The following is a 129,918-nucleotide window of genomic DNA, read 5'->3' on the forward strand; positions in this document are numbered from 1 at the left end:
CGACATGTCATGCTTTAAATAGGTGACACACTTCACACGTAACTGATGCACACTCAGCATAGCCACACACATAAAAATTATAATAGAAAAATTGACAAACATTTCTGGTTAAATATGATGAAATGAGAATTTTTCAAACTTTAGTAAGACTTAAACTTAAGTGAAATTACAGGTGTAGGGCCTACTCAACTTTTTAAGGATGATGAAGAAAAAAAATCAAAGATTTGACTGGAATGTCATGATTTTGGTAACACAAGTCGTAAACAGATTAAACAGAAAATCGCAAGCTTTCCCTACTAGCTCCTCGCACTAAATATCTTATATCGTTGAGTGAATGGCAGCCAGCAATAGCCTATATCAAAAGGACCCATGTTGTAACATAATGCGCATGATAAGCTTATACGTCAGTGATATGTCTACCAAGGACAAAGTCACACTCACACGTGCACAGTCACAGACACATTCACTCCCACTCCAGATCCCACACTCACACTTTCACAGTCACAGTTGGAAAAGTTTGACGGAAAAACGCTAGCCTAGTCTACTGTGTGTTTCTCACTGTTCAGTGTTAGTTAGGAGCGAATTTTGGTCTCTTGTTATAATGCCGAGAATACCTCACAAGAATTTAAAGCTCTATTGTCCCCAAAAGATACAAGAAAACAATTTTCAGAATACCGCCAGAGTGCACGGGAGTTTCCCCGCCCGGAGAACGGCGGAGCTACCTTGGGCTTGGCCGCCAAAGCGACCTAAAGTTAGATCTAGCCCGAAATTGTTTTGAGATTCGAAGCGCAACTCAAGCCAAGCAAGGCAACCATTTCTATATGCATTCACATCTCCGTTATATAGATTATGATGCAGATAATATTATCGGAAAGATGACAAATAAAACTAAATGGATTATGAATTTAATCGATGAACTTACTTTCCAAGTTGTTGTTTTGAAAAGCGCGGGTTCGTAGAGTCGTCCTAGTAGTGTTTCGTCCTAATGTGTCTGAAAATTCGAATTATAAGAAAATCGACCCTCCTTTGCTGGTAACTCGGCAGGAGAATTAAAAGTTTCAGTTTGCATATTTTCATTTTCTACTGAGCAATTATAGCAGGCCTTTCAAAATATGATCCTAAGGCAGGATGTCAAGGGAAAAAAGTATTATGACTGAGGGTACACCTCATCAACGGGAGAGAGAGAGAGAGAGAAGTGAGAGAGAGAGAGAGAGAGAGAGAGAGAGAAAGAGAGGGAGAGGGAGAGAGAGCAGGGCCATGCATGCTCTGATCAGAATCAGTTTGTAGGTGAAGACAGAGGGCTGACCGTGGACTAATTACCCGCTAGACATCATTTAAAAAAAAAACCTGAATAATACAAAAAAGCAATGGATAAAATAGAAATCGAGCTGCACTCAGTAGTGACATTTTTAATCCATGTCAAAAATCGGAAAGTGAGAATCCATATTTCTTCTTGTTCTTCTCTCTCTCTCTCTCTCTCTCTCTCTCTCTGAATCTTCATGTCTTTTATGGAAATGGCTGTAGGCCTATATATCTTAGGAAATAAAAGGATGTCTTGTTCATCATTTTTGCAACCAAAAAATGAAACTTTTCACTTGTGTTCATTTGCTCACAATGAATGATAGACTAAAAAATTCTATTCAGACATTCTCTAAAACAGAAAATAGCTACTTAGTTATATCAAATTATGCAGTTAAAGAGAAGGTTGAGTTCTGGGAAGAGGTGAAAAAATAATTTGTGACGTTATCATTGTATTACGCAAGTGTGGAAGAACATCAGATAAAACATGTTCCCTGAATGGCTCTTCAAATGCCTTCATATTCGAAATGTGTCATGAAACATAAAAATCGGGATGGATTTTCACGCCACGTGTTCGTGTAGTCCCATATACATCTTTCTGGGCACAGTGTTTGTAACTTTACCAAGACTTGGCCAAATTTCTTATCATTTTGATGATTCCAGAACCTTGCAATACACACAAATACTTATATGCTAGATGATCAACCTTTTCTGGTCGATTCCACGCCTTTCTTTCACAATGCAATCGCATGACCAGAACTCAACTTCTACTTTAAACTGTAATGTACATTTTCTATATTTTTTTTTTTATCCGAGTACGGTAGACAGAGGATCAAGGCTTGCCAAGACCACAGCCAAGATTATGTGTGCAACTTGGCAAATCATTAACGATTGTATCCAAATTTAGGGTTTACTGTTTTTAGTCAAGTATATCTCTTGGATATCAGCCAGGAAAATAATGAAGATGGGCAACACATTGAAATAAAAGAGGTCATGAACTTTTGGCGAAGGGAAAAGATTTTATCATTGAACTTTAAATGTTTTATAGTGAATTAATTATCAAAATATCTATGTTTGTGGTGATGCCATGATGGTGATATTTTCAAGGAATACTTTTAATTCTTCAGTTTACTTTTATATTTTATTCAGTTTTTACTTCACTTACAGGGATTATTTGAGTTTGGCAAAGGGAGAAGATCGTACCAAAGATATCCTGGGTTCGATCTATGGTCGGTGCTTAAATCTGTGGTAAATGGGTACCTGGCAATTGCTGACATGATAATAATTGCAGAGCCTACAGTCTACAGGAAAAGCAGTAATGTGGCAGTAATGCTAAATTAATATAACCATATTATCATTATTAATATCTAATAATTAGTTTATATTTAATGATTTGACTCAACTATTGTTGAGTAAATTCCATTATCATACACACCACATAACAAAAACAAAGAACACAAGAAACAACTCATTTTAATTTTTTGCTGTCAATTTTTTACTCCATATATCACTACAATAAGACTTGCTAGTGACATAAAAATGGTACAAGTTTCAAACATTTCCTTTCTTCATCAGCATTGTAAACAAATAGTCATTAGTTTTTACAATCCTCTTCTCCTCGTTCTCTTATCTCCTATTTTTTTTTATATCCACATGTACACAGCACACAGATTATAGTACAAATTGTCCTCTTAATAATCTCCTCTTCTGTATAGATAATCTTAGATTAAAACATAAATAATGCAACCACAATCATTAATATTATGCAGAGGAGTATAAAAATGACTAACAATAAGTTACTTGGATTTCTTATATAACATACTGGATTTACAGATATAAAATTGCAATTTTTTTTTCTTCACCATATTTTGGAGGGATTTTTCAATATCTAGTCTTTTCTAAAAATACGAAATCCAAACATATCAAACGATGCTTGCATCTTACTCACACAGTAACAAAGTCCCCTGTGAAGTCCTCACACATCCTACAATAGATCTTATGTTTTTTGTTTGACACAATAATGGCTTTAAAATACCATCAATATGAAAGCAATGACCCGTATATCACACCACAAGAGAGAGAGGGAGAGAGAGAGAGAGAGAGAGAGAGAGAGAGAGAGAGCTAGAAGAGAAAGAGAGAGAGAGAGAGAGAGAGAGAGAGAATAAAGGTCCAATATGGTGTTCCTATTTCATCACAGTTCGAGTAGTAAGTAATGAAAAAGTGATATGAAATTATCATTAAACTTTGTTACAAGATCTAGAATGAATATTAAAATCTTAAATTACAAAGTTTTCATTCATTTAATAGCGGACTCATGACTCTTTCTGACCATCAAAATATTTGCCAAAAATTAAGTTGGCAATGCAGCATTCCAAAAGGAATATATCAACTTACACAAAGTACAAGCATATGTCTTTGTTGTTTCTTGATCCGTAAAACAATAAATAATTCCGTAAATAATAAAATATTTTGTCTGCTCGGAGTTAAAAGGGCGTTACCTCATGTACTTTAAACACAGAGTTAAAGATAAACTTGAGTTCTGGTAAAAAAAGAAAATGAATTCTCACAGAATCTAACAAAACTTACACTGAATGTTCAAGATTACAAATAAATGTTATGTGCCAAACAATTTTGGAAGAAAATGTATACTGGCTGAGTAATGGGCATAGAAAGATAAGGAAATCAGGGTAGTACCAGCCCCGACACCATGTGTGTTGTCCCATATACATCTTTCTGTGTAAGTGATTATTACTTTACCAAAACTCTGCCAAATTTATGATGATTATGATGACTCCAGAACCTTGCATTACACACCATTACTTACATGCTATATGATCAACTTTTCTGATCCATTCCACACCTTTTCTTTCATAATGCAATCGCATGACCAGTACTCAAGTTTATCTTTAACGTCCTTTTGGCTCTGAACAGACAAGATTTACCTATAATTCTTTTATTACTTTCCTTTATTGAAAAGGGGTCAAGAATACAACTCGTGGCAACTGTCCGAATATCGCTGGTGTAGAAGTACGAGATATCCTAAATCCATAATCATTGTTACAAAAATGGCAAGATTTATCTCTGCTCATTATTAAAATAATTTTTGATAATTAGGATTTTCTCTTTACCTCCCAAACTTAGTACAGAAATGCTTTTACACTCCCCAAAGTGATACTACTTTTAGCTATTGCAACATTTTTTAAAAACAGATCTCAAATATTTTTAAACATTTATTCTTACAGTTCATTGATAAAAACAGATTCATTGCCAACAACTTTGAAGTCAGATTTTTTCTTCTTCAAAATGAGGAACATTCCTAAAGTACATTGTGTGAGTACCCCTTACTACTTCAATAATACATCGTTTCTAATCTAACATTACTGCTCTTTTCTCTTTACCAATTTGGGCATGGCGGACTGACACCATGTTCCAAAACCCCTTATATTCCAACAATAATATAGTTACAGCACTGATATGTTGGTCTGTGTAAGATAGAGCATTGCCATTTATTCATACTCAAAGGCCATACATGTTGGAATATAGGGGTATGGGAACATGCAGTCAACATTGAATTGTTGATTTCATGACTAAATTAAGACATCAACGTAACAACAAACCTATCAGAAACTATGCGTGTGGTACTGAATTTTAAAAAATAATTCAAATACTGCCAGTGAAAACAAAAACAAAAATACAGCACAGCTATGCCATAACTGCAATGCATCACATATATAACTGAAACCATAAAAAACAGAAAACGATAACACAAAAACAACCCTGGAATGTGCTTCATATGTTGAATTAAGGAAGCTTTACAAAAGTAATGTAGTCTTAAATACAACATTTTTTTTTTACATGATACTGATGGGATTTTAATTAGAAAGAGACAGAGATAGACAAGTTAAAAGAGAAAGAGAGAGAGAGACACACACACACACACACGCGCAAACACAGTGAAATTGTGAGAGAAAAAGACTGGAGGACAGAAAGAGAGAAGATAAAATTAAGAGTGTAGAGAAAAAGGAGGAAAGAAGGAATGGAGAGAAAGAAAGGATGGCAGAGAAAAAGATATATGATTATAAGAGTGATGCATAGAAAGAGAGAGAGAGAGAGAGTGATGCATAGAAAGAGAGAGAGAGAGAGGGATAGAGAGAAAGAGAGAGAGGGGGATAGAGAGAAAGAGAGAGAGAGAGAGAGAGGGGAACATGGAAGAGGAGCAGGGAGAGAAAGAGAGACAGTGATAGAGTTTGATAACACAGAGAGGGAGAGCATGTGACAGAAAAGGAGTAACCCAATGAGATAGAAGAAATGAAAGAATTAAAAAGAAGAAAGAAAAATAAAGGAATGGGAACAGATAATCACTGCAAACTTAATACAGCAGCTAAAAGCTTATTTGTAAGGAGTTATGAATCATATTCTTCCATCCTGGTTACACATGCTTGTATTGGTTATCTGACGGTGAGGTATGTAATCCTACAGTAGCTATACCTAGGATACAAGCTCATATCATTCTTCATGAAAAATCTTTCACTTTACGTTTGGCTCTATCTTTTATCTCTTTCTTTCAGACAACGCCCCAATTGATCTACATGAAAAATAATGCACCTCCATAGATATGCAAGCGTTAAAACGGCTTATAACACACAGTCACACACTGCAAAATGCAAGAAAGTTGGATGGAATCTCCAATAAAATCTCAAGTCATATTTTGATGTATTTCTCTATCCCTGAGAAATAGATTTTAGAAGATCAAAATTTATTCCTATACCTTGGTATTCTACCTGAAACTTCAACCCAACTTGATTAAAAAAGATCTTGAGTCCTGGTGATGAAATTGTTTTCTTGAGAAACTGGCTAAACATTATTTTAAAATTTACATTTTGGATTATATGGACCAGTTTGGACCACTAGAGATAGTAAATAAACTTCTTTTTTAAATATGATTTTGCTGAAAATAACCTACCCTAAAGAGCACTAATGCATCAATAAACATATGGGACAACATGTAGGTATTCTGTTAGGTCAACCTGGTGAAAGAATTTCACTCTTTCAATAGACAACCTTAAGTTGTTCATTTTTGAGATTCAATGTAAATTCTGATGAATTCTGTAGAAATTGTCCTTTCCATCATCATCAGAACTCAAGATTATCTTTTAAACTCAAAGGTGGCTTTGGTACAAAATAAGAACAGAATTTTCAGAGATGTACCTGTTACTGATTTTGATTCAGCAGACATAAACTTGGCGCTTCACATTCCATAATAGTTTCTTTCATTCACTCTGTCATTGTGTAAGCAAAAGGATTTTGTCAGTTATACTTGTGACAGAAACTTCACAAAAAAGAAATATGCCATCTTTCTTCAATAAGCAATATGTGTGGAAGGAACTTTAAACGTGCCTGAGCTATAAACTTGAGCTTTTTTCCGACAAGTCTTTGAACGTGTGGGTCTATAAAGGAACACATGCTCTTGTATAACTATGTATTGCTATCTCCTGGATAATATCAACTTATTACAGGTGCATTCTTTATTCTTCTTCTTCTTCTTACAACAATTGTTTAATATCTTACAACCAACATCCTTATTTTGGCAACATCAAAATATATGACACACACTGAAGCTTATGTTCAAACTTTTGTAAGGACAAAATCCACGACAACAACCCCCAAAATGACCCAAACCCAATATTTACGCAAAATAACACACCATGACTGTGACATTTGAATATATACTGATTTCACTGATACACATATATGTAATTGACAAGTTTTCTTTCAAAATATAATTTTTTTAGAATCTCTTTCTGATATTGGACATGTGTACATTATTAATGAGTGTGTCAGCCTAATCTCAGTTGCACCGCCGCATACACTCACGCAGACATTCTCATACACACGGTCTACTAAACAGGAAGACAGTATCACTTCTAATATATATACGCTTCACACGCAATAAAACCCTAAATAAATAGAATGAACACAGCGAGTTGTGAGACTCGCTTCTGATACAACTCCCCCCCCCCCCCCCCTCCCCTGTGCCCCATCATGATGAAATAGCACTTTTTTTTGTACAAAGCTCACACTTGGCTTCAAACAAAATCTATGAAGATTTCACAACACTGCTCAATACTTCCCTGCATTAGAAAGGTACTTAGACTACCATGACCATACACAGAAACATTAATCTTATAATTGATTAGTAAAAAAAAAAGTTTGACAAAAATCACTAAGAGTATCGGCAAGTACATTTAATTAATTTCATTATGATTATTAGCATTGGCTGGGGATTTTTTGTCTACTTAAGCGACATCAACAACTTGATTAATTATCTATACATTAAATTGACATCTAGTTTTTTTGTATACAAGTAAAATCTTTGATCTATCACCTGTTTAAAAATTGGTCACACAAGCTTGTTCTAATCAATTCTTGTTTATATAATTAAAATCTAAATACAACTGTATTGATGTGGAACGAAAATTCCACAGTTCTATTCAATAAATATTACGAAAATACTTGCATTGAAGAAAAGCCAAGTCAACAATATTTACCTTGCATTCGCTGTATTGTCCATATATATATATATTAGGATTCTGATATACACACACACACAGAACATATATGAGAGCCAGTTTCTGTACAAAACAGAGGGATAAATGTACAAGTCCTGATGTACATACAATCTAAAACAGTGAAACAAACATTTGTGAAACATGGAAAAATGTTCAGGTGTTTCTTTCTTTTTAAAACAAAAATATGTTACATGATCTCAATTTATCCCAAGTTCTGAACCAGCAGAACTGTACTCGAATGAAGCATAAAACACATACCATAAAGAATGTTAAAACATTAGTAGACTTGATGTCCAAAATTGCATGCATCCACAAATATGGTGATATATACTGAGCAGCAAATACATCATACAAAGTGACTTTAGATTGAAATATACATTAAAACAAAACAAAAATACAACATTTTTCTAAAGCCACAATCAACTTGAATCAAGTTGCCACAAGGGTTAATTTCTGAATAAATAGTTTAACTTAAAAACTTATTTAAAATAAAATTATAGAAATGTAACCCGAATAATTTATTCATAAAAGATAATTTAAATAATGTCATAATTCTCTCTCTTATCACGTTTTACTTTGGCTTTTACTGCCAATGCACCAATGAACATATAACTCAATTTAGATTAAAATAATTTGACATTCTTGTGTGTGAATATCATAGGAGATATTAAATTTGCCGCCAAAATTTTAAAATATTTACTGCTTCCTCAAATCAGTTAAAAAGACAAAGATAAGTTTTGTTTAAGAAAGCATTATAAGGTATGAAATATAAATCTTGCCAAATAAAAAATAAGGAAAGGGGATGGGGATATTGAAATACCTGGAATGTAAATTGGGTATTTGTAGTCTCGCAGGAAAATGATTGTCTTGTTACTATGGTGAGGGATTTCAACAGGAAACCAGTTCCGGATTCAGGATTGTTTCTATACGAGGGATCTGGGTAAGGGAAACATATCTCACTTAAAATCGTCAATACAGAATAGTTTCACAAAATCATCAATGTGACAATAACAATTGATCTATCAGTATAAAAAGGAATAGGATTAAAATATGTTTCTTTTATAACAAAAACTGTGAACAGATAATAATAAATCTGTAACAATAACAGGAAATGATCCTTTAAAACCAATATCAAAACATTCACTCCTTTAAATAATTTAACCAGTAACTAATGAATCTATTAGAATGTCTTTTGCTGTTTTTTTTTGGTGGGGAATTCTTATGTTTCAAATATTCAAGATTCAATTAAATGTAGACTACTGGGGATAATACAAACGGGAAAATGGGATCTCAGCTAATATGTTTTCTCTTCTGGCTAGCAGCAATGATTTCCTTCAAAGTCTATCATAAAATCATCTTGCAACATGCAGCAGAGAATGGCTGATAAAAATGTGAAATAAAAGATCCTAAAAACAAAATCCAGTCAAAATATACAGCTGAAAAGAAACCTGGTAGATAAAAAAATCAATCCCCTGATATAATGCAGCATCGGGCTTGCCTTCTTACATACATATGATCACATCCTAAAAAACAAAAACTCATTACTGCAATTGGCAGTGTGGGTAAAAGAGATTTTCTATATAGGAGTTTTACTAGATTCTAATTACCTCTGACGCAGTTGCAAGTAGGTACTATTACAATTATTGTAAGTAGGTATTATATGAGGAAATGTGGTTTCAATGCTGTTATATAATGATATCTGGTGCAATGTCAGGAAAAGGGATACAAACAAATATTTGAGAGGCATAAAGGAAAGCTTCAGAGCTCTTTCGATTGACTTTTTTTCCCATTACGTCAGAAGCGAAAGGGATATTAAAGCTATGTTAGCATCACCAAGCAACAAGTTGCACATACTTTTTTTTAATACATAGCACAGTATCAAATGTGTGCTATGTTTTCACTATGTTCACACAACTAAATGTTCCGATTAATGAGATGTTGTGACTGAAGAGTCCAAATCATAGCGCATGACTATCAGTTTAAGAACAAACTTTCACAAAGTAGATGCATTTACTCACTAAACAAGAAGACTATTAGATGCATGTAACATAAGGATTTGTGAAGGATAAAAACTTGTGAACACCAAACTGGGAGGCTACCTGAACTATAATGACAACACTAACAGTCCTGAGGATACTAAACTAAAACAGCATTTCATAACAGGTTCATGAATACTGTGAAACAGACTAGAATTACTTGTTGATATCCGCGAGTCATTTTACAGTAATATGGACTTAATATTGGAAATAACTTATGATATTTCCAGATAGACATAGAGCAGACACATTCTGCCCAATGACACACATTATATGAGACGGCAACAGTTGCTCTCCACTTTCTTGTTCGGATCCTTCTTGCCTCTACCCCCTTGGCCGTTGGCGCTGGCGATTCGATTGCGCTTCTTGCGAATGTCTCTGGCTTCTTTGGAGGTTCTCCTTGGCATGTTACTATTGAGATCCAAGTTGAGTTTCTCACTCAGATTGGAACTGTCTCTCTTTAGACTGGATTTGGACGGTGATGTGTGAATGTGTTTGGGCTTCTCCCCGTTCTTTGGAATGATGTAGAGGTTACTGTCCGACCGTGTCACGTGGTCCTTCCGCAGGTTGTTTTTCCGTGACCACGTCTTGGCTTCGGCGTTGGGGTCGTCGGAATCGCTGGGCGTGTTGTTAGCAGGGTCGATGGCGTATTTGCTGATGCTGTATGAGCTCGACGAGTTTGAAGAGTTCACACTGAGATTGCTCATTTTGAGACTCTCGCGGAGTTCATTGCTCTTTTTGCGCTCCTTCCCGGAACCTTTGGTACCTCCACCGTTTGTGCCGTTACCGTTTGTACCGCCAGAGTCATTACCCTTGCCTGCGTTACCATTCTGCTTGCTACCACCTGCGCTAGCACCACTGCCACCATGAGTATTATGAGACCCTCCTCCACCCTCACTCCCTGAGCTAGGAGGACCATCCTTGCTCCCCCTCCGATGCGTCGTCGGGTGTGGCAGATCAAACCTGTCCGATCTTCTCCGCGATTCTGAATCGTCGTCGCTGGCGTCCGAGGAGCTGTAGCCCCCTCTTGGTGGAGGCGTGAACTTTTTACTGCTAGATTTGATTTGGCGTACATTGTCCTTGCTACTTGAGAGAGTCTTTGGTTGTCTATTGTCACGTGAAGGTAACCTCCGTAGCATTCCTCGGTCCTCATCAGATTCATACTCATCTGGGAAGAAAGATGGTAGAAAAATAAACTATAAGAATCATCAAACCTATTTCTGAAATAAGTCTTACAATTATCCATAAGATATAAAATCAAATAAAGCTATGCAATACAGAATATACAAGTGGTGCTATAACGAACATAATAAACAGCTTCCTTAATTTGTCATGATCAGTGTTGTTTCTTCTTGATGTATCAATTTCACATAATCAATGGTGGGCAGCTAATTACATCTGTTGGATGCTAGAGTCTGTTTCACATAAATACCACTGTTTGGTAGCCAGGACAGATACCATAATGATCTCACAAAACATAATCATTAATCAATCCCGTATTTGGTCATGTTGAAAACCATTCAATTCACTCAAGTTTAAAAAGCACTCCAATTTCCTGAACTCGTTCCTGAATTGAAAAAATGCTCTTACAGGGACAAATCAAGGAATAAGACTATGAATTAAAGCCCCTCTGTACTAGTTTGACCAGGGGGATTATACCTCCCTGCAAAGTCACTGACAGGTGGTTATCTCATCAAATCAGCTCTCAATTAACACAAGAAAAAGAGGATCATGGGGAACCACAGGCACCGATTAGGCATTGTTTGCTATATAGAGGGCGCAAGTAGCTAAAAGTAGTGCAGTGGGGCTTTAAGGTCAAAGATTCAAGGTCCAATATTCACCTTCTTCCTCTGTGATCTGGTTCAGTACTGATGTGCATATCTTAGACTGGATGGCTTGACGGTTGCTGTTGAGGGACTGCCGATTGCCTCCATTGCCCCCTGTATCCTTACCGCTACCCCCGTTGCCCCCCATGTCGTCCGTGGGGGAGGAGGGGGCTACGGTGTCTTGGGGGTCTCCTGGAAAGTTCTCCTGGCTCTCCTGACTGTCTAGATCCTCATCTTCAGCCTGATGTTGATATTCCTCGTCCTCAAGAACAAAAGAAAAGAGAAGAGAAATATTTTGGTTAATTATTCTGCTTATTCTCACACTTACATGACATAATTATACTACGATAAGATATTATTCAAGTGGCTCCTAACAGCATTGTGTTTTAGTTAAAATGTAAAGTGGTAACAACAACACCCCCCTACCCTCACAACTTACCAATCTTAAAGACAGTTACTTGCAAACTATCATAAAATGTGAAGAAAGATGGTGAACAAATATTCAGCACATTGGCTTTGTGGAAGACTTTAGGATATTTTACAGCTTACAAAAGTCTTGAATATTTCCATTGGGTGTTATCTCACTAATTCCAGTCTCAAGTGAAGGCAAGAGATATTTAATCGGCTGTATTAGAGTCGGAAGTCTAATTTGGACAAGATTTGTACAAAGCTTTGAAGGTACTATGTCCCATTTGCAGGCCAAAAAAACAACAAGGTTTAATTCCAACCGGGCATTTGAAAGATAATACTAATTTAGAACATCACTCAAAACAAAAGGACTTGAAAATCTCTTTTTTGTTGGAAAATAACGACTGTTAGTTGTCAAATCGAATTTAGCTAGCTATAATGAAATGAATTGTGATGAATTGAGGATGTGATGCAAAGCAATCTAGAAAGATATCTCAGACCATCAACATCTTACTAATGCCATGGATATTAAACCATGAACTGCAATTGGTAGCCGGGCTATCGAAAGATGCATATAAAAAATTGATGTATTTATGTCGTTGATTTCAAAGGTTAATGACTCATCACTAGAAATCATGAACCGTTCGAAAGGTCCCTTCAACCCTACAAGATTCTTGGCATCTTCTACAGAAAGTGACGGAATTACCAGAAGATACAATTTCTTTGCTGGTATATGGATAAACATGATTGGCTTTAAAAGTTATCTTATTACCAGACAGCCAATGTAAACATGTGGGTGGATGTAATTTCATGTCATTACTCATTGACACAGGACCCTTGAAGTCCTCATTTGGGGTTGTTGTTGTTCCATGAAAGTCTCTAATCCTTCATCAAATATCATACTATCTTTAAAGTCCCTCTAAAGTGTTGGGAGCCCCAAAAATTTGATGGCAAAATTTAACTTAAATTGTATCGAAATGTGAAAGAGGATGTCATTTAAGACACATTCCTGTAAGGATTTTCAAAACAAATGTGTTTGAATTCAAAAATTGATGAAAGAATACAAAATTTAGGTTTTCTGCGGACAAAAAAACAAACCCAAATTATGAATTCTTTCATCAATATTTGACTTGTTGGGGCTCCCAATACTTTAGACGAGCTTTAAGTATTTGTGTCTGTTTCTTCTATAAATAGCAAAGCTGTTTTAGATCAGATTATGAGCGTTATTGTGAGGTGCTTCCTGTTTCAAGCAAAGGCATTTACAAATCAAGTTACTAATGATGTCACTGATTTATTTTCAAGAAGTCCTTCCAATATATTTTCTCTCGAAAATGCTCGGAGCAAATATTTCTCTACACAATTTTGATTATTTGTAGGAAAGGAGTTGAAGATTTCTTTCAAGTATATTGAACAGAGAGAAAGATGCATAACAGGGCTTCATATACATGAAGTCTCCTTCAAGTGAAAATTGGATCTTTAAATTCATTCGGTAGAACTTCTCACAAAATATAATTGGTTTTATAAAAGCAATACCACTTCAAAATATTTCAAAAGATATAAACGGCTCTGGATGCGTGACTATGTCGGACAACTTCTGGCATTATGTAAGAAGATGGCTTGTGAAGTGGAAGTGCTAGAAAACCCGCAATTGTTTTGTGAGCAAGTCATCTAGTTATCTCTATGTGCTTGACCTCAAATTAGCTGAACTGGACTGAAGTGAAAAGGAAAAATGTAAAGACTGCCAGAACACCTGAACATCACATATTTAATGGTTTTAAAGCAATACCACTTCAAATTATATAAATGGCTGTCGATACGTGACTATGTGAGACATGTTCCGGCATTATAAAAGAAGATGCCTTGTGAAGTGGAAGTGCTAGAAACCCGCAATTCTTTTGTGAGCAAGTGCATCTAGTTATCTCTATGCTTGACCTCAAATTAGCTGAACTGGACTGAAGTAAAAAGGAAAAATGTAAAGACTGCCAGAACACCTGAACATCACATATTTAATGGTTTTAAAGCAATACCACTTCAAATTATATAAATGGCTGTCGATACGTGACTATGTCACACATGCTCCGGCATTATAAAAGAAGATGCCTTGTGAAGTGGTAGTTCTTGAAAACCTGCAATTGTTTTGTGAGCAAGTGCATCTAGTTATCTCTATGTGCTTGACCTCAAATTAGCTGAACTGGACTGAAGTGAAGAGGAAAAAAGTGAAGACTGCCAGAACACCTCAATATCATGTATTGAATGGTTTAAAGCAATACCACTTCAAACGATATAAACGGATGTGGATATGTGACTATGTCACACATGCTCCGGCATTATAAAAGAAGATGCCTTGTGAAGTGGTAGTTCTTGAAAACCTGCAATTGTTTTGTGAGCGAGTGCATCTTGTTAACTCCATGTGCTTGACCTTAAATTAGCTGAACTGGACTGAAGTGAAAAGTAAAGCCTGCCAGAACACCTGAATATCACACATTTAAAGCCCATCTGCACTTGTTTGGCCAGGAGGGATTAGACCTCCCTGCATGGTCACTGGCAGGTGGTTATCTCATCAAATCAGCTATCACTTAACATAAGAAAAAGGGGATCATGGGGGACCGATGGGTACCGCTTAGGCAATGTTTGCTATATAGAGGGTGCAAGTAGATACAAGTAGTGCAGTACCGCTTTAAAGGGATCGTTTAACAATGTTAAATTTGAGATACATGGTCCTACGTGTTATCAGTGTCTGTGATATGTTGTAATATTGAAGCCCTAAAAAAATTGCGCTTCAAAATGCTCAAGAAGTGCCTCAAAAAAGTAAAAATCTTTGAGTGACAGGTTTTACCATACTCGTTTTCCCCAATAGACTGTAGTGTTATGAAAACCGTCAGGCAAACGGTTTTCAAAATTTGTAATTCCAATCATAAATATCTTGATAATCAGACAGGCGATCGGCTTGTAAAAGTCACGGGGTTCCTGACTGACCTAAAGGTTTATAATTATCATTACAGCATGAGCTAAATCCAGAATTTTGTTTCAGAATCTGAGACAAAGTTACCGGATCCCTTTAAGCAGTGAGCTACCGGAATCTTACAAAGTCCCTAGGATAGGACTTGAATCCTCAAGGTCCCCTGGAGCTTTAATACACTTGGATACACTAAACCATCAACTTACATCTAGCGAGCCAATCCCCTCCTTGACAATACTCCTGCCATGCCTGGGATGGATGGTAAGATGCTCCCTCTCGATCTGATGTCTTCTTGGGCTATTGGAGAGGGGCGAGTCGTCCAGGGAACGGGCGTCGTGCTTGCCCCCTACGGCACAGGCCCCAGGTATGGCTACCGGCTTGGAAGCTGGGGGTGTGGTGGAGGGCTGGGAAGGGGTGGCCTGTTTGCTGTTGTTGTTGATGCCAGGCTTGGAGCTACCAAGCGGCAAGTCGTCTTGAGGTTTCCTGTAAACATAAACATAATAATAAAAATAACAAAAATAATAACAATAATAATAACAATGATAATGATAATAATAATTATGATAATCATAATAATCATAACAATAATAGAAATACTACTACTACTAATAATAATAATAAATAATCCTTTTGTTTGAATGTTTGGAACCGTCAAAATTAATCTTGCTGAAAATTCTTGCTGAACAAACATGTCTCATCAGATGTGGTCCAAACTAAACAATAAATCAAGTAGTACAATGAAACCTGTCTATAGAGACCACCCAACGGAGACAAGAAAAGTGGTCTTTATGTACAGGTTCCTTTAGTACATGTTTCAATGAGACATCATTTTCAAAGGAAACAAAAAATGTGGTCTTTGTAGACAGGTGGTCTTTGTAGATGGGTGATCACTAAAGCAGGTTTGAATGTAGTATTTGAAATATCAATTCACCCATAGGCAGTACAGTGTCACCTTTCAGTGAAGTTTTTTGCATTATCTTTTGATCCAGAATGCTAGGAAAGACACTTTTACAATTTGAGGAGGGAAAAGCTGATCAATTTGGAAAATAAGGAAACTATGAACTGTTATGGGCTAATAGACTTCAAGAGCAATCCTTTTTATAACCAATAGTACGATGACATTCTCCCAAATGGATATAAAAAAGAATCAGGTTCCTTGTCCTTTACCTTCACAATAACTTGACCTTTATTTTAATTACCATTGTCTATTGATAGAGGGCGCAATGAAACAGGGTCGGTAAAAGAACAGAGGAGTTGTGCTCATGAGCCATCATTACAGGAAGATTAAAAACTCCCACTTTGAATTTTGATTAGCTACAGCTGAGCAAGAAAGATTATACTTTACAATTAATTATTCATTCATTCATTGAAAACAGCTCCCATTGACCTCAAATTGGAGTCACGTTCTTAAGAATGAACATATTATATCCAAAGTCTTGTCTTAAAGACAATGAAGTCGTGTAAATGCCTGTGCAATGATCTAAGAGGGTTATACGGGGGTGTGACAAGAGCACGTAGTGATGCCAGATTCTGATCATCTCAATTGTTTTTTCTTCTCTTTTTTAATAAACCTCCCTCATTCCCTAATTTAGGACATTTTCAGAAACAATAATTTCTTTTAATGAAACGCACTATAGTTTGGACTTCTCTGTACACAATCAGCTTGTTTTTTCATACAGAAAAATTACAAATTTGGTGTGAATCTCTTTTTAAATGCACTTCAAATTAACATTAGTATAATTTTTTTACCATTTGAAATAAAAACTGCCAAGAGCCTTCCTAATGAACATATAGACAGGTTATATCAATAGATCTTATCGTTATCTTCATGAATGGCCAAGGGAGACTACAAAGCACGAGTTGTTTACTCCAAACTAAAGCACAGAAGCACCAACATTGCATCTACAAATTGACCTAGATTCTGTGACGCTGGGTCAAACTAGAGAGCGAGTTCCGTTGGCTATTACGTCAGACAGATGTTGTCTTTTCTTGGTAAAGCAAAGAAGAGATGAAGGGAGGATCTCAATGCTGAGGAGATCTTCATCGTCATCTGAATAATGGGTCAGTGAAGGGGCCAGGCGATAGCCACTTCACGATGAACATCATCATGTTTTCTGACGAAGTCACCAACAAGGGGATTTCCCTAATCGAGCCCAGTTGATTACACCGTTATATCATGCATGTTCTGACAAGGCTTATAAATGTATCACAACACAAATGGACACATTTGAAATCAAAATAAATGATGCTACAGGGTATTAATATATTTCTTTTGTTCCTTTTTAAACTTCAAATGTTTTAGTATTCATTGATTTTATAGATGCATTCACGTACTGGCTTGTGTTCTTACTTCCATGTAGTGTAAATGTGAACTGAAAATATGTAGACATACTGTCTGTTGATTAGCAGAATGATGCAACACAAATTTCAATAAATTGTTCATTTTTGGTTTCTAAGTTTTGTAATGAAATGCTAAATGAATACTTGGTACAGAGATGTTATAACCTGTTAACAATTTAGATGATTACAGAGTAATATGTGTTTCATATCTATGTTGTCACAGAAAAGTTAAACTTTGAAATGTACATTTTTAGAAATAAAAATCTTTTAGCTTACACCCATTTGCACTTTCTGCTGAGTACATGTATCTAATGATTTATACATGCCTTCATCTTCTTCAAGCACCCCTCTTAACAATTTTGAGTACTCTGTTGCTATTTTTAAAGATATGGCGCAGTAAACTGCCACAATAAAGCCACCATGTTTTTGAAAAATTGGTAAATGAATAGCAACAGAGAAATTGCGCGTATTCTCTGAGCTCTGTGTTATAAGATACAGAAATGTGATGCGTTTTACAATTTATGTCATTTTTTTTTTTAAACGCTGTGGTTTTGCCCGCATCATATTTGAACGAGCCTTCACAAGCCCCAAGAGGACCCTTGTTACAACCGTGCCTTGACTTTAAATCTGTTACGAAACAGAGGGTCACACTCTGAGATGTCACTCACCCAGCCAATAGACCAAGGCGAGGTTTGAACCCTGTTGACCCCACACACCCTTCACTTGCAGCACCCCCTCCCTCATAAGTACGCAGGGTAAGGGCTGAGTTTGACATTAAATTTCTTGTTTTCTGTCGATTTTGTTTAAGTCAAGATTACCAGCGCCCCTCTCTCTTTCTGTCTTTCTATCAACCTCTGTTTGTCCCTCTCTATCTTTCATTCCTTCTCTCTGACTGTTTCTCCTTATACTATTTTCCCCCTCTCTGTCTTGCCATCCCTATTGGACCCATTCCCCTCTCTCTTTGCTCTTTATCAATCCTATTCCCCTTTCTTATTCCCCCTCTCTATCTCTCACTTTCACTCTCTCGCCCTCTCTCTCTCTCTCTCTTCTCACTACCCTCACCCCTCCTCTCTCTCTTTTCTTATCTCTCCCTTTCTGATGAGGTGAGAATCAACAAGAAATACCCTCACATCAAAAGTCGATCGTCTGCAGCATATCCATCACATACTTATACTTATGCAAGAGCTCAAGCACAGAGGACCCAAGCACTCTTTCAGGAACCTAAGGATTGTGGATGACCCCTTACCTTGGACCTCCTGCACCTTGGTTGGGTTTGCCAGAGACCATGGCCTTCCTGAGGTCGCTGGCCGAGAACTTGAGTCTCTCTTCTTTCTGCTTCTTCAGCTTGCGCTCTGCCAGCAGGAAGTAGGTCGCAGACAGATGGTCATAGCAGTCCTTCTCTACAGACCTAAAGATGGAAGTGGCCAGATGAAAAGCATGCATTAATGGTTGATTCATTTATCATATCCCATGACCACTCTAACCCTATAACACTATATGACACACGTATACCACAGATGGAATGAACTGAATTGTGAGGATGTGGTGGTCAGAGATTTGGACATATTTTTGAAAAGTTTCAGGGCTACTAATATAGATGAGTGCCTATTACATGATACTGCCTAAAAGAAATGTTAGGAGACTGGAGAGAGAAAAGTGCTGATAAAATGTAACTTACATCTGTAAGGTTCCACATTTCATTTTTCAAATTTACCAATAATAATACCTAGCTAAAGCTAGGGTAATTATTTCCAAAGCTGTTTGGAAGCGCACAGAGATGTTATTTCATAATGCATTATGCGCTATACAAGAACTGAATATTCTTATTATTATACTTATTTTTAAAGAGGTCCTCGGGACAGGTATTAATGTAAGATACATGTAGCTTGGAGGAGTAAATCTCACAAAAATATTAGTCAAACACCAAACAATGTTGATTATTCAGTACTTCTTCGGAAGCGGATGCAGAGATACAAAAAGTTATAAATATCGTTATCCACATCCTCCTGAATTGTCTTGCCATCGCTAATAATAGGTTATGAAGATGGGCAATCACGAGTGGAGATTGAAGGGAATCCATCAAGGCTTACTAACGACGACGATGGGAGTTTAAGATTGCTTGCTCTAACACCTAGATCCCCACTAAGACTCCCATCCAATCTTGATGCAATGCTTCCAATCTGTGACATATTTATCAGGGAATCTAAGCAATTGCTCATCGAACTGGGGGATAAATGTGATTGCCAAGTTGTTGTTGAAGGATCCTTCATTGTACACATTGTGTATTCCTGAATATCTTCTCTTATGTTTCAAAGATTTTTACGAGGCCTGATTGAGGACAGGAACTCAAGATCAATCTTTCTTACACCAAGCTTTCCTCCAAGAATCATATCTAATCTTTATCCAATCCGAACCATTGGGTCGATACTTAAGGGAATCTGAGGTTTTGCTCAAGGGCAGACTCATCGTGCAGGGGGAGGGGGGGGGGTACAGGATTATAATGTCCAGCAAAGATTCCTCCAGAATAGAATTACATCACATTATTTGTTTATTTCCAAGAATTTTACAAAAGCTGAGTGAGGATAGAAACTCAGACTGTTTACTTGAACATCTAGATCCCCTCTAAGACACCATCCAATCTTGATCCAACTTCTAAAAATATCCGCTGTATACTTCAGGGAGTCGAAGCAATTGCTCAAAGCTCATCGGACTGGGGGATAAATATGATTGAATGTTCTTGAAGATTTCTTCATTGATGGTATATGTTGTGTTTTCCTGCATGATAAGGGAGGGGGTGGGTAATATTGTCATGTTAAAAAATACATGTATTCTGTTTGGGTATAATCATTTCATGTTGCATATTGCCAAACCTCATCTATTTTCTTTCAAAGCCTCTGAAAAGTTAAGACTGGGGATAAAAGCCTACCATTGCTCTCTCTCAAAAACCTCAATCCCCTGTAAGACTCCTATCCGGCCTTGGTTTAAGAATCCTAACTAATATATTCTGCTGGGAATCTAAGCAATTACTCAAGGTGATTCTGCTTGGAGGGGAATGTGATTGTCATGTTGGAAAGAGGTGTTGCATGTTCTACATCGCATTTCACCTACTTTCAGAGATTTTGTCAACAAAACATAGCAGAATGGACTTAAAACTGGGCACTATGACTTCTAAATCATCTTTAATACCCCCATTCAATGTTGATTCAGTTTTATCCTTCCTTTTCATAATGATTTCTCAAGGCTCTGTTTGTATCAACATGTAATTGTCATGCTCAAAAAGGTTTGTTTATTTTATATGCTTTTCATGCTGCTTAGTCCCAGACTATGTCTATTTTTTTACAAGACATACTTAATAATCCAAGTAGGAGCTCAAGATTACTCAGTCTGCAGTGTGGCAAATGTAGAGTAATGTCTATGCAAAGGACATTTGTGAAATAGCAGTGACTAGAAATGAAAACAATCTGATCCACAGTTTCATGGCTTATACACTAGATCCTGACACCTCTATGGCCCAAATTCACAAAGGAGGTTTAAACTTCACCCATGGTTTAAATCTTCATTTACATAACCCATGGTCTCAAATTAGCGCAAAATAGGCGTGACACGGTCAGAGGTCCAATTGATTTGCGCTTATTTTTACACCATGGCTGATGTAAATGAGGGTTTAAACCATGGGTTAAACCTCCTTTGTGAATTCGGGCTTCTGGGTATACATCAGTGCCCTGCTGAATATAACTTTCTTTCAATTACAGCTGCCACAAATTTACAACAAATTCGCTCCCAGCCAATCAAATGCTACAATTACAGAAGCTAGCCAAATCTTATTGTTGACAAGTTTTATGAAAGAGGATCGTGAAGTACTCACTCTAATATGGCTGTCCTCTCGGCCATCTTGCCGTTGAGCATGATGTCCATGATGCTATCATGGAGCTGTTCTGAGATCTGCTCCCTGGTGATGACTGGATCCGAGGGTCTCCTTGTTCTCCTTCCTTGCTGGAGCCAGGCGTCGTTCTCGATCTCCTTCAGCGTCACGCGGCTCGCCGGATCGCGTACCAGCATTCGTGTTATCAAACTGCACAGAAAGAGACATAGAGAAGAGGTAATATTGACACGTAATTTTTAAATATATGTGATTTAACATTGCATGTAACATCACTCTATGCATATTTCATAAACACTAGCTGCCCAAGAATCTAGTAAATCTAAAAGTAAAAGAAACATAAAAGAGTAAATAAAAAATTTGAAATCTTAATTGAGGATAAGATAATACATAGGATGATAACATTGATGATAATGAAGACAATTCATCTGCCCAGAACCGGAGGGACATTGATTGTGTGTCAAAACATATGAAGGGACACCCTTCTGGCTCCACCCATCCAGAATGGTGTACAAGAAGATAATCAAGAATCAAGATTGGTAACAATCGAGCTAGTCGTTTAATTTGAACATTTAATCAATGTACACACATGCTATCTAAGTTAGATGTCGAAGAATCAGGGGAGCATTCAGCGTGGAAATAAAGTACACATCTGTTCTGCCCCTCCAATATTATGCTCGTGGCTGAAAGGTATGGTAAACAACAGATGCGTGCATGCATCAGTGCAGAGATGGTAGGCATGGCCACACTGGCAGGAATGTTCTGATTTTCTAGTAGCATTTAGTCTGGATACAAATGAAAGTAGAGGATATTTGCTGAGTAGTTGTGACCACTTATACAAGCCGCCACGCCAGGGAAAAAAAATACTTAAAAAAATTTCGGGGCTACTTTTCAAGCTTGCTTGCATGAAAATAACACTCATTAATTTTGTTTGCATCGAACTCTATGCAAATTTTGGGGGCTCTTTTGGGCATTTTGGGGGCTACTTCGCCCTGAGCCCAGTGTATTTTTTTCACTGCGCCACGCCATTGACATGAATTTGGCGGATGCACAGAAATGAGTGAAATTTTCATTATTTTCATGTCTGAATGCACTGTAGAAAAAAATAAAATTGATATCGGGAAGTAAATAGAAGCTCCCTCTACTTGTTTACACTGTGATGGGCCCAGAAAGGGCATCTTTTTCACATCTGAGCTAATGTACTACTACTACTATGAATGCCACTTTACAAAAACATGTTATGACCTATCACCTCGGGTACTCTACTCAGAACTAAAAGCATCTTTGTTTTTACAAAGTCAAGGAATAACACAACACACATTATCATGATGATCTACCTTAGATGTTAATGTACTACATGTATTTATCAGCTGAGATTTTGTCTGATTGTCACCATTTTCTTTCTTTTGTATTGAGATATGTCTACGCAGCTTATGTTTTGATAGCCTTACGTTCTGAAAAATGAACGTTTCAAGTATTTTCTCTGTTAGATGTAAATATTTTACTGCCTCAGGTAAACTTTTCAACCGTATCATTCTTTCTTTCTATTTCATATATGCCATACCGGTGCACAATCCCGATATTATACCATTATATTTACTAGATAAAAAACGAAAATATATCTTTAAAAAAGGATAATCATAAGCAAAAGCATAAATGGTGTTTCATTGATAACAGAAAGGAGTATATAGCAATTGCATCATTTGGTATAGATATTCTGAATAACTATTAGTGATATATTAAAAACGTATATTCTCCTAAAATTTACAAAGCTCTTAAGAAGCAATTACGATGTTGAGATCCATGAAATATCCCAATAACTTGGGAACCTAAATCCATGACCTAACCTTTTCTGCCCTGTCTTAAATTCCTCCCCCATAAACCTCGGTACATCTCCAATTAAACGGGGGCGTGATTCTCCCATGTAGGAGTAACCGCATGGCCTTTACTATAAATACAACCCAACAAGAACCGTTCTTGAGCTTCATTGAGAATTCAAATTATCCAATGCAAAATATGGCATTTGATGACATTCAAATCACAACCAATAGCTTATTAATGCCTCCTACATACAACCTCTGGGCTATTGATGAATCTGAAGAGTGACTGAAGCAGTGTGGGTTTGTTGGTTGGTTATTTTATTTCTTTCAATATGGTGATTTGAAGAAAAAAAACTGCTTTCGGCCGCAAGGCTGTTTTTCTGCTCTACCAATCCAATTTCCATTCATCAGTTTTGTGTTGCAATGATTGATTCCAATTATATTTTATTTGAAGTGCCTTCTAGGAGATTGTAGAAACTGTCATGGGCAGTAGAAGGTGGTGATACATTTAGTGAAACGTCATATTAAAGGTAATGCAAAGGTTGGGGAAATTTTAAAAATTGGATGGATATTAATTCTTTAAAATGTTGATATATTTGGATGCCCCTGTGGATGTATTATAAGCACTAGAAAATTTAGCCCCTATAACATTCTGCTTTCGAGAAATTTAAATAATCAAATTTATCGGTGCTCCTGATAAATTTCAAATACTCCTACGGTCATACAATGGTAGCTGCGACAATGAAAATCTTGGAATATGCAGTTCTGATATATAATTTCCAAACTGGAATAGAAAGTCGGTCAATTTTAGTCAAAAAACATTGTTTTGAAGCTAAAGTAATATCAATCTTGAGAGGGAGCTTTACAATCAACGGTGTCGATTTGTATCTGTGGTTGGGGGGGATGATAGGTGCCAAAATATTTTCGGCAATGGATCAAAGCAACCATGAGGTAGAAGCGTGTGAAGCGGGTTGCACCCCTCCCTTCCAAGTTATTAACTTTTTCAAGTCACCCTCAATAAAGATAACATTTCAGAGAATATGGGCTTGCTACCTGGGTTATTATCCTCTCAAGCGCGTAGCGAGGATTTTATTTTAGGGGGCGGTAGTGAGCACGCAAAGCGCGCTCCCTAGGGGGATGGGTGCAGGGAGGGAGTTTTCCCCCGTCACGCGAAGCGCGGAAGCTTTAATGTTTCACTAAATTATTAGAGAAAGTAGCCAATTCGTTGTACCGTTCTCGACTCTTAATCCTTGTTTGAATCAAGTTCCCCTTCCTCCGCGCGTAGCGCGGAAGCCCTGACGTTTCATTAAATTATTAAAGAAAGAAGACGATTCGTTGTACCATTTTGGACTCTTAATCCTTGTCTGAATTCAGTACTCCCCCCCCCCCCCATTCACGCGCGAAGCGCGGAAGCTTTGACATTTCATTAAATTATTGGAGAAAGAAGACGATTCGTTGTACCGTTCTCGACTCTTAATCCTTGTCTAAATTCAGTTTCTTTTGACGTTTCTTTAAATTATTAGAGAAAGAAGACGATTCGTTGTACCGTTCTCGACTCTTAATCCTTGTCTTAATTCATTCCCTCCCCCCTTCCCGCGCGTAGCGCTGAAGCTTTGAGGTTTCATTACATTATTAGAGAAAGAAGACGATTCGTTGTACCGTTTCCAACTCTTAATCCCTTTTCTTCCTACGTCCTCTTCCTTTCTTCTTTCTCTCTATCTCTTTTTTGGCCGGCGGTTTTTTTTTTGGGGGGGACGACCGCCCCACCGCCCCCCTGGCTACGCACGTGTATCCTCTCTGTCTCTCATTATCTCTTTCTCCCACTCTGTACTTCTTTTTTGCACTTTTGCGCTTCGCGCTTTATACATTTAGCTAATTAGCTTGTTGCTTTTAAACGCTGCGGCTTTGCATTTGGCGCATTGCATTTTTATGTTGCTGTTGATTGAATAAATTGAATACATTCATCAATTCCTGATGAAGCCGTATGAGCGAGAATTCAATTTATCCTTGTCTCATATCCATGTACGGTTGTCTCATTTACGTATGTATTATGAAAATGATATAGCAAAATGTGTATATTGATGGTCATCTTGCGAGTAATAACCATTAACTACTCTCATTGTGCTCTCTTCATTAATTTTTTTCTTCATTTTTTAAAATTTTGTATGGTGAATTATTGGGGGGGATGATTGTACAGGCCATCCCCCCCACCTGAAATATTGGGGGGGATATATCCCCCCCATCCCCCCCGGGATCGACACCCATGTTTACAATATAAGAGTTTTTTATTCACAATTTCATCACTTTAGGCTCTATTTCAACCGCGAAAACGATCATTGAATATTGTAGGATCGCATATGCTTTCAATATGTTCATTTGAATCAAATTCATGACCCCGGCCCATACCAAAACTTTGTATTACCTTTTTTAAAGACAATTCAAGGGAGACAACAATTGGTTCCTTTAGTAAACATTTCAATTAAAAAATACTATTCACAGGAAACAGAAAGTGTAGTCTCTATAGACAGGTGGTCTTTCTATGCAGGTGGTTGCTATAAAAGCAAGATTCACTGAATGACCATGACCAAGATACAGTAATATCTTTGGTTTGGTAATGATGACATTTCTAAGACCAGTTCTCTTTGAGGTTGCAACCACTTTATGTGGGTGATGAAAATGGTGATGAGCTAGGATGGAGACATACCAAGGGGACTGCGGGAGAAGTATCGATGGACTATTAATACTCATCCAGATTAACCATGCATGAGAAATAAATGGAATTGATGCCACAACTTCACACATTATCATCCCACACTTGTTGCACTTTCAAAGAGTAATGGCTCATTGGAAATTCATGTGACCTTCTACAAACATAATAGTGATGTGAGCTATAAATGCTGTAGTAATGTAACTTTCTATCAAAGACAAATCGTCTGTGAAGGCCAGAAGGATGCTTTAAACGTTTTAAATGTTGATCTACATGAACAAGAGTTGGTTAACAATGTTCTGGTTCTCAGCTTTCTATCAAAGACAAATCGTCTGTGAAGGCCAGAAGGACGCTTTAAACGTTTTAAATGTTGATCTACATGAACAAGAGTTGGTTAACAATGTTCTGGTTCTCAGCACACAAAGATATTTCATATCAAATTTTTTTTCTTCTCTTGAATTATCTCTCCCTCCCCCCTCTCTCTTTCTCTCCTTCTCTCTCTCTCTCTCTCTTCTTTGTCCGTTTCCATCCCCTCTTCAATTTCTTTCCATTCCTCCCTCCCTACCTCTCTCTCTCTCTCTCTCTTCATCTAACTCTGTCTGTTTCCCTCTCCTCTCCAATTTCTTTCCATTCCTCCCTCCCTACCTCTCTCTCTCTCTTCATCTAACTCTGTCTTTTCCCATCTCCTCTCCCATTTCTTTCCCTTCCTCCCTTCCTACCTCCCCCTTCCTACCTCTCTCTCTCCCTTTCTCTCTCTCTCTCTCGCTCTCCCTCTCCATCTGTCCTCCATCTATCCCACTCCCATCACTTCTCCATGTCCGACACTAATAACATATTTTTCTCCCCCTCTCTCTCTCTCTCTCTTTCTCCCTCTCCCACCCTCCCACAGCATCATCCCATACAAGCAAACAAGAATACTAATATGAATCTACATGCACATGCTCCATGCATGTATTACAATGAGAGATATGACAGTTCAGCCGTGCAGCTGCATAGCAGTATACACAAAAATAGATCCCAAACTGACACGTATATAACACTATACCTTCACAAACAGGCACTTTTGTTATACTAAAATAGATCATGCCATGTCCGAATTGATATGACGATATATCTACGTCATTCAGATTCAATTCAAAAACACTTTTCATCCTCTGAATACACACATATCATAGCGAGCACTGCAAGGAGTTATTGCTGGTATCTCCTTTCTCTAACCAGATGCTTGTGTGCGTAAAATGCACATCACGTCACAATAAATAATTGATGAAGTGGTAAATGACCGTTCCTTTCATGCCTAATGTGAGTGTGATCAATATTATTTTATCTTCTCTTGAGAGCCTGAAGAGCAATAAGTCTACCAATATTAATTTACAAAAAATTGTTTATTTGTCTCTTTGGAGACAATATATGTGTCATGTTTATTATAAAAATCAATGAATTTTTAGAAAACAATGCAATTTCTGCCATGAATCTCACACCTAAGTTCTAAAGCAATGCTGCAATCATGGTTAACTGAATATCAACCTTTTGCAATACACTCCCTATCAAATATGCCTACAGGCCTCTATGGAAATATAACAAATCTTAAGAAAACACTGAGGCATAGACTAATCGTTCAGGTGCTGTCCTTACAATAAACAGGAAGACATACAGAGCTTGCCGGCCGGCCGGCTTCACAATTAACCTTTGGTATTAGAGTGTGAGGAGGCTGGGGATGCGTGTTAAGGATGGAAATCTATTGTGCTGATAGGAAGACTCTGGAGGATTCGTGCGAGTCTGTAATGATGGACACCCGAGCCTGATTTAATTTGTATTGCAGAGACGTGATACTCTCCACGCTAGTGAGGCCTGCCTGCCTGCCTCTCATAAATATCTCTTAATTGTCTGGCACGGAGGGCATGGGGAGGGAGAGAAAACATGCGTGTATTATTCCTAACCCTACCGCGAGTTATCATAAGCACATAAACATGACCCCTGTCATGTCAAATCAATTATGTACAATATCATCTACAGCTTTCCAATATGTTATTGCAAATGTTGTGACTGAAAACGAACATTAACAGTTATAACTGGATACAACATAGCGAAAATTGAATTTGGAAAAGTTGAACATGATAACCATTGAGTCTTAAGTACATGTAGATGAAACTTTTTCTTTAGAATATATAGATATAGGGTAATATAAATTAGGTCAAACAGGAAATGCATTATAATGGCACGTGAATATCAACATCAAGTTTGTGTATTTATTATAGTCAGCTCACTCAGCTGTTCATCCGTCAGATAAAACTTCCAATTGAAATGATGATAGTTAAAGTTAAAGTTACTCTGTAACATTGTCTCTGATGCTGAAATAAAATCCAGGATTTAGCTCATGCTGCAATGATAATTATAAACCTTTAGGTCAGTCAGGAGCCCCCATGACATTTACAAGCTGATTGCCTGTCTGATTATCAAGATATTTATGATTGGAAATAGTTCTGTTTTCCTATTGGTTTTTATAACACTACAGTCTATTGGGGAAAATGAGTATGGTAAAAATGGTCATTCAAAGATTTTTTTACTTTTTGAGGCACTTCATGATCATTTTGAAGCGCAATGTTTTATAGGGCTCCAATATTACACCATATCACAGACACTGATAATACGTAGGGCCATGCGTCTCAGATTTAACATTGATAAACGATGCCTTTAAGAGTGGCAATTAACCCCATTTCATTTCTACAGCCAGAGTATGCACATAATTAAGGTATAAAGTTACACCAGAAAATGAACTGGAGAGTGGAGACTAGCATGTTTGTCATGACAACCTGATATATAACAAGGAATTTTCTTTTTTAATGAAGCATTATTCTCATTTTTATATTAAAAGTCATCACTTTAATATATAAACGTTAACGACCATTAGGATCTTCTCTTTAAAATATTTACAGCTGGTATCGTAATTGGCAGTCCTGCGATGCATTATTACACAGCTAAAGAACATAGCAAAATGCTTCCAGAAAATTAATAAATTGTTGTGCATGTAAAAAATACTGTTTGTCAAATGTTTATCTTTCAGCTTTCGAATAACAATCAAGAGTGGACAAAATTTTATTTGTTGTATTTATTTTATGAATTTCTTTGAAAAAAGTCTATTCAGATGAAACTGAGGCTTGTAAATAGTTGGAGTAAACTACAAGGAAAAGAAAGCACTATCATAAATGAAAAACATGCATGCAAAAACATCAAACCAAAATTAGAATTCTCAGTGGACGGACAAAGTTTTTGTTAGGAAAACTGCCCCAAGCATCACCTGCCTCTAGACGTATCAAGATAAATGCCAAACGATCAACGTACAGGATGCAAAGCCTGGTATTCTAGCTCCTGTGTTTCACAGTGAATTATGAAAGAGAAGCTGATGAATTGTTAAATACCAGCACTAGCTCCAAGCAACGATACGACTGAGCGGTAATTGCAAATGGAAAGCTGCACTCTTTGCGGCGGATAATCTTACACGGCTGAAAGAACCGTCTTTAAATAGAGACCAATGTTGACATGATATTCCTAATGTTCTCAAGCATCCAGCAGGGAGAAGAAGAAGAAACAAACAAGAATGCTTTTTAAGCATCTCTGAAGCCTTATGACTCTGTTGGCATTGCATTATTTTTTCTCTTTCGCGTAAAAAGATCTTTTGCTTGCATTAATAACCAAATTTTTCTCACTATTTTTCTTTTCATATCATTCATTCCCTCTAAATATTGTAGTTATTGGTACCATCACCCTATACATAGATTTGCTTGTAATATATATATATATATATGTATTTTTGTATGTGTTTAATTTAATTTTGGTATAATTGTAATTTTAATATTCTAATTTTAAGCAAGGGATGATCCCTGATAAACCTCTGTGGTTTTTTATCACCCCCTCTGCAGGTTCATCTTTTGTTTTAATGCTTTTATAATTGATTGTAATTTATATTGTCTTTTATGAATCTGTGGAAATAAATGAATTGAAATTGAAATCATAACTGCATACATTTCTGAGCAGATCTGTTTTCAATATTTAAATATAATGCTCATTCCTTCACTATATACATTTTACACCATACAGCTGTACATTACACTTTACGATTGACTGACTCAATAGGAATTTGAGAGTATTCAAAAATAATTAGACCAAAATTAATACGACCACAAAACGAGTGTGAATCCCCTCAATTATATTCACATTAATTCCATGCCTATTTTGGCAAGGTACATGGTTACCATGGTTACCAAGGTCACCTAGCAATAATCTTTTCCAAACCTTATGAACTCACTGATCAAGGAATTTGGAAAAATCATGAACTTGTGCCAACTTGGTTTCAATGCGATGTAACATTTCCATACCAATTTATCAGCACTCGGACAGTCCTTTTATCCCTAATCATTGTCAAGTACATGTACACTGTTTTATTTGCAATAAACAGTGAAACTTTCATATAAAGTCCACTAAAGGGGGACAAGAAATAGTCTCTATGAATCTTTATCAACTGGTTAATTTGATAATAGTTTCAATAAGAAAGCACTGTTCAAAGGAAAAAGAAAAAAAGGAAAAAAACAACAGAAAAGCCACTATTTTCATTGACAGTTTGTGCTTCTATAGAAGTGAAAGAGGTTTGAGTGTATGATATTACAAATATGATAATTTGAGAGATCAGAGTCTGTGGATTCAGACTATCTTTGGCTTGTTCCATTTGTAGGTGTGTGTGTCATGGTGGTGCAGAGGCAAGCATTGCTGCAGTTACAGGTAAAGCTTGTAATATGCATTCATATCAGAGATAGATGACTCATGCGTCAGGTACATTCCATGTGGAACCCCTCATGTATGTATGTAAGTAGGTATGTAGGTATGTATGTATGAATGAATGAATGAGTCCATCTGCACCTTGGTTTAATTACATAGGGATTGTAATCTCAGAACACCTCCAGCAGATAGAGTTGCAGCACAGAGGTTCAGAGGTCTCGGTGAATGATCATAGCATGATTTATGTGAAATGAGGTATATTCATTACAAAGGAGTTGCTCACTCTCACCCCCTCCCCCTCCCCAATCTCCAATTTTCTTCATGAATATTTGGATTAATTTAAGGTAAATTATGATGAAAAATATATCACAATGATATAGTGGCATTTGTATGTATTCCATACATCAAGTTAATTTGACCTGCACATACAAAACGATGTATTATAACATTACATACATTTCATGAACAATGTGAATCTATGTTTTGATGAATTTATAGATATTGAAAATATAAATTTGCCCCTTGCATCTGCATGTATGTGTTGTGCTGATTTCATACAGGAAGATTGAAATGAGACCAATATCATTTATACAGCAATAATATGGAATAGAATAATGTAAAATAGAACATGATTGCAGATTTCTAATCGTTTCATGTTCTCTAGTCTCCCATACTGTATTGAAATGTCATATTTCAAGTACTATGTTTACCTTTAATATTTGATTCTTTCTCCCCCTTTCACATTAACATATTCAAGTCTAATCATGTCCATCTTTGTATGCATTAGAGAAGTACCCTGAAACCATTTGACCCCTTCGTCCAAGCACTGCAACGACCTCAAGCCTATATTCCTCAATACAAAAGCCGAACACACGGGCACACCCAGGCTGAAAGCATTCCCACTTTCCCCGTCGATTATGCCAACACAAATTGCCGGCAAATGTCGACCAAATGTGATGGTGTCTCCGTGAGGACGGCAAGAGGAGAGCAGATTTGTTCCCACATCCATGTCACCTTCTCCCTCCGCACTATTAATAGCCCCTCTCGTGATGGATGCATCGTTCCATGTACAGTGCCAAAGTGAGAGGAGGGGGGGGGGGGGGGGGGGGATGGGGTGAGAGACAGGAAAAGAGGGAGAGAGAGAGAGAGAAAGGAAGTGGTTATGGGAAGGGGAGAGAGAAAGGGGATGAAGGGAGAGGGGAAGGGGAGAGGGGAGAGATGGGGAGAGGGGAGAGATGGAGAGAGAGAGAGAAAGAGGAGAAGGGGGAGAAGGGAGAGAGGGAGGGAGAGAGAAAGGGAAGGGAGAGAGAAATGGGAGGGAGAGAGAAAGGGAAGGGAGAGAGAAAGGGGGTGAAGAGAGAGGGGGAAGGGGAGAGGGGGAGAGATGGAGAGAGAAAGGGGAGAAGGGAGAGAGGGAGAGAAAAAGGGGGGTGAAGAGAGAGAGAGGAAGGGGAGAGAGGGAGGGATGGAGAGAGAAAGGGGAGAAGAGGAAGAAGAGGGAGAGAAGAAGAGGGAGAGAGGAAGATGAGGGAGGGGGAGACAGAGAGGGAGGGGGAGAAAGAGAGGAAGAGACAGAGGGAGAGAGAGACAGAGAGAGAGAGAGACATGGGGATAGAGAAAGAAAGAGAAAGAAAGAAAGAAAATGAAAGAGAGAGAAAGAGAGAAAGAGAGAAACCCTAGGTGGTTAAGTGATGGGGGAAGTTGGTGGAAGTGGGTAACATGCCAGGTTGCCGGGGGCGATGATCCCACTGTCAGGTGGAGGCATTCATCACCAATTTGCATGTTCTGGTGTTCTCCGTTGAGACGAGTCCGGGACTTTCAGGAAAGGAGTGATGGATCGGGGAATAGCAGCAGGTACATCCTCCAAAGTGGCATGTTCGTCTTGCAACACACAGAACACATTTTCTACTCAAGAAAATCACTTCAAATAAAAGATAATCCATGATAGATAGGAATTTAGGAAACATGCTTTATAATAATGATGATGATGATGATAATAATAATAATAATAATAAGTTCTTGTTTAGTACATATAAACGGTTTGAATATTATTATCCCAGCTTCATAGAATAAGCATTCGTTATCAGCACACAGTCCATTTCGTACCAGGTACCCATTTAACATCTAGCTTAAGACAGACAACTATAGATAAAATGTCTTGTCTAGCATAAAGGCACAAGATAAGGCATAATGAATTACAGGGTAAGCGAAACATAAAAATTACTGATTCAAAAGGAGCTATTTTGCATATGATTTAAAATCATTCTCTATATAAGAAGATGGATGATGAATTTCTAGCTTCATACCAAGGGACATATTCCAGGCACGATTAAAGATTAAATGAGCAAACATCGCTTGATCAATATTTAATAACGTATCTTCAAGCAATTCAAACAGAGCTCCTATGTACACAGTCATGTAGGCGGTGTATAATGCAAACTTCAGAAAAAGGTTTAATAGCTTTATGGACAGATGTTTATTAATGGTTTTATGTGGAAGGGATATTGCTTGAGGCACTAATATCTTGAAAGGAATATAATTAACATTGTCATCTATTTCCATTACAATCTCAGTGTTCAACTTAACACTTACAAGCCATGGAATCTGGCCATAGAAATATATTTGCTTATTTCTCAACTCAAAACACAATATTGGTATGAAAAATGTACATAACAAATTCTCATAATCTGATGGATCACATTCCTACTCCTAAAGACAAACTGAAATACCAGAAAAGGACAAACATTAATGTAGAAAGACGGCTTGACAAGTAAAGTTGGAGAGGAAAAATTCATAGTTAAATGAAGTATGAAGTTTGAAGAATGATCATCAAACACTGCCTCATGTTTCTGAAAAACTTTGATATCATTCAATATTCACTGTCTACAACATTAGAAAATCCAGAAAAAAAGAAGAAGATATTCTAGACACCGTACTAATAAAACCCCACTATAGCTTTGTGTTGTTGTCTTTAAATAGGAGCTGTTGTACACTTTTGTTTTGTCTCATTAAAAAAGCAACTAGCCTGATTTCTTTGATTTAATTTTATCAAAATAGCAAGATGTTCCAAATTATAAGTTTATATTTTGAGGTGAATATGCCAGAGGCTAATAACAATTTGAATGTTGTAATGTATCTTGACTCAACAATAAAACTTTATATGAATTTCAAGGAAACAACTTTTTTAAGTGTGAATCTACTCTAGCTGAGCCAGAAGGGCATTAACTCTATATAGAATGTTATCAGCTAACACTACTCTGGCTCCCAGGTCCTGAATATCAATAAGATTAATAGGAATACAGTGCATTTCCTTCTTGTGTGACTCTTGCCATTACTGTGGCCTTTAAGAACACCAATCAGTTGATAGCTGATAAATGGACTTGGCTGAAGCGTGTCTGTAGGGATGACTTCTTCAAACACCTACACCATCATCGCCTCAGGGTCTGTTCTCCCTGCTAGAAGATGCTGAAACAATAAGGTATAAGGCACCAGTTACACTGTGAAGATATCTTCTAGCAAACCACAATGCTCTGGTTATATTGGGGTACCAGATGACTCCCCTTACATGTTTGCCATCGCCGCCTCAGGGTCTGTTCACCCTGCTAGAAGATGATGGAACCGTGACGAGTAAGGCACAGTCACACTGAAGATATCTTCTTGCAAACCACAATGCTCTGGTACATTGTGGTACCAGATGACTCCTCCTACATGTTTTCCATCGCCGCCTCAGGGTCTGTTCACCCTGCTAGAAGATGCTGAAACAATAAGGTATAAGGCCCCAGTTACACTGTGAAGATATCTTCTAGCAAACCACAATGCTCTGGTACATTGGGGTACCAGATGACTCCTCCTACATGTTTGCCATCGCCACCTCAGGGTCTGTTCTCCCTACTAGAAGATGCTTTCATCATAAGTAGAAGTGTACAGTCCAAGTCATACAGAAGTCAAGCATTATCTTTCAGCGAACCACAACAATCTAGTTCATAGTGGTACCAGATGGCGTTCTTTAAACACTTACACCATCATGTTGGCAATCGCTTTAATACATGACCATATTTCATGTAAGAAGGAAACATCACAACATTCAATTACTTAATAGAAAACAGACTTGAAAAACAAAAATCCACCAAAAGATAGCTTTATATGAAAGAACAAAAATATCTTGTATTTGATTGACTGAAGACAGTTGGGCCTCGCTTAATAAAGACAAAAATTGTTATGATTCAGACCTAACATCGATATGAAAGCCATTTAGATGCAGTTCTGGTTGAATTTCTGATGCAGAGAGAAAAGGAGATATGACGTTGGGTATTGACGTAATTTGTTGTGGTTTGCTCAGAAAAAATTGCCAGTGTGTAGGAGAGCCTCACTGCTCTACAAAGACATTCCCTATTTAATATAGAGGACTCATGCACAATACATGTAGCAATGTTTTGGTGTGCAATGCCTTTCAAGAAGGTGTTCCCTACAGAAGATATGCTGATATTTCATGGGATAAAGTAACTTGGACATTCAGCAGTGGGAAACATCCCTTGATATATGATATTCACATGGCCTTATAGTCCACCCTATCTTACATCTTCACCATGTTCTATTCACTAATGGCCAATACACACTCCCACGTACGTCTTCTTAATTTGTAGGCATTAAGACGTGAATAATACATCAATGTCAATGGATCTAATCTTTGGAAGAGACACGGGTGGAAATGTCACACCAAGATGGATGTCCAAGCCACGAGCTACCGTGCACCACCGCAGACCTCGTGGATATCTTCAGCTGCAAGGTTTTATGGCATCTTTAACATACATTTGAAGCCACATTCACCATCACCGCTGTGTTCTAAATACACACATTTAAATTCATGGATTTTAAGACATCAACTATTTTCACTTGATCTCTTTTTCCCCTAAGTATCGATAAGGCCCCATGTATCATAGAGGTGGGTTTCAAAAAACATCTGTCTCCACTTGACACTTTGGTTTGTATTCCACAAATTCACTTAAATTCAAACCTGGGTCTAAAATCATGTTTAAGAAAAGGAAAACTTAGACTTAGATTAACTTCCTTTGTTAAACCTGTTTTTTAACAAAAGCCTTCAGCCATATTTTGTCAAGTTTAATTTTTGATAGAATTTGGGCTTTTGGCTCTATTCCATTATTTTTGTTATAAATTTAGCTCGCTTTCAAGCCCGCCCCCTTTCATTATTTTCTTTGTATGGTAACATATTTCATTAATGAACATTTGGCGAAACAAGCAGGGTCAAAAAATTTATCTCTATTCTATAAAAAAAAAAAAAAGGGCAAAAACTGAAGACAAAACTTTTTTTTAAAAAGTTCCATGACCAGCTTTTATCATAAATTATCATTTTTTTAGAACTTGGTGTGCAACAAGGAACTAAAACAGATGTCCCTTTCACATCATAACATTTATGGATGAAAACATAAAGACAAGAGTTCATGATTATCATCATATGTGTACTAAATAGATTTGAAAACCCCCACAAAAAGGAATATATTACAGAGAATATATCATCAGAGAAAACAAATATAATACGACAACATGTGTAGCATGTCTTAAGGGAAAATATCCAAGCCTATTAAATGGCTCTGGATGAAGAAATTCAAAGCGAACACCCACAAGATTAATACATGCTACGGGCAGACATTAAAAAAACACTTTCTAAGAATGACAAAAAGAAAACCCCAAGGACACAAACACCCACTAACAGCCACCATTGTATTGTCATTCTCTGTGCTTATACGCAGATCTGATGAAATTCTATTTATGGAAGAGTTGCTGATTATACAATAGCTCAGAATTGAACAGAAATTTTGATCATTACCCGGTAAAACATTTCTTCAGACATAAAAAGTTTCACTTGTAGAGATTCAACATATCACCAAAAAAAATAACAATAATGCGGCATATGAATTATCAGAACATCAACAGCTATTTAAAAATACATGTCTAGCCAAGCCTTCTGAAAATCTCCATTTTGCAGGTTGATATTTCAATAATATTTAAGTGAATCAGAAGCACATTTCCGTAGACCTTAATTAGGCCTTCTTCAGTTATTATGCATTGAACAATAATCATGTTTGAAACATTGCAAAATTTATTTTTCTCCGGTCTCTATTTGACTTTCTAACATAAGGATTCTCCTCTACAACAAGATGGTTAGAAAGATGTAATTTCATTTTCCATTCCATGCTGCATCTCACTTTACATGTACATGTATGGAGCATGATTAAAAAACGTGATAGGGTTAAGCCTCTTCACACCTGGGGAGTGTTTCACAAAGACTAAGATCAACTTTAAGTTGGACTTATATTAACTATGGCAGGCAGTTCATATCACTATTTTTTCTCATCATTTACTGCCAATACAAGGGACATATTAACCGTTGTTACAAATCTACATAATTTACATTTGTTGATAGTTCTTTATTGTAAGAAAAAATATTATATAAAGATCATAATTGAGAGATCAATAGTGAGCGCAACTAGTGGCATGAACGGCCTGCCATAGTTAAGTCCAACTTAAAGTCGATTTTAGTCTTTGTGAAACATCCCCCAGATATGGGAAACTACCTCTGAAAAATGCAGCTGGAAAAGAAAATACACATGTACATGCACCTCGCACCTTCCCATTAATGTATTCATAACAGACTGATATGCTTATAATAGAAAAACTTTTCTTTCATTTCTGTATTTTGTAGGCATTTTGCCAAGTGGTATGAACAATGCTTTTGAGAGGTAAGGAGATCTGTTCAGACAAGTTAAAAGATCTGTTTCTAGTCATAGCCTATGTCAGCTCGCACCCAAACGCCCCAAGTCCGACTGACGTATGGAGGAGGTACCCACAATGTATGAATCATAAGACTATTAACCCCATTCGTAGGTAGTGTATTTCTGTCTTGATATGAGTAATCATTCCAGTTATAGAAATACACCAACTAGACATGTGTTACCCACTAGTTTGTAAGTAAAGACCCAATGTGATATATACAACATATGTCTTTCTTAACTAGATTCAAACCTATTAAAGGCATAATTTACTACTACTACTACTACTACTACTACTACTACTACTACTACTACTACTACTACTACTACTACTACTACTACCTACTGCTACCTCTACCACAACTACTACAGGTTAATATATCACTTATCACATCAATGATGTCTCTTAAGTGCTTCATATATATATATATTATTATTATCCTGGTCAGTGAATTCAGGCTTGCCTGACACAATGTACATGTATGCACATTCTCCACTCCCTGTGGAACATTCCAGTCAGGTACAATTTTACTGACAGTCATAATGACTTTTGCATCCTATAGAGTACCCCCATTTAATACCTTGGTGGGGAGTGGGGTGGGATTCGAACCCTCATTCCCTAGATTGAAAGTCAGGTGAATGAACTACACATGTACACTGTACATGTACCATGACACATCCACTTTCCGAAGGATACTGCAAAATGGATACAGAAAAATCCTGATTTATTTTAGTCCCTGCCTGGCAGCAGGCAGCATACAAGGCTGGCATGACTTCAAGGTAATTTGCAATACCGGATATAGTTACGTATCTAAATTAAAATCATAAATCTCTAATGACATTACTGCTTATTCACAACTTGGCATAATGAGTACACCCTGAAAATGAAAATGAAATACATAGAGTTTCTCCTGGAAAAGCTTCTGTGGGCCAACATGTTAATCAAATACAAGACCAATCAATTTGTGTACTATGTGCATGCTTTATGTAATCTAGTATGGAATGAATATTTAATGGTATTTCCATACAATAATACTGCAACCCTGTAACTTTGTTCAGGAAGAGGAACACTTGGTAGTTATCTAGTGGTTGTTTTTGGCATGTATATGTATCTTTTTATGTCCTCTCCTGCTTCTGATTATAATGGTTATCCTGAATATAATGTTTAGTTCTTATCTGGCAGTAAAAAGGAAATTTTAATTAAACTTGTTGGATACAGTTCAGTATATATTCTCATCCTGTTTTGTTTGTAACAGACAGGCTGATGTCCCATCCATGATTTCAGATTTTAGTTTCAATACTACATTGTATGAAGAACTTCAAATCAAGAATGCAGAGATTCAAATGTCAAATTAAATGTGGGGGAGTATAAGTATATACCATTGAGAAATTAAATGTCATTCATTCATTCGCATTGCTTCGAGCTGTAGATATTTTAAAACGCAACTGAAAGTTCAAAATAAAGTATGTCACATCCTACCCAGTTACACACTACCTGTTTTTTTTTAAATAACACCCCCGCCTGTCACTCTCTCCTCTACTTGCACTTGCCTTGAACTTATGCTTGCATCTTTAAATAAACATTATTATATTATGCAGGTCTATTAAAGAGGTGGGGAAATAAAAATTACTAATATTAGAACACAATCGCAACTACTTTTAAGAAAATCAACCCAAGGCAATTTCCATAGCCTTGTGTGTCCCCTGCAGGCTTGACACTCACAGTTAAGCGCCAAATATCTACGTCTGGACCCCTAAATTTCAGAATTTCTACATAGGCCTCAATGCATATACATGTAGACAAAAATTTTAGTCCAGTAACCCACTACAAAGGTTTGTATGTAGCCCTGCCTATTGAAATGTGCGAACATGACAATGATGTGCTACGTAATCCTAACATGATTTCAACAGGATATACAACAGGGGATTGAAATTTCCCTTGAGATTTTTATTTTTGTTAACAGTTGTAATCGTGTTCTAGACACTAATACAGGGCTGTCGTTTAAAGCCGGTAACCGGTAAAACTTGCCGCCTATTCACTCGTTTCTTACCGGCTATAATTCCTATAATAAACCTTGCAAAAATCACAGAAAGTAGATCTAAATCAATGCTAATCCAAAATTTCCTTAATTTCGTCCAAGATATAATTAGTGCCACACATACACGGCCGCAGTCGACGAAATCCCTTACGATCACGAACGCGACGTCGTCCGTACTTACCTAGACCTATCAATCTAACGTTACATCGCAGTTCTCCCGCCACAGCGCGGCGGCCAAGCCCGCCCGTCCCTACCCCATTGCGATCCCGATGTGCACGCGAGAGGATGATGCACTGCACAAAATATATACACACTGATCATAACAAAACTGAAGCTAGCTCGAAGTAACCAAACTATCCGTTGCCGATTTGATATTTAAAGATCACGGAAACCGGGGCCTATACACGTGCGTGCAATGTATAGAGACAACGTACTTTAGATTCTGAGATGCGCAAATCGGCAACAGAGTTTTGAACTCGGCTGAGTTTAGGCCGGCCACGGCCGTCCCCGGCGGACCCCCGCAGCTAGCTCGCATGATATAGGCCTATGCAGGCTCGCGCTCCGCGAATACTCAAAAGTAAATTCTTAAATGTATTCAATAATTTCATGTCAAAAAAAAATAATTAAATGAGAATTCATATGGGGAGCCAAATAAAAGTCACAAGTAAAAAAAAAAATCAAAATCTAGCCTCTGCTGCCCATTATTTAAATACTGTACATGTATTCAACAAATCATGATGTAGAAAGATTGAGTATGGTGCATCATCTCAGTTTAATTAAAAATTACAAAGTAATGGTACAAAGTGATAAATAATTATCAACTTAATAACTTTTCTATGAGTTATGATTGTTCATGTAATATTAAACATGAACAATATGTGTGTTTATTTATATGTGTAATACAAGGTAGGAAAGATAACTACAAATTTTCTTCTTAGGTATGCACCAGATTGCACGATTTCAAGTGGAAAATCCCAAAAGGTCCCTAGTCCTGAGTTTTTACTCAGACATTCCCTGACAAGCAAGCAACGAAAAAAGAAGACAAAACAAAACTGGGGGGATATCAAATTATGTGCTTACATTATCTTACATGCGCACATGCTAACCAACTTCAAAATGCATTTAAGGACTCTATGGATGAATATTTGCAGTTTGAAATCGATATAGACTGGTATTGAATTGTTCATGCAATTTGAAATTCTAAATACAGCCTTCAAGCATGCGTGAAATCAATCAGTCTATAAGAGCTTTGAGAAAGACACATTTAAGTATGGAAGATAATTAGTTATAGTTATCTATATCATATTGGAACAGGAAATATGTTGAAAGATCTAGATCACTAGCTCTCCTAAACTTCATTTCCTCTATAACGCCTTTGGCCATTCGCTTCTCTGGCTCACACATCGTTTAATTGCAATTGGCTTCAAATGAGGTTTGGGTTCATCACCAACCAAGGTTGAAATATTCTCTGATCATGATATAGAGCATGGGATGACATTCAGGAAATAATGGCATGACTATAATATCCAAAGAGTTTGGTTCAAATTGCTCCGAAATTATCATAACCCGAAGCTTAAAGACATTGTGTGCACCATCTCCACTTCATCATCTGGTTGATGAAATAACTCCTCGCTAGGTCCCAATGAAAGAAACATGCATAATTTTGAATATGTTAGTAAACCGGGCTATTTACAAACTCCCTTTTTTTAAAGGTACGATCAAGAGATGTTTCCACTTCTTACCTTTTACACTCTTTGGATAGGAACTCTGGCAGATGGTATTTACAATCCATGATCATCGTCAATGTCTCACTGTCGTTGGTTTCGTTAAAAGGGGGTTCCCCACATACCAGCATATAGAGAAGGACACCCAGGCTCCATATATCTGAATAGTTAATGAAAGATATGAAAAAACATTAAATCACAATCCACGATCATTGTCAATGTCTCACTGTTGTTGTTTTCATGGAAAGGGGGTTCCCCGCATACCAACATAATTAGAGAGAAGGACACCCAGGCTCCATCTCTCTGAATAGTTAATGAATGAAAAAAATATTCAAATACAGTATTAGCATATGAGATATAAAGTAAGAGTGTACATTTGAATCTCATGAGGGCCAGAAGGATGTTACACCTGTATTTAATGCACTTCTGGCTCTCAGCAGACAATATGGAATTAATCGAATTTCAAAATACAGCTAAATATTTTAGTTAAGAAGTTTCAATAAAAACTAACACACAAATAATAAGTGATTATCCGATTGATTGTTGACATTGATTTATTGGGGCTCATAACGGTTTATTTTCTGTCTTTGTTTCTTTGTTGGTTAGTTTGTTTGTTTATTCATTTGTTTGTTTTAGTACCACAGCATCTAAATGTATGTACATACATGTAGGTGAAGGAAAATGGGCTCAGATTAAATGAGGAAAAAATGAAGCATAAAGTACACAATAAAATGGTGTTTATACATAATCATTATTCGTTACCATTAAACCTGTATGCTGAATATGAGACGGGTTATTAAAACTGCATCATTTTCAATTTTCACACGGTTCTCTGCTTCTCAAAATGAGCCACCCTTGCAGACAATTAATTAGTTGTCATATTAAAACACTAGAGTGTGTGGTATCCAGGCTCATATAGAGCCTGTAGCAACCCACAGGCCTTTTCTCGACCTGTTCATTTCTTATTTAGGACACATATGAAACCGGAAATTGGCTAAATTTCACTATCTATACCTCTCTCTTTCCTTCTCCATCTCTCTCTCTCTTTCTCTCTCTCTTTCTTTCTCTCTCTCTCTCTCTCTCTCTCTCTCCATGTATCTTACATATTCTCCCTCTATGTTTTCATTATCTTCTTTTCTGTTGGTTGATACAAGTCTACACCCTTCCAACTCTAAGCAGACAATTTATAATGTAACCCTGTATAAAAGACAACTTCATATACATGTAAATGTACAGTACATCCAAGACATGCTCCCAATGGTATACATCTCCATTCAGTCTTGGCTTAAAGATGTAGTATAGTATGCCGACGGCCATCTTGAAAAATAGCTCGACTGTCAGGGAAAATGTACCGAGCGGCCATTTTGAAGAAAAAAAAAAGGGCCTCCTCCTTCCTATTTTTCAAAAAGGCTGGACGCTAAACATGTTTTAAATTTTATTTGGCCTAGTATACTATTATCTTCAAGTTAATATGCTTTTTGTAGGAAAACCTTAAAGGAAAGGATGAGAGAAATATAAGAGACAGCAAGTGGGAGATACTAGTCAAATAAAATGATAAAAGCATTATATAAAATGGGAAAGCATCTTTTAGATTAGAAGGGATTAAAGACGAGAGAAAGTAATCCATTGACATGTAGGCTAAGCACATACTTCAGATAGAAGAAATACGAAGCCGAGAGGGGTACGTGGCGGGGGATAAACTCCACAAACATGCATGCTGTTTTGAATTGGCATGTAAAGAAGTAGAGAGCCAGATACATATACGTAGAAAGCAGACATTTGTGAACAATAAAACGTCCAATAATAAAGATAGCGAATGGAGAAGGTCTCAATAGATATGATTCTAGAACCCTTGGTGATTCTGGACTGACGTCAGAACTTCATCCAGGTTTCAGCTCTTTTCTTTGTCAAGACGTCCTTCACAATTCTTCCCTCATGAACCTGCTACATTTATGAAATTTGGAATATATAGGCCAGTTCATAATGGACATCCATAGATGTAGATGATTACCACTTGCACAGACCTTTATTCATGTATGTGCTGTGTGTGTAGCTTAGTCCCCATTGGCAGGATCCATAATGCAATAAAATGCCAACTACCCTTGTGAATTACAAGTTTGTATAATATTCATATTCATCATCAAATGAAATAATATGACCTTGAACTATCCTATATTTCATATTTTTTCATACACTTGGTGATCATTAATTGTGTAAAAGGGGGAAACAGATATCATACTGTCAAACAGGCAAGCACAACAGAATCATTTAAAACTCTGTTGAAGACCTATCTTTTTGTAAATTGTTAATTTTGTTCCAGCTGTTTAGTGACTTCTTTGGTTATAGTATCATGTACATATTTAATATTTAATTTATTTTTCATTTAATTGTCATGTTTTTTCATGTTTAAATTTGTATTACCTGAATTTACAATGTATTACATGTAAGCTATGTAGGAATTGTGTATCATTATTGTTGTTTGTAATTAATTATTTTCATGTATCAGGCATAAATGTTCATTTTTATTCCGCCCTTTTCCTTCTTTTCTAAGCGCATAGGGACTTTCTTTATGTGAGTGATATGCGCCATACAAATAACGTTCATTATTATTATTATTATTATTATAAGGACTGTTACATACACGAATGTACTGTAGCTACTAAGACCTAATGTCGTCCTAGTGTATTGATGCATTGATGTATTTTGTCAGCAAATAATGCATTCAAATTTCAAACTCTATAATAATTATATTGTACAACAAAATATATTTAGTTTTGTAATTATCATAGGAGAATATATAAAATTGAGAAAACTTGTAACATAGCCTCAGAAGCATGATAAGACTGTAATTCCCTAAACTGAGTCTACTGATGAAACCAAGAAAATATAAATTTGAAAGATTTTTAGGAGATTAAAAAATTAAATGTGCATATCATCTGCCTTCAAAGGTTCTACAGGTAATGACTCTCGTCAAAAAAAGGGGGCAAAAAGGGGGCATAAACACTAGACAAACAACATGGTATAAAGAAACTGGTTTTGAAGAGGTCAGTTTACATGACAGCTAGGTGATCATCACTGCACACTTACAATGAGCCTTGCCCAGTAATACCTTTTTCATACGATTCAATGTTCACACTAGACTGGCACCCTGATTATTTATCAAGATTTGATTCGAAAAGATGCTCAAACATGCTGTTTGCTAAACTATCTGTCATTATATGACGTTTACAATATTCAGACTAAAATATATATTAATTGCTTATTATACAGTTACATGTATATGATTTTTGTATCTAGCCGTACAATGGATTTTAGGTAGTCTGAATGAAGGAGATGAAGCACAGTACAGTCAACTTTCTCCAGATGATTCAAGTTATTGCCTTCCTAAGTCCGATGACATTTCATTGTGAGATAAAAAGAAGTGCTCTAGCTGTAACAGCTTATTTATGCATCAAAACACATGATTAGTTTACCAGACAATCACTGGGACAGAGCATCTGCCATCGTATGAATATTTATGACAAAATTATGTGAAATCTCTCATTTACTGCAGAAGTTAAGCCTTAAAATGTCATTAAATGATGTCACCTCTTCACACCATTTTAGAGAATGGTAACATACAGTATATTCAGGGCATGAAAATCTGTCTTTGTTTTGATCCATGCGTTTTGAAGATTGATTGATGCAGATGAAAGTGATAATGGGTGATGATAATTTTGTTCCCTAGAAGTGTAAAACAACCTTAGTTATTAATATATGGCAGAGTTTGACAATTGTGTTTTTAAAAAGTAAAGGAAATGCTCTCAGACCCATCTTACATGTATATCCTCTGAATCATGTGATCTCCCTTTCACGTTTGTCAAACAATAACAATCAATTTGAACTTTCAATCCTGCTACTTACATGTACATTTTATCAAGGCTTAAAGGTAAAGACCAGTTATGGTCATGCGATTGCATTGTGAAAGAAACGTTGTGGAATCGATCAGAAAAGGTTGATCATCTAGCATCTAGCATCTGCAAGGTTCTGGAATCGTCAAAATGATAAGAAATTTGGCCCATTCTTCGTAAAGTTACAAGCACTATACACAGAAAGATGTATATGGGACTACCCTATATCTCTCACAGACCATGAGAGAAACAAATTTACCAAATATATGAATTAGTAGGTGGTTTCCCGGCAAATTTTTTATCATCATGTATTAGTCAAAACATATTCTTTCACATGATTGGTAATGAGAGCTTCCATTTCATTTTTTGAAATTGGGGCGTTTCCAATACTGGTCTTTACCTTTAAAAGAATCATTTTGATGTTGTGTGTGGAGGTGTTGTGGTATAGTGGTTCATTCACTTGACTGTTAATCCAAGGGTTAAGGGTTCTAATCCTAGCTGGTACTGACATCATTTATCATTCTCCATTCGGGTGTTAAATGGGGATCCTGTAGCATGCAAAAGTCGATATAGTTTGCTCAGCACTGTGAGTGTATGTAATATGGCGTCTGGCTGGAAAACACTCCCCAGGGAGAGGAGAATGCACATATTGTGTGTGGGCAAGCCTGTTGGTTATAAAATATCTGTCAAGCGCTCAGAGACACTGTTGATATATTAAGCGCTATATAAACCCAGATCATTATTATTATCATCATTATCATTACGGAGTCTATTTCGAAGTATGATTTTATTCACATTTCATATACCAATATTACCTATATTATATTATAGTACCGCATTGATTGTGCTTAGGAGGTTGTTTTAAGTTTTTATTAAACAAAATTATTTAGCAATGATCTATAACAGTAAGAATGAGACTACATGCATGATATTAAATACGGTATTGTTGATCCATGCCAAATTACTAATGTTTTTTTCAGAAGAGCTACTGTACATGACCTGTTGAATGTATGAGTTCACATCAGATAGCAGACCTTTTGTATTATAATATAAAAGTGTACCAATATATTTCATCAAAGAGCTTCGCAAGCCATTTCTCATCTCAGCTACCCAAGTGTTTTTAACTCTAACTAAAATCTAGTAGTTACATCCAACTCGATCTCCTACATGTCAAGACTTCTGAATGTTTGTTCCTAACACATGTACATGTTGTGCATGTAACTCGGCACAAATAGCGTGAATACTACTGTGTACTTTGTGGTACATGCTGAGCTAAAACAAAGTTGTCGTCCTGTTTGAAGAGTATTCTCGGCAAGCTCGCTAATAACAAGATGTCAGCTCCGAGCACGTACTCTCACCTACCGTCCTCACGCAACATGTCATGTGACACACTTCTCCCATAATGCATTATCAGGGTGAATTCTTTAAATTCAAACTCCAGAAATCTAAAGTTCAAAAGCTTTTCAAGTAAAAGGAGCCTACAAGCATTTCACAAGAGCATACATGCACACTTTAATTTACTAGGAAATGCAAGAGTAATATATTAATGAAATTAAGAATCATATATGCATATAATGTGCAAAAGGGTGTAATCAACCCATATACTTAAACAAAGACTTACATGTACATGAAACACCCTTATGGTTTTCAAAAGACAATATATGTCAATTTCATCTTTTATCATTTCCATGGAGCAAATGCAAGCATGCATATGAATTACTGACATCCTTGATATTATCATGCTGTATACACCCATAAACATAACAAGAGTGGTCTAGATTAATTGATTGTAGGTTATTTGGCCCTCAATACTAATAAACTGGGACAATTATGATAATATAGTCACCCTAAGCATTATCTCTATATCAGACATGCAGCTCACAACCAAGACACCAGCATGCTTAAAGGGCATTGCAGGGACTTGCATGGTGAAAATCTCAAAACTTATAAAAGGGCATAATGTTTCATAATCTTTTCTAAAAGTGTGGTGGCAAAATATTCACTATTAGTATTAGCAAACTTACAGTAATATATCTTTTCAAATAAGAATTTTGCAACCGGCAGTGTTTTATTCACCCCATTTGTTGTGTACAAAATGAGGGCTTCAATTTTCACTCGTAGGAAGAAAACCACAGAGTCTTTTCATCTCACATTTTGCACATTTAGTTTCATAAACTTATCTTGCTGCTACAGATAAATTGGGAGATAAATTTTTGAGGGCTTGAAATTCCCTGATAGCGGTTTCAAAGCAGTATGCACATTAATATGTACAATGGATGTGCAGTATCTCTAGGCGATTCTCTGGCTACAAATACATGTTCATGTACATGTTCACGTATGCATCGCAAATGTTTGGCACGTACATGTATATGACTATCTATTCCTGTCATGTCTGATTGCTATCAACTGGCGGTCGCAAGTGCTTGGCAGCTTCTGGATATCGCGGTAAACAATGTCAACAGTCCCATGTGTATTGTTTGCGTGTCGCATTGTTTGGGCACAAATAGATGCACCCCATGGGTTCTCTACATGTGTCATGGCCATTGAATACAATCAAACACAAACAAAAAGATTTAAAATAAATTTGTACCGCAAATCTGTTTCAAATAAACATACTGTAAGAGGATACAGTATACCGTCACTAAGAGTTAGTATCATATACTGTACAAGCTATTGTATACAAACAATGCCCCCAAATCATGGTACATATTAAGTTATTTTCATCAACAGTGAACATGGCTGAAGTTTTTAGGACTTAATGACCTTTCAAATGTAATGATAGCTTAGCATAATATAGAAAACTCTACATGTGCTTTTCTAAACTTGTATGTACTACATGCCGACTCAAACTTGGAAGTGAGATATCAAATGCAGGTATAATATTATTTTTATATTGTATCGATTTCCACTTTTCGAATGGAACTACGTCATCAGCATACCGGTAGTATGTTTTTTTTCTCCAATATATGGGTCCACAATATCAATATATGATTTATCAATATTTCAGGAAGTCCTCAATTCCTCATATCCTTTCTGAAGACTTCTTTTCATTTGCTTAATTGTATAGGCCGTCATGCATGCAGAATTTTTTGAAAATAATTTATTTCCTCTTGGACTGTAAAAGGTTTTCCCCATACTTTGATCATTATAGGATACTGTTACTTTTCTGGTATGCTTTAGTTTCAACTTCAAGGCATTTTACAGATCTAATTAATCCAGTATTGAAACTAAATATGAAGTACTTTCATTCTATGAACATAGGGACATCCTAAGTTTCTATTCAAGTGCTGGATGACTAGCCAAAGTTTATCCTATAAAATACCCTTAAACACTACTGTTCCAACAAATATCACTATCAGCATTGTATGCTTTTTTTTCTTCATATGGGTCCAAAATATCAATAAATGATTTATCAATATTTCAGGAAGTTGTCAATTCCTCATACCCTTTCTGGAGACTTCTTTTCATTTGCTTAATTGTATAGGCCGTCATGCATACAGAATTTTTTGAAAATAATTTATTTCCTCTTGGACTGCAAAAGGTTTTCCCCATATTTTTATCATTAGAATATTGTTGCTTTTCTGGTATTCACTAGTTTCAACCTCAATCCATTTCACAGAACTAATTGATCCATTATTGAAACTAATATGAAGTACTCTCATTCTATGAACATAAGGCCATTATAAGTTTCTATTCAAGAGCTGGATGACTTGCCAAAGTTTATCCTGTAAAATTCCCTTTAACACTACTGTTCCAACAAATATCACTATCAGAATTGTGTGCTTTTTTCCTTCATATGAGTCCAAAATATCAATAAATGATTTATCAATATTTCAGGAAGTTGTCAATTCCTCATACCCTTTCTGGAAACTTCTTTTCATTTGCTTAATTGTATTTGTAGGCTGTCATGCATACAGAATTCTTTGAAATTAATTTATTTCCTCTTGGACTGCAAAAGGACTTCCCCATACTTTTATCATTATAAGATACTGTTTACTTTTCTGGTATATGCACAAGTTTCAACTTCAATTCAAGCCATTTCACAGAACTAATTGATCCATGGTTGAAACTGAATATGAAGTACTTTCATTCTACGAACGTAGGCCATTGTAAGTTTCTATTCAAGTGCTGTATGACTTGCCAAACCTTATACAATAAAATATCCTTTACCATAAATTTTCCAACAAATATAGAAAAAAAATGTAATTGCGACATACTCCCCCCACCCTTTAAATGCTAAGTCATTGTTCTAAATTCAGAAGGAAGAAAAAAACTGAGGCTTTCAACTCAAAGTGAGGCATAATGCAGTCACCCTAAATCATCTGTTTAGAGCACAAATGTTCAAACAACTATAGAAGAAAAAAAAGTAATTGCGACATACTCCCTTCACCCTTTAAATGCTAAGTCATTGTTCTAAATTCAGAAGGAGGAAAAAAAGGCTGACAACTTGAAGTAAGGCATAATACAGTCACCCTTAATCATCTGTTTAGAGCACAAATTTTCCAACAAATTTAAAAAAAAAAGTAATTGCAACATACTCCCTTCACCCTTTAAATGCTAAGTCATTGTTCTAAATTCAGAAAGAAAAAAGTGAGGCTTCAACTTAAAGTGAGGCATAATACAGTCACCCTAAATCATATGTTTAGAGCCAGAGAGGCGTTTTGAAATCATAATAATATCTCTTTATTTAGAGTTAATGTCCTTATGGCTCTACACAGACAATGTATTAGTCAACTCTCTTTTTGGCTTTAATACAGATGACTATTTTACCGGAGAACTGCAACAGTGCCCAAGAACAATGCCAATGGAACAAGTTTGTCGCCTGTTATACCACCACGCATGCAGTCACAGGGACATGCACAGGAAACGAAAGGTGAATCACCACCGTTTATTTTAACCACACAGTGTCAAAAGACTCACAAACTTTCCAAAAAATGGTATCTCTATATGTACCTCTACGAAATAATCTGAGTTATAAAATAGTGTGCTTTCAAGCATGAAATAGTAGGGAGTTATAACTACTTTAATTCAATGAATTGGAATAAATCAATTTATTCACATCCTCTTTTGGAGAGAGAGAGATATATAATGGAATACCAATATCTCAAGAAATCCCTTTCACGTACAGTACATGGTACAGAGCATGGATACAATAGGCCTACACAACATCACACTTTTTGTATTTATACAAACAGGAAAATCCTGTTTTGTCTTGATGCATAACAAGTACCAAAAAGTACCCCTGTTTAATTTACTAGAAAAAAAAAGGATACTTTTACAGGAGAAAATGCATTATGATTGTGTTTGATTGTGTGTTTTCATTAATGTGCTTAACTAGCAGTGGAATGGGAATAAAGGATAATTATATACAACCAACTTGAGAAACATCAAAGGCAACATCACTATGAGAGAGCAAAGTCAAACAATTTTCATGAGAGTGGTTAGCTCTGGAGAGAAAAAATAAGCTGAACTTGATCTGAACCTCCCAAGGCGATAACTAAGCTGACAGACAACGGGGAGTGGTAATAATCATTTCTCAACCTTATCCAAGGTCAGGTTCCACAGAGTGTTACCCAGAATAATTGGTCTTTTTCCATTTCCGGAAAAGAGGCCCACTTTAGACACGCCATAAATCGATTGAGTTGAATTATTTTCATGTGTGGGTGATAAATGGGTATCAAATTAGGAATTAAATAACATTTATTTATACTTCATTTATGTACATAACACAAGGCTTACTTATGGTAGCCACTTGCCAATGTGACAAATAGTTGCCATTCTTATTACAAAAAACATGACAATCTTGAAAATATTACAATTAGCATAATCAAAAACAAAAATGACACCTACATGTACATGTAATTCTATTTACCTTTAAAATATTGAATCCAATACATGTACATCAATATTGATAGATTGTATTCATTAAGTTGCTTTAGTTGATGGATACAATAATATGGATCAATCAATTTTTAAAGTGTATGTCAAAACAACTGTTAGCAATTAAAACATGCAATTGGAAATTGCAAATTACTTTTGAAAGTAATTTGTAACCATCATACTTTCATACAATAAATCATACTTCTCATGATATATTTACTCTCATCGAAACTACCCCTGATTAAATTCAAACAAGGCCTGGAGATCTATGCTTTCCAATCTCGGATTCTGTTTCTGATGAACTTGGGTATTACTCAAAAGGTATCTCAGATGGACTAAACAAACACTTCCTACAGCTTATTTAGTGCCTATTCACACGACAGAAACGTCTTTCAATAAATCGTCCTTTAAAAAAATTGTGTACACATACAGTGGCCATGTTGCACAGGGGGAATGTGCATGGGTCGAAATATTAGAAGGAACATTGTTTGGAAGCCAATTTGGAGTTGAGTGCTGTACATTGTGCTTAGGTGATGATCGTCATGTCATTCAGCACATGCTCATATTTTAGACCCCTCAGTGTTCAGTTTTTGTATGGTACCATGTTCACACATCATACCAATCATGATCCTTACAATGCAAAAATCCCCTCATTAAAAATGCCCATACATCTCTATCACCTCATTAAAACTAGAAAAATGGTATGATACAGGTCTGCTATAAAACGAGAACTTTTGTGAACTGGCCATTTTTAGCAGAAACAAATGGCAAATTCAAAAAAAGAATTCAATGTTGTGTAAGTTGTGATCATGTGGCATGAAACTTTTGGAGAATCTGAATCATTTACAAAATTTGCAAACATTACAAGCACTCCAAAACAAAAGATTTTTCCAATTTTACAATGGGTATTATAGAGGTGGAATAACTCTATGAAACATTGTCATCTGCCGATGCCAGATTTTAGGCCTTAGCTCTATGAGCCAACGCTCTTCTGTTTTTCTGCAGACGTGTTATATCCCTCATCTGAACAGGAGTGGAAGTATCACTTTCCATTCTTTCTACTCAAGTACAAACATGAGAAAGACAAGACAACAATGACAGAATTAGCAAGAAGAAAAAGATCTTACATGAACCTTGGATGTTTTTTAGTTCACTCATCCTGCGAAGCTGTACAAACTTCTATTGTACTTGCAGTTTATTTTTATTTTGAAATGACCCATGGCTTTTCATTTCTGGCTTTTCATTTCTGTAAATTCTTCATTCTAGCTCGTAGACAGTAAGCCAATATGTTTACAATAATATGAATAGTCTTACATCTAGGAAGTTCTAGATTCGATCATTGTGCAAAGATCAGCTTAAATGAAACAATATTAACTTAAACTTCTTCTTCTCCCGGTTAAGTACAGTATTTAACTCATAACATATCTTTTGTTGTGTATTTATGCGATACATAAACCTTAATAGGCTGTAACATTTAAAACACAATTTCCTGCATACCAATTTCCTGCAGATGGTTGGTCATCTATTGGAAACATCTATACATGTATGGACAGTCATTATGAATATACACCGGTGACATGTAGCGATCCTTGACTTGTACAGAGACTAGCATGTTTTCAAGGCAGTATTACACTGTACAAGTGCATCCAGCAATTCACTTAATTTAATGAAATTACAGGGCTAGCAGCCTAGAGGGGCACCCAGTTCATTCTATTTTAGCTTGTACGTTTTTCCTCGGCCTACTTTTCTTTGGATATTAAAGATTATCTCCACTTCTCATAACATAATTTTCTCCTGACCGGTTGATTTAGAAGTCTCATTACATCATATCTTGTCCGGACCAAAAAGTATAAAGAAATTAACAGGACCTTTACTTCAAACCACTTGAAAAGCATGGGGCAATATTTCTCTATTTCAGTCTATCACTCCTGGGGGCCCAATTTCTTATGTCAGGAGTTGAGATTAATGATGAACTCAAGTACAGTCTCCAGCTTCCAATCAATAAGGTTGGGTATGTATTCCAATCTTTCTTTGATCATTACTCAGTTCGACGTTTAATACATGTACCTCTTCTACCAAAGTCATAACAAATTTACATTTCATTTATATTGATCAATATTTGTTTTTTGTTGTTGCATATTCTGACTGAATATCATTTTATTCAACTTTGTATCATCAAAGTCTTCGGTACAGATACAGTGTTCCTCAATACTAAACAAAACTAAAGTGTTTATTAGTTCTATCTTTAATACTGGTATATACTAGCTTCTTTTTTTCAGGTAAAACAAATGTCCCTTGCCAAGAATACCACCAAATCTGCATCTCTACCTATACCCAGATATCGAAGTACAACACCTATAGAACCTAATGCTACACAAACAGTGAGGTTGGAAAACCAATACAACATCCCCATCATGAGCATACCGAACTACACTCTTAAGGAAACAAGTAAAAACGACACAGAAATACAACTGGTAGGCTGATTTTCTTGGCACACGGCCATAGACCCACTGTGACATGAACTTGACATTTACCTGTCGCCCTCGCTAGAAGATATCCAGTGACTCCTTGACTGTCAATAGAGATGCTACAAGAGACAAGCAGACCCCTGATTTGACAATGACTTCTTTTCTGCATGGCTGAACTTCTGTCAACAGAATAGGTGTCTGCAAAAGGTTACAGTTTGTTCTCTGCTTTGAGCTTTAGAAAATATTTCACTCCTGCTCTGATTGATGGGAATGTGATATTCTTGTTGATATATTTAGCAAATATGTGAAGATTCATTCACAGTATTAATACATCAATGATGCGAAATATAAGGAAAAAGTGGTTAATGCATCTACAGATTTGATTTACATTTGTATTCTTGTTAAGTTGAAATAAAATCTGAACATTTGATAAAATTACCGGTATGTAAAATGATTGACACTTGACATATAAAAGGAGAACCTGGGAATGATAAGTACTTATAATACTTTGTCCAATTGCACGAAACAACAAAATCTATATACCTATGCTTATATGTAACAATGGATAACAAAGTAGCAGTTAGGCAAGATTATGCAAGGGTAACAGTATTTTGTGTACATACCCATTGGATACTATTAACGCCCATGATAATTTTGGCTTGAGTCTGGAAAAGTATGCTAAACCAAAATTAAATCGAACTCAATAGACTAATAAAAGGTTTCCTACATATGATATTGAATCAACATTGATAAAGCAGCGCTATGTACATGTAGGCTGTAGATGCATGTCATATATAACTCATGTCCTATTAGACGAGAATAGCATCTCATTGCTATCTTTTCTATAGGCGTGTATGCTGTGGGGATGTATGTTGACTGTAATCATTCCTGACATAGATGATCTCCCAAGACTCTAAGATGCACATCCGAGATGAGAGATAACCTTCCCTTGATGATTGAATGGAGGAATGATTCTAATAAACAAAATATATCGGGCTTGAAAGATGCCAGGATGTACATCTACATGGAGTTGCACTGTGGAAATTGGGCTTGAAAGAAACTGATCGTTGCTTGACTTTTGCAATTCTAAACACACTATATTGGGCTTGAAAGAAGCCAGGATGTGCGTGAACCTGGAGTTGTACTGTGAAAGTTGTCCTTGAAAGAAGCCCATCAATGCTTGTACATTGGCAAAAACATAATTCATTGTGCTTGAAAGAAGCTAGGATGTTTGTTTTTTACATGTAACCTTGGCTATCTAGAGAAGCCCTCTTTGCTTGTACAATAAGGGGGGGGGGGGGGGGGGTGCAATAACACCGGCCTGATAAGAAGCATTGTACTGCTCAAAATAATTACATTTAGGCCTGAAAGAAGCCAAGGAAAGCCTGCTCATGTCAATATCAATATCAGCCCATTTCTCTAATAAACATGAATATCATTACTAAAAATAAAATAAGAATTTGGTTCTCTTTGAAAAGGCTTGCGTAAGAGACCTTAGTGCTTGTTAGCGAATAATTGGAAGCCCCTTTTTCCTCACAAACCTTGCATACAGATCAACACTTGGGGCAGGTGTAGAGCATAATTAATGAGGAAAAGGATAACGCGTTTGTATGCATGCTACCATTTCAGACTGGAGAACAGCACACAGAAATTAGAAAAAAATGATAATGATGGCAAATGCACGATGAGGTGTTGAAAGATATATTTACATGACCAAGCAAGAATACAAGTATGAGAAATAGAAATAGGTATGCTTAATAGTTAATGTTCATATGTTTAAATGTACATTATTAAAGTTATCCTCTTTGCTGGTCGGACTGTTGCAAAGGTTAATGGGTCAATGTATTTTCATATTTATACATTAAATTAAACATGTTCAAGTATTTTATAATAAATTAATTAATTGAAGGAAATTTATAGCTTGAATTGTTACATAAACATTTAATTTGAATGAGCATGAATTAGGAAATGTTTTAGTGCTCTCTTTCCAACTCTTCTACATCTATCTCCCTCTCTCTCTCTCTCTCTCTCACACATGTATCTCCCTCTCCCTCCCCTCTGTCTCTCTCTTTCTCTCTCACTCTCTTACATGTATATATATATCTCTCTCTGGAGGCCTACATGTACATGTACATGATTCTGTGTACTCTACATTATGTATAGTTCATGAGCTACATGTAGGACCGAGAGTGATCAGCACTATGCGTGTAAAGACAGATAACTGCATGTCACGCAGGAAACGTTCCCACATCTGGAAACAGAACAAACTAATGGAAGCGAGAGAGAGAGAGAGAGAGAGAGAGAGAGAGCAAGCGAGAAGATCTGGAGATGAGCGCTTTTAGAGGAAGATTGGATTGCTTCTCTCAAGCTCTCATTTCCTCCGCGCTTGATCTTCAACTGATCTTCAGCAGGAATGATTCAATATTCAGTATCTCTCAAACCCGGCAGCTAGCCTAAATATAGGCATGCATTTAAAGAGCCGATCCCCACGGCTCAAGTGTCATATATAACATTGCCTTTGTCCTGCCTCCAGCCATCATCAAATGATGATTCCGAATTCCAAGTTTTAATAGATATTTAAGTCCACTATATAAGTGTCATTTGTGAGAAATTACTGTGTGGGCAGGTAGAAATATTTGCTGCACTACAAATACTTGAACTTTCTAGAATTTGTGTCATTAATGAGCTAAAAATAGGTACATTTATGTAAGTACTATGTACATGTACATGCACATTTATGTAAGTTTTAAAAAACTCCATACAGAATATTTTATATACAGATTCTACAACATATAGTTCAAATTTACAGAGCAAAACATTGTTGTGTCATCAAAGCGGGAGTAGCAGAGCAAGAGAGTTGTGCAAACCTGAATGAAATCCACACAAAGAAGTATGGGAGTGTGAACCACTTACCATGTAAGTGATGCAAAAATTTAGGTCTGAGATTTGTTAACTGAAAAATTATAGAATGTATTTAATCTAGTGGGAGGGAATGAACCAAAGTAATAAAAATCAACTGCAGAACTTGTGGCTAATAGCTAAGAACATGTGTCATGTAAAGTATGACATGATGTTGTCACATTCTCAAGAACATAAATCAGGAAGAGTCAATGTTTTCACGTACTTCAAAAATTACAAAACTTGGTAAGGGTATGAATAATTGAGTTTTATGTGTACATGCACATGCCAGCATACTTAAATGAATGAGCCAAAGTACACTGGTATTGTATGTACCATAATTGTGCCATATTTCCATAGACCCATTAACGACATGTAGTACGGGCGTGCGACCAGGTATTAGAAAGCCTCATATCGATTCGTCGTCTCACAGACAGAGCTGGTGCCATTACCCAAGCAGGGAATTGAATTGTGGATGCACGGCAATGCAAAAATATCAATAACACTCTCAACTTGGAGAGTTTGATTTTACATGCTGCTTTAAAGATGAAGTTGAGTTCTGGTCATGCGATTGCATTGTGAAAGAAACGGTGTGGAACCGACCAGAAAAGGTTGATCATCTAGCATATAAAAATTTATGTGTATTGCAAGGTTCTGGAATCATCAAAATGATAAGAAATTTGGTCAAGTCTTGGTAAAGTTACAAACACTTGCACAGAAAGACATATGTGGGACTACACGATCACGTGGCGTAAAAAGCCGCCCCCCCCCCCCCCGATTTTTACGATGTTACATGCATATTTAGAATATGAAGGCATTTGAAGAGCCATGCTTTTCAGGGAACATGTCTTAACTGATGTTCTTCCACACTTGCATAATAAGAATGAGTAATGCTCACAAATTATTTTTCACCTCTTCCAAGAACTCAACCTTCTCTTTAATTGCATGTCTTTCTGTTTGATTACAACAACAAAAAATTAAAAAAACACTTTTATGTTCCATACACATTGTTTCTGGTTCATGTATCATGGACATGGTGACTCTACCAGGGAATTACTACTGTAGCTGTTGCATGCTTGTGCAAAATCTTGCACACAGCAGTAATGAAACTTGGTGTCCAACTGAGAACTTGCTGCAAGAGACTCAGAAAGCATTCTGTATGGTGGCCCTGAAGGGACATCGCGAATAGACTAAATCGTGAAAAATATGCGATAAAATTCACGATATCGTCAATTTTATCGCATATTTTTCACGAAGAAATTCACGAAATTGACGATATCGTGAACTTTATCGTGAACTTTTCACGATGAAATTGACGATATCGTGAATTTTATCGTGAAAAGTTCACGATATAAAGTTCACGATATTGTCAATTTTATCGTGTACTCTATCGTGTACTCTATCGTGTACTCTCCTGACGGGCGCTTCGTAAACAAAACCAGCCCTAGCTAGGGGAGACAGAGAGAAGGAAAAAAAGGGAAAGGGAAAGAGAAGATAAAAGGAAAGAAAGAATAAGAAGAAGAAAAGAGGGAAACGGGGGGGGGGGGGGGGGGGGGGGGGGGGGGGGAAGGGCTCTTGCCTCCTCCTCACTCCCCCCCCCCCCCCCCCCCCCGCCAAAAATAAATAAGGAGAGAGAGAAGGGAAAGGGAAAGGAAAGAAAATATAAAAGGAAAGAAAGAAGAGGAAGAAGGAAAGAGGGAAACGGGGGAAGGGCGAAAGGCTCTTACCTCCCCCCCCCCCCCCGCCAAAAAAATAAATAAGAGAGAGAGAGAGAGAGAGAAGGGAAAGGGAAAGAAAGAAGAGGAGTAAGAGGGAAACAGGGGAAGGGCGAAGGGCTCTTGCCTCCTCCCCCCCCCCCCCCCCCGCCAAAAATAAATAAGAGAGAGAAGGGAAAGGGAAAGAAAATATAAAAGGAAAGAAAGAAGAGGAATAAGAAGGAAAGAGGGAAACGGGGGAAGGGCGAAGGGCTCTTGCCTCCTCCCTCCCCACCCCCCGCCAAAAAAATAAATAAGAGAGAGAGAGAGAGAGAGAAGGGAAAGGGAAAGAGAATAAAAAAGGAAAGGAAGAAGAAAAGAGGGGCTCTTGCCTCCCCCCCCCTACCGCGCCAACAAATAAATAGGAGAGAGAAAGAGAGATAGAGAGAAGGGAAAGGGAAAGGGAAAGAAAATATAAAAGGAAAGAAAGAAGAAGAAGACGGAAAGAGGGAAACGGGGGAAGGGCGAAAGGCTCTTACCTCCCCCTCCCCCCTCCCGCCATAAAGGGAAAGAGAAGGGAGAGGGAAAGAAAATATAAAAGGAAAGAAAGAAGAGGAAAAAGAATAAGAAAAGAGGGAAACAGGGGCGAAGGGCTCTTGCCTCCTTTCTTTTCTTTCTTTTCCTTTCTTTCCTATTCTCCCTCTTTTTCGTTTTTCTCTTTCTTTCTTCTCTTTCCCTTTCCTTCTCTCTCTCTCTCTTATTTATTTTTTGGCGGGGGGGGGGGGGGGGGGGGGACCAGGCAAAAGCCCTTTGCCCCCGTTTCCCTCTTTTCTTCTTCTTCCTCTTCTTTCTTTCCTTTTATCTTCTCTTTCCCTTTCCCTTTCCCTTCTCTCTCTCTCTCTCTGATTTATTTTTTGGCGGGGGGGGGGGAGGGGGGGGGCAAGAGTCCTTCGCCCTTCCCCCGTTTTCCTCTTTTCTTCTTCTTCCTCTTCTTTCTTTCCTTTTATCTTCTCTTTCCCTTTCCCTTTCCCTTCTCTCTCTCTCTCTGATTTATTTTTTGGCGGGGAGGGGGGGGGGGGGGGAGGAGGAGGCAAGAGCCCTTCGCCCCCCCCCCCGTTTCCCTCTTTTCTTCTTATTATTCTTTCTTTCCTTTTATCTTCTCTTTCCCTTTCCCTTTTTTCCTTCTCTCTGTCTCCCCCAGCTAGGGCTGGTTTTGTTTACGAAGCGCCCGTCAGGAGAGTACACGATAGAGTACACGATAGAGTACACGATAAAATTGACGATATCGTGAACTTTATATCGTGAACTTTTCACGATAAAATTCACGATATCGTCAATTTCATCGTGAAAAGTTCACGATAAAGTTCACGATATCGTCAATTTCGTGAATTTCTTCGTGAAAAATATGCGATAAAATTGACGATATCGTGAATTTTATCGCATATTTTTCACGATTTAGTCTATTCGCGATGTCCCTTCAGGGCCACCATAATTCTGTGATCAGAATTTATGATGATGACCTGTCCTAATGGACAGTTGTCATGAAGTGGGTGGAGGGTAGTTTGCAGGCACAAACGCTGGTCAGTTGTAAAAGAGAGTCTGCACTATAAGACTACCGTAGGCCATGTACTATAGCTGCTCCCTATATTGACACAACCAGTAGGTAGATGGGCTAGGCTTCTCTCAAGGCACAATGATTTTTTGATAAAGTGTCAAATTAGGGTCTGTGCTTGCAGACTAGGTGGAGGGTGTGTGGAGGGTGTGTGCAGTACATACATGTATTGACCTGTCAGTCTTAAAACCTACATTCAGGTAAATAACAGAATGGTGTCAAATTCCCAATAAGAAATTACAGTATGACTATAAGCCTTTAAAAAGACACACAAAGTGCATTCAAATTCATATTACTAGCACTATGAACACATACATTTACATTGTACATCAGCTTAATTACGGCCATGCAGGCCGGGCAAATATAGTGAGAAGAGCAGTATTGCATTTAAATGATTTTGATTATACACAATATTGTTAGATAGTTTGTTTCAACATTTGTGCAGGTACATCTACATAATAAATAGGACACTCACACGCAATCCACATTAAGTTGAAGGTCCAATTTATGTGCACATGTGCTTACACGTTTTCCTGTATTTGTACAGACATTAAGTAGATGATCTAGTGCATGCTTTGATTACAATCTACATGTACGTATTTGGTTTACAATATTACATACACATGCACGTGCAACGGCAGAAGAGATCTACAGCATATTTTTTCGCTATCCTCTGTCTTCGATCTCATTGTGATTTGATTTGAGACATATTTTGTGATAAGCGCTATACAAATGTTGTTAATTATTATTATTAATTATGTGAAATATTAAACAGTTTCCAGGTGATGTCATCAAGTCAATCTGTATTCCACCCATTAAAGCCCCACTGTCCTACTTGTGGCTACTTGCTCCCTCTATATATAGAAAACTTCCCCAATCGGTGCCTGTTGGTCCCCCATGATCCTCTTTTTGTGTTATGTTAGTTGAGAGTTGAGTTAATGAGATAGCCACCTGTCAGTGACCTTGCTGCGTGGTCTAATCCCTTCTGGCCAGTAGTATTGACAGTCTTTAAAACATGAAATATCATCTGTTGAGAGCCAATAGGTCTTTCACTCCTAGATCTACATGTTTGCAGAGTTAACGCCCTTCTGGCTGTAGACAATATAAATGCAATGTCACACGATTCCTTGATGTAAAGGTTTGAAACAAAGTCCAAACAGTCCGATGACATTGGTTTCTGTTTGTTTTTAATGAGCCTTTGATAATAACCATTTGGAAATGATCACACTATCAGCTTATAATGAAGAAATACTGAAAACTCATTACACCATGTGTTGTTAGCAATGACCATGAAGCCAATCAATAGTCTCAAAGGACGTACACAACTGCCAATTTCACTTGCTGCTTTGGGTCCCTGTTAATTGGCTATTTATTGGCCTAGTCATACACGTCCACAGACATACATGTATATGTACAGTTTTACATGTGTACATTACAATGTACATGTTTAGCCTTGTGAGTAAATGCCAGCAAATTGATACGCAAGGTAAAATGCCAAAGTCACACAGTCTAGATTGGAAAGGTTAATGAAATCTGTCTCTATTGAAGAGCTCTACAATGAGTCTCAACGGTTTCCTGCAAGAATGATGTTACTGCCACTGACAATATACATGTACATGTAGCTCTTACGACATTCTGGCATGCAACAGACGAGCTAACCTTGGACTAATTTGAAATGTCATTATCTAGGTCTACAAATGTATGTGTTCATGTGAAGGCCTACATGCTGTGGATGCCAGTAAAGGAAACAAAAATGAATAGAAGCACAGAGTGGCTCTGGAAACCTCATAAGAACAGAAGAATTAATTAGCTCAAATTAGAGACAAACTCTGGATTTTTTTTCATCCATAATTTAAGAAAATACATAAGTAGTACATGTACAAGAAGAGTTTCTGTGGACCAAATGTAGTGTTTTACACTGAATTTCACATCAAATGATCAAATTGTATTTATTTACTCTATCTCTCCCAAGATGAACCATGTCACTTGTGCTAGTCTAGAGTCCAAATGAATTTATATCAGTCCTTCCAAATTATCTTTGAAAACAACGATCCTTTATTTGACAAAAAACATATACATGTACAAAATTGTACGTACAACTGTTCGTGATGCGGACAATGTTTGTAGTGTGTGGGCTTTAATCTGGTACATGTGAAAGATGGAAGTGGTTGGTTGGTCTTCACAGTAGTAACTCTAAGCCCATGACATTTTCATAAAGGAAAAAAACAATCCCTCAGCCCTGTAGCCAGGCAACAGTTTTGGCTAATGTCAATAACTCCTTGGTCTGAAATATACTTAAACCTACATTTGTAAGGCTGGCTAAACCCTATATATAGGCCTACATACCTACGTAACAAGACAGAGCTGGTGCCCAATTGGTTGGCTATAATAAATCTTATATCTGGCTTCAGAGAGGATCTTCAAGGATGTTCTATCTATTTAGAGATGAGAGATATTTAATAACATGTTTTATACAAAAGTGCACTTCCTCATCTTTCATGCAGAAGATATTGAGTTTCATATTCAAAACATATTTTTGAAGATATATTGATCCATCCATCATAGTACAATGCATGGACATCATAAACAGAAGTGGTGCACATGCAAATCAATGCTTGGCATTATGCGCCAGAGACACGTGGGCCCCAAATCAAGTCCATGCCCCTGTATTTTTTATATTTTACAAGGTGATTCAAGCATATACAGAGTTACGCACCCTAACTATTCCAATCTGAGCCTCCTATGAACAAACTAGATGGAACTTCGACTGCGCGCAGTCGAAAATGATGCCTCCGTCATAGAGCAATTTTACAAACCAAAACAGAAGAAATTTTTCAAATTCAAGTTCAATTGTAATCCATTAAGAGGTTCTCAGAATATCGTGATTACAAGCAATTTCTCATATATACATACATGTATATGACCCTTTGATCTTTGACCTGATGACCCTAAAATCTACTCAGTTCATTGGCTCTGCAAGATGTCCTGAGTTAAATAGTAATCCATCTGTCAGTTCTAATAAGAATGCGTTCACAAGTTATTTTTGGATACATAATGAGCCCATGAACTTTGACCTCATGACCCATGAATCTACTCAGTTCATTGGCTCTGCAAGATACATACATGATCGAAATTTGGCAGGAATCCATCAATCTGTTCTAATGAGAATGCGATCACAAGCTATTTTTGCATACATAATGAGCCCTGTGACCTTTGACCTTTGACCTCGTGACCCCAAAATCTATTCAGTTCATCGGCTCTGCAAGATACATACATGACCAAAGTTTGGCAGGAATCCATCGATCGGTTCTTGAGATAATGCGATCACGAGCTCTTTTTGCATACCTAATGAGCCCTGTGACCTGTGAACTTTGACCTTGTGACCCCAAATCTAATCAGTTCATCGGCTCTGCAAGATACATACAAGACCAAAGTTTGGCAGGAATCCATTAATCGGTTCTTCAGATAACGCGATCACGAGCTGTTTTTGCATACATAATGAGCCCTGTGACCTTTGACCTTTGACCTCGTGACCCCAAAATCTAATCAGTTCATCGGCTCTGCAAGTAACATACATGACCAAAGTTTGGCAGGAATCCATCAATCGGTTCTTCAGATAACGCGATCACGAGAACGGGACGTACGTACGGACGGACGGACGGACAACCCGAAAACATAATGCCTCCGGCTACTTCGTAACGGAGGCATAAAAATATTGTGGCCCCCTGTGTAAAAATCACATAGTGGAGAAGTGCTCAATTTTCATTGCCACAGATGATCTGTACATACACATGTACATGACTAAAAGGAATAAAATGACAAAAACATATCAAACTAATATCACCATGACTATTGCCAGATTTCTGTTTCAGTCCTGTAGTGAAGTACATTGTACTGTCATACCTGTCTTAAAACCCACCTCTCTATAAAGGCCACCTGTATACATTGGTCTGTATTGTGTTCCCTTAGTTGACCTTCATAGGGTATGTTTATGCTCAATTTTGAAGGCAGAATGAGCGATTTGAAACGCTCATCGCAAACGCTCATCGTAATCGCAGTTTATGCTCACTTCTCTGGCTCCTCCAGGCATGATTCTGGCTCAGAGCCAAAATCATGCCTGGAGTAGCCAGAGAAGTGCAGAGTCTTCACTGCGCATGCTACGTTGACCCCATTTAAACGCGTTTAAAAATGATTGTGCGTTAATACTTTCCCAGAATCGCCGATCCAAAACACACCTTTTTGTGAGTTTACGATCAGCGATTATGATCGCCGTTTTTCTGTGATTCTACAAAAAGGAGAAAGGACGCAACCGTGTTTTGAACTAAACGCGTAACAAATGCCTCATTCTGGCCAGAAAAAGTTGAGCTTAAACGTACCCATAGACAGGTTTGACTGTACAGTGTTGGGTATGTATAGTGAGTGCTTTTATTGAAACAAAGAACTGTCAACCATAGAGATGGACTTCAGCCATTCATTATGGGACCAAGGGCATCCTCTAGTGGAAGTCCAGTCAGTCACGCTAACTAGCACTTGATGTTATGGTTTTGCCATTGAGAACATCTGTTGGCCTTTCATTGGTAGACAAATTAGCATCAAGGAATGGATAATGAGTCGCCTGGCCATACCACAACAAATACTAACCAGATCGATGTCCACACAACGATCAACATACAAGGTCATGTGTCAATTCCTTATGTGAATTGTGAGGGTATTACACAAAAGTCAATACATCAATACTTTCTCTTTCTGTGAGCTGTCAGTACAGTTATTTTTGGATGCATCCAGATAACCACAGAGATTTTTGAAGACACTTGAATCAAAACAAATCAAATGGCCAATTTAACAAACCATGTTGCAATGAAATGGGTCAACCGATTTTGCTTTTCCTGAATTGTATACCAGTTATATCAGAATTTATTCATAAACACACTCAAGGACGCACTCCTCAAACATCATCACATCTTCTGGCTGTATACAACCAGTAAACATGATAAACGCATATATGGAAACCTATTTTTCATAGCATCAATCAGCTCCTGCTCTGTGGTATTCTCTAACCCTTAACAACTGATTGCCAATTGTAAACAATTTCCTTGTTTATATCCTGATTTACTGTACATGCGGTACTGAAAGCATGCCACATAATCATGTGTACATGTACATGTGCAATAATACTGTATGTACATCTAAATTGCCTATTGCATGATGAGTCTATGACGTAATTTACTGGACAGTCGGCTGTCAAATTAGGATACCCTTTTTGCATCTTTGTTATAAACACAGGCAATTGCTTCACACATGCATGTGGTTTAAAAACCCCTTAATGATGTGATAATTTGGATTAAGGATGTGGTCCAGGTTATCCCATTAGCTTATAACAAGTCTAAATTACCACTTTGTGATAATCCCATTTTGAATACTCTGCTTCAAAGATAAAATCTGCTGTAAAGCCCCCTAATCTAGAAGTATTAGGTTTAGCAATGGTCATATCAAAAGTTACCAAATCCTAGGTCACCTTTTTGGATCATGTTAACAGGAAATGCTTCAAACTTGCATACTTGTTCCCCCCCCCCAAAAAAAAAGAACCCCACACACAATTCATAGTTTTAAAATATTTTTTAATAATAAAAATTCATTATTCAATGCAAACATCTGCTTTCATGACCCCCCCCCCCCCCACACAAAAAAAGAAGAAGCTAATTGTAAAAAAGACAAAGTGGTAAATACAGAAACTAAATAGAATTGTATAAATGTACATTTGTATACTGCACTGAGAAGTTCCCCACTATCTTTTTAGAGCATTCCATTTCATGTTTGAAAGCTACACTATGACATTAATATTGAACCAGAGATCACAGAGTACATGTACATGTAATCACATGTACACTTTTGCTTAGCACTTTCTTTCAATCCCTCCTCACGATTCCTTACGTACAGCCTGGTAATGTAGGACAAAAAAGGATTTTAGCCCCCTCAGTTCACGGGAAACTGTTTTTAAAAAGGGAAACCTAGTATGCATGATACATGCTGGTGAAAATAGAATATTTCCCGACTTCAGCAGCATCCCACTGCTTTTTGCATGGACTGCTCGGCTACTCATTAAAACAGCTGACGATCACCTTCCCCCACCCCCTCCGATCCGGAGGCTCTTTAGGCACAGCCGACCGACCGACCTACGCAGGGTCAGGGTATAAATAGCACGCCATCCGAGCTGTAGTGGCGAAGAGAGCGCAAGCGAAGGAGGCTAGCAGCGCACTTGACGTCACGTAATCAGCGCATGATGCATTAGCAGATGGCCTGCACAGCAACTACATGTACATGTACAGTAGGCCAATGGATTGGTGAGAGGGAACAACACTACATGCATGAGAAAAGTGTAAAAGAGGAAGAGAGAAGAGGAGGGAAATACAAGAGCATTTAAATAGAATGGAAGAGGAACACAAGGGGCATGAGTAGGAAGACGGGGGAGGTCAAGAGAAGGGGAGAGAAGACAAAGACAATGAAGAGGAAAAGGAAACTGAGATGAATAATCAAAGAGGAAGACAGGGCCAGGGGGAATGGGAGAGAGAGGGAGAGAGAGAGACAGGCAGACAGAAAGACACATACATGTACATGTATCTATAGAGCGGCATACACAGTAATATACAATACAGACAGAGAGTGAGAGAGGGAGTAACAGGGCAAAATATAATTAAAGGAAGATGGAGAGATTGACATACCGGTAATGAAATACAAGAGAAGTGAAGAGAAGACATATAATTGAGAGGGGGAAATAAAGAGAGGAGATAAAGGAGAAGGGCAGGGCATTATAGAGATTAGAGGAAGGGTATGGGAGAAGACAAGAGTAAAAAGACAGGAAGAGAAATAGGATGAGAGAGAGATGGGATGAGAGAGAGAGAGAGAGAGAAAGAGAGAGAAAGAGAGAGAGAGAGAGAGAGAGCGCAACCGTTGAGTACAACAGGCAGCACAGAATGCCATACACGTACTCACACAGTGCTCACGTATGTATCGTTATAAAGCACTTGCAATTTTCATCAAAACGACATGTACAAATGCACGACATGTGCTTGAGATGCAGCCTCATTCAAAGTGCAGTGGACACACATCTCATTTACCTCATATCCCCCCCCCCCCCCCTGGCAAGCGGGAGCAAAGTGTGGCCCAACAACACTCTATACATGTATCACGTCAACATCACTCCCTCAATGAGACGAGGTACATTCATTTGTGCATTTGGACTGCAAATTACATTGCTCATGCCTTTGACATTTCGGTTAAATGGGTATGGCACCGGAGGAGTACATGGTAACAAAGCAAAAATATAACATTATCTCTGTATTACAAAAATCTACATGTAAATTGATTTTGAAAAGCTGATTTGCTGATTTCTATCCTTTTTCAATTAATTAAAAAAGACGCTACAAGAGAATATTTGGACATTGAAATCTCAAAACAAAATATATATGGTTCATCATCATGAAGTACCAATAGATATTTTTTTTAATCTCTTATTTATAAAAAAAAAGAATACAATTAATTAAATATCCAAATAAATATAAGTCACCTAATTCATCAATTAATTTATCAAATAAATGAATGAATAAATGAATAAAATATGCATGAATTACTTGAAACAACAAAATATCCTTTGAAACAAAACATTTTGTTTGCTGCTTTTAAGTTTATGTTGTTGTGTTTTTCCTCCTTCATACCCCCCCCCCCTCCTCTTCCCTCTGTCACATGTTTCTCCAAAGGACTTTGTACATGGACATGGGAGGATGCAGGAATACAGCTGCAGTTCAATTCTCAGGACTGCCCAGCTAGCTCAGATCTATGGCAGGCAGAGCTAGCGTTGTATTTCTCAGACTTTCTCCCTTTGAATGTCAAACTCATTTTCATTTCTTTGTGCCTCAAACTCTTACAACGGTGTCTGTCTGGTAATGCATACATGTGTACAGAGCGTGCAAATACACTCTGGCTATACAGTGCTCACATTTTCCCCTTTGTAACAATAAAAGATATGGGTTAGAATATGATTTTTTTTTTTTTAATAAGAATTATATTTCAGGAAAGAAGCATATCTATCGACCTCTTCTGGGATCAAGCACCTTGCACACAATAGCCTGAGGCAATAAATCACATTTGTTGAATTTCCTCTTTTCGCACGACTGGGTAAAAATGTCATCATGAAGTCCTTCTATTATGTTTTTTCTCAGTATCGTTCTTTCCTCTCTTCAATCAGCTCAAAATGGCTTTGACGGCAATATTTATGCACTACTTGTGCTGCTAATCAAAAGCAGACATTAATTCCGAAAGTTCTAAATAAAGCATACCCTGTCATCTTTTGTCACGTTACAATCTAAATCATGTCTTGAAGTTCGTCCATGGAACTGCAAGACTTATGGGATTCCTAACAAGCTGTCACAACCATAAATCAACCATTATATTTTGATCTACAATGTACAGGTACCTGTTGGCTCACAATAGATTTTTTTGTTAAACATCTTTTTGAGTCAGTAGAGGATTTCGATATTTGGAAAAAAAGTCCAGTAAACTAAACAAATCCAGGTAAATGTACTGTACAGTACATGTAAAAAATAACAGTAAACAACTAAATTATTCATACTTTTAGATATACAGTGTAAGCTTTAATATGTCACATTATCAAGAAACATATATCAGGAAAAATCAATTCTGCAAATACAATTAACGGTAAAAAAAACCTCATAAAACTTGGTAAGGGTATCGAATACTATAGTACCGTAGTTAACTCTTCATCCTGTACATGAACAAATTAGGCCCTTTTTTAGGCTTTTAATTAGAAGCAAAATGTAATTGTGAATAATATTACATGTCGTCAAGATTATATTTTGCCTACATCTACATTATTTAGTATGTACAGTATGAATAATGTCGTAATATTATTGAATCACATATTTCATAGATTACAATTTTCATTTGTACATGTAGGGTTGATCAGGAAGTTCTTAGTCCAGGATCTAAATAGGGACTTTAATCTTCTAAATATCTTCTAAATATGGACTTTAATCAAACATGGTTGGAGCATGTTGCAAGCTCCAGATTTGACACAAATTATATTTCCTTGCTCACTTTTGATCAAGTATACTTTAGCTCATCGCATCTGATTAAAATTATGAATAAAAAAATCTGCTGATCAAGTGCCATGCACTGGATGTATATTAGCCTACAATCAAAATGAGATACAGCTGTAAGATTTGAAATTTGGTTCCAATTTAAAAGTGCTTGGTGGTTTGCGATGAATTCAATTTAGTTATATTCTTGTCATTATTCCCCTGGCCGGTCTGATGACGAACACAATATGAATATGATATTGTTGCGCTGATGCAAGTTGCACTTCTGCAACAATAATGAAATTATTTTTCCCACACACCCTAGGAAAATTGAATTAGGACTTCTTAAATTGCACGTCCACACGAACACATTGGATGAGCATCGTACACCATAGTGACCCAATAAAAATCTGTTCAAAAGTGCCAGTGAAAAAAAAAAAAAAAAAAAAAAGAAAATTTTAAAGCACAAAAACAACAAAAAAACCCTGGGATGGAAATTACAATCACATTGGACACGCTTCAAATGGCATTAGCAGCATATCTTGATAGTACTTTGATGATATGATGTCCAATTAGCTCTTATTAGACTCTCCATAATGAGCTTGAAAGCAGGTTCATTGCAAGGCTAATGAATCTACATTGTATCATAATGCTACAGGAAGAGTCTTTTAAAAGCTCTTTCGGAATAGTCAGAGTTCTAGGCCTCTTATTTTTTTTTTTCAGCACGGGTTAAACATGAAAGCTTCAAATTTATTTATACATTTGGTAGTTTTTAGTATCTAAAGATAAGAAATCACAGTTCACAGAATTGACAATGGATGCCAAACTGGCATTGCCAGGCTACAATTAACTACACTGTATCTGCATCACAAAACTTGTACATTTATGTACAGTGTAGCTGAACCTTCAGTACAAGAAACATGGATACAGCCAATTTTTGCTCTCAAAGACCAACTATTGAGAATACAAATGTTATCCCGTTTTTATCTGTATCATATAATATAGAAATAGCATGCATCTAACTGTCCATGGCCTATTAAATAAAAAAAAAAAAAAAATCTAAAAACAGACCATTTAAAGGTACTACATGTATGTCCCTTTTGCAGGCCCAAAAAATGAAAAGGTTAAATTCCAATGGCATTTGAAAGATAATACTAATTTAGAACTCTTTAGAAGTGGGTTATTGTAGTAGACAAATCGTTTACAGCTCATTTTATGTATGTTATTACCAAAGAAGAAGAAGAAAGAGCCAGTCAGTCACTCAATACTGACAATAGTGTCTGACAGTGAAGTCTAGCAAGTCAACTGGTTTCCTTGCATAATTTGAATATAAGGACACTGCTAACGTTTAAATTTCACAGATAGGATATTCATGACATATTCATAATTCCTGCAAAGTTCTACAGAACTTGAGGTTAGCTACAAAAGGGACATAGTTTCTTTAATACCCTACTTTCTAATCTGTTAGGCGTCCTCATTTATTTGTTTGTTTGTTGTTGTTTGTTGATTGATTTTGACTGTTAGAATTTTGCTTAAAAATGAACCTGCTAAAAAGTACATTTTATAGTTACATGCAGTATACATGGACATGTCCATGTGCATGTACAAATTTATTTATTAATATTTGGTATGTCAGCCTCACTTCTAATTTTTATAAGTGGAGGGGAGGAGGGACCACAATTATATTACTAGTGGAGTCAAGTATTTGTTGACAAAATAAATATTTCATCACAGTTTCGACACGGCCCAACTAAAAGTCAAACCATCACATGAATCAGTATTCTACTTGTGCCATGTGGGGTGTGAAATGTACATACATTTAGGCGTACATGTACAAATGTATTGAACACGGAATAACTGCTAAAATCTTTGCCAAAACAAAGAAATTACACATACATTTTGACAGTGTACTTTACTGGTTCTTCACTGTGACCTCTATTTACCTTGACCTCTTACTTGATGACAATGCCATACATGGGGAGACGAGATCTCCATCACATGCCTTCCTTACTGACACGTTAGAAATACCACTGTATAGCATCTGAATTTGGTAGAAACCGGGACAGGGTCTAATCAGATGGAAGTTGCTAATTAAATTTAAATCACTGGACATCCCAAATTCCAGAAATACCCCATAAAATATCCCCCTTAATTTTTCCTGCCTAATTTGGAGTTTGCTGGTCTGAAAGGTTAGAAGTTCAGGTTCAGACACACAAAGCAATTGCTACATTTTTCATTCATAACTACATTACGTACAATCAGCTCCTCCTAACTCCCTGGTACATGTACAATCTAACATCTTTGTAAGCCCGTCTGCAATAGCTACATACACACTAGGGAGGGGTTTACTCAGGGATCCACAATAGCAGATGCTCGGGACATATGGGCACCCCAAATCTAGCTTAGGTCCCCCAATTTTCAAAATTTCTATTAGGGCTCAATGCATTTAGACCAACATTTTCAATCCAGACCCCCCCCCCCCCCCCGAAAAAAATAAAATAAATAAATAAATAAATAAATAATAATAATAATTTAGTGTTGAGCTCTGGTTACTAGAGATTTGGATTACATGAAATGTACATTAAATCAATCCTTATCTTCAAATTCTGTATTGCCAAGATACACTTAATTCCCTTTAGAGTTAAAGCTACATGTACGGTCACAAAAGTTCGTACAAACGATTATTTCGTACAAATCTCCCGTTTTCCATTGTCTTCCTGAATTTCCATTGTTTGAAAATCGTTCGTAGCAGTTCGTAATGGCATTTGTGACCGAGGCTTTACCTAAAATGTATACATGTAACATGTATAATGTTGTTGAAGAAATGTTACTGTAGTGACTGTACATATAGCTGCTGAAAAATAAAAGTATGAGGACACACCGACCCCAAGGTGGCCTTCTACAGTAAATGTACTTCTACAGTGGAGGAAGAAGAAGAAGAAGAAGAAGAAGAAGAAGAAATGAAACCTTTAAAGAGTAAAATGGTTTTGCCTGCAGATCCTACATCAGGGATGCCAGTCAGTTTTACTCACTGGGCCTGAAAAGAAGCCAAAACATGTTTAATCCCCATATGTGGTGTACAATAAAAAGCCTGAAATAGGAAGTTGTCAGGGCCTGAAATCAGGCAAAAGCCTGAAGACTGGCATCTCTGCTACATGAAGTGTAGGCCTATTTACTCTTGGCAAAATATGAACACAGCTACATGTACAAGTAAAAGACAAGCGTGAAAGATTTTGCATGAATGTTAATCACAGGAACGTGTGAGAGCATGTTGCAGTTGCACCTCATAAATCATTCTCATGACGTTATTTCTGTGAACCCGTTTGACAGTGGTGACGCAAATCATAGTACATTCACACCCTCCTTCATTCCACTGTCTCAATCTGTCATCATCTCTCTTTCTCTCTCATTATTTCATTTCTCAATTCTATTGCAAATATCAAATGCCTGTTTGCTTTGGCATGTAGATTGCTGCAAGCATAACTCTGCCCTCCAACATGAGGTACTGGTAGTACAGTATATATTTCCAGGAAATTACTCTCAGTTCAGCCTTCAGGTTATGAAACCACTATCTACATGTACATGTACATGTATCAATAAACAAATCAAAGACTTCATATTACCAAGCCCAGAAGGAAAAACAATAACAAAAAACTGAAACTGTCAAACAAGTAATAAATCTTCAACTTCAAGATGTTATTCCAAACTTGTGTCCCTAAATATTGTTGAGAAATATTTTCATGTACTTGCAAAGTGAAAACATGCTTCAAAATTTGCAACAAGTATTTAATTATCTCCATGTATGTTTGCTACATGGTGTAGGCTAGCATGTAAAACGCACTTGGTCATCTGGATCAGAGATGGATAACATGTCTTTGGTCTGATACCAGTAGAAAGGTAAACCCTATTCTGTTTACCTTTCTTCTGAATGTCATTCTATGCACGTGTACATACATGTATGCTCATGCCAAGCTGCAACACACACCGTCTCCATCAAAATCAAATCATCAGTAACATACCCCAATACCAGATGAAAGGTCATTTCATGCCCTAGTTCTTTCAGCACTTATTACCACAGCCTGGGACAAACAGGAACTGGGGGCATACTTTTGTTTGTAATCTTTATTTAGGCACATACTCCACTGATGTGCATAACCAAGCATATTATGGTGTCTTCCAAAATCAATTCAATTTGTTCCTGTAACTTCCTGTTGGAGTCATGCTCTCATTTTTCCTTTCATGTCTTTTCAGTCACAGAATTCAACAAAATTGTAGCTTCATTGAACCACATCAGGGTCCTGTTTCATTAAACTACCGGTAACGTAGTTATCAATAACATAGATAAATTGTTATAAGCTACTGAAATTCTTACATTTGATCGGCTATGAAGTATGAGCGGATTTGTCATAGATCTTTAGCAGTTGTAATTGATAATTAGTTTTATTAAACAGGGCGCTGATGTACATGTATACCTGTAGAGGTGTCAGAAGGGATAAGCCATGGATTCATGGAACTGCTATTCAAGAGCAATAGACTATAGACACTCTTTATCCAAGACAGTGGGAAAATCAATATCTAAGATCAATTGATCAGTCACACAATGGCACACAGAGCTTTAAATAACTACGATTAGTAATCCTTTTTTCTTTAATTGAGAAATTTGTTTTGAAAGCAGTTTTTGACATGTGGAATAAGAAATGGTCACACAAATTCAAGCAAGACACCAATACAAGGTACATGTATGTTGGCATAATTTTTCAGTTACCCCTCATATGCTTTCACATGTACAGGTAGATTGATTTCCTTTATATCACTCAATACTTAGATACCAGTAACTTGCTTTTATGACATTTACCTCACTTTGATAAAAAATTCCACACTTGGGCAATAGGTCATTTCATGTAAGAGGCCACATAAAACATGATCAACCTCCCCAACAATTGCCATCTCAATCTTTATTATACCAGCTTTTCTCTCATTCCCAGGTATACTGTACACCACATTGTTGGCAAGGGTTTTAATAGGCCATGGACAGTTAGATGCATGCTATTATGTAATCATTTATTTGCGCCCTGTCAGAGAAGGAACAAACGACAGATCAAAGGATGTCCCATTTATAGATCGTCCTGTCTAATAGCAACACAAACAGAGCACGTTGTAGAGTGTGGGCAGTAACTTAGTGGGCAGAGCCATGCTTGTGTACTGTGAAGACGGGGATAGGCCGTTCTGTACCCTGTAGAATGTGGGTTTTATGGGGAGTGCAAGTACAACCTTCACGTATGCAGGCTACACAGCCAGTACATATGTACATGTGCATTTGTGAGGTTTTATGACTTTTTATTTGATAACTTGTATTATATGTACATGTACACGTATAAAAAGAAAACACTTATTTATAAAGGAGAAACAACCGTAAAATTGTTGTAAAATTTGGTGGACATGTATCACGCTTATTGAAAAGGAATTTTCATCCCTCCTTTTGGCCACTCAATTGTGACTTCACTTTAAAGAACAATAGAAAGGAAAAACATAGAACAAAAACAAACAAATGAAAAAGAAGAAGAAAAAAAAACCTTATTTGGAACTCAGGTACAATGTACAAGTGTAGTAAAAAAAAAAAAAAATTATGGTATACCGGTAATACATGTACAATGTACATGTACAGTGTATCTTGCTCTGGAGCTTAGTTTCTACGAGTTTTTTAAAACCTGGCAAGTTCAATTCAAATAGTGTGCAAGTTTTGGGTTACACACGTGTAGGTTGACATTGTACACAGTAGTGTACTACATGGACCAGAAAGTGCGGTCTGTCATATTAACTTGGTTTTGTATGTTACATGTACAATGCATGTGTACCAAGCACCAACTTTTTGTCTCAACAGAAAGAACAATTTGTGGATTGAAAATTTGATACATGTATGTATCTATCCAATATATCAGAGATAGTTTACGATGAAGCCTTCAACAACAATAGTTAAATTGAATCCTTTACTCCGAATCAAAACCCTTCATAATTAAAAATTAAACTTTTCAAAGTTCAATGTCCTATAGGAACGCAGTGTTATATTGCTCTGGCCCGTAATGTTATGAACCAGAGCAATATCTAACACTAAGTTCCCATAGGAAATCTATTTATTCAGATGATCATATCTCAGCCAATACTTAACATATTCAATTGGTTTTCGCTATTTGGACATTCATTTTGGATGCTTTTTCATAAAATGAAGAAAAAATGTAGAAATTCCAACAAAAGATTTTTGATCTTGTCACACTTTACCACTATTTCCAACATTTTTCTTAATGGAAAAGCTTGACTACATACATCACGGACAAGTACATGTACAGTACATGAACTTGACAACATAAAGATCTGTGTTCATGCAGAAAGAAGAAAAATAATAATAAAATCTGTTGTTAAATTGGACACAAATTTTGTACCGGTACTCAACAAATCATTTAATATTACAGGCTAAAATTTAAAATATGTACCGTAAACAATATTCACAATTATTGTAAACTAATTTAAGTTTTAATGCAAATCTCTTAAAGCTCTTCCTTCTCTTTTTCTTTCTTTCTTTCTTTCTTTTTCTTTTTGTCTTTCTTTCCGTTTCATTTTCTTTTCTTCTTTTTTCTTCACTACCAACACTGTATATTGAATGATTATCTTACCAACTGCAGGAGCATCGTAGGAATCTCCGAGTAGGATCTCTGGAGCCGAGTATGCTAGACTTCCACAAGAGGTTTCCAACTTCTCTCCAGGCATGAAACGATTACTGAATCCAAAATCTGTCAACTTTACGACTCCTTGCTTCTTGAAAAAGATGACATTTTCTGGCTTAAGATCCCGATGAACAACACGCCGTTTGTGGCAATATGAGATGGCCTCCACAATCTGTCGAAAGTAAGTCCTAGCAATATCATCGTCCAGACCATTTTCATGTTTCATGATGTAATCGTACATGTCCCCGCCATCTCCTAATTCCAGAATTAGGTACAATTTTGTCTGTGTGTCAATCACCTCATACAGCCGTACAACATTGGGATGTTGCACTAGCTTCATGCATTTTACTTCTTGAAATAGATGCGCCTTTGATACAGCATCGAGTTTCAATTTATCAATCACCTTGACTGCTACCTTTTCACCCGTGAAGATATGGCGAGCGAGCTTGACGATCGCGAAGTGGCCCCGTCCGAGTGTCTCCTCCAAGTCGTACGAACCGACGATTTTCGGGTCATGATTGTGCTTGAAAAATGACCCACTCATGGTGCGGGAGGAAGATGGAAAAATGTGGAGATAGGGTCTTACCTATCTGGTGTTCAAGTCATGCTTTGTGGTCACTCTCCTACTTCGAAACAAACAGTTTTTGTCCGAAACAAGTAGATTGCTACCGCTGTCTTTTAGGTCTTACGTTCCAGCAGGTCCACAAAACACATACAGAAAACCCAATCACGAATTAGCGGTTTGTTTTGTACACAGATACCGTACCGGTACTACACACACAGCGCTACAGAAAAGTACGATCCTGTATTGATAAAGTACCGGTATGGTGCACTAGATCGGGTTTGCCATTGGTGGACTCTCGTGGAAAGGTCGTAAATTGTCCAATCGCATCGCTGTTGACAAAATCAACTCGGACACTACATATACATCGACGGAAGAGGGCATGTAAAAAAGTGTTCTTGTACTTTTTTTGTGAGATCTTTGATATTTATCCGGTATATGTTATTAACACTTATTTTACCTACCATTGTAAAATTAGGTAAATGTAAATATTGATAAATGTCATTGCATTTTTTTTCTATTTACATTGAGAAACTATGATGGCAATAAAAAGATAAAGTTAAAGATATGATTATACATTCTCCTCCTTTTCTCACATTCTTTCTCTTTCTTTGTTCTTTGCTCATCCTACCCCATTTTACTCTTCCCCTATGCCTATTAATTCAAATGACACTTATATACATTTAATATGTTAACTTTTTACTTAAATTTTTTCCTTCCTAATCTATTCATATGAAACTTTTTTATATCATATATCTTTATGCTTGTTATTTTTTTATTTGTTGTGCTAGCTTTTTAATTTAATTTTGTGTTATATATGTAGCTTTTCCCATGTATTTATATTCATTTTTAGTGTCTATATGATCTGTTTTATGCTTTTTACACAGACTTGCTGAAAGTGAGTTTTTACCAAATTGAAAAAATTCAATTTAATTCAATTCTATTTGATGTGTAAAATGTTTACACTACTATAGGCATGTACAACATCACTACTAATAGAAAATTAAAGTAATGCAGTCGCAAACTACTAGAAACAGAGCATAGAATTTGGACTAATTCTTTAAAAAAAAGTATTATTAATTTCTAACTTGCAATATTTCAGGCAGAACATTTAAATAGTCTTGATTTGGGGTTTCTCACAATAAACTGCTCTACTGCAATTTGATTTCATCTTAGATCTTTAATGTAAAGTTACATTCAATTCTCCTTTCTAACATTTTGCAATACATGTATTTATGGGGGGGGGGGGGAGAAAGGGCTGTAAGTTTTAAGAAATGGTCTGTGTAATATCACTAAAATTAATGTGATTTGTTGAAGTATTATGACATGATTGTTATACATGTGCCATAAATATTGTATTGGCCATTTCCATCCAGTATTCCAACCTTTTCTTCTCTTAAAGGGATCCAGTAATTTTGTCTCAGATTTTGAAACAAAATCCTGGATTTAGCTCATGCTGCAATGATAATTATAAACCTTTATGTCAGTCAGGAACCCCAAGAATTTTACAAGCCGATTGTCTGTCTGAATATCAAGACATTTATGATTGTAAATCGAAACCAAATTTTGCGTTTCCTCAACGGTTTTCATAACACTACAGTTTATCAGGGAAAATGACTATGGTAAAATCGGTCACTCAAAGATTTTTACTTTTTTGAGGCACTTCTTATTCATTTCGAACCGCAATTTTTTTTTAGGGCTTCAATATTATACATCACAAACATTGATAACACGTAGGGCCGTGCATCTCAGATTTAACATTGGTAAACGATGCCTTTAAAGGCCCACTGCACTACTTGTAGCTACTTGCGCCCTCTATATAACAAACAATGCTTAATCGGTGACCATTGGTCCCCCATGATCCTCTTTTTCTTATGTTAACTGAGAGCTGAGTCGATGAGATAACCACATGTCCATTGACCTTGTAGGGCGGTCTAATCCCTCCTGTAAACTATGGCAGATAAGCTTTAATATAAGCTAAAAACAAAACCTCTCTCTTCTCTCTCTATCCATTTCTCTTTCTCTATTTCCTTCCTTCCTTCAACTATCACTTCCTTGACCTTAGAACAATGTAAATTCAAACTATCTACTACTGGCCTCTTTATAAACTTTCCTCTCTCAAAATATTTATATTTATATTCCACATACAAAGAATCTTGCACTACGATTGGTCAAAAGTAAATCATGTGATGAAAGATAGTTCGCCTATCATTGATGGGAGAAGAAAAGTTTGTTGCACTTTCCTGTATACGTTACGTATGTAAGTACTGCATGCACTGTACTTAGCGTACACCGTTTGCTAGCTGTTAATTGGTGATTTGTTGCTCTAAAATGACGGAAGAAGTGAAATGTTTCCGATGTGGAATATAAAGCAAATAATCACCTTTTGGTTTCAGGTGATGGCACACTATCACTTCGTCGGCGATCTGAATGTATACGTCTTCTTTCCTCAGCTTCGCTTCAGAGAGATAGCTACATCCAGATCGCCTCTGGAGTGATAGTTTGTCCCAACACCTTCACCAACGATAATTATTTGCTTAATATATATATATATATCATAGAAAAAGAAAGTGAAATCATTGCAAGATTCCCACATATTCATTTCATACTCTCTACTTTCTACAGCTCTTGGTTCAATACTATTTTCCATATGCTTATGTCTGTGCTGCAAATTTTCCATCTCTGAAATGCTTGTAATTCGATCTTTTATCTTAGTTTCATGCACACTCATGTTCCTTGTTACACACATACCGAAACACCTGCGAACAAAATTATGCACATTTGTTGCTGTAGCTATTTTGTAACAAAATTTTATTTCACATTTCTATGACAATCAAATATTTACATCATCATACACATTTTTATTTCCAGCAATTTGAAATAAATGCAGGAATAATGGATCTTTTAGTACAAAATGAACATATCTCAAACATGATGGCTACAAAAATCATTAATTTCTTTACATAAATGTACAATATTCACAATATCCATCACATTGTCTAAAATGTTGACAAAGGTCAAAGGTCATATCAATGACCTTTCAGCTTCCATATCATGATGTCTAGTGCCAGATTGGATATTTTTTTTGTTTGAAGAAAAAAAACACCATAACACGAGTGTCCCAAAATGTCTAGATAAAATGCAATAGAAAATTGACAAAGGATATTCCTGGTGGCAATGTGTAAGCAAAGTTCTACCATGGACCACATAGTTTAGACACAAGAGGTATTTCTGACAACAGTCCTGAAGCCTGAAGGGGTTCAACTTAAAATGTTGAATTAGAAAAATAAGTTTTTCAACTTCAACTGATTGTGACCATGGACCTACCTCGTAGTAGATCCATGTTCTGAAAATAAATAAACTCTGAGATATAAGTTAACAACATTTATTATGGTCAGTAATTGGAGGTTATTATATAAAATTGAAAACAGTACTATTACTATTTTACATCAATTTGATTCTGTTCAGAAAAATAAAAAAAAGCAATAAACACCCCTAAACCATTCAGCAACATCAAGAATTTTGCTCTCCGTCGAAATAATTGTATGTGATTCAACATCAGCGGCTATGAAATTAGCAGATCGTAAGAAACAGCCAAGTGAAACATACCAGTATATTTATCTGACAATAAATGTAGGGCATGTTTGCATCACCCTCATGAAGCTGTTTATTCCAAGGTGAGTCATAGTCAGTGGGACAATCACACTACCAGCATTTATTACTGTGTGAACACACGCAAGCCACACCTGACACGACAGATACAATTTCAACAGTGACCTTGCTAACATTGATGCTAACATTGATGTTTACATTCACTAATACAAACAAGAAATTCTTGATGCGTCAATGATGTTTAGTCTAAGTTGAGACATAGCCACTTGGATTTACACTACCAGCATATATTTCAGTGTTAACACACAATTCCAACAGTGACCTTCTTAACATCGATGTTAACATTTACTAATGCAAAACAGAAATTTGCATTATAGCCATTTTTGCAGCAATAAACTTTAACAGATTGTTTAATTCATGTGCCTTACCGGTATTCAAATTGATTAATGAGATGAAACTTGTGTGGTTCTCGACTGTTTACAAAAGTTTATGGTTTCATAAGTTTATTGCATGGCTTCATATAAAGAGGTGCTCAAAATAGACCGTTAGAAAACTGGGGGGTGTGTCACAAAGATCCTAAGTAGAACTTAACTCTAAGTTGGACTTAAAAAATATGGACAGCCATTGGAGTCTTAAAATGAAATATATTCAAAAGCAGAAATTCAAGTATTTTAGACTTTTTATAAATTCCACATCCAGAACATGAAATCTCCTTGATGATAGAAAATATGAATGATTTGAATAAACATTTTATGCCTTTCAAAAATATTTTTACCAAATATTTTCAAAGATGCTAATGGCTTTCCATAATTTTTAAGTCCAACTTAGAGTTAAGTTCTACTTAGGATCTTTGTGAAACACCCCCCTGGATTAATTTATATGTTGATTGTCTATGAATATTGCCAATCATCCTGGTAGTAGATCAATAAGATTGAATGTTATAACAAGTCACCTGGGACCCACTTCTTAAAGCCTTTGTTCAATGACAAATGACAAAAATCAGTGACAAATCTGCTGATAACCAATCAGAAGCAAGGATTTCACTAGCTTATAACTGATGACAATTTTTGTGAAATGGGTCCCTGGACTTACTTTGGTTTAGCTTGCAACATTTCATGTCTTCTTCAGGACCCTTCATCAACAAAGATTTGCCGCCAAATACCAGTGTCCCGTGGTGGACATGAAATGCTGCAACTTTGCAAGCTCAGCAAAGTAAAAGTTTGACTTGTTTTTAACATTTGATGTTATCAGAGTACTTAACATCAGAATATTTGTCCGACTAAATCTGTCACATGTAAACAAATACCAAAAGTGCAGTTCCTACGTCAAAATCAATTCATTCAGTTACTTGTCAGTCGTGTTGCACCCTGCACTATGGAATACTCTAAATCAATTGTACATTGACCAGATATAGAAGCTGGGCAAACAATAGCAGTGGATACCGACCTTAACAAGTTTGAAATGTATTGTCACAAAGCAAAGTCCACTGTCAGTTGCAAACATAAATACTTGAAACACTGAGCACTTGACAAATAAAGATCCTATCGCAAGTCTTTGCAAGAGGTGCTCCGTTGCTTTGAATGAACTTCAGGTGCAATAATCTGACACACTGACATACTTTTGGTGAAGACTGTCAAATTCTTATCACAGCGGCTTCCGTTAAACTAGATATACAAACAGTAACCTGACTCTACTGAAGATGTATGTTGTGGGACTTTAGACCTTACACATGCTTTAAGTAAACATATTGTTCATAAAAATTGGAATGTTGATGCGTTTTTCTGGTCAGAAATAGATATGAATAAATAGTCACTCTTATCTAATCGTTGCATTTCCAACAAACAACTGAATCATGCAAAATATGACGTCATAACTTTATTTTGAAACACAGAATCAAAACTGTTTATATTCAAGAACCAGATCAATCCCATGGCCACATAATCAAAAACATTGGTAAAGAACAAAAACGGGGGGTGGGGAGAATTACATCTTTCCCCTAAAATAACTGGACAAAATTGGGAAACAGAGACATTTCCTCATTTAACAGACATCTTATTTCAGCGAAATGTTTTTAAAGTCATTGATTATAAAACTCTAGTGGTAGGCACTTCATGTTAGGATCAGTTACTCTATTTGAATAAACAGAGTCAATGTCAACTGTAGATGTACACATGATAGTGACTTGCAATGATGTGGGACTGCAGAAGTCTACAAATTGTTCTCTAAATTTTGCTCCCTGTAGTAATAATAATAACCGTTTCATATGGAAGCACTTTACCAGTTACAAACAACTGACCGTTCTTATAAAAGCACTTTACCAGTTACATACAACAGAACGAAGCACTTACAGTGTTACTATTATCCTGGTCAAGGGATTCAATTACTATTCCGCACATTACAATGCACATTCTTCACTCTGGCCAGTTGCCTTTGTACACATCCTTATCCAATCACATTGCCCTTCACATCCTACCAGGTATCCATTTAGCACCTGGGTGAAGAGGAGCAATATGGATGAAATGCCTTGCTCAAGGATGTAGGTGGGCGTGCCGGGGCTCGAACCCATGACCTTTGCATTGCCAGTCATGGGATTATACCACTCGCCTAAAACACCTTTACATCTGTAGTCCAGCCACAACAATCCTCGATATGAATACACAGGGTCCATTTCATAACAACTGAAAATGTAAACTTCATATTGCTTGCTTCATATTCTAGTATAAGTCAGTTAGTTTCCTCACACGATTTGCAATAATGTGGGACTGTGGAAGTCCGCTAACTGTTCACTGCATTTTGCTCTCGGTAAGTCCAGCCATAACAGAGGTAGCAAACAAAGACTTTTCTGTTGATCATCATTTTCATTGCTATAGATCTGTAACAGCTGAATGGATTTCCCGACTGCAGATCAAGTTGTATAGCTATCACAACTTAGACATGTAGGATCATTTATCATGGAAGGCCGGGCCAGCCAGCAAACAATCTCAATGTTCACTTTCTCTCAAGCTCAGTATGTTTTTTTTTGCCGTTCAGAGAGTCTATAAAGTTTTTGTAGGGTCCTGTGCTTAGAAGGCAAATCTTGTCCTGATGTCTTCCAGCTTTTTTGAAACCTTGACAGGACAGAAAATAAGAGAAAGCAACTATTAATACACTGGATAAGGAAATGAACACACAAGAAATAACTTTCATTTCAATTCAATTCAGAAGACACTTGTAAAACAAAGATTAAGAAATTTCTATGCACAAAGCTAATTTATCTATTATGCAGTCTTAATCAAATCCTGTAAAAATCTTTTGAATATGATGGATTCACAATCAACAGCATCATCTAGCAACACCAGAGTTTAATCAAATTCAGGTGATGCATTATCAGAAAATTTTGAAACAAATATACTCTGTGGCATTGTTATATACCCTACAAAATAAAGGCATGTCATCAGAAGTTTTGAATGATTTTAATATCCAAGGTAAAGTTTTGGGCTGATTCCCAAAACTTTCTGTCTTATTGGCATTTTACATTTTCAAGGATTTTCCCAAGTAGAGTATGAACATTAACAGGAGTACAGAACATGATATGATCACTGCATAGCTCAGAATTTGTGAGTGTAGTTGTCAACACTTGAATTTCAGGGGATTGACAGATATTAAGACATCATTGCCATGCAGTGAAAAATAACCTCCCAACTGTAGCTGACAAATGTAGGTAAATTCATGACAATAAGTGCCATGAGTTGAAATGATGGAATAGTTGGATAGTACTTACCTCACTAGGATTCCTATCAAGTTCTTCAGCCACAGTCCTCTGTTTAGAAAGTTCCATAGAGTTGTACTGTTCACACAGATCACCATCAATCACATTCTGAAAATACAAGAACAATGAAATAATTAGTATGTAATCTTTGAAGGCTTCCATGGTGATGATAGATATGAACATGGTTAGCAGTCACACCAGGTATTCCTGTGACATGGTTAATTGGCCCTGGAAGCGATAGGTGCGACCTTTCGAAATGTAGCCCTCTCACAGAATCTATCTAGAACTCCTAGAAGCTATTAAAAGCTCTTGTCTCACATAATTATGTCTGGCACAACTCAGAAAGTAGTGAGTGATATTGTCATCAACCAGTGATCAGTGGATTGACAGATATATATTGCATCATTGCTGTGCACAGACTACGGTGAGTAAATTAATGAAATCTAGTCTAAACCCACTCATTCATCTAGGAATCTTTGACGGACTCTCGACATCTTTATTATTCTATGGTTACCACTTTCTCATTTCATTTTATTGATTTCTTTCTCCTTGTGTTTAAATTTCTTCAAAGAAAATAACCTCCCAATGTATAACTTGTTAACATAATCTTTTGACATGGTTAGTTGGCCCTGAAAAATGATAGGTACAACCCCAACATTTTTTAATCATTTACATATATCAACACGTAAGTATTATATGAAGAAAAAAAGTTTAACAAAAATGTGTCATTGATTTGGGGAACACCATTTGAAAATTATGCATCAGATAATTCTCTACACACTATCTCAAATATGCCACCTTAAGATATTTTACTTTACAATAATATCAACAAGTTTACCTTGACTGGATAGTAGTAGGATCTGTACGAGAGATGGTCCCTTCCACAGAGTGGTGCATATTCTGATCTCATGTGCATCTCAAGATGCTGGAAGAAGTCATGATCCTGAAGGGAAAAAAAAGGAAAATATGTACTTATTCTACAATTTAGTCTGAAACCTCTTTTAAACCCTACTGTACTGTAGGGGGATATATTTCATCCTATGATTGTGTTTCTTTGTCAATGGCACTTCATGTTGGTTTCGCATTTTGACCCAAGATACTTTTTACATTATATAAGGATATTCCAAACAATGTGAATATTTACACAGCTCATAACTCTCAGGTAAAATGGCAGAGAAAGGGTTACAATTTTATCTGATATTAATGGTTTTACATTTTCAAGGATTTCTCCAAGGAGAGTATGAACATTAACAGGAGTACAGGACATGATTTGATAACTGCATAGCTCAGAACTTGTGAGTATAGTTGTCAACAATTGAATTTCAGGGGATTGACAGATATTAAGACATCATTGCCATGCAGGATTTAATCAAAACATTCTGATTACTTCTTGATATTCCTCTTCAAAGATCTTTGCAGACAGTAATAACTTCAACCAGAATAGCTGAAGTGCAGAGAACAATTTTAACAGATTCAAGAAATGCTGACATTGTGGCATTTAAAAATTCACATCTGGTAACAAATTTGTGCACTATCCAAACTTATCATAAGATACTCCAATTTAAACCAATTTGGTATTTTTACCCAAGTCTGCAAGGTTTATCAATGCCCAACCATTTAAATGTTTACACTTAAAATTGACAGGAAGCTGCAACACAGCAACAGTGGTTAATGTCTATTATGTAGCCCTAAATGAGATTCTAACTAAATCTGTCCAGTATTGGATCAGACTGTATTCCATGGCCTAACATCCAAACCTACCTCATGCGCAGTGAATGGCACCAGGACCCCGATGGCCCCAGACAGAGTGGTGTACACCACAGACTCTGAACCTCCAGGAATCAGTGTGGCCTTCTGCAGAGACAGCACTGTCTCACCGATGAAGAAGCTGGACACCACATCGGTCTTCTGGGATGCTCCGTTGAGAAGGCCGCGGTCCCAGAGTGCCTTGACTCCCGTCGGATCCTCGTCAAGGTTGTCGTTGACGCTCGTGGGTAACCTCAGCTGTAGGACAGTGGAGAATTCAGAAACAACATAGTGAGCTATTAACCCTTCTGTTCCCACTATGGTTTTGAACCGACATAAGATGAACTTTCAAGAGTTTATTTTTACATGATAATACTCAGCTTCATTGTAACAAAATCTCTTAAATAGAAATAAACTTTATAATGAGAGTACCAGTTTCTGTTTCAAGTATAACATTGTAGCCATTTTTCCATCACTCCAATTCTTGGTCATAATTTGCCACCAATGGCAGAGGAAGAGGTACAATTTCATCTCATATTGATGGTTTTTAAGTAGAGTATGAATATCAACAGGAGTACAGTACAAGATATGATCACTGCATAGCTCAGAATTTGTGAGTGTAGTTGTCAACAATTGAATTTCAGGGGATTGACAGATATAAAGACATCATTGCCATGCAGTGAAAAATAACCTTGTAGCAAATAAATTTAAGTAAATTCATGTCACAGAGTCAGATATCTTCAATTACAAGCAAAGAACACTAAAGATGCACACTTTACATAAGGGAGATATTCCTGCCTTGTCTCGTTACTGGAATAATTTGGAATGGAATTTGCCCTCATATCCCTGCTAGAATAATAACCCAGTAACACCACAAAAAAAACAACAACAAACAAACAATTCTTGGCCATCAAAGTAATGTCATTTATTGTTTGGTCTATTGTTAGCCAGGTGCCAATTTCATAGACTTAGGTATGGAACTCTAGCTAAGAAATGAATGAATTCTCTCACCACTCTAAAATTTCAGAACTTATCTGCAAACATGAAAAGTATCATGGTCCAGCTGATACTATTCATCTCTCACTTGAACAATCATTGAAAGTTGGGGGTCATTCTAAATTTTACAGAATCTTTTGCTCTTGGATCAATGTATGTATCAAACCAAACGCAAGACAAACTATCGACTGTAAAATTGGCGATAGCCATGAAGCAAAGTGGAGTTCTCTCGCATATACATAGAACGCCAATTTTAATTCACTCACCACGGTGATGTTGCCAAACTTGTCCGCACACATGACGGTGTCATGGTCCAGAAGGCACGTGGCTGTGATCCAACGAGGGTTACTATCGTCCGCAAAGATGACCATCTGATTCTCCTGTCTCTTGTACTTGAGGAAGTGAAGACTCTCCTGGACATCGCTGATGATGACACGGTTACCTGTCGTCAGGATGTTGGTGATGAAGTTTGGAATGTGCTGTAAAAAAAAAAAAAAAAGTGAATCACTCTAATTCTTGGTCATAATTTGCCATCAATGGCAGAGAAAGGGTCACAATTTTATCTGATATTGATGGTTTTACATTTTCAAGCCAGGGTAATATTTGGAAACGCCAGGAGTGTCACGTATGACAGACATGAGCGATATATAAGAACCTCCTATTATTATTATTATTATTATTATTATTAACAGGAGTACAGAACATCATATGATCACTGCATAGCTCAGAATTTGTGAGTGTAGTTGTCAACAATTGAATTTCAGGGGATTGACAGATATTAAGACATCATTGCCATGCAGTGCCAAAAATTAAGTTAAATTCATGTCTCTTAGTCAGAGTAGGAGCTACGTGAGACATCAAATATGACAAATATTACAATTTTTGTGTAGTAACCTGCTTAAAGAAATTCTCCATTGCCACTTGGCAAACTCACGTACACACAAAATAATGGCTGAATCACCAACAAAATTGATTTAAAAGAAAAAGATTTTAAAAAATAAAAAAAATATTTCATTAACAAAGTTCCCTCCCTTTTATGTTGGTTCTCTTTTTTATCTCTTACACATCAACGTAATTTGAAATTCAACAATGATTAAATCGGCAATGAGGGATGGTCGTCAGAGTTACCACATGTTGCAATAAAAGTTAAAATAGCTACGATAAATAGTACCAAAGGGGATGGACCCATTTTCATTACACATATATTTCAAATATGTCATTAGTGAATGTTAGGCAGATTCTCATATCTAACAGTTGACCCATAAATTTAAAAAATATAAAAATTAAATCAGTATTAGCAATAAGCAATTTATTTGATAGGAACAAACCTTGTTTTCACATTTTCTGAGTAGTTTCTTCTTGCCGAGATCATAAATCCTCAGCAGTCTTCCAATTCCAATGAGAACCCTTCCTTGGAATGCAGCGATTGATGATGGTACATCGTCCACAAGAGTCTGCAATACATCAAAGCAAACAGGATGGACTACATGAAATATATTGAATGACCAACCTATTGAGGTTTTATGGTGAGGGGGGGGGGGGGGGGGTATTATATGGTCTCAGTATCCAATGTGTCATTCAACTTAAGTTCAGACATATGCTTGTTTAGCATCATTGACCACATCGTTTGTCTCATTTTAGATACCTTGCAAGTATCACGCTCTAACACTATCGTCATAACCCGCCAAGACATTTTATTGAATTTAATGTATCAGTAAACTTAATGCATCCATGTGTAACCCTTTATACAAAGATATGACTAGGAAATTCTCAATACAGATAACATAGTGTGTAATTATAAATGAAAAGGCACATTTCTTTCTTTAGCTTCACAGGCCAATACGGATAACGTACAGTGTGCCATCATAAATGAAAAAGTCACATTTCTTGTAAGTCATAATAATATTTCACGTCCATTTCCACCTACTTCCTAAAGAGATCTACCCTCTACACCTACATAAATTACCAGCACCTATCACTTCCTTTCAAGATTGCATAGATTGCTCTTAAACATTCAGCAAGAACTGCCACCAAGGAGAAGCGCTTCTTGCCCTCCGGAAGACCAACCAGAAGTCAAATCCTTTTGCATGTCACTTACCTTGTGTAAGAACTCAAGCTTCTTGCCCTCCTCTGTAAGTAGGTACGTGTGTATAGCACCACCAGAGCAGGTCCTAGGACTCAACGTCACATCTTTGGCTGTCCCCACCAAGACGTGGGTCTCGTCTTCACGATTGGCAAACTTCACCAATGCAAGACTAAATAAGAAGATGAAACAGATAAAAAGAGAATTGTGGTTAGACCGATGCCAATTTCTCATTCCTTCTCATTCATTCTCCTATACCCTCTGAACTGTCTATCACAAATTTGAAAATTCTCCCATTTTTCACTATAATTGAAGCAAAGTGAACGGAATACTTTTGCCCTCTCACGGAATCTACCAATAAGAGCTCCTAGAAGCTAATTGTAAGGGCTCTCATCTCACATAACAATGTCTGGCACAACTCAGAAAGTAGTGAGTGATATTGTCATCAACCAGTGATCAGTGGATTGACAGATATATATTGCATCATTGCTGTGCACAGACTACAGTGGATAACTTCATGAAATCTAGTCCAATATGGTTAGACCAATGCCAATTTTATGTTCATTTTACAACATCCTCCCTCTCTTTACATACATCGAAGTATTTTACTTTATTTAATGAATAGGGAATAACTTCACCAAGTGCACATAATTTTTTTCTGTTATATTAGTCCCTAATTGAATGCAGTTTTATTCTGTTCAAGCTCCACCATATCTCAGGTCTGTCCCTGAACCAGGTTCATACATGCCAACATTTGAAAATCAGAAATCTGTACACTATGTGCGCGAAGCGCACATCATGGTCGCGAAACGCACATCACGAGCACGAAGTCCTTTTAGCCGGGGTACAGGGCCCGCTTTAGGGCCCTGGAAGCTCTGGGTTTCCAGATGCTCTCTGGTGCAATCTGAGCCTATTTTAGGGACCATTTCCCCTAAAATTCAACCCAAGTTTATGGGTAATTTTTGTGTCATACCAAACAAAAAAGTGATTGAAGTGAATTCCACATTTTAATTTATCCTTGGCAGAGGCAGAGCAGATAATAGACATAGATTTAATTAGCCACTCATGCAGAGTGATGCATTTAAGTCTAGTTACTTTTTAAATAATTATACATGACATAGATCTATGCATAAAATGAGACTGGCAATAATGGTATTCAACTTTCCAGACAATTAACAGTCAACAATCCAAAATTATTGTAACTCATTGAGCTACATGTAAATGAGGTTGTCAAAATCAATGTCAGCAGAACAAGACATCTTGCCGACAATAAATGCAGTATGCATATTCCTCCCCTTTTGTGCTTGCTCTAATAAAGGGAAATCGTTCCTTGTATTCCTGTTTGTACTTCTGAATTCGTCTTGCTGCTGTTCCGCTCATTTTGACAGATTTTCTTCCAAGACAAATCACAAATCACAAAGTATACGGTACCTTGAAACACGTACTTTGCATGGGGACCCTATGCATATACGGTGCGCTAGCCGCGATAGCGAATGCATGCATGCTGATATGCGCATGCAAACGTATAGAAATTATACTTACGAGATTTGCCAGCGCAAGTATTTACGTACGGAAATGTTACGTACGGAAACACATATCAGAGTGCACGTGGCGCGCAGCAACACGCTGCCACTGTACGTACATATCAGTGCACGCTGCACGCACCTTGCGCAATGCAAACCGTTCGACACTCGATCGGATCAATGCTATGTATGGAAAGCCATATTCCCCAAAATCGGAACGTTCCGTTTTTTAGGGCTATAAAAACTTCAAAAACGGAACAGTTCCGTTAAAATCGGAACGGTTGGCATGTATGCAGGTTAAGCCCTAATAGTGGAGGGCTACATCCCTGATCCAGCTTACAAGACCTGGAAGTAGATTCTACCCCAACATAAATCTTACTACCAATAACACAGCGTGACTTTTACGAGTCCTTACCTGAATGCAGCTTCATTCTGTTCTAGCTCCACCATGTCTAAGGTCTGTCCTTGGACCGGATTCAGGAGCCTGATCGTAGAGGCCCACATCCCTGATCCAGCCTTGGGGGAGCTGAAGGTAGACTCGGGTAGCTCCTCCTGGAGGAAAGCTTCTGCCATCTCAGCTGCTAGCTCCTTCTCCTCCTCGCCAGCTGCTTCAACCATTTCCTACACAAAGAAGAGCACTGGCATTATAAAACTGACCGTCTTAAAGCCTATCTGCACTAGTTTGGCCAGGAGGGATTAGACCTCCCTGCGTGGTCACGGACAGGTGGTTATCTCATCAAATCAGCTCTCAATTGACATAAGAAAAAGAGGACCAAGGGGATCAACAGGTACCGCTTAGGCATTTTTGGCTATATAGAGAGCGCAAGTAGCTACAAGTAGTGCAGTCCCGCTTTAATAAAAGTTAAGAATTCACAAAAGAACCAATTATATTATGATTATCTATTTCCCATAGTGATAACTTTCATTTCTTATCTGAATGACGCCTGCATTTTCTGTGTATAATCCTAATGCTGTTTTCAATACAGTATACTTTGCAGACATAATTATTTTGATACTTTCTCATAAATAAGAGCACAAATGGCTCAGCCTGCAAAATGAATGGCTATCTATATCATTCTAAAGCATGTTTGGATTGGTCTCAGGATCCAGTATGTCATTCAAATGAAATTCAGACATATGCTTGTAGTTATTCATCATTGACCAATTTAACCCTATTTTAACTGGGCTATTTCAGACCAGGTTTTTACTGGGGGGGGGGGGGGGGGTCAATTTGACCCCCCCTAAGATCTCGGCCGTTTCACCGCCGATCGCAGCGAAAATTTGCATGCATGTCAAGTGAAGTGTATAGAATACAATGGTAATTTCAAATTTTTGAAAAATTCACTCATTTGCATATTTATGGTAATTTATGCAAATACGGTCATAAAATTCACATTTCGGCCCATAAATCATAGATTATTCATATTTAAGTATTCTTTTTCACTACATATATTTATTAGACCATTTGGAATAATAATACAACACAAAAAGTTGGAAGAGCCAGGTTATTCCTTATGTTATCTCTTGTTTTTATAATTTCTTATGTATTTCATTGTTTTTTTTAACTTATGTATTTTATTGTTTTTGTTGTTTTATTTCATTTATAACTACAATTCAACTATTTTGACCCCAAGACAAACATCTAAACTTTAAACAAGACTGAATAACCAATGTTTTATCTATTTTTAGGAAAAATGACTTTTACATATATGTTTTGTACACAAATCACGAAAATGAGCGATTTTCGGGCTGACATGCAAAGACAAAAGGTCACGCGACCTTGTAACCGTAGGTCCGATTTTCAAAAAAATTGTTTTAAAAGATGCGTAAGACTCAAAAGTAAAAAGTCATGAGAGGAAAATTTTATATCTGCCGCGGTTTCGGAGTAGTCGCGAAATTTCTACAGGGGGGGGGGGGGGGTCAAATTGACCCCCCCCCCCAGTTAACGTAGGGTTAATCTGATATTTATTAACTACTGCTTGATATAACCACCCTTCCCAATCAAACCCAAATAAAGTACTAAATACATTTTAACCAAAATTGAATAGACAATAAAAATAGACTAACCTCGGCCATTTGTTGTTTCCTCTGTGCTTTGGTAGAGTCTGTGTATGTGTTATGGTCCGTCTCGATGACAACAATGTTATTATTCTCAAGGTGAACAGCAAACTTCCTGGGTGTGTATTTCAGTTGCGTGGAAACCTGATTGAAGACTGCTCCTAGCTTCTCCAAAGCCAAAATCCTACAGGACGAAACAACACATATGAATTGTGAATAAGCTATCATTCCGAAACTACAGTCAAACCTGTCTATAGCGACCGCCAAGAGAAACACAGAAAGTGGTCTTTGTAGACAGGTTCATATAGTACATGTTTCAATGAGAAACCATTTTCAAGGGAAACAAAAAATGTGGTCTTTGTAGACAAGTGATCACTAAAGCAGGTTTGACTGTATAATAATAGTGCTACTATTTCGTAATATGTTGAAAAAGTACAGGACATCACATTCCCATGGCATGGCGGCAATTGTGTAAACTTAATACTTATATTACAAATCTGATATCACTTTAACTTTATCACTCATGAATTCCAAATCCCTTCATGAATGGTAATAACTACATAATCAGACTGTCGACCAAGTTCTATATTGTCAAAGAGTAATATCGTCCCTATTTTCACGAAGTGACGGTAGTGAGGAAAATCGTAACGCAAAGTGAATGCAATTTTTTTTCACTACCGTCACTTCGTGAAAACAGCGACGATATTTTCAATGTAGGTTAAAAATCTCCCCATTTCTCACTATGATTTAAGGAAAGTGACCTCATCACTATGGCCCCCTCATAGAATCTATCAATAAGAGCTCCTCGAGGCTATTAGAAAAGGCTCTCATCTCACATAACAATGTCCGGCACAACTCAGAAAGTAGTGAGTGATATTGTCATCAAACTGTGATCAGTGGATTGACAGATATATATTGCATCATTGCTGTGCACAGACTTCAGTGAGAAACTTAATGAAATCTAGTCTTAACCCACTCATCCATCCATGTTTGACAGACTCCCAAAACGTGCATTACTCAATGGTTACCATGTTCTCCATTCTTCCTATTAATAAAAGCCTTTTGATAATTTTCTTTCTCCTTGTGGTTAAATTTCTTGAAAATTAAATTATCTCCATCTATAACTCTCTGCTAAAGGAGCACCATTCATGTTATCGAAATGTCTAATAACTAATCTTGGGTAGCCACTATATACGTCTGACAAACCTGAGGGTGTTTGTGGAGATGGCGACAATGCCTTCAGGACACTGCTCTGAAGCGAATCCAGAGGCAAACTCTAGGGTCTCGTATGACAGGGGTGTGAGATGGAACCGAGACTGGTACCAGTAACTCAGCCACGATCGACTGGACATAGCAAGCACCTGGAACGAGGAACAAACAATATATTGACAACATTCATACAGTATGGTTACACATGGTCAGTTAAGACTAATGTTTCCAGCGATAACATTTATCAATGATAAATCAAATATCACAAGGAATACATAGGGATACATATTTTTGGATACCAACTGCCTTGTTGGATAAAGTAGTGCAGCTCCGCAGTGATAGTAGTCATCACAGTGATATATGGAATTAAAACAGATATATAAGACATCATTGCTGCACACACTTCTCTCAACATAAGCTACTGGTAGGTTTAGTTCTTGCAAGCATTATTACTTGGAGTTTGTGGAAATTAAAATCCTTTGAGAAGAGCTTTGGTAACCCTAACCCTAACACCCACATTGTATCAATTTGTTTCACTTCGACATACAACTTTAGAAGGAGACAGTATCTGTGGTGATCTCATCAAATCAGCTCTCGATTACCATAAGCAAAAGGGGATCATGGGGACCAACAGGCACCGATAAGGCATTGTTTGCTGTATAGATGGTGCAAGCAGCTATAAGTAGTGCAGTGGGGCTTTAAGCATAATATCTACGCAACCTAGAGGGTGAATTCAAATCTAGAACCCTGAAAACAAAGTACTTACAGCTTCCGATCCCTGCATGTTAATCCTGAAGAGTTTCACAGGTCTTGATCCAAGGTATCTCGTTCTCGTATCTGAAAGATCACCGGTCACCGAGTCCAACACCATCCTCAGCAGTACACCATTCTGTGCAGGAAAACAAAACACGTGGAAGAATTAACTTACAGCTCGCAATGAACAGGGAGGTGTTTCACAAAACTTGTCATCAGTGCCGAATGACAGTTTCTGTTATAAGCTAGTGAAATCCTTGCTTCTGATTGGTTATCAGCAGATTTGTCACTGATTTTTGTTAATCGTCATTGAAAAAAAGCTTTGTAAAACGGGTCCCTGAACATGATTTATATCGTCCCTATTTTCACGAAGTGACAATTTGTGTGCGGATTTTCCTCACTATCGTCACTTCGTGAAAATAGGAACGATATGTGCCATTGTAAATACCAAGCACTATGAACATGTGGATGAGGTTATAGTCATGTGAGTATGAAGATGTTTTCAGATCAGAATAAGGCATGCTTGTTTGCAACACTTGGCTGTCAAACCATCAGTCGAAGCGCGAGTACATGCATTCATCACTTCTAAACAGTTCATCATTTATATCTCAGTCGTGCATGATGCATATACGCAGTCAAGGTGTTAACTATGGTTAAGTTGTGCATAATGGGCTTCAATCATTGTGAAGCCCGTTTCTTAACTTACAAACTTTTGCAATATTTAACTGAGCCTAGCGCAGAGCATTCTATCCAATTACCAATAAATTTTTAGAAGACCCTCAATTAGATTTAAAGAGTATTAGTAGTAGCAGAATTACAACTAGGAGTATTGGAGAATGACTTTAATGGAGAACAACTTGTTTAGCATGCACACCTGCCAACATTTCACAGCAAGAGTAAGGAATCTCTCGAGACAAAATTAGGAGAACAGTCTGTCTTGTATATTTTTGACGCAGTATATTTAACAAATAATTAGAGTTATCTATGGTTCAAACAATAGCTTGAAGGCAAAAAGTAGGAATGGTTGGCAGCTATGAGCAGGAGGCTAACCAGGTCAATTTTAAGGATGAAAGATTGAAAAAGTGAAATATTTCTAAGGCTGAATTTAATCTTTGACTTGGATGGTATAGAGTGCATCAGGCTTCACGCTTGACCATTTACATGTGCAAATTGATGCATCACACCACAAGTACAAACATCTAGCTAGATTCAATGCCTTCTACAAACAGGTTGCCATTGACGTGCTTACCTGAAGACCAATGTTGAGAAAGAGGCCCCCTGAGCTGCCCCTCTCACCAGTTTCTTCCCTGGCCTCCGTTCCTCCCATCTCAATGATACACAGGGCTTCAGCAGGGGCTGGCAATGCCTGCATACTTAGTGGTTGAAGACAGTCCTATTATACAAAGCAAAATATAATTTAAGGGTTATAACATATCATAATAATAACAGGCATTTCTATAGCACCGTCTATCTAGAAATTCTATTCCGAGGCGCATTTATTATTACCCCGGCTTGTCATGTTATATCAAGTTATTATTACTAAGATTATGGCTTATTTTGACAAAGAGCTTGGGGGAAGGTCGATCAATAGTAGAACTACTACAGGTTCCCCAACCCATTTAGACAATTGCTATTTCAGTACAGTGAAACCTGTCTATAAAGACCACCCAAGGGAGACAAGAAAAGTGGTCTTTATGTAGTTTCCTTTAGTACATGTTTCAATAGGAAACCATTTTCAAAGGAAACAAAAATTGTGGCCTTTATAGACAGGTGGTCACTAAAGCAGGTTTGACTGTATTAATACAGAGCATAAAATGTGAAATAGCCATAAGTATCACAGTATTTATTGTTATGTTTTATATTTCCAGATACCTGTATTTTGTTTATGCCTTTTCAACAATATGCAAGCCTTTTTTGCTTAACGATTATAATCATTTAACAAGTATTGGATATGACATGATCACTGCACAGCTCAGAATTCGTGAGTATAGTTGTCAACAATTTAATTTCAGGGGATTGACAGATATATAGACATCATTGCCATGCAGTATGTCATACACTACAATGTGGTACCTCTTGGGTGGTTTAAGTAATAGATAAAGGTCACTATCTTCACATACCATACATAAGAGCCAAGTAGCTCTTGCTGGAATGCTCCCCAGGGAGTGGAGAAAGTGCAAACATTGTGTGCGGGCAAGCCAGAATCCGATAGGGGTAACAACATATCTGTAAAGCACTTAGAAACTTGGACATTGCCAATGTATTAAGCGCTATATCAGGGTGCTACAAGAATTTTTTTCACCACTTGCCCTGTCGGGCAAGTGGGTTTTCAATTTACTTGCCCAAACAATATTTCCACTTGCCCAAAACTTTAAAGCGAAAAAGGACTCGAGGTTAAAGCATTTATTATCTCGTAATGATAAGTTAGTGTTTTAGATAGCAAATTAATGCACATACATGTACAGTGTAACTGTACTGAATAATAACCTAATATGTCAAAGAAAATGGTCAACAAAGGATGGTTGAAGGTTTAAAAAACGCATTTTATTGATTCTCCATAAATAATCAGATTCACATGAATCTCGGCAAGGTAGAATGGTTCAAGCAGGTTTAAGTTTTTAATATTCAGTCATGTAAAAAAGCATAATGACCCTGTTGTAAAAAATATGATACAAACATGTCATTAATGGTAGCCACATGTACCATGGTGCAACATCACATGTGTGTCTGTGCAAGCCGCTGTCATTTGGAAACGTAGGCTAATTTTCAGCTGTTAATAATTTGGGTCAACTCTTCCATCAAGAAACGTCATGTAAATAATGGGTAATCAACTATTTTAAATAAAGTACGGACATTTTTATTTCATCATTCACTGCTATAAATATCATGCCAAAATTTGTAAATTCTTACTAAATAATAATATTGAAGATATTTTACGATAAATCTCGGATAAGTATGCGAAAACTAGACTAAACAACGTCGCTAAAACCATGAAAACAAAACAACAACGGCTTATATTCTGGGGGTCTCGATACTATTATCAAAATGACTCGCTCGGTCGGATCTTGAGACCGCAGTAATAAATTGAAAACGAGACAAAAACATTCATCTGATTTATATGAGCAGCGAGTTTTAAATAATATGTTCACAATCATTAACAGTCATTATGAATAAATATCAAACATTTGACTTTTTGTACTTACTAGAAAATCCCTGTTGTTTATTCCATTCCGATTCGCACGTGTTCATTTCCCTAGAATAATGACGTCATATTTGGCGTGATTCAACCAATCGGCAATCAGAGAATAGCAAAGGCCTGTCGGTGCGGCCTGCAGAGCTAGAGAGAGAGAGCGCGAATAAGCTCGCAGCTGGTACGATCGCGCTAGCTGTCTCTAGCTAGCTCACGGCCGGCCGTGCGTGGAGGCGGAGCGGCATTCATGGCTTGAAGTGTCACTGTTGCATGCGCGCTGAGCTAGCTGAGCTGGCTAGCTGTCTGTGAAGTTTTTTCGAAATCGGAACGATCGCTTTTTTGCTTCTGGATTTTGACGACGGGTAAGAAGTTGACGGGTGAATGGTAGAGTTCTTGGACACTAGGAAATTACTGTAAAAGTATCACTTGCCCGAATCGGGCAAGTGATAATTTGATTTACTTGCCCGACGGCTCAATTTGGTTGCCCCGGGACGTCGGGCAAGCGGGTTTGTCGCGCCCTGTATATAAGCAGAAATATCATTATTATTATACAATCACATGTAAGGGTGATATAACACAAAAGATGTTAAATATCCAGATTCTGACTTACCGATTGGTCAAGAGAGATGACGCGAACGGTGTTGTCGTCTAGACCTACAGCCAGGAACCTTGCTCTCTGTTCGCCCGAAGGCACTGTGGCAAGACTCATACACTTCACATCGGCGTTCATCTCCTTCCTCTCTGTATATTCATTCAGCTGTCCAGTCTACACAACAAGATGATAATGTTAAAAGTTATAAGGTTTGTACAGTGAGATGTGTAAACAGAGCTGTTGGCAATGAAGACCAATGCTGGTATTATCTAGAGGAATATGTAGGATACGTATTTTTGGATACCAACTGCCTTGTTGGATGAAGTGGTGCAGCTCAGCAGTGAAAGTAGTCATCACGATGATATATGGAATTAAAACAGATATATAAGACATCATTGCTGCACACACTTCTCTCAACATAAGCATCTGGTAGGTTTAGTTCTGGCAAGCCTCATTCGTGTTTGGAGATTGGCTACATGAAGTTTGGGGAAATTATAATTCTTTGGGAAGAGCTTTGGTATTAAACCCTAACCCAATACCCACATTGAATCATTTTTTTCACTTTGACATACAACTTTTGGAGGAGACAGTATCTCTTAACTGTTGACCGTACTTATATTTGTACAAATCATCCATTGAATTTATCCACAGAAAGGGCTATAGTTGTGACATGAAGAACAAACATAAAGACAATATTTCCTGCTGTAGTCTATTCGTGTATTGCACTGAATAATTGGCAATTAGCGAATAGTGCATGCAACTACAATCAAGGTTAGCCAACTTACAGGATCCATTTCAAAGTAGACCATTTCTCCGCCCGTCAGTGCGATGACCACCTGCCTCTGGTTGACAGCACACTTGACGATAGACTTCTTACCAGGTGTTTTCCACTCATTCACACGCTTGTCTGCGCGGATGTGTCGAATACCATCTGGGTAGATCTACAAGAAGAAATTATTTAAAGAAAGTTCTTTTAAAATGGCAGTCTACAAAAATCACTACAAGGGTAACATTTCATTTTCATGATCTATAATTATTTACCTTTTACTATGTTTGTCTTTTGTCTGAACTTATACACCTCATGACAATAATACTGCAACATAAATGGCCTGTACACTGTATCTCTACATGCAAGGTTTTTAGTAATTTCACAATAGTTTTGGTCAAGGCAAAACAGAGGATGACCCTTTATGAATAGGATGACAAAGACAAAGCTTGTCACAAGGTTGGGTGACATCACAAAGTGATATTCCAAAGGAGAAATTCTTTCAATTCTTCCACTCTTTCATGAGTTTTATATTTTGTGTGGATACCAACTGCCTTGTTGGATGAAGTAGTGCAGCTCAGCAGTGAAAGTAGTCATCACAGTGATATATGGAATTAAAACAGATATATTAGACATCATTGCTGCACACACTTCTCCCAACATAAGCTACTGGTAGGTTTAGTTCTTGCAAGCCTCATTCATCCCACAACAGGTTCCCTCAAGTTCCTCAGTCCAAGTTCACTCAATTTTGCCGACAGATATTAACATATTTCAGTGAGAACACCGCTAAACAAGTTCATCTGAATAGTGTAAACTATCTGGAATAAGTTCTTTTTAACTTCCAAAAAGTATTTACCTTTAAACAGTTTCAATGGTTCTGGTTCAGACACCTTCAATGGCACATCCGAGGAAGGTGTCTTAGTCATAGACATCGAACGTGTACAATTATTTTTGGATGTGTCATAGAACAAACATATTCCTGGGGGAGGGAAGGCATTTTACAAAACTTGTCATCGCTAACAAATGACAGTTTTTGTTATAAGCTACTGAAATCCTTGCTTCTGATTGGTTATCAGCAGATTTGTCATTGAAAAAAGGCTTTGTGAAACGGGTCCCTGATGGTGCTAGCACTTGTTACCTGTAAGAGAGCATCATCTCCAATGAGTGATGATGAGAGGGTGGGCGTGGTCCCCAGGAAACCAGAGTCTGTCACTTCTTCAACCGTCTCACCGATGGAGAGAACCAGGGTAGCGTTGACGAAGGACACGATGATGTACGCATCATACTCATCTACACACAACAAATAAAACAATAATATAATCACTTTAACAAGTGTAGCTATACTCTCATCATCAAAATCTTTGCATAATACCCTGTTCAAATTTAATTTTCATTATCCAGAATGAACTATCTTTAAATGAACGATTTGTCTCTTGTCAAGTAAATACATGTATTTGGAAAAGAACATAAATATCTATATATGAGCGCATCCTAAGATCATATTTTTATACAAATGCTGTATCTCAACACCCCTCTTGAAAAAGATTTAACAAATACAAACAAAACCTCTTCGTCTGCTATTTAACATACCGGTATCTATATTACATATCATCATTCATTATATTGACCATTTAATATCATTACAATATTGCACAATCTTACTTAAAAGCTTATCCTCATTTCTGAATGTAGTATTTGAATGAAGTAAGATAATTTTGGATCAGAATGCAAAGACTAATCATTGGTTTCTCAGGTGAAACACGGATGCATTAACTCATCATATCCACAGTCTGCTCTTTTTGGTTGTTCAAGAGAATTACAGATGGTCTGTTCTAAATATCTAGTTACAAAATGTAAAAGCCATTCTACCACCCTCGTTTTATTTTTCTTACTATGGTATACTATAATACAGTAAAAACCTGTCTAATCAGACTAAAAATTGTGTTACGATTCAGTGTTAGGGTCCAGTAGCAGGTAACCAAAACATGGTATTTAGGGACCTGGGCCCTGTCTTATAAACAGTTGCGATTGTTATCAATCATAAAAGATTGGGGACTGCAAACTTGCAACTCTTTATTAGATGGGGCCCTGATGTGTCCTTTTGGATGCAGAGATATAAAAAAAATAGACTCACCATCCGATTTCTTTTTGACCGTCCACACAGCATTAGGGTTACCTGGAAGCTCTGACACAGCCATTTCAGATACCTAGGCATGATAAAACATGGAAGACCGAGATGTTTTAGTTTTATCCAAAATGTTGTTACTGTTTTGAACAGCTATAGTATACAATTGTACATTGACAATATTCATACTGTATGATTACGCACGGTCAGTTGTGACTAACATTTCCAGCGATAAGTTAATCAATGATAAATCAAATAAATCAAATATCCAAAGGAACACATAGGATACATATTTTTGGATACCAACTGCCTCGTTGGATAAAGTAGTGCAGCTCAGCAGTGAAAGTAAGTCATCACGGTGATATATGGAATTAAAACAGATATATTAGACATCATTGCTGCACACAGTTCTCTCAACATAAGCTTCTGGTAGGTTTAGTTGTTGCAAGCCTCATTCATGTTTGGAGTTCTGAATTATGGAGAGCTATTTGTAGCCTTAAAATAAAATATATTCAAAAGGGGAAATTTAAGTATTTTAGACTTTTTATAAATTCCACATCAAGAACATGAAATCTCCTTGATAATAGAAAATAAGAATGATTTGAATCCACATTTTATACCTTTTATAATAACTTTTACAAAATATTTTCATAGACACTAATGGCTTTCCATAATTGTTATGTCCAACTTAGGACTTTTGTGAAACACCCCCCTTGTATACTAACCTCCAATCCGTGCCTTAGCACTCTCATGGATGATCTTGGACCTCGTCCACAGGCAACGTAGAGTTGAGGAGTGTCTTCACTGGCCAAGTCAGCAATCTACAGGATTTCAATACATCACAAAGGTATGAAGTTATAAATCACAATATGTTAATGATATGCTTCTCCCTCAAAGAGATTCAAAATAGTAGATCAGTTTATTCATGTTTTGATTGAGTTATACAAATACAATTATTGAATTGAACTGATAAATTGAATGAGTGCTTCTAAAGTTATTCTTAAGTTATTCTCAACCTGATTCAGAAAAACTCTAGATTTATCAAACAGTAATCTCTTAGGCATCTCATTAAAAACCATAAATAAGTTGTTTTTACCTTCATGTGCTTTAGTTTTCAATTGAATTAATACAAGCTTATGTTCCATTTTACAATATCATGTTGGCAATGAAGACCAATGCTGATATTAATCCAAAGGAATACATAGGATACATATTTTTGGATACCAACCACCTTGTTGGATAAAGTAGTGCAGCTCAGCTGTGAAAGTAGTCATCACGGTGATATATGGAATTAAAACAGATATATTAGACATCATTGCTGCACACACTTCTCTCAACATAAGCTGCTGGTCGGTTTAGTTCTTGCAAGCCTCATTCGTAAATAATAGATGATTCATATCTTGTTAAAATCAGCAAAGATTTTCACGGTTTACAAAATGTATCGCTTCCAACTGCAATACTGTCTTTTCTACCTATGTTCATGTATGTATGTTTGATAATATCTGTCTTCCCTCCTATGAATTATGCATACTCAGGCATACCACATATTTTTATCCTGCCGTGACCGCCTATTGCGTATATTGTACGCACAAGTGGATGAAGTATTTCCAATGAGGATACAATAGTACTACTATTACACATACCTGGCAAGAAAGGATAGGAGAGAGGCTTTCCAGCTGATCCACCTCCTCTAGATTCCTGAGGGTACGGGGTGCAAAGAAGAAGGTATCCCCTTCCTCGAGGGGTGTGGCACTGCTGAACTCCGGCTCATCATCATCGTCACCAAGATGGGCGATCTGATACAGGTAGCTACAGATGAAGGTGGACAAACAACAAACAATTATTTACAATGATAGTCTGGTTTTGTTGTTGCTACAATGCCCCCCCCCCCCCCCCCACCCAAATCTGGAATACCAATATGAAGATTAGGTTTGCCGACATGGTCAGTGTATTCTGCAAATATAACAATATTGCTTTTCCCTAAACTGGTGTTCCATTTGGCAACAGTTTATTTTCTGACCTCAATCCTCTCACAACTTTCTCTAGTCTGGTCATGGTAACAGCTCACTTGCCATATTAATTTTGAAGTTTCAGGATTTGAATGATGAGGTGTATAAAAAGAGCTGTTGGCAATGAAGACCAATGCTGATATTATCCCAAAGTAATACATAGCATACATATTTGTGGATACCAACTGCCTTGTTGGATAAAGTAGTGCAGCTCAGCAGTGATAGTAGTCATCACAGTGATATATGGAATTAAAACAGATATATTAGACATCATTGCTGCACACACTTCTCTCAACATAAGCTATCCAAGAGACAGAACCGGTTTTGTCATTTATTGTCCCATCTATCTTAGTAATAATAATGGTTAAAAATGTCATATTTCAGGTTTTGAAAGAACTTTTTTCAATGGCCAATTGAAAGCAGCATATCATTACACCTGATGTTTTGCAGTAAATATTACTTTAAAACATGCCATGAAATTGCTTGGGTCAAGACATCAAACACAAACAAACTTTGAATATGGTTTTGTCAATCCATGTATTATCTGAAATAATAGTCACAGGCATTGTGGTTGTATCTCACTTACTGATTGCCATATTCTGATGCAATGAAGAGGAACCCGGTCTTGAGGACGTTCATGGACGTGGCGACGGGGACGGTGTCAAAGTACTTCATTCGTATCTCAGTCACCATGTCGTCATCCGTCTCTAAAGTGATCTTGAAGATGTCTCCTTGCTCAGTTTGGGCCAGGAAGAAGAACATGGACTGTGGAAAAGATAGAACAATAATTCTTTGTACCATAAAATTTGAATTATAATCGATTGTAAAAGTCTATTGTATCTCCAATCTTGCTGCAACTAATTGTATCTTAGAATACATTGTATCTCTTTACAACATAGCATTAATTGTAGGTCTTCAATTGTAAAGTTACCATTGATTGAAGAAGATATGACTAAAAGAATTGTAATTCTTAATGTTAAAGGGTCTTGAGCTTGGAACAATGTCCCATGCCTAATTCAAACGGTATAGATATCCAAATTTAAAAGATGACTGAAGGCTTACTTTTGCTACTAAGATAATTTTGTCTAACTTTCGTATGTCATATACATTGTAACTGCTTTGATATAACTTCATGTTTAGTGCAATGTAAATTACTTTTGTCATTTCAATAAACGGTAAGGACACTGCATTGATATCTTGAGTGGAATAATACAAATGGTGTAGGATGTACAGATCAGCATGCTAAGTTGTATAATCACTGAGAATCAGCTGAAACACGGAAGCATAAGTACATCATCTCTGCAATCTTTCCAGTGAAACATATAAAATCATCACATTTTAAATTTTTAATAAAATATTTATGTTTAGCTCAATCATTGTTGGGAGAATGTTAGACAAAATAGCTGTTCTTTCATTTTGAAAGAATGAGTCATTAATTGATTAATTCATTCATTTCAGTTTATTGAAAGAATATTCCTTGTAAAACCAGTTCTCACCTTTGTTTTGTGGGTAGCACTGCAAACAAAGATCATGCCCCTTTCTGGATCATCCAAGTCATTCTAAAAGAGGATTTAAAAAAAGAAGAAAACACAGTGAAATATTGTGGCTGAGCAACAAGAACAAAGTGACTTAGGGATGAGTAAAGTTGAGTACAGATCAGTATGCTAAATTTGATATCACTTCAAAGATCAGGTGAAACACGGAAGCATAAGCACATCATCTCTGCACTCAATCTAATTAAAACATGATTGATTTAAAAATGAATCTTTCTATGTTGGAAGGCATTGAGTCTGCACAATTTGTCTAATTATGTAATTCTTCTAGGCAAGTGCTTAAAGATAAAGACCAGTTCTGGTCATGCGATTGCATTGTGAAAGAAATGTTGTGGAATCGATCAGAAGAGGTTGATCGTTTTTCCTGTTTACACGCGCCTTAAGCACTCCACAGAGTGGATTTGGCGCGATATAAGTTACATTATTATTATTATTATTATTACCGCAAGGTTCTGGAATCATCAAAATGATAAGAAATTTGGCCCAGTCTTCGTAAAGTTACAAACACTGTACACAGAAAGATGTATATGGGACTACGCACATGTGCGCGACACATGCGTTTATCTCTCACATACCAATAGATAAACTAATTTACCAAATATATCAATTAGTAGGCGGTTTCCTGGCAAATTTTTTATCATCATGTATTAGTCAAACATATTCTTTCACATGATTGGTAATAAGAGCTTCCATTTCATTTTTTGAAATTGAGGCATTTCAAATACTGGTGTTTACCTTTAGGTTTGTATTCAGCAAATAAATGTCCTTTTAACATATAACAAATTGTTTTGGTTACTTACCCTTCTCCTTGGTATAGGCATCCTGATGTCTGGTTGATCTCCAAGGTTCTTATACGTGATGTAGTTCTCTGAACAGATCAACACACCACTTGGACCATCACTCCCTCCGGGAACTGTCATTGGATAAATAAACAACAAACATGACTTAAAACTATGTCTCCTGGGGCTGGTATTCAATTTTATACCTATGTCTGAAATACATGCATGAGTATTCTACTCATACAAATTATAAATTTTGCTGAAGACAGGAAGTTATAGACAACCCGTGTCTCAAGGTCCATTTCATCGTAGCCCCCAACTACCTCCAAGCTAGGGGACAAAGACAGATGGAACTTTAATATTCATTCAAAGCTTTTGGCTAAGTATTTTACCTTTAGTTTAATACAGGTCTCTAGCTAATCTACATGATGAAATGAACTTTTAATGAGAAACTGGTATAAGTTGTTCAATAGTGCAGATCAGTATGCTAAGTTTTATAATCACTTCAATGATAAGCTGAAACACGGAAGCATAGCTCATCATTTCTGCACTCAATCTAATGAAAAAAATAGAGATCAACATTTGCCTATTAACAATTAGCTACATGTATTTTGCTACTTTTCTTTATAATGACAAAATTCAATTCAACTGTGTACTTGACATAGCAGCTATTTCATATGATTCATATGATGATCAAAATCTGGATTTTTCTCAACAATTACTACGGATTCATGTTGCATTAGCTTCAAATAGGAACAACTTAAATGACCCTTTCAAAATAAAAGCATGTGCTTCTCAAATCATTCCCCTTCTCTACTGACCACTGGTCAACACCGAGTAACGTTCCCTGTCATCAGAATGTTACCTGCAATGAGTAAGTTTCCATATTCCTCCAGGGGTTCACTGTACTTCCTGACCACATGGTTGAGCCCCAGATCCAGCTCATAGTATGTGAGCAGCTGCTGGGTGGCCTGAGCAGCCTCTCCTGTGGGGTCACTGTCAGCATCCTGTCATAGAAAGGACAGGAACAGTTTCAGCATCAAATACGTTTTCATTGCTTTATCAGGGGTGATAGTGAGCACTAAAAAAAAAAATAGGTTTTTTGTTTTCCCCTCAACCACGCCCCCCTTGAGTAAAAAAAAAAAAAAAATGGCATCTAACAACATTCCCCCCTTTCGAGAAAGAAAATTGGGACAAAACTGGGAAAATTGGGAGAAAAATAGGGAAGAAAAAAAAAAAGAAAAAAAAAATTCTGGATTTTTTTTTTTTTTTTTTAAATCGGGAAGAAGAAAAAAAATCAGGAAAAAATCAGGAAAAATAAAAAAAAATCGGGAAACCGATTTAAATCAGGTTTTTATCAGGCCTGTTTATGTAGATATTAAATCTATGCTTCATTTTGTCAGGCTAATTACCATATTAAGATTTTTGCCTAAATCAGGTCTTTTCTATGACAGCCATGACAGTATGTGATTTTCATTCACAAAACTGTTTATTAATCAAAAGTATGAAGTGTCTAAATCAAGCGAAACAGAAACGATGCTGAAAATTCTTTTTTTTTTCTTTCTTTCTACAGAAGTAGTAAAAAATTACTTGTGCACTTAATATGACAATTTTATTTATTGTATTACAGCAGGAAAACAAACCACAGGAAAAAGTTTATAAATAACAAATACAAGATTAAAATTTCAAAAAATTATATTTCATTGAAGTAATTCAACCTAGTTGATAATCCCTCAGCCCTCTTTAAGCTAATGCTATGGTCACGATGGTTCGTACGAATCTCCGTTTTTCCATTGTCTTCCCGAATTTCCATTGTCTGGAAATCGTTCATACAGCGTTCGTAGCAGTTCGTAATGGCATTTGTGACCCAAGGCTTTACTGAAACTTAGAATTACAAATAAAGAATGTATAAGTAGATTCTTAATTTTAATAAATGGTAAGGACTCTGCATTAAGTTGAATGATTAAATTTGTAAACAAATACAAGTGATGAAGGATGTACAGGTCAGCATGCTAAGTTGTATAATCACTGAGAATCAGCTGAAACACGGAAGCATAAGTACATCATCTCTGCAATCGATCCAGTGAAACATCACATAAAACCATTTACTATTCAATTTTGAATAAAATATTTCTGTTTAGCTCAGTCATTGAATAGGTTAAACAAAATAGCTTTCAAGCTATCTGAAATTAAACATTAAAATACTCAGAGTAGAGAATATGTAAGTAGATTCTTAATGGAAGCAGTCAAACATGATGCCTTTAAAACTAATTACATTGTCTTTTGGTGCTCCTATCCACCAAAGTGGCTCTCTATTACTACCACAGCTTTATTTGAGCAACCAGTAAAGGGGTTACATAATTCCAGGAATCCCCCCCCCCCCTATCAGACTGCATCGCCTGTGTTGACAGAGAGAGAGATAATGACCAATGACAGGCTTGTTTAAGGGACAGACATCAGGTAAGAGTTGATTGATTAGATAATATGAACCACTACACCTCAGCATCTAAATCAAAGAAATGCAATGGACAGGAGGTCCCGGATTTGAAACCAAGTAGTGCCGTTTGGTAAGGTATTATTCAAAATTACCAAGTCCCTCAGAGAGAACTTAGAATAGAGCCACCGGTCTGATGGCTATCCTGACTAGCATACACATGCTTTTTTAGCAGTCAGGTAAAACAGGCCAACCATTTCATTTATATTCTATGGGTGGTATTCTCGAAAGCGGCCTAAGTTAAATCAGTGGCCTAAACCTGGTTTAAACCATGGACTATCTTTTTTGCTACTCTCGAAGGTGGCCTAAAGATAAGCCAGGCTTAAATACGTCATAGTTCGGCCTAACTTTAGGCCGCTCAGAGGGCAGGTTTAAATACGTCATAGTTCGGCCTAACTTCGCGTGACGTCACGTTTTAGTTAAATCGAGTGTCCGCAGAGAGTGAACGGTAAGTTTTGCATTTGAATTTCTATATTTGATAACAATTTACACTCTTTTGCACGGATAAGCGCTCATGAAAGTTACACCAGCTAATAAAATATCTTTGTTACTTTCATTTTGCTGTACTGGTGATAATCTAAAATGCTTTTAACTGAATAAATTTGGGAGAAACTTGGTAAATTTTCATGGTGATTGCAGACCAGTCCCATACGTGCAAATAATTGTCGGTTAACATTTTCGTTTCCTGAGATTGAGCAATTTCTTACCGGGTAATTTTTTTCTGGGCACTATTGTACTTTCGTACGCATATACCACCTTAACACCACCTTAAAATTATCATTGCTAGACGTAGAAACTACTTTTATAGTGGATTTTCGAGACGCTGTTGCCTGAAAGTGAACTAGCACTAGGCCTAGGGCTAGGCCTAGATCTACTAGATCTGGCTGTCTCTTTCGTTCGTTAGCCTCTGATTTGGGTAGGATCTCTTTCAGGAGCCGACCCTATCCAAATCAGAGGCTAATGAACGAAAAAGACAGAAATTTCGGTCTGGTAACACCTCTGCCTGAGCTGCAGTGCTAGTTGTGGCTGTTGGTGGGATAATTTTCTACAGGATGATGATGATTTTCATAACCACCCCCCCCCCCCCCCCCCTCCCCAAGAAATCTAAATTTCATCAATAAGAGTCTAGTCTTGACAGGTCTTACAGGAATTGAAAGGAAATGGACAGAAGCTTCCTTTTTTGACATATACATTTGCTGATAATGTTACAGTAGACCTAGCTTAGTCTAATAACTCTATTAGTAAACTACAGAGAAAGAGAAATTGTAATTTCTTATCAAATATCAACATATTTTTCATCTTGATTTTCTGCTATTTCAGGTTCTTTCCAATTGATGCATGGGGATGAAAAAAGAAGGCCTCTCCCACGCTACTGTGTCCCGCCTTGTGAAGTCCATCTCAATAGCCATTGCCAGGAGATCGGAGCAATACATCTCAATTCTTTCAACAAGAGAGGCAGTCCTGCAGAGTGCAGACCCAACATGAATTTTATAATTACTGCCATTTCCCTGGCGTTAATATGGTTGGTGCTATTGATTGCACCCACATAGGCGTCTCCAAGCCAGTTGGCCCAACACCAGTCATTTCCTGAACAGGAAAAATAGATACTCCATTTTTCTTGGAAAGTCTGCTGGTGAGTAATGCTGTAATAACGTCTTACTTTTGTAAACTAAATAATGTTTATACAATTTTTATTAAAAAGGTCTGCTGATTTTATGAATCTGCAGATGTGTCTTAAGGTACATTATGTAGTGATTTAAAATTTGTTTGTCTGATGAATGTAGGTGCAATCTACGCTCAAACTTTTATCATTTTACGTCGGCACGAGCTAATATCTTCAGCTTGATTGCCATGGCTACCAGTCACTCCTGACAGTGACAGCTTGGCCTAGACTTTTGGGCGGAACTATCTCTGAAAATAAGACACAAATAATCAACAGTTGATTAACTACTTTCAAATTTGGGTCAGAAGAAAACTCAAACCTACCACTAACAATTCTAGATCATATAAGACTTAGAGACCTACAGACTGCAGTACAGTACAGTGCAGTAAATTTTCATTTTACTTTTTTCCCCTTCACGAAGCTCATTTTGGGAGATAACGTAAACAAAGACAATCTTTGGTCTAATGTTAGATTGAACTAAAATGGAAAAGTTGGGCTCTAACGATTAGGGCCTTGTAAAATCTACATTCCAGGCTGCGTTTACATCTAGGTTAGGCCAACTGTCGGCTGGTTATCTAAGTAAGATGTAGACCTCTAGACTTGATTTTAGGAAAGGGACTAAGTTGGCTTTCTTAGGCCATGACATGGCAAGTAGCACTTGGTGCAAGCACATTTATGAGATAGTACTGCAAGAATGTGTATGTTTGTTCTTGACTTTAAAAGAGATACCGGTAGTCATTCTGTAAATCAATGATTACTAGTAACTGAGTGGGGAGGGGGTGCCTAGTCACTGCCTACATGAAAGTTAGTTGTTGTTTTTTAAGTTAGAATATGATTGACACTATAACTAAGACCAATTATCAATGGAGTAGATCTTTGGTATTTTAATGAGGTCTAAACCTTTTTATTTTTGTTTCAGGATGATGTTCTTCTTCAGTAAAATAAATGAAGGCAAATAACCTGATGATTAAGACAAATTCAGAGAGAGGAAGGAGAACTTCTGAGCTGCTGAATTTCTGAGAGGTAGGCTGTAGTTTGTATGCCCAGGTACATTTGTTCATTCACATTTTTCCATCAATACTTTCATGTAACTGATTATGCACTACACTTTTACCACAATGTGCATGTAAGTCTACTTTGGTCACAATGTACATGCAAGACATATTTAATGTTTAATAGAAATAGGTTTCAATGTGCTTCCTTTTATTCTTTTCTCTTTTCATACAACAGACATACTTGCGGGGACTATGAAGTTCTACTTAGCCTATTCAATGAACCAAACTCCGTCTGCTGTAACTGTGACTGCATGGGGATCAAAACCTTTTGTATTATAATCCTCATAACATGAAGCTATGGTAACAAACAAGCAACCATTGATAATAAGCCTGATATGTCCTTGTTGTGTGTGTGAACCACAAAGGAACAATTACTCATAAGGATGTTTTTATGTACATCAGATGTTTACTGTTTCACTGGAAAAATTGTGATTTTAAGTCATTTAAGAAATTATGTTTTGTATTGTGTTTTATAATATAGTGCAAGTCATCATATAACAGATTCCCTGCACAAGAAACACAGCTCAAAAGTAGACTATGCTTTGTTTAAAAAAATTTTAGAGTAGGTGATGTAACAAATACATAACATTTAATTCTAATAGTTTCAAGTAGCAGATTATGAGGCTATTGGAGCTTAATATTTGATTTTGACCTTCAATTTTATAATCGTATTCATCATGAATTACAATCTTTTCTGTTTTAAGAAAAATAAATAAATTGAACATAATTGTTGATATGTTATATACAATATTCCTTTCATATCTTTTGATTTTAAGTGTGCATATTGTTGGGTTCATTGAATTATACATGGAAAAAGTCTTGAAATAGAACAGTGGGAGAACAGAGAGCGAACGAGAGAGAGAGAGAGATAGAGTAAAAGAGAAAGGGAACCAAATGAGAAAGAACAATTTAATGGTGAGAGAAATAAACAATGATGTGAGATAGTGTGTGTGTGTGTGTGAGAGAGAGAGAGAGATGGAGATAGGGAGAAAGAGTTGGGGGGGGGGGGGTTGACAGTGCCCCTTTTTTCAAATGCCCCTTTTTATATAGGAAAGTTCCCTTTTAACTTTGTAAGAAGTGCCCCTTTTTCCATAGGAAAAGTGCCCCTTCCCCTTTTCACCTCTGATAAGTGCCCCTTTAATTTTGACACGCGCCCCTTTTCCTTTGACAAGTTTTCATTTTCCTTTGCAATAAGTGCCCCTTTTCACTTTTCAGAAGTGCCCCTTCACCTCTGATTATTGCCCTATTTAAATCTGAGAGGTGCCCCTATTAACAAAATTATCGGTGCCCCTTTTATTTCAACAAAAGCACATTTCCTTTATTATAAGTGCCTATTTTTCATTCTCATAAGTGCCCCGTTTAAAATATGTTCAATGCCCCTTTTCAGGTGCGATATGTGACCCTTTTCATCTCTGATAATTTCCCTTTTAACAATGATACAATTCCAGCAAGTGCCCTTTTTGTTGGTGCTGCCCCCCGCTTTGGAAGTCGCTCCGCCGTCCCTGGACGTCATATTGCTCAAGTTGTCGAGGTGATGCATCCTCTCCACACTCAGCGCGCATACATTGTCTTAGCCCATTGTCTTAGTGCATTGTGACGTCAGATTGCTCAAGTTGTCGAGGTGATGCATCCTCTCCCTACTGCACGCATCCATTGTCTTAGTGCATTGTGACGTCGCAGCTTCGGTACTGAGCATGTGCAGAAACCGTAACCATGGTGAATAATCCATGGACTAACTTAGGCCAGGTTTAAACCATGGATCAGTTAGACCACCTTTCGAGAAATGAAAATGACTTAGGTCAGCGGCCTAAGTTAAGCCTGGCCTAACTAAACCACGGTTTAACTTAGGCCAGGTTTAACTTAGGCCGCTTTCGAGAATACCACCCTATGGCATTAATTCTCATTACCAGGTCCCTTGGAGAGGACCTCAAGTCGTCGGCCGTCTGGTTGCTTATAAAAAGCATTTATGCTTTCTTAGCAATCTGGTAAAATAACCACCACCACAATGATAGTGATACTCACCTCATAGTCAATCTCCAGGCATGCAAACATGGGGTTCTCAAAGCCCACATCCACCCCTACAATGTGGAAGGAGAAGGTGTTTGATTTGTGGGCTTCCAGAGGGGACGAGATGGTGAGCCTGGCCTGGGCATCTCTGTTGAGGATGTACACAAGCTTCTGCTTCTCCAAGGCACCAACCATGACGGCACGACCCTTGGGGTCTACTGCTAGGAACTGACCTGGCACGATGCGCCTGCACCCGCTCTTTCCGAACGTCTCTTGATGGACCTTGAGGGTAGAAGATACCATTGCAAGAAGATGGTTAAACTTAAGAAGATACAGCATATTGTCTGTTTGAGACCAGGAGGCCGTTAACTCTGTGTTTAAGTACATGAGTTAACATGGCTCCAAGCTGACAATATAATCTGGAATGCAAAAAGATCCTTTAAATAATAGTCATTGCTTCTAGAAATTATGAGCAATACCTTCCCAATAATGTATGCTCATGAATACTCAAGGTAATTTACAAAGATCTGCTCATATAGAAAGTGAAGGGTTCTGTAGGCAATCATTCTAAACTTTGTGCTTTGGCTCAATAACTTTCAGAGCCCTGGAAATATCACATATACAAGTAGAAAGGGCAAACATTTCTGGACATGCTATGTCCATTTTTGTTGCCTGTTCATAGTGCATTTGATGCCAGGAATCTTAGAAGGGGAAATAAGCTTTAAAATCCTGAAATTGGCAATATGTTGAGGTTCAAAATAACTATTTTTTAATATTAAAAGAAAATCTACCTTTACCAATTACTTCAGCTTACCCGATCAAGACAGTTCTTAGCAGCATTGTATTCAAGAATGATGATCCTACCAGAGTCTGAACCAACCACTATGAAATCTGTTCAAAAACAAAACAGACAAAAAAACATGAGTGCCACTATGTTGAAAACAAGAAAGCCATTGAAACATAAACATTTATCATCACCAGTGTGATCACCACAGGTATTCTAATAAATCCTGATGAGCAACAATTTCTTTTTTCATGATCAAAATATATAAATAATAAACAAAAAAATTATGAACACTGATTCGGTGTGAGAGACCCTACCGACTCAGGCTTAGTTAACAGTTTCAGGGTTTGTATTTTTAGGTGTGCAAAAAGAGCTGTTGGCAATGAAGTCCAAGTCTCATAATATTCAAAGGAATACAGAAGATATATATTTTTGGATACCAACTGCCTTGTGGGATAAAGTAGTGCAGCTCAGCAGTGAAAGTAGTCATCACGGTGATATATGGAATTAAAACAGATATATTAGACATCATTGCTGCACACACTTCTCTCAACATAAGCTACTGGTAGGTTTAGTTCATTATATCATGGACCTGGAACCATCATTAGTAATGCAGCGAATTGATTTCTAATTTGTAAATCAAAAAAAGATAAGTGTTTTTATAATACTTTGTGATGCAATATTCTTTGTCTATTTGCAAAATGAATAATTATGTTTTCACATCCATGTACTCATAAGTCTATTGGGAACTTTTGATTTTGATTTTGAATTTCCTACCGGGCACTTGCACAGAGTACCTATTGCATATCTCCGTGGGACTGACAGCAGAAACCAACTCACCTTTACTCCCTCCTGTAAGCCTGAATGGCATCAAGGTCCTGATGATACCAAAGACCTCGTGACTCAGCACCGTGTACAGCTTGCCAGTATTGGGATCAATCTTGATCAGCTCCAGGAGCTTGCCACGCCCAACCACCAACTCCTGCTGCTTGGTGCCAGCAAAGTTGCCATGTATACACTGGACGATGCCCGTGGCACGCTGAAGAGTGAGTGCGTACAGGAACATGGCTGGGAGTTTTCTTCAGCTAGCTCCCGAGGCAGATGCGGACTGTGAATCTACACAGGACCTGAGATAGCGAAAGAATGACAGTAAGAGAGTACGAGGAAGGGGGGGGGGGCATAGACGCCAAGGTAAAAGATCGGCAATGCGTGACATTTTCATTTTTCGGCGCGCGAGCGAGGGTATAACACATGTATAGGTATGGCGTTTTTTTTTAATCTAGCGCGCGCCGTGCGTGAGAGCCGTTTTCAGACCCTCCAAATGCGTGACGTCACGCCTAATGCGTGACACTTAGTAGCTCTGGGGGGGGGGGGGGGTATGGTAATTCAAAATTAATAGAAAGACATTGACATTGACATCGTCACCATGGATTTAGGCTGAGCAGAGTCACGCCAAAATAGGAGGAAGAGTATTTTCGAACTGTAATGATGCTGGGACTACTTAATGCTCCGGGCGTCTAAAAAGTTGCAAATCTCAGAGCTACGATGGAAACAATGTTGTTTAAATCGCTGTTTTGACCAAAATATTTTTAGAGTTACGAGATGACGCCCCTTTGGAAATATAGAAATTAACTTACTCTTTCATATGACACCTAATTTATTGAGCATCACCTTCGGGATCACAAGGAAAGGTTCAAAGGTTTGAATCTCGATTTGGTAAAAAAACATCGACCAATTTTGCATAATCGCGCAATGCACGTAGACTGCATAGGGATGCGTGCATATCTCTACGGGTAGGGTGTCTGAACAATTTTTTAATTTTCAATTTGGGATCGTTTTTCACCATTTTTGTTTGATATTTGAATAAAAAATGTTATCAGAATAATACATTTCAAATTTCAAGTCTCACCGATGTTTCTATCAAAAGTTACAGCCCCTCCAACACGCTGGTATATTCATATCATTTTGGTCAAAATCGACGAAAAAGACGTCCACGCAGAGTGATGTTGTTTTGCTAAATTTAGCCAAACAGCTGTATCGCGCGATATGCAAGCGTATGCATATCGTACGCATGCTGCTAAGCCAATCCGCGACTTGCAGCTTGAGCTACGCTGTCTCCGCGACATGTGCGATTGACTAGTATGGTTGGCGTTCGTCGCACAATAAACCCGGAAGTGAATGCACGTTATAGTCAATGGCAATATCGCGGAGACAACGCACGTTGTCTCCGCGATATTGCCATTGACTATAACGTGTATTCACTTCCGGGTTTATCGAGGGAATTGCCAACCATAATTTCAGTCACTATAATGTGTAATTGAATTTGGGGTTTCGTTCGTGCGCGGAGATGTTACGCGATGTAACCATGGTTTGGACTGAGCGGAGCGCACGCCTCCTAATTAGCTGATCCACCAAATAGCGAGAAGGGTATTTTTAAACTGTTATCAGTTGTGATCCCTGGGGCTAGCGAAAATATAATCACATAGAATTGTTCCTTAGGACTGGGACTACTTATCGATCGGGGCGTCATATCTCAAAAGTGACAAACCTCAGAGTTAGCCAGGACACAATGTTTAAATTGCTGTTTTGACCAAGATATTTTTAGAATTTCGGGGGCTACGCCCCTTTGGAAATATTGGAATTCACCTGCTCTTTCATATGACACCTCATTCATTGATTATCACCTTCAGGATCACAACTGATAAAGGTTTGAATCTCGATTTGAAAAAAAAAATTGACTTTTTTTGCATGGTCGCGCAATGCACGTAGGCTGCATAGGGATGCGTGTAATCTCTATGGGAAGAATTTTAGCACACAACATCGGGTGCGCGATCAGACACCCTACTACGGGAATGATTTTAGGACACAACATCGGGTGCGCCTGAAGGTGATTCTCAATAAATGAGGTGTCAAATGAATGAGCAGATTAATCTCCATATTTCGGAATTAGGTTAGAGATACATGTATCACATTTCATGGGATTATTATTCAGACAGAATTGGATTCCCGATGATGTTGATAGGTCAACGCCGAGTTGGGACTAGGCTAGCACAAAGTGAAGGCAATTCCAACGCAAACACAGCTAGAGCAAGCTAAGAAACGCGTCCAATACACAAATTTAACAACATCACATATCAATAAAAATTACATTTTATACTTTACTTTATTCTTATTTAGATATTAAATAAACAATCTTTATAGCTACCTCTGTAATTGTCACGATTATTGTGGATTTGTTCTGTAAATCGTTTGTGCCACGATAGATGCTAGTGGGCTGCCATATTGGATATCTTGATTTGATATCAGCAGCGCAGATGGCGCTATATTATTTGGAGCTTCGGATCGGCTCGGCGCCGCCCCCTCTGTATTTTTCGTAGATTGTGAAAAAAAAAAAAATTGTTTTACACTATAAACTAAGCCTACTATAAAAATATGATAGTCGGCCGGGTCGGGCTGCTCATATGCTGTTTAAAAAAAAGGAAGTTGTTACACGAACGGAAGAATATTATATTATTATGAATAATAATCCTGTATCGCTGAATCGCTGGCTATAGGCCTATTATTAAACAGTGGCGTAATCCAGGGGGGGGGGGGGGTATAGGCCTATTCGCCTAATACGGTATCAATCAATCATTCAAAATATATTTTATATATTGTTTGTTTGTTTGTTTTTATCTAAAGACTAAGTATATGCTTATTTGTTTGTTTGTTTTTGTCTGTCTTTTACATAAGTTCCAATTCATGGGTGCCTTTTGATGCTAAAGGTGTTTATTTTCTTTTGTATATTCAATACGTTAATTCGAAGTGATCTTAAAATACACTTAACTATAATAATGTTGAATGGTTTCATATGAGTCGTATATTATGTAGCCTACAATTATAGTATGGAATTATCAATCTCTGACTTATCTGTTGAATGGGGTTGAATGTTAATTTTTAAATATTTATTTGTAACACCTGTGAATGATGGAGAGAAAAGGGGAAGGGGGGGGGGATATAGCGCCTTTTCCTTGTGGTGACATGCAGAGCGCTGCACACACCGCTCCACAATGTTTGGGCCAATTATAAACAAAGTTAGTTATTTTTCAGAGATCATGTAGGCTGGTAAAAAAAAGGAGTACTAATTTCTAGCACAATAGATGTGACTTTAGTAATTGCTTGAAGTGGTCAACAGGCAGAGCAGTAGGTAGCTGGTTCCACAATTTGCAGCATGCAGGGCGGATGGGAAAAACAAGGCTAGCACGTTTCTTAGAAAGAAACTGAGTAGAGTGAGCCAGATGGATGATGATGAGCGGGTATTTCGGACTCGAGGACGACGAAACCAGGTAGTCAGCTGTACGATATATGTGCCGCTTTAATAAGTTTTTTTCAATTTGCAAGAAATCCCTAAACACGGGATATGGTGCTGCAAAATCCAAGTGCCCCCACTTTTCAGATCTTGGCCATAAACATGGGTTACTATTTTCTTCAAGATGATATCTCACCCATAATCTCGCTAGAGTGAAAATCCAGATGCAAAATCCCGCATAAATAATTGAAATCATTTCTTTTTCAACCAAAGTCCACGCCGATCTTCGCACAAATTCATCAATATCATTAATTTGAGTACAATGGGAAGTATAAGAAAGCATGCAACGTATAAACAGGGAGGTGAGACTTTAACTCACATGCCCTGGTATAAACGAAATTAGAGGCAAAACAAATAGAGCTGAAACTGGGAAAGCTGTTTATAGGTAAATAAAGGGATTAAGGTATGTGAAAGTGTTAATCATACAGCGAAACCCTATAAGCATGGGTTGCGTTTTGAATGGAAGCCCCTTATAATAGGTACCATTTTCTGCTAAATTTGACCCTTAAAACTGGGTATAGGTTGAGACGCTTCAGGTGCATCGTACCCCATCCAAACCAAATCTGAGTATCGCACTCCCTGGGGGCGTTATGAGCAATAAAGTATTTGAGGACAGAAAGAAAAAAAAAGGTGTAATTTACGAAAAAGTGAAAAAAACCTCCCCGGAAAATCCAAGCATTATACAGTAACATTTGTAAATCATTGGTATCGAATAAGAATGCTCTCATAGCAGTCAATATATCTATATTGTTATAATTTCTTGGACTTACCAAACTGCGATTGCCCAATGGGGGAATTCACGGCGTGTCAGCTTAAGGGTTTCAAAGACCTTTGAGGCTTATTCTTTACAAATAGTTACAGAGGGCATTGTTCAAATGGTATTTCTTTAAATGTTTCTTGAAAGTTTGATTGCTTATTTTTATCAGACCTTGAGATTATTGTTTTCTATTGTTACCTGACTGCCAAGAAAGCATGTATTATGATTGGAAGTAAAAGCAACCAGGGGACCGAGGGCTTGAAGTCCTCTCCGAAGTAATACAATGGCAACATACAAGTTGCTATGTCAGACATGCTGTAGCATCACCAGGAAGACAAAAGCAATGGTGATGTATTGTACATGGAAGCATGCAATTCTATTATGAACGTGTGCTACGCTGGGGGAAATTACATACCATTGTCTATTCTAGAATATTAGTTTAGTCTGACATGTCTGACATAGCAACTTATATGTTGCTATTGTTTGTGGTATTGTAACAGGTGGTCAACTTTGGCAAAGTTACATGCCACTTTCTCAAGTTTGCTCTTTGATGACTGACAGATGATGTCACAATGGGAATGAGATCTTGGGGGCGTTTCATGAAACAATTATTCGGTGGTTTTCACCGACTAATATCATGTTCACCGACAATTCTTTTGTCACCGACTATTTTCCAGGCCTGTGATTGGTCAAATTTAGTCAGCGCTGACTAAATTGTCGGTGAACATGATATTAGTCGATGAAAACCACCGACTAATTAGGGACTTTTAGATTGAGTGGAAAAGAACACGACGAACGCCGACTCACTGATCATGCGTGTCAACGTACTTAACTGCCCATGTTGACTACAATTAGCAATCTTTTAGATTGCACTCGACGATATACATGCATGCAGGCAGTAACACTATGAACTTCGCAGACAAAGAAAGAGGACAAAATATACAGTTCCTCATTCTACCTTCAACAAAAGAATATCCCTTCACTGCTATTATGTAAAAATGTGTTTAACAGGTGAATATGCATGTGACACCTGTTCTACATATTTTTACATAATAGCAGGGAAGGGATGTTCCTTTGTCTACCTGAGGAACTGTATATTTTATGCGCACGCGGCATACTAGTACCTTGAGCATGTAAAGGCGCTATATAAATATCAATGTGTATGTATGTATGTACTAGATTTAGGAAAATCAAGGTTGACGCATTCTCCATCGTGGACTGAGACGACGTAACGCATGCGCAGTGCCTTAAAATGACGTCAAACGTTGCAGTCAAAGCTGTCGACGTGCAAATCTAAAAGTCCCTAATGTTTCATGAAACGCCCCCCTGGATTTTTTTTGGGTGGATCTTAGCAAGTTTGAAAAACAAATATTTCAAAATTTTTTAGAAATCTATGAAACAAATTCAGAAGTTTACATATCAAAATATGAGATGTATGCAAGACTGCACACCAACCGGATTACACTTGTATTTCGATGTCATGGGCCCTTTAAACACCTGTTAGTGATACCGATTCAAATTCATGATAAGATCCCTTCTTTTATGATAAAAAAGATTCCATAGCAATGTTTTGCATTGAAAATTATGTCCCCATGCACAATAACAAAAAATCCCTGCATGGAACTGTTATTAGAAATTTTAATTAAAAAACGAAATTGTAAAAGATTTACTGACAATTTTACATGCACTATGAATGATAATGATGTCAATTTGATAATGTAGTTGTATTCATTTTACCAGTATCCAGTTATTCTTCACTAACAATGAAGATCAGCAATTCAGTCCTACGGTTGACATAATTTCTCATTATTACAGGTGCGATTTTCATTCTGGATGAAGCAGTGAGTATCTGACGTGTTTCACAACAAACTCATAACAATTTTGTTTTTTTAAAGTTCTAGGCCCATCTAGTTTGTTGCCATTAGCCCCAAATGACACTAATTTAAGTGTGATATATCGACCTACAACAGTGAAACATCCCCTTTTAACACCACTTCGTTTACACCATAATTTGTTTAGGTTCTATATTAAGTCTCTTTGGCTGTAAAATGTCATTGTTTGTCAAAAAGATTGATTTGATAAAAAGATTTAAAAAAAATTAAAGTCATGACACACACATGTAGAATAACAATATAATTGTAATCAGTTATGAGAAACCAGGAATAATAGTTATTACCAGTGATGGGGAATCATTTGAAGTGGTACTTTTGATGGATAATCTGCTAATCTTGAGCTCTGGTATGGGAATCGTATTTTGAGAGAAAATTGCTGATTTATTCTGGATTTTTTTATCGTTCAATAGATGGGTTGTTTGAACTGTAAATGCTGGGAGTTGTTATTTTTATCACTATAGTGATAAAAATAACAACTCCCAGCATTTGATTGTCTGGCCTATACTTACCCGGATTTCCTTATTTTTCTATGCTCATTACAATTGTTTGTCACATGTCAAAATAGAAAAAGGAAGAGGAAATGAAAAGGAAACGAACGAAGGGGAGAGCAGAAAAGGTATATGAGATGAGAGAAATAAAATATGAAGAGGCAAGGATTAGAAGAACATTTTTTTAAAGGAAACTTAAGTGTCTTTTTTTCCTCGCTCGCTCATAACAGTTAGAAACCAATTCAAATCAATAAAGTTTTTATTTCAACATGCCTTGCAGCCGGTGGCTGATTCACACATTAATTTGTACATACATGGTAGTAAATGTAACAAAATACATTTATATGTATCGCATGAAATATAACCATAATTTACACTTATAGCATTAAAGAGCTTAAAGATGATTAAATCGAATCATACACTAAAAATAACAGCGAACATATAAAAGATATCCTTTTAAATGTCACAAGAATTCAGCTTTATTGCCTAAATAAATTACAGCATCCCCCCAAAAAACTGTAAATGCTATTAGAAAAATTTCGCTATTAAAAAGATTGCATTTTTTAAAACGTTTACATGAATATCACCAAAACAAGTAAAAGGGGTTCACTATTCAACAAAAATGATCATGGTCTATGATGTATGATAAAATATGCCTGACATAACTTGACCTGATTAGATAGAAACAATTTCAAAATATACAAGGATAGGGAAAAAACACATATTGCATAATGTATACCCGTAAAGTAATGTACCAGTTATATTTAAAGTAGAATATAAAATAGATTTTGCTGCATTTGTTATGTAATATATATAACATGAACTTCACTGCATTAATTTGTAATATGGGGCTACAGTGTAAGATATATAATTATTATCGAGTATAATTTTACATGCTCTTTTCAGAATTGTTTCTAGTTGGTACTCCTGCCTTTTTATCGGAGAGCCGTTAAAGACTTGACAAGCATACTCGAGCACAGGTCGTCCGATATATAGCCATATTTACTGTTTCTATAAGACAGTTTAATATTGCACCTTTTCAGGATATCTCCACATCTAAGGAGAAGTGTCCGAAAGATTGTAGTTGAATAAGCAATATACATAATTCTTCGACCAACATATTTATGTGGTATCAAGATAGTTTTGTGCAATTTAATGCTCCCATGAGTAACATTCCCTCCTATAAGAGGAGATCGAGATAGAGTACATGTAGCAGAAGTGTAAGCTTCATTGCTTGCAGAGTTCCCTTTTTTCCTCACATAAAGTTAAAGGTAAAGACCAGTATTGGAAACGCCCCAATTTCAAAAAATGAAATGGAAGCTCTCATTACCAATCATGTGAAAGAATTTGTTTTGACTAATACATGATGATAACAAATTTGCCGGGAAACTGCCTACTAATTCATATATTTGGTAAATTTGTTTCTCTCATGGTCTGTGAGAGATATAGGGTAGTCCCATGTACATCTTTCTGTGTATAGTGCTTGTAACTTTACGAAGAATGGGCCAAGTTTCTTATCATTTTGATGATTCCAGAACCTTGCAGATGCTTGATGCTAGATGATCAACCTTTTCTGATCGATTCCACAACGTTTCTTTCACAATGCAATCGCATGACCATAACTGGTCTCTACCTTTAAGCAGGAGAACAAGGTCATTTCAAACAACTTTGTACTGTTATGTGTACATTATATATACGATTACATATAATTAGTCGGATATAAGTAAATGCTGGACAAAAAATAAGTCATTAATAATTTATTTTGTATCTACACTATCTAAAGCCTAATCAGCATTTAGAAAGAAAGAAAAAATTATCATCAGACTTAGGCCAAAAAAAAAATTGTTTGGTTGTCCTCGATTGCTTTTCTGGAGTAGGGGCGGGTGGGTGGGCGGATTTTTTTTTTTTTTTTTTCAACTTCATTTTTTGTGTGTCTTTTTTTTTTTTTTTTTTTTCCCCCCATTTTTAAAATTTTTATAAATATTTTTTTTTCCATAAAAAAAAATCATTGGGATTGTCAAGCATTTAAACAAACACAGTCTATAAAACACTTTAATATGGTAAAAGACTAGTTTAATGTACAATGAATATCAAGACCAACACAGGCCCTCTATGTAGCAAACAATGCCTAATCGGTGACCATTGGTCCCCCATGATCCTCTTTATCTTATATTAACTGAGAGCTGATTTGATGAGATAACCACCTGTCCAGTGACCTTGAAGGGTGGTCTAATCCCTCCTGTAAACTAGTACAGATGGGCTTTAAAATGAGTTTAAGAATACTCAGAACCTGATTTGAATGAACGGCATTTTGACATAGAAAAATAAAAATGGCAAGTTTAATAAATACCTAAGTGCGTACTGAAAAGACAAAACTGGCAACGGGACGCATTTTGATCCTTGCAAATGCATAAAATGGTGTGTTTGGCATTTAAGATTGCTCCCCCAAAACAATTAAATTAAAAAAAAATTAAAAAAAAAAAATTAAAAAAAAAAAAATGAATTAAAAAAAATATATATATAAAAAAAAAAAAAAAAATGCGAGCGGCCCGAAAATGACGAGCGGGCGGTCGAGGACAACCAAATGATTTTTTTTGGGCCTTATTTGAAACATAGCAAGTTACTAGCAATCGTGAGCTGCCAAGATATATTTTGGGTTCGTTAAACAGCAATTCATCTCGATATTACAGTGCTGCTCATCATCTGCAGATGGACGTCCATTCGTATACTTCTGTAATATCGCATCAGGGATCTTACGGTCCCCATTTGAGGGATTTAGATTGAGCAACGACTTGTTAGGGGAGGGCAAGTCTTGATTCCTGTTGGCAAGACTGGAAGAAGACTGAGAACGCACTGTAGAACGATCAAAAGTACTTTTCTGTACTCGTAGAGGTATAAAGATTTTTGCCGTTATAAAACAACTTATAATGAGCACTAGAACAAGAACAGCGATGTGAGCGACCTCCATTTTGTTGAAGTCAACCAGCCTGTTATTTTGAGTGTCTAGCTTTGTTGTCACATTTTTCATTCCTTCGTTCACAGCTCTCTGAATGGACCCCTCTGTATCATTTGCTAGTTGTGAAAACAAGTGTAGTAATCGAAAGTTCATTAGCTCTGCTATTTCAGAAGCCTGAGCATTAATCGAAGCACTCGTGTTATTCAACTGACCTCCTAGATCTCGCTCTGTCATGTCATTTATATTTGGAGGCTTAGAGATGCAGTTGCGGCTGTGAACATCAAACCATTTAAAGAATTTTGATATAAACTCCTCTCCTCCAATATCAATCGCAATTTGACAATAGAACTCATCTTTGGATTTTATCTCAGAGTTCCATAACTCATAGGTCATGGTGTTTCCTTGGAAGGAGATTCCATTTGTCCATCGGTCGATGTGTTCGTTTCCATTATTATGGTACCGACCTGATACAACTGGACCCTTTGAAAATTGGTATTCCAGCACCAAAATAGAGACATTTTGAGGGATAATGTTTAGATCAACTATCAATGTCATGTTTGTATAAACACCATCTCCAGGACACACTTTCCTAGTCTCTCCATATCTCAATACACAAGGCATTGATTTCGTCTGGTTGCATAACGACATATCTGTAGCAGCAGTACATGTCCCAAATATCATTGAAATCAGTCCCACAATGACAACAATGCAGCCTTTGCCACAAGGAAATCTGTTGAATATTGCAGCATTCCCAATATTAAAATAAGGATACATGATTGTTATCTAAAAAGTGAATTTCTCACACAACGATATAATCACCCTCTAGATATCTGCATTGCAATTTACTATCAAATGATAGCGGGTGTCGATTCAGTCAAATATATAGCTCTTTATAATGACCTTTTGCGATGTTTAGGATTCTAGTAATGCATTAACCGTCTTTGAGGTATTATATTTATCTATGACTATATAATTCTGGAACAGGCCAAATAGCGATTGCCCAATAGGGGATTTCAACTCCGAAAGTTACTGGCAAGCATCCTGGCACGTACGCAACCCTATTGGTCACAAGTGTCATAATAGTCCTGGACATTGTTTGCATGTGTCTACACCTGACATGGCAGGGAGGAGGGGCGGGGAGGGAGCAGGGGCGGGGTGGTAGGGAGGAGGGTAGTCTGCAAGCACAAACCCTGGTCAGTCGTAAAAGTGAGTCTGCACTAAAAGACTACCATAAGCCATGTACTGTAGCTCTCCTGACACACAAACCCTGGTCAGTCGTAAAAGTGAGTCTGCACTAAAAGACTACTATAGGCCATGTACTGTAGCTCTCCTGACACAGGGTCTGTATAGTCTGCAAGCACAAACCCTGGTCAGTCGTAAAAGTGAGTCTGCACTAAAAGACTACCATGGGCCATGTACTGTAGCTCTCCTGACACAACCAGTAGGTAGCTGGGCTAGACTTCTCTCAAGGCACAATGATTTGTTGATAAAGTGTCAAATTAGGGTCTGTGCCTGCAGACTAGGAGGAGGGGCAGGGTGGGAGGGAGGAGGGGCGGGGAGGGAGGAGGGGCGGGGTGGGTGGGAGGAGGGGCGGGGTTGGAGGGAGGAGGGGCGGGGTGGAAGGGAGGAGGGGGCGGGTGATGTACCATTTAAAGACCAAACAAAAAGCATGGACAAAATTGCGCCTTGTTGTTAGTGACAAACTCAAACCAAGCCACTCTGTGTAAAGATGGCTCTGAGAACCCCATTTTTAAGGCTCGTTCAGACACCCCCCCCCCCCCTCCATCTCCCCCTCCTCGCCGTCAGTGGTTATTATTTGTTTTTTACGTTTGAAAAGAATGACAACTGACGATGCCACTCAGATGAGGCACGTATTCTCTGAAAATTATTAAAGACTAGAAGGTAAAGCGTTTCCAAAAATCGACTTGCACAAAAATAATAAAGTGAGAGAATGAATTGAATGTATCAAATGAGATGCATTGCATATGCTTTTTGCAGAAGCAAAGTCACACACACACGCACAAATGGTCTTTGATATTTGATATGTGATATGTGTGGCATGATTAATTTTGTTAGGGATGTTATTTGGATCTGCAAAGACCAAATTAATACCCAAATCCCAATCGTTTTATTCAAACATCTAGGCCCATCTATTTTGTTGCCATTAGCCCCAAATAACACTAATTTAAGTTTGATATGTCTACCTACAACAGTGAAACATCTCCTTTAACACTTAGTGTACACTATAATGATAGTTGTTTGATATCTTTATTTGTCCGACTCTCGGGCTGTAGAAATTGTTTGTCAAAAAGCTTGATTTAATAAATAAATACAAATTATATTTGAAAGTCATGACACATACATGTAGAATAACATTAACCTTACCCGGTTGTCCTTTTCTTTCTCTGCTCATTACTCAGCCACTTAACATTTTCTACAAAATTGTTTGTCACATGTCAACATAAAAAGAGGAAGAGGAAGAGGAAAGGAAAAGGAAATTAAATAGTAGGAGACCAGCCTGTAGGTCCCGTGACCAATCTCTGGGAACAAAGGTTTAAAAGTGTTTTTGTGTTCCCTGATGAATACCGAACAATTTTGACTTGGGCTGCCCCCTTGAGAATCCCGGGCATTTTCGTGAGGGGTCAACAAAGGTCACACAGGAATAAAAATTCAAATAGTTCCAATCATGTCAATATGCATATCAAATTACTCGTCTGGTCATGAGGATTCCAAAAATGTATAGTTTGCTATACCTCCGACCTTAAATGAGGGCGCTATGGTCAAAAACGTTATAAGGTCAACACACTTTTGACTGGTGGTCAAATTCACCAACACAGAGAACCTTATTAAATCACAATTAAATTACTCGTCTGGTCACTAGGATTCCAAAAATGTATAGGTTGTTATACCTCCGACCTTAAATGAGGGCGCTTTGGTCAAAAAGGTCAATGCACTTTAGAAATTCACCAACACAGTTAACATTGTCCGATTCTAATGATTTTAGTGTCTAATAATGTTTTCTGACATAACAAATTTAACTAAGCAACTTTTAAAATCAAAAGTGGTTGCCATAACCTTGAAATTTCCCCCAAACCCATGGATAAGAAGTTGTTAGATGTTTGTCACCGAAACGGCAGCCATTTTAAATGTACATGGTCAAGGTAAGCACTTTTACTTTTGAAAGTTGTATAGTTGAATTTGCCATGTCAGAAAACATATTATTAGACCCTAAAATCATTAGAATCGGACAATGTTAACTGTGTTGGTGAATTTCTAATGTGCATTGACCTTTTTTTTACCATAGCGCCCTCATTTAAGGTCGGAGGCATATCAAACTTTATATTTTTGGAATCCTCATGACCAGACGAGTAATTTGCTATGCATATTGACACGATTGGAACTATTTGAATTTTTATTCCTGTGTGACCTTTGTTGACCCCTCACGAAAATGCCCGGGATTTTCAAGGGGGCAGCCCAAGTCAAAATTGTTCGGTATTCATCAGGGAACAAAAAAACACTTGCAAACCTTTGTTCCCAGAGATTGGTTACGGGACCTACAGGCTGGTCTCCTACTAAAAGGGAAAGCAGAAAAGTTATATCAGATGAGAGAAATGCAATTTTTCAATAACAAAATATATACTGATATGATTTGCAGTTTTTAAAGTTTGGGATGCTTTAATTTATTGAGGCAATTGAGCTGGACCGATTTTTTTTTCTTGCTTATTTTATCCATGAAAAGGTAATATCATATCTCATTTATAATAATGCTTTTTTCTCATTATTGTCATCTTTACTCACTCATAATATGCCTTCTATACATATTTAGCTCACATCTCATCCAGTTCTACTTGACTTCCATAAACATAACGAAGCAACAAAACATAATTGCATTTCACATAAAGCATTTATTAGATTCTCAAATCTCAATTAAATCATATTTTTCATCCTAGATATTTTATGATGGCCGATTCTTTCTCATGGCACAATGAAACTTTTCTAAAACTTTATCTGAATTCATAGCTAAATGCACATCGTATGTGCTATGCAGTTCATTTGGTGAGTAGGATGGATAATATAAGTAAATGAAGAGGATACTCTTGAGTACATAATTGAAATCTAATAAAAGGCCAACATCCTAAATAAACTTTTCCCTCCTGCATTACAAACTTTTCAAGAAAGGATCAAAATCAAGAATACATTTTTTCGCTTCAATTTTGAAATCTTGGCTGTCATTGTTTTCCAGGGACATAACATTTTCTCTGCACATGGCACAACAAACAAAATTGCTAACTAGGCAGCGTCTATTAAACAAAACTGTCATTATCGTATTAAAGTCAGTGAACATCCCATGAAAATGGAGGTCGCAAAATTGGCAGGTGTTTTAATAAGATGTCAGCGAAGGTTTTTGAGATGCTGCCTCTCATCCTTTGCCCGAATACACTGTATTGTATTGAATGCTAAGGCAGGATTTTTCACCCATTACATGGAAATGCTTAAACATTTCATTTTATTACAGTTGGCAGTTTTAATTGTAAGGGTGAATCCACATTACATCTGTACAAATATGAAAGCCACAAAAACACATGTAAATGGACTTTTATGACCGGACACTTTTTCTCGTAAATACATGCAGGTGGATTTTTTGGAAAGAATATTCAAAAGAAACTTGTTGCAGTGTCTCAAAGATATCATAATTGACACAAGGCTTAGTGAGCAAAGACCAAATAGATAGTAAGAAAATGAATGAAAAAGAAATCTTACTAAAAGAGGGACATTCAAAAAATTGCAAATCAACAACAGATGGAACATGTTAACTGCGTCTTCAAAACATAGTTTACATTGTTAGGTGTTTCCAACTTTTTCCATTACAAGATGAAAGTGAATCAGGGCTTGATCATTGACAATTAACATTGAGCAATATCAAATGCTATTTGTAAATACTTTTCATCCATGTTACATTGTATCAAATTTCTTTTTTCATATAAACAAAAGTTGCACATAGTGTACTCTGTCCCAAAGACATGTAGCCATGCTCATTCTATTCAGCCAAATACCTACATGCTTTTCTCTCATAGTTCATTGCACTTTATATCTCTTTGCAATAAATTTATATTAATAATGCCCAATATTATGGATTATCACTCCTTGTTACAGATAGTACTAACACCGTGTTTTAAGTACATTTGAAAGCAAATTCCATTTTTTTTTCTTTTGAAGTTCTCTTAAAGAGCAATGACAAAATATAAACAAATGACAGTTTTGAAAACTGCAATTTTTTAAATACTCTCGCTCATATTTAAAGTACTGCTAAATTAACATAAAGAAATAATAAAGAAATAAAGACGGTTTGTTATCTGTCTTGCAACTCAAGATACAAAACAAGTTGAACAAATGATATTGTGCTATACTGATTGCAAAAATCAATTTTCCTAAAGTATATCACCTGGATCCTCGTCAAACAGAAGGTGATCAGGGCCGGTATTTAATTCAATACTTAAATTAGAAAGAGGAGTATTCTACTCAGTTTGTGGCTTAGATAAAATACTTGATGCTTCTGGCTAAGTACTTTACCGTAAATTTAAGACAGCTCCCTAGCTGACTTAAGCCAATTATTTTGGAAGCATTGATTGGCAGGCATTTTTATACGCGGTCATCATAAGCTGCGTGCAGTTATATTAGCGGCATTTAATGCAACGCGTTAATTGCGTATTACTTTTGATTGACCCTGTGATGCCATAATGCTTTATCAGTAAGTATTTTGCCGTTAAGTTTGTTTGCGAAAGTAAATTGCTTAAATGCGATTTGAATACGAGTACAGACATTTTACTAAGGTAAGCCAAATGCTAATCAAAAATCTTACTTAAATCCCCACTGCACTACTTATAGCTACTTGCGCCCTCTATATAGCAAACAGTGCCTAATCAGTGCCTAATCCCCCATGATCCTCTTTTTCTTTTGTTAATTGAGAGCTGATTCGATGGGATAACCACCTGTCAGTGATCTTGCAGGGAGGTCTAATCCCCCCTGGCCAAACTAGTGCAGATGGGCTTAAGCAAAGTATCGAATTGAATACCCACCCCGATACTTATTCCCTTAAGTTCTAGATGAGGTTTAGGGTTAAGGTTCACGAAAGGGTCGGGACCAGGGTTGAACTTACAATTTAACTCGTGCTTCAAATGGATTTTATGGACCACATGTCATTGAACACCTCAGATATATATTCCAAAGGTAAAATATTAGACAACCATATTTCACACATTGATGATTGTCCCAAAATGTTTGTAACCAAATTAAAGACGCCACTTCAATCGTCTATACATTTCACTCACAGCTATGCAGTGCATCTCATGGTAAAAACCACTGCAGATTTAAGTACAATACTTCATATCTACTGATGGCTGTGTCCATACTTTGGAATTAATCCTAATCATTAATCATTCAAATCATGTTTTGTTGTCATCTATGATGCATGATACCTTGCCACGTTACTGCACATGCTTAAGTATCAAACTGAGTATGGGCAGAGATTTTGAGAGAACACTTAGCTGTCTATACATCTCAAACTATCTTTAATAGCATGTTAAGAAATCAAATGGGATCTCACACTGTATCAACATACCTGCCAACCTGAGACAAGAGAAATTAGGAGTAAATTTTTCTGGATGGACTACGAGGTCGCGAACCACCGAAGGATTGGGGTAGTAGCCCGTAGATTGGGGGGGGGCAGAGATGCCAACCCTATAGGATGG

At 37.1% G+C, this 129,918-nt stretch overlaps 4 protein-coding genes and 1 long non-coding RNA gene across 5 annotated transcripts in view; 1 reads left to right on the top strand and 4 right to left on the bottom strand.

Moving 5' to 3' along the window:
- LOC100891651 (centromere protein T) overlaps positions 1-998 on the bottom strand; it is a 10,891-nt gene extending 9,893 nt beyond the window's left edge. The window contains exon 1 of the mRNA XM_011663979.2: positions 923-998. The gene's annotated coding sequence lies outside the window, so the exon portion shown is untranslated. The remainder of the gene's footprint in view (positions 1-922) is intronic.
- A 6,531-nt stretch (positions 999-7,529) lies between these two features.
- Positions 7,530-41,325, bottom strand: LOC580566 (SNF-related serine/threonine-protein kinase). The gene is made up of 6 exons (XM_030975849.1): positions 41,187-41,325; positions 21,303-21,509; positions 18,684-18,845; positions 15,304-15,580; positions 11,746-11,992; positions 7,530-11,072 (listed from the first exon to the last, which is right to left on the bottom strand). Exons 1-6 carry the CDS (start codon positions 41,297-41,299, stop codon positions 10,174-10,176), a joined length of 1,905 nt encoding a protein of 634 aa, XP_030831709.1. The 5' UTR covers positions 41,300-41,325; the 3' UTR covers positions 7,530-10,173.
- Positions 41,326-74,722: 33,397 nt separating this feature from the next.
- Positions 74,723-76,204, bottom strand: LOC115920304 (SNF-related serine/threonine-protein kinase-like). The gene has a single exon (XM_030975850.1). It carries the CDS (start codon positions 75,963-75,965, stop codon positions 75,231-75,233), a length of 735 nt encoding a protein of 244 aa, XP_030831710.1. The 5' UTR covers positions 75,966-76,204; the 3' UTR covers positions 74,723-75,230.
- A 4,837-nt stretch (positions 76,205-81,041) lies between these two features.
- LOC762563 (splicing factor 3B subunit 3) lies at positions 81,042-116,024 on the bottom strand. Its single transcript, XM_030976193.1, has 26 exons — positions 115,934-116,024; positions 113,569-113,855; positions 112,759-112,835; positions 111,960-112,226; positions 105,591-105,732; positions 104,747-104,859; positions 103,890-103,952; positions 102,980-103,158; positions 102,028-102,193; positions 101,110-101,205; positions 100,394-100,466; positions 99,398-99,549; positions 98,279-98,434; positions 97,512-97,667; positions 94,961-95,104; positions 93,725-93,847; positions 92,956-93,110; positions 91,759-91,933; positions 90,107-90,312; positions 88,184-88,340; positions 87,414-87,539; positions 86,352-86,564; positions 85,105-85,347; positions 84,182-84,286; positions 83,356-83,451; positions 81,042-82,702 (listed from the first exon to the last, which is right to left on the bottom strand). Exons 2-26 carry the CDS (start codon positions 113,792-113,794, stop codon positions 82,658-82,660), a joined length of 3,654 nt encoding a protein of 1,217 aa, XP_030832053.1. The 5' UTR covers positions 113,795-113,855; positions 115,934-116,024; the 3' UTR covers positions 81,042-82,657.
- On the top strand, positions 108,572-110,461 carry LOC115920422. Its single transcript, XR_004062369.1, has 3 exons — positions 108,572-108,852; positions 109,802-109,905; positions 110,113-110,461. It is a non-coding gene; the product is annotated as an uncharacterized LOC115920422 (long non-coding RNA).
- Positions 116,025-129,918: the final 13,894 nt, after the last annotated feature.

Source organism: Strongylocentrotus purpuratus, unplaced genomic scaffold (genome assembly GCF_000002235.5).
Source record: "Strongylocentrotus purpuratus isolate Spur 01 unplaced genomic scaffold, Spur_5.0 spur5_scaffold_8, whole genome shotgun sequence".
In the NCBI taxonomy this organism is placed as follows: Eukaryota; Metazoa; Echinodermata; class Echinoidea; order Camarodonta; family Strongylocentrotidae; genus Strongylocentrotus; species Strongylocentrotus purpuratus.

What these genes read in the sequence shown, in the direction of transcription:
- LOC580566 (XM_030975849.1), bottom strand. Translation starts at nt 41,299, where the DNA reads ATGCTGGTATGTGGGGAACCCCCTTTTAACGAAACCAACGACAGTGAG. An exon ending in CTATCCAAAGAGTGTAAAAG is followed by an intron (nt 21,510 to 41,186) that starts GTAAGAAGTGGA and finishes CTTTCTGTGCAG; the next exon opens with TTTGATAACACGAATGCTGG. An exon ending in AGGGGATTGGCTCGCTAGAT is followed by an intron (nt 11,993 to 15,303) that starts GTAAGTTGATGG and finishes TTTGTTCTTGAG; the next exon opens with GACGAGGAATATCAACATCA.
- LOC115920304 (XM_030975850.1), bottom strand. Translation starts at nt 75,965, where the DNA reads ATGAGTGGGTCATTTTTCAAGCACAATCATGACCCGAAAATCGTCGGT.
- LOC762563 (XM_030976193.1), bottom strand. Translation starts at nt 113,794, where the DNA reads ATGTTCCTGTACGCACTCACTCTTCAGCGTGCCACGGGCATCGTCCAG. An exon ending in CTAAGAACTGTCTTGATCGG is followed by an intron (nt 112,227 to 112,758) that starts GTAAGCTGAAGT and finishes TCTACCCTCAAG; the next exon opens with GTCCATCAAGAGACGTTCGG. An exon ending in TCTACTTTGAAATGGATCCT is followed by an intron (nt 97,668 to 98,278) that starts GTAAGTTGGCTA and finishes CTTGTTGTGTAG; the next exon opens with ACTGGACAGCTGAATGAATA.